Consider the following 128581-nt stretch of genomic DNA (forward strand, 5'->3'; position numbering starts at 1 on the left):
CTTTTGGAGTTCTTTTTCCAGCAATTATTAGACTGTCTATCAAATAGTAAAAATTAGAATAATATTCAGCTCTCTTAAAAGTATCTCAGAATTCAGACTTTGTGTAAGAGAAATATCATAGTTTAATATTACAATTAACTTAAGTCTATAATTGTTATTCAGCTATAGGTAAAAATTGATGCTTTTCAAGAAAGTAACATGTAAAAGACTAGTTCTGTAAAACAAGCAAGAAAGTCAGTTTACTTGAACCAGCAGAATTTGACCCAAATTATTATTTGTTTCTAACGTGGATCTTGTGTTGTGAAGTGTATGAAAAGAATTTCCAAATCAGCAACCCACAACTATAATTTGCCAGTATGTGGCTTCATATCAGAGGCTGCAATGAAGAGTTTGTTTTTATTCCGTGAAATATGGATGTCTCCCACAAAACACAGAATTGCACATTAATATAAACTTGGAGTAAAATAATCACTTGTTAGTGCCAGAAAATGAAGCAAAACAGATAATATGAAAAAATTTTCTTAGATAGATTATTCATAAACTTCATAACATTTAAGAGTTCAAAGGACCATTAAATCATCTAACCTGATCTTACCTATGGAGGTAAGGGGCCTTTAGATTTTACCCAGGTATCTGTACATAAATCTGTACATAAAACATTTCCATTCTCAGATGATTAAGGTGTATGTCCCAAGCAAAGACAAGGGATTGACTTTCAGTAGTGAAAGATGCTAGCTAAGCCACGATGAATGGTATCACTAGGCAAACCTACCAGTAGCTGCTAAAGGAAGCAAAAGTTCTTGTCTTGTTTCTTGTCAAGCCAGAGACAAAACTCTTTCCCGTTTCCAAAGGTAAATATTAGTATGAGCCTAGTAAACACCTCAGCCTTGAAAGTAGCTCAGCACACATACCTCACCACAGCTTTCTTTCTAATAAACAGAGTTAGTCCTACCTTGTAACTTCTGCAGTTCTGTTTTTGTGATCCTTCTTTGAACTGCCTCTAGGAACTTCCAAGGCTGGGCAAGGACAAATATAAAAGTCTAGGGGAAAGATTAAAAGAGTTGTTTGGAAATTACCTAACCATCAGTTTAGCAGCAGGTCCTATTTAAAAAAAAAAAAATCATGGAATGAATAATCAAACTACAGCATGACTGACGTAACGCTCATCACAGTTGTGTTGAAAATAAATGGGGTCAGATCATAGTTTCTGTGAAAGAGTAACATGCTTTGAAATGGTGACACTTTTGTGCATAAGGAAGAGACAACAGATACCATATACCCATCTTTTGTAGAGTTTTTGGTACTTTTTCATATCTCTACGTTGGTTATGCAAATGTTGCCTACTCCAGAGAAAACACGTTGAGGGTATAAAACTGGTGGGAAACCTATTTAGAAGTATCTATTGTTAATTCACTATCATTTATCAATAAGAAAGGTTGTATCAATGTGACTTTAGCAGGAGTCTGCCCTGGAGCTGATACCATTTGATGCATTAGTTCTTCAACTGGGTTGTAAATAAAGAGGAAACTTTTTAAACTGGCAGTTATACCACTCTGTGCGGAACTGCGTTTTGGGCAGAAGGGCTATAATTCAAAGAGATCTTGACAAACAGGAAATAAATCTGAAAAAGGTGACTGCAATTCAGTAAGGATGAGTGCAAGACATAGACGCACAGCAGTAAGCATGCTTACAAGTTGGGGAATGTTTAGCTCACAGATGTGCTCGAAAAGGATCTGAAACTACAGGGTTGACAAGCTGTATGTGAGTCAACAGTATCAATGCTATTGGTAAAAAGCACACATGACTATCATGCAGAAGATTGCATGGCTGTCATTTTGCCTTTTTCAACTCAAAGCCCTTACTTGCTGTGTTTAATTCAGGCACATTTTAAAATGGATTTGGACCAAGTCCAGAGTCTAAAGGAGCAAGAGGCATGGTTGAAAGTCTCTAATACACCATCTATGTATGAGGAAAGATCAAAAGCAATGAGATTGTTCAGGCTGGAGACAAGACTCAGGGAAAAAATTGTTTTACTGTTCAAATTCTGAAGAATGCTCCTCTTGACTGATGCAAAGAGAAAGGCAATAATCTACTGTCTTTGCAGGGAATAGGGACAATAGGGATGAAAGCAATAGAGACCTTTTTAGTAGAGATAGACATGTGAATGCCCCACTCTACTCAGCACTTACCAGGCTGTACCTGCAGTACCCACAATTCAAAAAAGAAGTGGACAGCCTAGAGAGATTCCAATGAGGGGCCACAAAGATGATCAAAGACTGAAGGAGTTAGGTCTTTTCCCCTGGAGAAAAGGTGGTTTGGAAGGAACTCATCACTGTATTCCAGCACTTAAAGGGTGGCTACATGAAGGCCAGAGGCTCTCTCTTCACAAGAAGCCACTTGGAGAAGACAAAGGGCAATGGGTACAGGTTGCACTGGGAGAGGTTTAATCTCTATATAAGACAGAAATTGTGAAAGCAGTCAATCACTGGAACAGCCTCCCCACAGACACGGTAGAAGCTCCATCAGTGGGGATTTTCAAGATGTAACTGGACAGTGTGGTAGATATGCCCATCTAAGTAGGCTTCCTTTCACATGAAAAGTTGGACCAGATTATCTTTGAGATATTTTCCAACATTTTTTGTTCTTTGAGCTTTCTCAGACCAGGAGTAACAACACAGCAGGACACACTGAGTGAAGCGGCTGTGGAAACTCCAGCTTTGGAAGATTTTTATGAACAGTCTATAATAATATGTGTATGGTTTGCCTTATATTAAAAAGTCCAAAGAGACTGCAGGTCACTTCAGAGTTCTGTGTTCTATAATCTGGGGCAAGCACATCAAAACAGCCTTTTCTTTCCACAGCTTATTTTAGTAGTATTTAGATTAGTACAAGTTGCTGCAACTAATAAAAAAGATTAGTAGAATTTATTCAATGAGCTAGGCCAAAAAAGGCAAGCTCTACCAGCTTACTAAAATAAGAAAAAAAAAAAATTGGGGCAGTGTAAACAAAAGATGAGAGCTATGAAACATCAGAATTACATAGTAATGCAAATTACACTAGGAAAAGTACACAAAAAAGAATAGTGAGAAATTAATTTCATAATCATTCACTAGCAACTGGACTTACATATGCATATATTTCAGCTTTACCCAATAATGAAGAGAAGTGAGCTGCAGTGGGGAAATGGAGAACCAAAACCTTTTAGACTGGAAATGATTCAATAAGCACTATATGAAAGCTTCAGAGATTTGGGGTACTATGAAAAAAATCTTCTGACCATGTGAAGATCTACAGGCCCAAGTAAGGGAAATAATCAAGAGACCAGAGACATGTAAAAGTAGAATAATTGAACCAAGAGCTGAAATGCTGATAGGGACAATGATAGAAAACTATCTGATAAGCAGAAACAGACTATGATCTTAGGGAAAGGCTGCTAGTAACATAATGACCGTAGGTATGAAACAGTTTGCAAAATCATAAAAACATCTAGCAAGAAACTTTGCCTATCAAAATACCAAAGAGACAAGATAAGTAAAAGTATCTAGTAAGTATTTCAGGAGTAAATCAAGCAACCCTGATCCTGTTATTTTCCAATACATTGGTATTATACAGTAGGTTTTCCATTTGACTGATGGATTTATTTACCTGCATCTGAGATCTTTGTCCCTGATGTGGTCAGGTTGCTGTGTCCTTGCTTTAAAGGACCTTTTTGCAGTCACAAGAAGCCAGTAGCAAAACACATGGGTATTAAGTTCTGCATCCTGAAGCAAAAGACTTATCTCTATTCTCTTGCAGCAACAAGAAAGAGTAGCTGGCTTTAGATTACCTAGCTTAGCAGCAAGAAGATACAGAAAGAGCATAAGAATCTGCTGAATCAGGAAAGAAAAAAAAATATTACAAACACAGAAAAAGCAGGTAATACTACGTTAAGTACAAATTCTGTGTTCCAAGAGTAGACAGAGAAAGCCTGACAGAAAAATAGAGTGTAGAAGGAAAAGAAGAAGGATTAAGGGCAATTCCTAGCCTTCTGGTTTCAGAAAAAAAAGAACTTAGTATAATGAAATGAGAAACAAGAAAAAGAAAGACTTTTTGCCAAAAATTTATTTCTAACTGAAGTCGTGCCTGTACCTCAGGTAGCTAACAGAATCAAGACAGGCATGTAAGTAGGAGTTAGAAAATGTAGAATTGATAAAAAGGACAGAGAAACAATGGCTAAAATAGATGTTCATTATGCATCATGACAGGGTAAAGATATATAAAAAAGACCTGTCAAGACAGGATTCTTAAAGATCCTAGAGATGGCAATAAAAGGTTATAGAGCTAGTCAACACTGAAAACTGAATGGTAGAAAAGTATCTTCAGTCTATTCCTGCTTTCTTGCTCAACAGAAAAGGCAGAACAGAGACTTAGATCTTGTCCATGTTGAATATTTGAATTGCAGGATTTTTTTTAAACTACAAGCATCTTTACAAGTAATTTGTATTCTTGCTATGCACAGTATGGAGGAACATTTTATGAAAAATAGTGTTCTGTTCATTTTGCTCTCAAACATCAAACCATTTAGATGTTTAATTAGTAATTGTCTTCAATAACTTTCATTTTGAGTTTGTTTTATTCAGAAATTAATCTGAATGTCAACTAACACTGACTTCCAAAGCATCTTTATAAACCTCATATGTAACTTTAACAGAATGGCGCATTTAAGTAAGACAAATTAAAGGTGAAGTTTTTATTTTTGCTGGACAGATACCAAAAATGACTATAGCACAGTACCAGCACGTCACCCTAACAGAAGTAGAATTACTAAATAACTCAGTGCCCGTCACTGCAGAAATAAACTGCACATTAGGTTGAATGCAGAATTTCAGAACAAAACTGAGATTTCTCATGTTATTTAATTTCAGATTGTTTCATAACAAAATGACACCCAGTCAAAACTTATTCCATCTTTCTTGGAGTTCAAAGAAATTTTAAAACTCACTGCAAGTTATCTCAGCTTTGACTGATATTTAGACACCTCAAGCACAACGTGCTCTCTACAAAAACCAGCTCCTTCCTGTGCATTGGCCAAGTGTAACACATTCCACTGGATCACCTAGAGTCCACCTAGAAAGGCAGACTCTAGGACTTCAGTAGAAGTCCAAAGTTGTGTTATCCCTTGGGTAATCACAAAAGGATGACAAATTTTAATGGCTTTGATATAAAAAATAAATTGCACAAAACTAATGTTTTTGATAAATATGGCCTGACAATTTGTCATGAAGACAAACTCACTTTGTTTCATTTACCTCTCAGGTACCTGCTGTGAAGGACTAGCAATGCTCCACAAAAATCGATTAGAAACAAATAACAGCAAGGACACAAAACAGAATATTGCAATGAAACTATTAAAGTATTCCCCAAGTAAAAAAAATGGCAGCTCTTTTGCTGACAATAGTGATTCTTACTCAAGAAACCAGTGGGAGCATGGAAAGAAAGGAACCTTAATACAATACTAAAGTATACCAGTGAGATAAACAATAATGTTTGAAAAGGTAGGCTTGAAGGCTTTGGAAAAAAGCTATGAAAACCTACCAAAGGACTATGATCTAAAATCTTCAAACTGACCTGATAAAAAACCCAACCATTTAAAAGAAAGGATACCAGATGAAGAGCATCAACAATTATATTCTGAAACAAAACATGTGCATTTTAAAGAATAAATTACTTTTCTGAAAAAGATTGTGGCTAGTAGTCTACAAATAATCCCGTTGTATTTACTCTTAATCATAGGATACAATAAGGATATTCAAGAGATTAGTTACTCTTTATTAAAGCTTATTGTATAGCTGATAATAAAAAAGGAAAACAATTTCATTAAAATTTATGCAAAGATACACTAGACATACAAGCAGAACAATGGTGTTTTGAAAAGTCGAAAAGCAACAATGCTGCAGTTAGTCACAGACAAATTCTAGCTCCAATATCCAATGTTTCCAGAACACTTCAGAAAAATTAAACTTAATGATGTGCTGTTACACTGCCATCCTGTGGCAAAGAATCGAAAGTTTTCTGCGAATATTTTTGGAATGAAAACCTGCTTTCAAAAAGACAGAATTCTTGTTCTGAAGACAGGAGAACAACAGCAGAGATTTAGCTATACCTCAGGAGTTGCTGCTCAAAATGTATTAACTCTACTGAAAACACAATAAAATTTTCGTTCAGAGGGTTCATTGTCTGGAAAGACAATTTGAACCTGTGGTTTCTGAAACATAGTTTTCTGGCAGTTAAAAAAAAAGAGTTTATCTTACTCTTCTCATGATTGTATAAATATAAAAAATTATTATAAATAGATATTCTAGTACGTTGAATATATTGGTACACAATCTGAGATACGAGGGAGTATTGATGTGACTCTACTATTAACTTCCACCCACTTAGAATGAAAAATAAAATTACTTATTAAAAATGTAGAAGTCTTACATTTCCCATTAATACCAGATCCTAGGATTATGCCAATTCATAGTTCCATCCTTGCTCCAAGTCTCTTTATTAAGATGACAACTAAGGCTTGATTTTGTTAAAACATTTCAAAGTCCTAAGCTGTAAACATGTTCAAAGAGAAGGAAAAAAGTAGGCTTCTTTAAATATTTTACTGAATTTTAATGTAAGAATATATTTGCTCTTGCCTAGAAGTAAAAAATGTACTATACTCTGCAGGAAGTTTTCTGCATTACAGAATTTTAGTTTTGGAAGAGCTATCACCCACAAGAAGGCAATAGAACACAAGAAAATCCATACTCCAGAAAACAGTTCGAGTTGGTGACTATGGCTCAATAAAGTCAATGAGGATAAAGGACATTCTTAAAAACATGCAAAAGTTCTCTTCTGAGAAAGGACTGTTTATGTATCCACCTGAACTAAGGGCACTCACTTCAGGATTAGAAGATGAGTCAAGGACTGAACTAACATGGAAATCTTCTCAGCTCAGAGAGTTTCAGGTCTCTGAAAAGCAGCAACAGAAATGCAGACTGACAAATAAACACATACAGACGCCTATGCTGCCATATATATAATCCCCATATTTGGGGAACAGCAGCTTTCCAGCATAGTCAGAACTTATGACTTCCTTTCAAAGCACTAGAAAATGGGCATGCAAGATGCAATAATCTCAGGATGCAGAACATCCTGCACAGTTTTTTTTATGAAATTGGTGATTGATTTAACTTTTGTGTCACTTCCTTTTCCTATCAATATCATATAATTAAAATTCCTGTTTCCATTCCCTCATAAATTACTCAAGCTTCAGTTTATGTCAATCAGACCGTTTACTTTGAATACCCAATACCAGAAACTCAATTATATTTTGCTATCAAGAGAAAATAACCCACTGATCAATTAAACAATTAACTTCTGCCAAATACCGCTGCATCTTTAGAGCTGTTACCCAACTGCAAATCTTATTTCTATTTTGTACACTGAAGTGACACCTAGAGGTTGTCCCTGCGTGTGACAGATTCTACCCTTTTGCTGAAAGTTAGGCTCTGAAAAGAACCTTGATCTATTCTTCGTCATTCTGAAATTTCTGCAATCAACAAACTTTCCACCTGTACACTACAATATGCCACCATTTCTATTTCCTACACAGACCAAACGTAAGATAACAGGAAGTCTTTTTCTATACAAGCCCCCTGCAACTGAAAAATCAGGTGAACACAGTAAGCACATGCTTTTTAATCCATTGAAAAACTCCATGCATACATAATTGCTGTTCTATCTTTTTCAAAAGTCTTTCTTTCCTCCTTTTAGCAGAATAGGAATTGCACACTTGTCTATGCATTTGGGCAGGATGTGTTGTGTTTGGAGTGCGCTTTCTTTCCTTTGGTCTGTTCAACAGGCTATCAAAGTACAGGCAAAACTCATCCTATTATTCTAGGGGCTGTACAGGTTCCCAGGCTGGATTTCCTATATACTGTTACTGACTTCTATTCCCTCTGTAACAATGAGTGAAGTTCAAATATTATAAAAAAATTTTCACTATCAGAAAATGGAAAAAAAATAGATCTGTGACAGTGACACTGGAATACATATTGCAGCATCTTTGGCTGTCATGAAAGTGTGATCAGCAACGTTAAGAACTGCTTAATATCAGCAGATCATGTTATGCACTATGCAAAGTAAATCAGAAGAACTGTAAGACATAGGACCTCATAAGAAGTGGCACGGGGGGAAAAGTCTTGTTCAGATCAGCACGTCAAACCTTGGCTTACAGTAGCTTTCTATATGGAACATTCTTAACTCCAGAATAGTGATTTTTAACTGTCCCAAATTTAACATAGACTTATTGGTTTTATCACAGAATCTATTCTTCATGAATAAGAGCTGCAGTGTTTTCATCTGCCTATAACCCAAAAAATTCAACTAAACAAGTCAGCTGAAGAGGTGAGATGTATTCTTCTCTAACACGGAAAACGGGCCTGAAAAGTACTTGCTTAGTAGTGGTCTGACCACTGCGTGCAGCTATGACTGCACAAATACCTTGTGTTTTTCATAAGTTTAGTGGTCACAAAACTCTTTAAGACATTGTCACGAAACAAGTGTTCCTGGAAACTTGAAAGAAGTTTATACTAGTAATAGGAAATCTTGTTGATGCCTAGTGCCAAGTTTGTTTAGAAGGCTTTGTAGCCCATTACTGCTGCTGACAGGTTGAAAATTAGACATCAAATCTGCTTTCTATGTCAGTGATTAAAAATGACTGGTTTTTTTAACCACAGCTAAGCCTCCTAGCTGCCATAGGTCACTGTTGTGGTTTAAGAATGGTACTCCCCAACTTACTGTTTCCACTGAAATTGCAAACCACACAAAGCTCAGTCATTCCTTCCCCTCCTTTTCCCTCCCCCTCCCTGTTGCAGCAGATTGGGGAACTGGAGGCACAAAAGGCGAAGATCACGGGCTGAGGTAAAAACAATTTACCGGAAACAACAATGAGATAATAAAATGAACAGTAACAGTGACAATATTAATAACAAAAGCGTACAAAAGAGAGAGTGCAGAGCTTGATCTGACCACAGCCACTCCACCCTGACTGCTCCCTCTGGCTCGGGACCAGCATTAACCCACCACTATATCCACCCTGTCCTTGCTTGACTGGAAGGGACCCCTTCTCCCCGTAAGAGAGTCCCTTTTACCCCCTCCTCCAGCAATGATGTGAGGTGGTACAGAATAACCTCCGGGTCCTAGCCATGCCCTCTCCTGCCTGCTGCAAAAACTATCCCTGTCCTAGCCGTAGCCAGGACAGCCACTCACTCTGCCAGGCTCAGCACTTATCCAACATCTGGGGGACTTCTGAGATCTTACATTTTAACAGATCTGAAAAAGTAGGATCTTTCTTCAGTCTTCCTTTCAGAAAAGCCATCTGGCAGTAGTCTCGATATTTGCCATCTAAGAATTACAACCCTACATACCCTGGGCCTTCATATAGTGGACACCAATCCATATCTTCATCCTTCTTACTTAGCCCCAATCCTAATCCTCAAAGGAAGCATAATTTCAAAGATGACAGCACTCTTCAGAATTTACCATGAGTGGCTTTTCATTTCAACCTGGCTTGCTTTCCACATTGGTTTGCCATACCCAGCAACATATTCTACAGTTCCTGCTGTCTCAAATATTAGAACTTTAATCATGATGAAGAGTTCATTGAGACAGCACTGCGCTAGAATATCTGTGCACGTGCACAGGATGTAGGTTTGTGTTTGCTGGGAAGGAATAGTGCTTATGCAGCATTATACCACTTTTGTGACCCACCCCAGAGAGGAGAAGTGGCAGGGGAGGGGGACTTTGCTGGGTGAACAGCTGCTTCTATTCAGTTTGCAAAAGTCTTTTGGTGATCTTCGAATGTGGAAATCATTAACTGTCCCTTACAAACAGAAAACTGCAAAACTGTGCAAGGAAGCTCTCAGGTTACTGTGCAAGCTGATGTATTGAAAGCTTTTTGGAGTCTGTCTTCACAGTCACTGTCCTGGAACAGATTCTCAAGAAAATGTCTAGTTTTTGGTACAATTTGTCAGATCCTGGCTGACAAGTTAGGTATGAACCCATCTGTTTCTTGACCGTTCACTTAAGAGTTGGACCCGGCGATCCTTGTGGGTCCATTCCAGCTCAGAATATTCTGTGATTCTGTGATTGACTGTACTGGTGTTGTTAGGATTGGTACTGATGTTCACAAATGAAAACATTGAAGAGGTAGTTTTTCTGCTGCATCCTAAACAATTTGTGGATGTAACATCAGGCTTATCAAACCGAGGTAATATATCACAATTAAGCAATAAATTAGTATTCTCTTGGGGAACCATTTTGTCATTTTGTCCACACTGGAAGTTGGGGTTAGGATTTGGACTAGAATTTTTCTGAACCTGCTAGGTTACAGACATACATGTACCCTTTGATTAGGATGTTTACCTTATGACTGACCCTGAGACCCTTTGAAGTGTCTTGGATACTGAGAAAAATAGCACTAGAACTGTCATCTAATTATACACCAAATATAGACATAACAAATAAGTCACATACAACTTAGGGAGGAACATCTGGATTTCTGGTCCTGTTCAATATAAGGCCAAACTTAAAGTGAGACCAGGTTGTTCAAAGCCATTATTTAATGGAGTTTGGGGTACTACCAAGGACAGAGACATACAAGAATTGAGATACACCAAAGATCAAAAAGAAGCACAAGAAATGCCGAGGGGTTGTTTTTTGTTTGCGTTATGCCACGGCAACGCAGGGCACCTGCCTTACGAAAAAAGAAACACGCCTACCTATCAGGTGAGTGCATGCAAGCATTTGAGAAAGCAGAGGACAGGTAAGTACCACTAAGGGATAACAGCATCTGTCACTAGTAATGCTTCAGAAACAAGGAAGCAAGGTTTCAGAATGTGCATTCTTTTGGCAGCCAGTGTAATTCATTCACAGAATTTGAAAGACACTATGCTTGGGAACTATGTCAGAACCATGGGATCATAAGCAGTAGCTCACCTCTAGGTGGTAAAAATTGCTGTCAACCAAAGGCTAATTTTACCCAACTTTGCTTCTGAAAAGATCTGACCACATTAATTCAAAACCTTGCACTAATTTCTCAAACCCTCTAGAGCACGAAGGAGTGATCTACAGTTTAAATCAGATTTTACACAGAAGAAATTAACATAGATTTCGTTCCAGTAATGAGTTATTATTCCTAAGAGTTAAAAAAACCCCACCCAAACCCAACACTGCTTAAGTTAGCTACTTAATCAGGCCAGAAATACAATTTTCTCCAGCATCTGCATAGCTTAAGGACATTCATTTGTGCTGCCATTTGCAGAAAGCTTATTCAAAACACTTTGACAGACGCCCTCCTGACTCCAACAGAGCTCGTCACCCTGTAACTTTTTTCTGCCGCAAGAAACGTCCGTTAGTGCGAACTCGAGAAAGCTATTATGGACTTCGGACACTTGTTTTTTTAATGGACCATAAGGAATCCCCTGGACGGTTCCAGTTTCTAATGCTTTCCACACTTTTAAAAAATATTTATTTATTTATTTGTTTGTTTATTTATTTATTAAATTCCAACCAAAGGTTTTCGTAAACAACTCGTGACACATGAGAAGCAACCACCACTGCGAACGGATCCGGAACGCAGAAGGCGGCACCGCTCAGCCAAGCACGGCGATTTCGCCGTGCAAATCACAACAAATCAACTCTAACACCCCGCAGCCGCCCCGCCTCCGCCGCGGGGAGCGCCGCCCTCCGCGGCCTCAGGGAGCGCCGCCGCCGCCGCCGCCGCCCCTCCTCGCCCCGCTTCCCTACGCGCCTGCGCCGTTTCCTTGGAAGCCGGGGTTGTTTTGGGCAGAACCACCGGCGCGGCGCTGCGGAGGGGGGAGCGGGAAGGCGGGGCATCCACCGCTACAGCCCCGGGAGCCGACGGGACCGACGTGAGTGATGCCCGCGGGGGCAGCGGGGCCGCGCCCCGGGCAGGGGAGGCTGCGAGCGGCTGGGGTCCCGCCGGGCTTGTGCCGCCGCTCGCCGCAGTGCGCGGCCCCCAGGGCGGGTGGGGCTGGGTCCCGCCTCCCGCCGCTGTGCCCTCCCCCGCCTCCCGTCCCCTCCCCACCCCGGGGCCGGGGGCGCGGGGGGTTGGCGCGGGCGGGGAGCAGGAGCCGGGAGCGGGAGCGGGAGCGGGTTGGACGGCGGCCAGCGCGGGCCGGGAGCGCGGGGATGCGGGGGCGGCCTCGGCGCGCTCCGGGAAGCGGCGGGAGCGGGTCCCGCTCTTTCGAACGCCGTGGTTACTCGGGGTAACCCCGCGGGGTGACTGTCGGGGCAGGCGACCTAGGGAGACCTGCCGGTCTCGGTGCCACGTGGTGGCACGAAGCGGTGCCGCGGGAAGCCGTAATCCCTTGAGCAGTATTATTCCAACCCCCGTGTTCACAAGCTTTGTAGTTCGCTCAGGTGGCGTTGCGTGGTTAGTTTATACCCCGTGGCACGTGAACACACGGTGCTGCTGCGTGCCTGACAACGTTGATCTCCAAAGCTGGGGTGCCTCCCTCCCTTGAGGAATGTGCATCCTCACATCACGTGCTCATTAAATAATTCCATTGGTTAGTCCAGTTGTGGTGTGTGCTGTGATTGTTCTTTTTGTTGTTGTTGTTTTATCTACCACTGTTGTTCTAGGCAAAAAAAAAAAAGCCACATTGGAAATTAAAATACCTGGTGAAAAAGCATTTTCATAATTATCGGATACGACAGAGACTTTTAATAAACAGCAGAAGTCAGCTGTATTTCCTTATACAGAACTGAAGTCCATCAGGGCAGAGAGAGTCTGCAACTTTATCTTGACTAAAGCTGCCAAATTTCTGGGGGAAAAAAACGCCTACCCAGGAGTTCCTCTGAAGCTGAAACTTTCTGATACTACTTGAAAACTGGGAGTAGCACCAGCTTTTTAAAACATCATTTTTAATTAGTATGAACACAAGGTTTTTACAGGCACATCTAAACTGGTAGAAGGCTACTGCACTTTTAGTTGTGTCCATTTGATATGCAAGTACATAGGTGTTTGCCTGGTAATAATAAAGCTATCTGTCAGTTTTCTGGACTTAAATACTAAATTTTCTTTAATAAAACCAGATTGTTTTTTGATGCCAAATTTATCAATAGTGAAGAGAAACAGATTCAGTTCAGTGTTATTTTTCTCTATAATTCTGAGTTGAAGTTCCTTCAAAGTAGTAATGTCTACAGGTAGCTGAATTAGAAACCTACTAGTAAAACCTAAGACTTCCCATTATGATCTAAAAGATAAGTAAACAAGGCCTGATTTTCTACTTGCTTTCAGCCACTGAAGTTTACGCTCACTTTTTATAACAAAAGAAAAATTGAGGATTTTAGTTTAGGAAAATCCTGAGATGTGCAATATTTTGTTGACTCAGTTTCCTAAATGGTCCTAATTGGGTAGGAATTTTGTCACTTTGCATTATGTAGTACAGATTCTGTACATTCTGCTCGTTATAGTATTAGTTTGATTTATATCTTATTTTAGTGACCAATAACAGTAGGTTTTATGAACAGTGGCCTTTGTGGCATGTTTAGCACAGAGAATTTCTATATTACAGTTGGAGAATATAGGAACTTAGTATTTCAAAATATTGTGAAAAGAGCAAGAATTTAATTTACAGTCACTTTTATAAATACATTTTATATACATTTTAAATATTAATATATGTATATAATATGTATGTATATACATATATATAATATATGTACATGTAATATTAGAGAAGAGCAAACTAGGTGATTTTTGGGAAGGTATATAGTAATTCTTGAAAGTTTGGACTTCATTAATTTGTCTCTATGGTTATTCCTAGTGGCTGGAATATGCCACTGTTCCAGGTATGTATTTTTGTCATTCCTGAATTGTCTTATATTGTCTAACATGGAAGAGATTCAATCTGATTAGGCAAAAATGCATTTTACAAAACTGATGTTAACAGAGTTTATTCAGATTGGGGGACTGTGGTTTCTGAACTTTGATATACCATTAAATCTCTCCTATTTCAAGGTGAGATTACACTAAGTCAACAGCCTTCATCTTACTCCTGTTGATTAATGAGCTATATTTACACAAGTCTAATAGTTGCTTTAATGCAATGTGTCAAAAGTCATGAAATTCTAAATTGGAAATGTATACTAAATAATAGCACTATCAAGCGGACTGTATCTCTTAGTTTTATTGCCACAAGAGGATAGACAATTACTGAATAAATAGACAGAATTATGGTAGCTGTGAGGTGAGCCTGGCCTTTGGAAAGGTGTTTGTTTCATTATAAGCAAATGTATCTGCAAAATTAATTTACCTATAGGTTGTTTTGGGTTTTTTTGTGAACTGATTTATTTAACCTTTGACCATAAAATTATTTCCATACTTGAATCAGGTGTGCACTTTACTCATTTTGCTTTTGTGTTCTATATTGTCTCTCATATATTTTTGTTTTAAATTTAAGAGCCCTTCAGCGTTTCATTTGTTTGTAATTAGTTTTCAAGGGCTGATTGAAATCGCTCAACGAACCATAAGAGACTTTTCCATGTTCCTGTGGTCCTCAGTGAATGATTAAAGTGATAGAATCTGCTGTATTTTGTAAACATGTCTAGTGTTCTACTCTTCTAAATTATAGGTTTTCCAGCCAATTGTGAATTGACTGCTTGAAAAGCAGCACTTAATAACTGTAGTACTTTTAAAATGCCCATTTGGTGTAACTAAGTATAAATTGCAAAAGCAGTTTTATTTTCCAGTGGTGTTTTCTGATGCCATTTCTTGTAATAAGTGTTGCTTTTAATTGTTATTGGTTTAGTTGTGACAGTAAAGCTTTGCTTTGCGAGTCAGAACGTGTCAGTTAGTGAAAATATTGCAACCTCATCAGTGTCATGGTGAAGCATATAACAGAACTAAACGGTTTTTTTTGCTTTCAATAAAGTTCCTTCTGGCCATCCTTGCTCATTTCAAACATCCTTAGACTGTTGGATACTTAGTGTAAATGCTTTGCTGAAGTAAACTAATGACACCTGGGGCATTTCTATAATCCCAAACCAACCTGAACACTTTTTGCCTTTTTTTTATTTATTTTTTTTTTAAATTTGGTTTGGCTATCCAGCAGGCCACAGTGCTCTAAGTAATAAGTGTGGAATGATCTGAAGGTATGTAGCCTGTGCAAGTAACACTGTGAAAGAAAGATGAGAGGGATCTGACGGTACGGTTGTGTAACTTCCTGGGGACCCAATATAGCCTCGTGTCTTCCCTGGGCTGGTAAGATGTGTGTGTCCAGGAGTGATTGTTAGTGTTGAGGCCCTGTGGTATGTTTGGTTCACTTTACTGCTATTAAATTCTCTCAAGTCAGAGTGGCTGCATGCAAACTGCCTGTTAATAATAATCCAAAATAACTCCTAAACCGTGTATGGGTGTTAGGTGGCTTGGACCAACATGGTGCAAGAGTAATGTAATCATATGGCCTGGCAGTATTTAATGCTATGTCTTAATTTTTTAGGGTCGCTGTAATCTGGGTGTCCAGTCAGGGTGAGTTACTGGTGTCTAACAGGACATGTGGCCTTGGGAGAACTTGGAGCTGTTGTCGGATGGGCTGTCAGGGAGATAGGTACGATAGTTCGTTGTATGGAAGGCTAAGGGGAACATAACACCTTCATAGAAATCTACTTTTCATTAGTTCTGCTGTTTACAAAACAGCTTTTTATATTAAAGTTTTTTGTAAAACATTCTGAATTTTCTTGATGAAAAGATAAAACTGTGTAATATTTTTTCTTGCCTTCAAGCTTTGTTTGGATTGCATTTGTAGGCTTTTCTCCACAACTGTAGGGCCTAACATTTTTCTCTTTAGAGAAATGAGTTTCATGTAATTGCTTGTCTGCTTTATAAAAAATACAAATGCTTTGTGTAAACATAAATATTTAGAGATTTGTAATAAAGTTAGATTTGCTGGCAGATACTAATTTTTGCTTTGGAAAGTATCAGCTGACTACAATGTGACTTCCTCAATGATACTGTCAGGATAGGAACCCAATTAGAAAGGCTTCAATATATATGGCTTTGTGGTCATTATTATTTAAATAAACTGTTGAGGTTTTTAGCAGATTGGAGGACTACAGTGCTGAATTATTTGGCTATTACCAATTGTAGTGTTGTTATTTATTTACTCTCAAATAATAAGTATTAGATAGATGCTGAGAATCCTGAGCTGGGATTTGATGGCAGAAAACTTTTAATATTTTAGACAAATAGGGAAATATTTATTTCCAGACTAAAACACCTGTACTCAGTATTAATCAGCACACATTAATTGTTAGCTTCAAGTCTGTGGACCAGTTATGTTAATACAAATTGTTAATTACTTTAAATAGGACTGTAAATTCTGAGGAAGAGGCAGCTGGTGTGTTGATCCAGTTCTAACTGAGGACTGAAAATGCCAGCAGGTAAGAATACTTTGTATTTGATTTCCAGTACATATTTTATAGTCAGATGCAAATGATGGAAGTTACTTCTGTCTCATATAAATCTTCAGTGCTGCATTAGCTTCTTTTTGAATGCATGATTATAGTTGCTTTTTGAAGTGTTTTTTTTTTTATTTTAAACTTAGGGACTTTTGTAAAAATTGTAATGGCAATGGTAAATATGCTGTAGCTGAGGATTCAACAGCCTTTTTCTTAACTGAATACAAGTGAATTTGTTGGTAAACTTTCCCTGATAAGTAATTCTCATCTTTTGCAATTTTAAATCATGATTTTGCACTTTTTTAGCAATGGTGATTATTGAGATAGTGAATCATACTCTAGACTTCTTTTTGCAGTTGAAAGTGAGGCAAAGGCAAAAACCAAAGTTCGCTTTGAGGAAATCTTCAGACGTCATGCAGGCCTAACAGATGCAAAGAAATCAAAGAAAAAGAAGTTTAACTCTCCAGAGAGTATTGTGGTGAGTTAGAACACATGCAAGTTTTGTTTGATTGCCTTCCTTAATGGAAAAAAGATCAGGAAAATGTACTGTAGAAAGGAGCTCTAAACATTAAAAAAAAAAAAATTAAGTGTAAATGATGTTTCTGCATGTATCCCTTGTTTTTGATGTGGCTATTATTTGTTGTTTGTGTACCAGCAATGCATCCTTGTAATTTGGAGGTATAGACTATAATACTGGTAAAAGGAAAGGGTCACATGCAGGCATGCATTTACGTAATGTCCTCCAGTACTTTGTTTTCCATTCACATTTTTCATAAAATTTTTAAGATTTTAAAATTCAGTATTGACTTTACTTGGAGTAAATTAGGTGTTTGAGGGATAGCAGAATTATGGCTGTAAAAGTATTTGATTTTGAGAGTAATAATAATCGGTGTAATACAGGTATGTCCATCTAATACAGCTGTGAATTGAGAGCTGATGAGAAATTGTAATAATATTAGAGATAATAATTAACTTTATTCAATTTTCTACTTTTTTCTTTTGAATTTGATGTCAGTGATCAGAATATTTCTGCATATGCTGAGTTTTGTGTCTGAGTGGTCCTGTGTTCACATGTCAACTTTTTTTAAAGATTTTGACCTTACCTTGTGACTTACATATTAGGAAGGTTTCTATCACCTGATTTTATGGTTAAATGACATTTTTGTTTGTGGCATATCTGTCATTAAAACAGCCTCAGAAATTCCTCTGAGTTATGGTTCAGATTCTAGTCTTTTTCCTGACCAGGAGAATAAATGTCTAATATAAGTCCTATATATACTAAATTATTGACTTAGAAGATTTGTAATTTGGAAAGAAAGCAATTTGCTTACAAGACAAATGTTACATTTTTCTATTTTCCTCCTGTTAAGTTTTATGTTTTCAGTATTTTATCTTGCAGTATCCTTATCAGGTGCTGGAAATGAATGTTCCTTCTTTAATACTCATTTAAGAAAAAGAAGTGGTATTTTATGTAATATCAAAATGTTACCTGTATTTATTATATATATTAAATATATTCAGAATAGTTATATTAAACTTAGTAATGTTGTTTTGTCTTAGATTGACATTTTGAAGTTTAATTTTGTATGGATTTTTTTCATTTATATTCCTTGAAGTATATTGTATTTAGTCAACAGTCTATACAAAGAATCAAGCTGATGTCTAAAATATGTCATAGAGAGTTTGAGGGTGGGTGTTTTCCTTTTTTGCTGGCATTTGTGTTAATACAAGACTAAATTCCTCCTCAATTAGGTTAACCTTTTCTATGAAATGTGAATTTTTACTTCTGTTATTTAGAAGTATTTTTAAGTACATAATTATATGTTCATATGCAAATAGATATTACTCATAAATATTTTACACTTACTTTGGTTTTAAATTTGGTTTCCATTCCAGAAGTCTCTGATGTAAAACACTAGTGCTTTGGAGTTACCTAGAAACACTTAAAATCACAATGACCTGAATCAAAAGTTAGTGGTATGCAAGCAAATTGAGAAGCATTTTTAGGATCAGTGTGGAAACACAACTTTATGGTTTTGTTGAAACTAGATTTTTACCAATCAAAGCAATTAAAAACTAAGAACCTGAGGAGAACATATATTGAAACCTATTACAGACCATTTGGAGTATTTCCTTAAAGTGTGGCAAAGTTGCAAAAGCTCAGGCTGGTATTTTCCATGCTGGTTGCATTCAAGTAGAAGTTTCTGTAAAAGCTTCAGCAAATAAACAGTCATTTCTCTGTAAGAAATAAATGTGTGTGGGTGTGGAGGAGGAGGTAGATGGAGGGGGTTGGCTGGTTTTGTTCCCATTTTCTTCAGTTCATATGATTTAACTATATAGAGTTTCACATATCTTGAAATAATGTGAAATTTGTCAGTGATGGTTGGCTTTGTGTCACGCACTTGCCATAAATGGTCTCCCAGGTTTGATCAGAAATGGGTCATAGTTGAGAGCATATTTCAACTGGAAATGTACAAGTCTGCTTCCTTCCTGTGTCTTTGCTCTTGCCTTTCTTAGATTAATAAAACCTTTTCCCTCATAGTCCACTGTTTCTTTGAAATCTGAGCTTTGGAGCTGCAGGAGGTTGCTGTAGTTTTAAATGACAGAAAATGAGGATAAGGAGATGGCCTGCCCGCTTGCCTGTACTGCTCTGTGTGCCCATGCCTGGAGACAACCCTGCCTGGAGAGGAGGGAAGCAGCCTGGCTGGAAGAGGAAAGGTTGATGTCTGTAGAGCTGGATGAGTTTGAATTCACAGCTAATAGGAATGAGGGGCTTGTAATGCAGATGGAAATAGACAGCAGCTGTGGCCAGTGAAAGTTCTGCTTTGCTGTTCAGTAGCCACAGGGGCAGTGGTGTGAAGCCTGAAGGCATGAGCTGAAGACACAAGCAATTGAGACACACTCAGAAAGTGAATTTGCTAGTATCTTTTCTAGGGCAAACAGTCACCATAATTTTTCTTTTTTACCTGTTGTTCCTCCTCCTACAAGTTGTTAGGATGAGGCAAGCCTCAGTTCAGGCATTGTGCAGATTATTTTGCCCAGCTATTTTAGTCTGTCTAAGGTCAGCAGGAAAATTAAGTTTATTTGTTTCAGTCTAAATTTTATGGTAGAAAAAAGCATGTTTAACTCTGAAAATGTCAGTGAATTTTTCTACCAGATGAAAAACAAGATCCCATAATGGAGGCAAGAATTTCTTCCCTAGACTGTAGTCCGATCAGATTACAAATTGGGGTAGGCACACACTGATAACTAGGGGTTATATTCAAGGCAGGACTGCAACAGTTTTACCTGTTTGAAGCTTTATATATCCTACCTCACTGAACCTGCTCCTTCTCTTTCTTCATAAGGCCCTGAATAACAGGCTAGAGTCTGGAGTTTCGTGTGGGTACAAATAATAGGAACCCATCTTCAGGCTTGACAGTTATTGTATTCTTTTGGGTAAGATGGTTGTTTTACAGGTTTCTTCTGACTCATTCAGTACTGCAGCATCTGTCTCAGATGTAAAACCTGCAGAGTTTAAGGTTGTAGAATTTTTGCAGGTTCTGCCTTTTTTGGGTATGCTGACAGGCACTGAATAATTATGGAGATTTCTGCTGGGTTTTATCCATTTGGTTTCTTGTGTTTCTTGTTTGTTTCTGCTTTGTTTCCTATGTCTCTTTGTTTCTTGTGTCTAAAATAACAGAACTGCTAATAGTTGACTGTATAATGTACCTACACATTTTCTCAATGTTTTTTGTTAGAATTTGGTGAAATTTGACCAAGCCCATCTTATCTGTAAATTAAAGGTCTTCTTGCTTAGAGTGTCTACATTTTATAGTCTTATGTGAGCAATAGCAGTAAAATTGTTTTCCTAGCACATTAAGATTTTCTTAAACCCAACAAACCAGCATCAGAAGTACATCCATTACCAATTCAGTTGTAAGTAAATGGTCTTTTTACAGCTGGTACATATCAGCGCTTCAATGGGCTGGCAGTGTCCACCCCTAATTTTTCAAGGTGTGCCTGTGTTAGGGGAAGAAGTTCAGGTAGCTCTGTAAATCTGGTTATGTGAGTTTCCAGATACTTGTGACAAACTCACTCGATATGTTGCCAGCTTCCACTCATGCGTATTTGAGAAAACTTTTTAAAAAGGTGTAAGATTATTAGGCGTTGTCCCTGCTGTCAGCCTGGGACACGAATGGCGAGTGATGTGACCTGAGGTTGGCTCATTGTGACATAAGCCTTGAGTGTTAGCCCACCTGCTTGCATCTTGGCTGGCACCCATCTCTCACTCCTATCAAGCCAGTACTGCAAGCAAGTCTGTTTTCAGGAAAGAGTGCTTCCTCTGCCCTGGTGTTGTAATGTGGCCATGGGGCTGTTTTGAAAAAAATCCTTCTTATTTGTTCCACATTTTAAGCTGAGGTCAGGTTCAGGTCAGAGGCCTGTCTCTGGAGTTACTCCAGAGACTCGATCCTTTGAGCTGCTTTTCCAGCCTAACTGCTTTCTCTAACTCAGTTCAAGTGTATTTATGTATTGACGATTGCTCTTAGCTGGTATCTCTCAGTCCTGCATTTCAGACAGAGAATCTATACCAGTATCCCTGCCTCTTCCTGAGTCTTAATCTGATGGCTTTTACTTTATTGTTTTATGACTCCTTTGCATCTTTCCTCTTTGTTTAATTTCATCATATAACTACAACATGTGGAAAAAGTGGCCTGAATTAAGATCACACAGGCTGTGTATCTGAGGAATTTGTGTTTGAACTGTGGAAGCAGCTTTGTGCTGCCTACAGTATCTATAAATGTGCTGGGAATTTGCTGTAGTTTGAGATTGTGGGTTTTTTCATTACAAGGATAATCTGTGGTGGGTTTTTTTTCCTGTGAGTAAATTTGCTATAATTGTGTGCTTACTATTCATGACGCATTTGTGTACATGTGTTTTGTTCATTCTCACTGCAAGAAAGACATTTAGGTGCTGGAGTGCAGCCAGAGACACTGGTGAAGGATCTAGAGCACCTGTCTTATGAGGAGCAGTTGAGGGAGCTGGGGTTGTTTAGCCAGGTGAAAAGGAGACTTGGGGGGGACCTTATCACTCTCTACAACTACCTGAAAGGAGGTAGATTAGATATGAGGAAAAACTTCTTCACTGAAAGGGTGGTCTGTCATTGGAACAGCCTGTCCAGGGAAGTGGCTGAGTCACCATTCCTGGAAGTGTTCCAGAGGTGTGTGGATGTGGCATTTGGGGACATAGTTTAGTGGTGAACACAGTGGTACTGGGTTAACAGTTGGACTTAATGATCTTAGAGTTTTTTTCCAACCTTAAAGATCATATCATCTATGATTTTTGTTTGTAGGCATAATAGATAACAAGTTCTAGTAAATATTTCAAGCCAGTTTTTGCTAGGTTTCTTTAAGGAAATGATTTCTTTAAGGAAATTATTCTCAAATATCAGAGTTGTTTTAGAAACTCTTGAGCAGGTCAAAGACGATTGTTTAGGATTCCTTAAAGAATTCTACTTCTTGGGCTTAAGGGATTAATGTTCTGTCCAATGCAAAGCATGACCTCAGCTGTTGGCCACTGTTGGGTCTTAATTATTGGTGTGTTTTAATCTTCATTCCTCATACTCTGCAGTTAAAGCCATTCATAGAAAGGAAGGTAAGGAAGTAGACTATTTATTAGAAGTTTTTGTTTCTGGGTTGGGTTGGTTTTGGTTTTTTTAGTGGTTTTTGTTTGTTTGGTTGGGGTTTTTTGTTTATTTGTTTTGTTTTTTGTTTTTTAGTGTATACCAAGCTTGATGTTTTAATTGTTTTCTTTCACTTACTCTGTTCTGTATTTCAAGTTATCTATATGAGATTTTCCACATCTTCTTGAAACATAGACTTACGAATAAATACGATGTTACTGCTTTGTTTAAGCAAGTATAAGATGAAGATACAAGGAAAGTTTTTTCATTATTTGGTATTTAAACTATTTTTAGACATATGAGTTAAAAAGAAAGATACCTACTGAGAAGATATATGAATGGCTTTAGAGTTGATGAGGTCTTAGATAAGCATGAATTTCATTTGCATGAAATTCTAGGTGCTTTTTTAAATTCATACTTTATTTGTAGAGTGTTTTTTAATAATTAACATTAATAAGTCTAGTTATTGCATTTTTAAGTCTCTAGTTGTCTATAGTTTCAGGCATCAGCTTTTACTTATGTGTTAAACTTTGTCTTGGTGTACTTTTCTTCTTGCACTGCTTGTATTTGTCAGTTTTCTCATACAAATAGTAAACTTCCCTGATTTTTCTTTCCTCTTCTGTTTTTACTCAGATACTTCAGATTTTCCTTTCTTTTTCCTTCATTCTCCTTCTTCAGTACTTGTAATATTTTACTTGCACACCATGTTCTCTCTTTAAGTGTCAGATGTGAATAAAACAAGATAGCGATGAAGGTTTGTGGGCTCACATAATTAAGGGCGTAGAATATGAAGGTAGATGATTTGCACGTTGGGTATTCTCTTCTTTCTAGTCATGGAATACTTTTCTCACACGTGGGCATTTTTAAGTCAGGATCTATCCTCCAAAGCATGATTGCCATTGCAACTTCATTCTCTGTGTTTTCTTGTTATAAGCTTGTATGTTCTGGTGATCACGTATTATACATACTGTTCTTTTTTACAAATATTTGAGGCAAAAATGATTCTGCAACTGGGAGAAGTATCCCAACTAGAAAGGGACAGTGTGTGTGTTTATTGAGGAGGAGTGTCTTGGCAGATAAAAGATTGTATGCATATACATATATTTTCTCCAAACTTTTTAATTTGCTTTCATTGTTTTTTGAAGTCCTTTCTGATGTTTCATGGGAAGTCTCTGAGGGAGTTTTCTGGAAGACAACAGACTAAATGAACCTCAGCAACTTTATAGAAGTTTTGTCAAGGATCAGAGGTCTTTGTGTTGACCTCCTTACAGAATTAGACTTTAGTTACTTGCTGTGTTCTTTGGTGATATCATGGAATCATAGTTTGAATTGAAAGGGACCTTTAAAGGTGATGTAGTCCAAGCCCTCTGCCATGATCAGGAACATCTTCAACTATATCAGGTCATTTAGGTTATCCTTCCCATCCAAGAGAGGTGGCATTATTAGCTTTAGTAACCAGGAATAGAAACTTGAAGGAAAGTTTACAATGTGTTTTCTATAAAACCTCCATAAATTAGAAGTTGTGCACAGACAATTGCCTTAGCTGAGATCCATCTTTGCTATTTTTACTAGACTGTTCTCTAGATTAACTGTCTGCTATTCCACTAAGAATAATGTGGGGTGGTTTTTTGGTTCTTTGTTTTTGTTTGTTTTTCTTTTAACTTTATGTTGGTTGGGTTTTTTAAGAAGCCTTAATAGAAGTCTGTTTTTCAGTTTTAGCCCTTCTTAATATTTCATTGATAAATTTTGAGAAGCAAATCATCTGACCCAGAAGTCTGTCTCTTAACTTGCATTTTCAATGGATGAAAATATTTGTTTTTGTGCTACATGTAGTCTTCAAGTCTTCCATACTGTAAACATTGGCATATGTTTATGGAGTAGACTTGATTTCTTTTTTTACTGGATATACATAAAAGTTATTTAAAAACATAGTGAAACATTGAGGATGAGGTGGCCAAACACCAAATGTGTTTTTTTCAGTGTGAATTTTCTGTTGACTTTAATCTGTCACTTGTAAAATCAAAACAGGAAAACAACTAAATCTTTGATTTCATTTTACTTTGTGTAAGGTTGCTGAAGGAATAACATGAAGTGCTATGTTTATCTTTAGAACATGATTTTTAGTACAAATGTGTTTTATGTTCTTTTCATTTTTAGCTTGATACCTTTAGAAATAAAATTGATCTATCTAAGGAAAGTGTGAATGATGAAGCAATTATAAACAACACATATAATCCGGAAGAAGAGAGTCCGCGATTTACAAAAAATAAATTGAGAGAGAAAGCATCAATTGCAGAAAAAATAAACAATGATATTGTTAGCGGAGAGGAGAAAAAGCAACCAAAGTCAAACAGGAAGAAAAAGAAATCACTGTTACAAGAACAATTTAATGAGGAGGAAGATTTATATGAAGCTAAATTGGGGAGTTTTGAAAAAAAGACTAATGATTTTCCAAAGAAGAAAACAAAAAGTAAATCACAAACAGATGTACTTCCTCAAGAAGGAGATAGAAAGATTAAGAATTCCTTGTCTGAAGTGAGAAATGTAACTGAATTAGAAGAGGAAGAGCAGCTAATTCAAGCTTATCAGCTGCATGTGGCTGAGGATGAGGCAAATGCAATTAAAAAGAAAATGAGAAAGAAACTTAAAGAACAGATGTCTGAATCTACCTCCATGGTTCAAAGACGTGAAGTTGCATTGAACAATGAACTGGGCAAAAAGAAGAAAAAGAAGAAAGAAATTGCAGTTTCAAATGAAGCTGAAACAAGGTATCATGATAAATTGTACACTGTGTGTCCGTGAATCTTAAGCAAAATGTTTCATTTTGTTTTAAGATAGGCAGAAGCTTTCTTATAAATTGTTCATATTTCCTAAGTGATTAACTGGATGATTCTGTCATGCAAAATTACTACCAGCTACTTTTTAAAATTCTGTCATCAGTAATGTTTAGCTCACAGATTGTTTTTAACTTTGTGTGTGTGTGTGTGTATGTGTATCTTCCATTGCTATTTGATCTGTGTTTTCTGTGGAACTCACTCTTAAGTAACTGAAGATAATTTTATGCCTTTTTTTTTTTTTTTTTTTTTTTTTTTTTTGTGGGAAGTGATAGCCCTGATCCAGCTGAAGAGCATTAGCTTAGCTCTGTTCACATGAGTTGTTCTGCAATTGTCTGGAAATTAGAGGGAGGTGAAGGAGGGAGAGCAGTGAAAAAGGCAAGACCCTAACATGGGGAGTGAGGAGTGTTGCGTCTTCAACATAGACAGATGATAAATTGCAGAATTCCAAGTGGGTTGTCAACGGTAATGAGTAATTGTATCAATATATGCAGTGGAGTGCAATTGCCCTGATAGTAATTCATTACATTGCAGTGCAATGTCCATTTCTGAGCTGCAGCATCATCCAGAAGATGGCAATGAAAGTCAGTCACTTGAAAGACTATTTACGTCAGAGGGACAGACACTCAAGGAAAGCGTGGATAAACAGAAACCTAAAGCCAGGAAGGTTAAAAAGAAAACCAGAAAAGGTCTGCCAGCAAAATGTTATAATAGTGTCTTCTTTGCTACCTGGGTTTTTTGTGCTTTTACAGAAATATTTATTCATAGTAGTAACACAGAAATTGCTTGTTTCTCTAGTTGCTTAATTGTACTTTAGTTCTTCCAATTTTGAGGCATATTTGTGAGGAAGTTTGATGTATCAATCTAAAATCTCCAATATTCATTTATTATAAATAGTTTGAGTTGAGACATCATTTCAAAAAATTTTTTAAGCATACTATAAAAATACATATACAACACCTTTACAGTGTATTATTTAGATGCATATTCTGATTTTTTAATTATTATTGTCTTACTTTTATTTAATTTACACCACAGTTTTGACCTGATGGCTCAATTGAAATGTGAGAAATAAAGTTTCATGCAGTGCATAGTAAAACTGGAGAACTTGATTCCTCAAATATTGTGGAGGCCAAAGTAAGATTTTCAAAAAAGGAAATACTGAAATTGATGAGGAGTACATATCTTGATTTCTATCAAGTATAGTAGTCTCCTTGTAACTTGTAAACGAAGAATTTCTGAAAACAATATTTGGTATATTCAGGGAAAAACATACATGGAGAAAGCATCAGTTTCTGCTTGCCTTTTTTGTTTGTTTGTTTTTCTTAAAATAAACCAAACAAAACCAACTACAGGCTGTAGTCTAGAGAAGGCTGTTGAACTGTATGGATTTCAAGTCATTGTGGCACAGAAGAACCTGTGTCAATCAAGAGGAAGACCTTGATTGATTTAAAAATGAAAATGTTTGTTAATAGGAATAGATTATATTCATTAATATGTATTTGTGTGTATGTTCGTACATGTTAAAGATACTTCAAATTTTATAATTTTATTTTAACCTATTACATAAAGAACACTTTAAATATTATTGCTTTACTATTGTTTGATAAGACAATACAGAGCATTTTTATTGCTTTGAGGTTATTATGTTCCACTGTGACAGTTTATTTACTTTGTTCCTATTTCTAGAAGAAACCACAGAAGTTGCTACAGAAAATGATGAGGAAATGAAGAATTCAGAAATTTCTACTCAGTCTAAATTTGGTTTTGATGATGATCTGATTTTGGGAGTTTATATCCATCGATGTGACCGACTTAAAACTGATCTCCTGGTATCCCATCTTGTGGTTAAAATCCATGTTGTTGATCAGAGAAGTGGTTTATATGTCAAGAAGGATCATAGGTGACTTTTAATAAACTGTTTCTATTATCATTGTTTACAATAAATAGGTATACTCTTCCCTAGAAAATTAAAAATGAAAACAATGAGCAATTTTAATCTTGCATAGTCATTAGTTAGTTTCTATATCCATGATAATATATATATGTATGTATACCTACAATAAATGACAGTGGTATTTTGGCACTTTTAAATGCTCTGCACTGCTGTATTGCTTTCGAGGTCCCCATATTTGCAACACAGTTAATTTTGTATTCTTTCCAGAGAGAAAATTTCTTAAGTCTTAAAAATATGTAAAAGCCAAGATTAGAATAAGTAAGCAAAATTCTTGCAGTATAAATAACACCTGTCTTTTTTATTAAAGAACTTCTAAAATCCTGAAATAAATTTTAGTTCTTTGTATTTTTAATTTCTTCAGTTATTTGTTTCCACTGTCATTATGCATAATTTTCCTGAAACTCAACTTTTAACTGTGTTTAAGCAGCAGGTTCTACCATGATCATTATGTATAAATTTGCTAACAGTAACTTAATGGTTAGGATTATGAACTTTATCCTGTAGCATTTCTATGTACATTGCAAATTGTCTTAAATGTTTGGTGGGGTTTTTTTCTAGAATCAAATAATTTGCTTTCAGTCATTGAAAATACTGTTTTGCTTGAGGGTTTTTTTTTTTAAGTGCTCTAACAATTGTAACTCTCTGAAAATTTTCAAACAGCAAAAGGGGAGTTTCATCTTATGAACAAGAAGAAATAGAGCACATTCTTCCTATTATGACTCAACCATATGACTTTAGACAGTCTAAATCAACAGTTCCAGAGTGGGAAGAACAAGTAATATTTAATGAGCGTTTTACTTATTTTACCCAAAACACTGAAGAAAACCCTCAAGTTATCCTGTTTTTTGAGGTAAGGTTAAATATTTTGCATCCAGTTTATGCATATTCTGATTTTTGCTTTGTTTCTTCAGCATTATATATTTGACTGATTCAGGTGTTTTGTTTTAGTTAGAATGGGTTAATAATGGGTTAATAGCATAGCCTTAAGATACAGAATTAAGTGGAGATACCAAAAAGTGTTTTTTCATAGAAAAAAAAATCCTGTTAAGGAGTACAAAAGTTATTAAATCAACCATCAAACTTCTGGGAAAGGCTGGTAAGATATGAAGGATATAACTTTTTTCTTTTTTAATGCAGGTCATAAATAGCCATCAGGTAAATGCATAAGGATCTGTCCTTTCTAATTGTGCACTTGCGTGGTTTTGTAATTTCTTAAAATTGAAATCTGTTTAATTTAGTGAATTATACCTAGCATATTTTCAGCAATTTTTTTTTAATTACTATGAAGTTCATTAGAAATACGTTTGTATTCCTGCTGACATTTCTAGGTCCTTGATTCTCTTATGGATGAAGTGAGAACAAGGTCTGATGTACAAATTCAGGAAGGTCGTTTTCGAAAAATTTGTTGGGCATTTCTAAAGGTATGGTAAATATTTAAATAAAGAAGCAAAAGTTTATAAATATTTTTATCTGAAAATCTCTAATTGTACTTAGTTGGAAAATGTTTTTTTAAATATTACCAGCAAAAGAGATGGGGGGAAAAAAATCCTTGCTTGGCTTTCTCTCCTTTCCCTCTTCTTTCACCCCATAAAATGAACACATTAACAAGCTTGACAATAAAAAAAATGTGGTTTTTAAGAAAGTATAGAATGTGTAAGATTTTTTTTGTTTGTTTTGTTCATAAAGTAAGAAAAATGTTTTATCTTAGGGTTTTCTGCGTGTTCATGTGATTGTGAAGAAAATGACAGATCCACTAATTTCTGTACCTCAGCTGTTCTGTATTCTAGTGGCATTTTTAGTTGTCCAATCTTTGAAAAGACTCCCTAGGCCTACTTATAAATTTTCTCTCATTTTTAGTTGCGGCATTTGGAATGCTGTGACAATTGATACACAAATGAGGCAAATGTGAGATACTGGTGGTTTAGCTAGCACATATATATACCTTTTTACCCTTTTAGGAGAGACTGGAATGTGTCAATTTGTTCTTTAAGAGCTGACAAGCTTTAATTTCCCTGGGGATTGTTTATTTACACCTGCCTGTGTGGATGGTAATCATTGAGCATGAGAAATACAGGAGAAGATAATGGACTGCAAGTTTAGATGAAGAGAGAGGGACCTTCATATCAGTTCAATATGGAGAGTCTTCTGAGCTCTGCCCAAGATGAATCTACTGGAAACAGAAGTCTGGCAAACTGTATCTGGGTGTATAGCTGTGCATCCAGGCATTCAGTACAGCCTACTCCTGAACAGAGGAAAGGATGAATTTTCAGCATAAATATATAAATACATAAAAACATAAATAAACCATAAAATGGTGGCCTGTTCTTCGTTCTTACTTGTCTGTGTGCCTTATCCTTTCATCTGTATCAGTCGAGGTAATGTCCTGAAAAACCATAATCAGCATTAATGACAGTAGGTACACTTGTTCTTTAGTTCAGTAGAGAGAACTCTGTCTCCTCTGAAGTTGGAGATGTCATGGCTTTGCTGTATCTTCTACTCTGCACCAAAGCCTTAGCAATGCCCTTTGTTGCAGCATTCAAAGGAAACAAATTTGGAAGAGGCTGTTTGTAGATTGGCAGTCCTTTGAGATATGGTTGATTTTAGCAAGTAGTAATTAAAAAAAAAAACAAACACAAAACAAAACCAAAAAAAAAAACCACAAAGCAAAAAACCCAAATAAACAAACCCCAAGTGGTACTACAGCAATCTTCCCACTTACTAGATATTACTGCCGTGAAACATCTTTCAAAACTAGGCTGCTATCTAAGCTTTAATCTTAGTGATTTGATCCTTGGGGCATTTAGTAATGTTAAATTCATTACCACTTCTAGGGTTAGTATATTTTTGCAATGGGCAGCGGATTTCGAGAGTTTATACTGTAGCTAAAATACTAGAAATTATCAATTATTTTATTTCGTTTATGTTAACCTCTTTTTCCTCTTCCCTCTTATTAATCACCCTTCCAGCTTGTAGGTGCAAATGGAGTTCTAAACATCGGTGGAAAACTTCGTCTGCAATTATATTACCCACCTTCAAGGACCAAGTCACATTCAAATGTTGTTGAGGTTTATGACTGGTGGGCAAAATGTCCTAGAAATCGTTACCCATCAACTTTATATGTAACTGTAAAAGGCATAAAACTGCCAGATCATGTAAGTTAAATATATAATATATAAACATGTTTATAAATATGCAGACTTTTCTGCAGGAACTAGTAACTAGTGAGAGCACGTGTGTCTGTGTTTGTATGCACGAATATAAAAACTGTGCTTGTATGCAGTATATAAAATACATTATAAGAACATTGCATCTCAAGATATGTTTCAAACTCAGCCCTTCGTAGTTATTTTTGAAAAATAGGCTTACTTTCCCATCTACAACTTTGAATATTTTGCCACTGGCAGTCAGAAAACTTTTAGAGTAGTTTCTTGAAGATTAACGTTCCTTCTCATTAGGAGAAATGCCATTTTAAGTAACTGGACTTGTGCAGGTGTGTAAATTCTGTGAGAGAAGATGTGAGCCACTTACCCCTGATTCCCTGCACGCTCAAGGTATAGTGAGCTGTATTTTTTTTCTCAGCTGAAAAATCCTTTAAAGATAGGCTTACCTTGGTATGGGCTGAGCTGCACATTCAGGATAAATACAGCATTTCCTTTTCTAGTATGCAAGTACAATATTGTTCTATTATATAATTTTCTGTTTATATTTAGAGCTGTAATAAGTCTTTCTTATGCTCACTGTTCGTATAGTCAAGGGTGATGTGGAAGGCTGGTGAGATGTGCATGGACAAAACCCAAGCTAATCTGTGGGATTAGTTCATAGGGTTTGGAACACTAATTTGTGTAGTGGAATGGCATCTGCAGATCTCCTGCTCAGTCAGTTGCTGAGGTTGTTAGGAATTCTGTGCACTTTGCTTGAGAAGCTGTGCTTCTTTTTGTTGGAAGCCCTCTGAGCCTGTCTTTACCATGGTCTGAATGTTTTGCTGATAGGTGTAGGTGCTGTCACTGGTTTACAGCTGTCCCTACTTTGCAGTCCTCTGTGAAATTCAGCTGATGTGGTGAATTTGTAGGCTTTCTGACCTGTGCCTGACTGGATTCATTGATTACTGGTATTGTTTCATTCTTGTTCTGATAAATGCTGGATTTGCTAAGACTAGGATTGGGCTCCAGATAAGAGCCATGGCATGATACAGTTTTCTATGCATAGATTTCTGCTTCCGTTTAAGATCTGTCACAGATTATGCCTAGTCTACTTCTCCAGAAGGGCCCAGATCTGACATACCTCTGCATGGGCTAATAGATGTGAAAATAGATGTCTCAGATAAAAAAGAACATAGAAGTTGACAAATAATTTAAACTCCTAAATTGATTTCTACTTCCATAGTAGGTGTCCAACCTTGTTTTTTAGTCACAGGAACCTAGACAGGGAATGCCTAGCTACTGTCAGCCTGGAAGAAAACAGTAGTTTTGCATGGTATTCAGATGTGTTTCTGAAGAGACTTACTAAACCAGTCAGAACTGCAGCTCTTGCTGTATGGCCTCTGTGCCTCTCAGAGGGGCTGCTGGGCTGTTGCAGAGTGTTGAGGCTTCCTGTGTGTTCAAGCTTGGTGTAACTTGTAGGTGAAATTCAGTGAGTGTTCTTACAGAAAACTGGAAAGTGCATGGTTTACCTACAATTAAAATAATAAATGTTGTCAGTCCTCCTTTCTGCTTTGCGACAGTTGAATGTAGACATTGCTGGTAAATATCTTTTGATATCAAGAGTGAACAACACTGGTAGTATGTTTTGATATCGAGAATGGGTTTTGTTACCAAAGCAGTATTTTGATTGGAAGGTAGAAGGTTAATGTCACTGGAAATATTTACATGCTGAAATGCTTTTTTTATTCTTTTTATTCAACATCCCTGCAATAGTACAATACAATACAATACAATACAAGAGTATTACTAATTTTCACTGACCTGGATAGTTACTAAAAATAGAAAAGTATTAATCATTTGATAAATCTGTAATATCATTTGATTGACACAACTTTAGAAGCTTGGATTACTTTCTGACTTCCTGGTTACTTTAAATGAAATTTTTGCTATGCAGTTTTTATGTATTAAGACTTTTCCAATCTCTGTGTTTCAGATGTAAAAATGCAATAAGTTTGAAGTTAAAATCTTTTCAGAAATTATATTGTTCACTTGAAAGATATTTTTCCTTGATACTTAGTTTTGTTTGCCTCAAGGTTGCTCCTTCTTTTCGCTCTGTGATAGCTGTTCAGCAGGAACAAAGTAATACAGCACAGTCTGAGCCTCAGAGAGCGGGATATGAACCTTTTCCAGAGGAGAAAAAGGAGCCATTTAAATGGTCAAGATTGCCTGGACAGGTGAAGTGTTTTTCTTTGGTTTTTAAAGGAAAATAATTTAAATAGCTACTGTATTTTTCTAACTGATTTTACAATATAAGTATTATGAAGCCAGTAATTAATTAAAATTAGGAAAAATATTAAACAAAACATTAAAAATCTCATAGATAGCAGAGGTTGTCTAATCTTAGCAAATATGGTTGATTTAACAATTTTTTTTCCCAGAACAGTCAAGTATTTTTATCTCCAGAATTCTCTCAGAATTTGAAAGAGTAGGGTTATTCGGGTAATGGAAGTAAGACTGGAAAGCTGTTCTCAGATTTCACCTTGATTGTAAATATATTTTCTTGAGATTTTTTTGTTTGTTTGTTTTTTAAAGTTATTTTTACAGTATAACAGAAAGAACTTATATTGAAGAACTTTCCTAAGAAGGTTCTTACTGACTTCATCCTAACCCCTAGATCACTGTAGCTAACGAAAATCAGCAGTCATACAATGGGAATATTTTTGCAACTATATATAGAATGTCTGTGCAATGATTTCATGCGATTTTGCAGAACAGCATTAACATGAGTTCATGATTCTATAAAAATTCAAATCATAACATAAAGATTTGTTAAGAAAGAGTTGTCATTTATTTTTATTTTGGTACCCTACTGTAGTTCTCGTACAGTTCTTTCCAAAAGAACACTTAAATAAATATTTGACTTAATTTAATTTCCAGCACTGTTTACTACTAATAATAAAATAGTAAGGAATAGATTAGTGTTTTTACAATGGGAATTTTCTGACCAAAAGTGGCAGGATACCTGAAAGTTGTATTTAGGTTACGTATGTTAATTTGTTAGCTTATTTATGCTTAGACTAGTCCCTGGGCATATTGAAAAATGGTAGCAACAATGATGCATTTTGTGATGTACTGTGATGTGCTGTGTCTTGTGAAAAAGTTTCAGTAAGGTTAGCATGATGTGGCATGTCTGTTTGCTGAAGAATATTTGAAATATGCACTTGTTTAAAAATTAATAATGGATCAGAATTATTATTTCCTTTTTATACATTTAAATTCCTGTTTTACCATTGAGCCTATCTTTGTAAAGATAAACAATATGTGTGTATCTGTCTCCATAGATGGATGTTATTTTTCAAAAATTTTCTAGAGAATTATTACTTATTTGATACATGAATTAAGTATTACATTTATTTTATATGTGAATTAGAGCTACATGACCTTTAAATGAAATAAGTTTTTCTGAGCTGAATTACTGATTCAACATATTAATGTTTGATTTTAGAGCAAGGTTAAAAAGCATAAGAAGCCTTAACTGCATATATAGTTTTTAACAAGATGAATAGTGTATATACAATTATTTCATGAGTAGATGTATTTGTATACTTTTAAATGAATATAAATCTATTCACACTCACTTTTCATTCCTAAAGGTAAATCAGGTTTAGGTTAAATAATCACATAACTGTGTGATTATTTTACTCCACATTGTGGATATTTTACTTCACCTTAAACTTTAAATGTAATGTTGAAGAAAAAGCCCTTGGGTGAAAAAGAGGAAAATATTTTGGGAGAAAGGAAAAGGGACTGAAATGCCTGTGCAATTTTTTCAAAAGTTTCATCTCTGGTTGTGTCTTTAAAAGTCAGGTATTTAGATACAGATGAGGAATGCTAAAAGTGATTTGGTAGACCAAAGGTTTGAGTGCCTGTGGTTGGACTTTTGAGTTCATTAAGTTACTAAAAGTTGTGCTTAAACACCCTAAACAAGCTTGACTTACAGTCTAGCTCCACAGTTTACATCACTGAGTATAGGCATTATTAAGCCCTTCTTAAAATTAAGGAAATTGTTTTAATTTTAAATTTTCTTAGGTTTTTAAAACTTGCTAATGGTTTGTAATAACGGGTCAGAGACAAACATACAGACTAGGTCTGAGTTATGCTGCAGAACCGTCTCTGTATATAAGGTTAAATTTTTCTTTTAAATTCCATTAAGACGTTACCAGTTTTTAAAAACTTATGTGTGTCAGTAGCTAAGAATGTGTTTTAAGCATTGGATAGTTAATATTCATACCCTTCTTCCCTGAAAAGCTAGGCTTGCCGCATACCGAACAAGCACCTGTTTTCACTGCGAGGTGGAGATATGGGCTGTTTCTGTGTTCGTTTCTCTCATGATGGGAAAACGCTGGCAGCAGCATGTGCAGGAAGGAATGGCTATCCCATTGTTTGTAAGTTTAAATATCTTTTTTGTGTCATTTCTTATAGTTCATGTAGTTCGCAACTGAAGGTTAAAAGATGTATTTTTAAATTGTGCTTTTTTTAGAGGTTCTGTTTTATTATTGTGTTTTGCAAATTGTTATGTGCATTAAAGAGCATTGAGGAAAATGCTCTTTCTTTGTTGATAGGGCTGGAACTGCTTTTCATACATGGTTATATATATGCAGTTTAATGATGTGAAATGACACTTTCTGCCTAGAGATCTAATGGAAATACTAATTCAATTTGCAGAAGAAACATTTTTTGATAACAATGTTTTAAGTGAAATAACCTTTTCAGCTACCACCTCACGCAATTTTCATGTAAGTTTTTCTCCTAACCTGTCTTGAAGGTTAGATGCCCAAATGTTGTCGTCATCTGCAGATGGACTACTGGAAGCTGCTGTCTTCCATGGTCCCGTTCAGTCATAATACAAATATTCCTTATTACTCAAATTTGAGACTGCTTCATCAGAGTATCTTCAAATGCATAGTTCTTAAGCTTTCCATAAGAGTTTTGAGATTTAGAGAGAACAGTCTTTAAAGTTTAGACAAAATACATGTTTAAATGCAAGGAATGATAAATCTAAATTCCTGTATTACATAGCCCCAGGAAGTGATCTCAATGTTAAAATAATTCAAAGATTGGTCAAATAGCTATCAAAATTTTAAAAAAAAGAAAGTATTTAATCCTAATCTAGTTCTAATAACTTGAAGCAAGTAAACTGTTTCTTAAGGGTTAAGACATTGTGACATTCGTGAACCACTAGATGGAAGTAGATGCTCGCTGTCCATGCATATCTAGCAACTATTTGATCTTATTCTTTCAAAATGAGAAGATAAAGAAAATGAGTTGATTTATGATAGCAGAAAATCAGCCTAAGATTAGACTAAACTTTGCTCTAGTAGCTACATATATTTGACTATAAATACTTAACAAAACTTTTATTTTTTTATTTAAACTTCACTAGTGTATGAAATTCCTTCTGGACAGTTCCTGAGAGAGTTTTATGGTCACCTTAACATAGTATATGATCTTTGTTGGTCAAAAGACAATCAATACCTTCTTACTGCATCCTCTGATGGCACTGTCAGGTCAGTATGATGATGATGTTCTAGCAGATAGCATCAGAAGAAGAAAAGAAAGAGGTCTAATTCAATGTCTTACTAAAAACTGTATTATAATGTTTTAATTAAAGATTTGATTATGGTATGATTACAATAATATAAAAATTATGATCAGGTTAGACACTATATTTAGTATATTGGTTTCTAATGTGTCTGTATTTGAAAGCAAACCTTTTTCCAAAAAAGTGTAGTAGTGTCTAAATCTACAGTGTAGTGAAAAACCAAAAGGTTTTTCAAGTTTTCAAGACCGACACAGTTGTGACATTCAGTCCCTGGAGAAATTGCCATACTGTGAATGAAGTATTAAGTTTGCAAATTTGAACATGAAGCAGTAAATTGAAAATTTAAGATTCAGGCGATGTGTATAAATTGACCACACTGCATGTATGTATGCTGGTGGGGTATTTTTGTTTTTGTAAACTTATTTAAATAATTCCACTGAAATTACTTTAAATAAAATTTTATAGTGTTATTTCTTAAACTGAACGTGTACGCATTTTCCTCTACAAATAAAAAGTGTTCTTCAGTGCAGTGTTAATGTCAAAATACTAATCTGTTCAAGGTTTAAAAACCATAACCCTCAAAATTGTAGAAATTCACGAAAATATGGCTGTGACACTTTACAATTTTATTTGAGCAATTTCAGGTTTTGGTTGGTTTTTTTTTTTGGCTCTTAAGATTCCTATCTGTTGTTTCTGCAACTCAGTAATGCTGAGTTATGCAACTCAGTAATGCTACAGGCAGTTGCATAATTGAAATACCAGAAGAATTGTTAAAGGATATGTTGTATATGGGGAACTCTTTTAGGTTTTTTGCTGCTTCTATGTAGGCATAAAAAGACTGTTTTGAGAGCACAACCCAATTTTTTTTTATGTGGGAGTGGATTAAATAATGATTTTTAGTCTTTTTAGGTAAATATTAATAATAAATAGTAAATATTAATTTGTCATTTGTGTTGCCTGTAAGAAGGCCCAGCTGTTCCTCAGTTCTTGAATTTGTGGCATCAAGTTGAAACTGTAGTGGTCTGCCTCCTTTTCTGCGTGATGTGCATGGTCACTGTACGAGTTATTAGTTCCTGTATTTATTGTGCGTTCCCTTAAGCTCCTTAAAAAGTTTCAGCACTCCATTGCCTTAAATTTATTGTGAGTTTATTACTTGGATCATCTCTTATACTGAATTCTTGGGCTATTTGAGAACTTAAGGGAATTCTTCTTTATATACTGTTTTTTGTTATCCTCGAACCTTTACAAGGTTTAGTCCAACATTATTTGTGAGCAATAAATTAATTTGTATGTTGTTAGATCAAAGCCATTCTAAAAGATAGGTAGATTCCTTGTGACCTTTCTGCATTAATTTGCAAATTATTTGTTGTACTCTAAAGGGTTGCAGTTTTGTAATGAGGTCACCTCAGAATAAGCTTAGAATTCTTCAATAGCCACCAGAAGTGGTCACCTCACCTGGAAGGGTGTCACTAAAACAATTCAATTCCATAATTTAACTGAGCACTCTGTTTAATGTGCTACCCAACTGTATTCAATGATCCAAGTATTGTTCTATTCTCTGTGGACTTATCTTTGGGGAAGGCTTGGTGATAAAACATATACCATCAAATAGAAAACACTAAGAAAAATCTGATCTTAAAGCCATGGGTGTCAAAGGATAGGAAACAGATTAACAGTAAAAAGTGAATTTATGTGATGCAAACATCCTTGTGATCATGATCACTGTGTGGTTTGTAGTTACTATTTTAAAATTTGGGGGGTTTTATTTATATTTAGTGGCCCTAAATGTTCCTTTGTGGGTTTTTTGTTCTAACATTTTTTTAAATTAGTGATATGCAACAAGGTCTTAATTTGGTTGTAACTCCTGAAAGAAAGAAAGCAATCACTTCCATGGAATTCTCTATGTGTATTTAAAAATGTGTAATGTATCCATTAAATGAGTAAGTAGTCATGAATTTGCTTTGAAGACAGAGTACTATGTAAAGCAGTAAATGTTTCTTAATTCTTGTTACAAAGTACTGTATTAAAGGATTAGATATAGGTGGAACAAATTGGTAGGATAAAGGGGTGTTGTTAGGTGTTTGCAAGCATTTGCCTTTAGAACTACTAGCACAAAATAGGGCATCAGTAATATCTCAGTGTGTGATTGCTTTATACAGTAGATATCCTAACTTTGTTTCCTTTTAAGAATGTGGAAAATAGAAATGCAGGCGGCATCTGCAGTGAGAGTTTTCCCTCATCCTTCATTTGTTTACACTGCAAAGTACCACCCAATTGCTGACTCATTGGTTGTGACAGGATGTTATGACTCAGTGATTAGAATCTGGAATGCAAATGTGAAAGAAATCCATGGGCAACTGCTACAGGAGCTTGATGGTCATCAAAGTTTCATCAACACACTTTGTTTTGATGCAGAAGGTATGTAGTTAGTATTACTTTTTCAAACAGTTGTCTTTTTAGTCAAAGGCCAACTTGACTGTTACTAGTTTGCTTTATGTCATAGAGGCAATGTATTCTTCTTAGGAAGAGATTATTTACTGTGCGGATGATGAGACACTGGAGCAGGTTGCCCAGAGAAATTGGAGATTGGCCATCCTGAAGGTGTTCAAGGCCAGGTTGGTTGAGGCTTTGATCTAGTGGAAGTTGTCCCTGCCCAGGTCAGGGATGTCAGAAGTAGATGATCTTCCAACCCAAACCATTCTATGGTTCTTTGGTAAAGAAAATGAGGTAGTATAGTTAGATTGTGAGAATTTTAACACCAGACTGCAGAAGTGAGAAGGTGATGAACTTTTTGACATTGACAGAAGTAAGAAACACTGAGAGAAAAGGACAGAGATTTGACCATTGTGAGTCATATTAACTGGTAGATTAACCACTGAAAGTGAGTGATGTACTGACATGTACTAGTGAAGGTAGAGTTGAAGATGGGTGAATAATTAAAGGTACTTGGATGTGTTTGACTTTTTCTGGTAGTAATGGTATCATTAGTTATTAGGTGGTTCATTTTTGGAGGTAGTCACTGAAGTAGGTACTATGAAGATGGAAAGCTGCATTTTTATAAAGAATAAATATTTGTGCTTGAAGAACAAGTGTTGGGTAATAGTATTTGTTCTTGTTCAAGATGTTCTTAGTAAATGTATAGGTAAGTATTAATCTATCACGTGAAGCTCATTAAGCTATAAATGCTCACTTTTGGCTGGCTCTAGAATATGAATAAAAATTAAACAAATTAAAAGTATATTCCACACCTCAATATCTGATATATATGCTAAATCCAAATTTAAGGTATCAGCTTATGTCATGAAATATGAGCAAAATGCATTTGCAAGTAGTATATTACAGCAGAAGAGATGGAAGAACTGGTGTTTGCCTGTTCACAAAAATGATAGGAAAAAAAGGTGGTTTCCTGTTCATACATTGTTTTCTGTATTAGTTTTTTGGTGTGGTGGTACTTCACTTACAAGACATTATTTCACAGGACAGCATATGTTCTCAGGAGATAGTTCAGGACTGATAATAGTTTGGGATACACCTGTCAAAGGAAGTTCTCAACATGTGTTTCAGCACTGGAGGATCAATAAGGTATACAGGTTTCTTAAACTAGCATTGTAATTTTTATGTGAACTGTTCTAAGTCTAGTAATTTGATTTGAATTCAAGATTTTTTGTACATTACCTTTTGTTTAACTGCAAAGGTGTAGTTTCTGTAAAAAATGGTATATAAGAACTAAAAGAATATGCTGTGATTCAATGACTTAATTTTTTTAAATGGTTTTGCAACTTAATTGGGTTGGGCACTAGAACAAGCTCCACAGGGAAGTGGTCACAGCACCAAGCTTGACAAAGTTTCAGAAATGTTTGGACTCTGAGGCACATGGTTTGTTCTCTAGAGACAGTAATAAAACAGACCACAGCCTTTACAAATCACCTTTGTTCATATCTTAGAGGCCTAATGTTCAGTTGGTATTTCTGTCATCAGCTGAATTTTCTTTAAATTCAGTCACAACAGAATCTGCCTTGTGGTTAAGAAAAGTTGATGTCTAGGCTGTAATGCCTTAATATAGGAACAAACTTTTTCCTTAATCAAGTAGAATGAATTGAGAAAAAAAGGATAATGCAAGAGAAAAATTAATAATAATGTGTAGAAAAATGACTTTTAAAAACACGTTATGTATTTTTCTTAATTTTCCTTCTTTCTGTAGGAAATAAAAGAAAATGATATTAAAGGAATACCAATAAATCATTTGGAGGTGCATCCGAATGGAAGGCGTTTATTGATCCATGCCAAAGACAGTACCCTGAGGATTATAGATCTCAGAATGTTAGTATTTTTGGTGACAAATGGATATTTCCTTTTTGTTTTAAAATTTACTTGGGGAAATAAAATACCATAAATGTATTAGGTCTGTAATTGGAGAGGAGAAAGATGTCCTAATAATCAAGGATAGCAACATTAGGGTTAGGAAATGGTTTCAAAACCTTGCTGTATTTCAGACCTTTTGTGTGATATTGGGTAAGTCTTTTAGAATAGAGTATCCATAAATTACTAGATTACTTGGGAGCTTAAGGTGGCATGAAGAAGACAATGTTAGTCTGAAGATTGAAATCCCTTTTAAAATGCTGTCTAGGTGTGAAAATAACTTTGAAATGATGATGTTTATTTGTGTGTTAGTTTCTCATTGTTAAGACTCTAGGAAGGGTATTTTTGTAATGAAAGAGAGTATGATTGTCATCATAAGTACTGAAAAATGAGTGATGTATGTATTATGGTGTATTAATCAGTCTATGAGATATTTTTACATAGTTTTTTGATAGATTTTGCTAATTCTTAATAGTTATGAACATGATTCTTTAGTAATATACTACAATAAAAAGCAAGGGGATTACAGACTCACTGGAGTCTTTGATGTTGGAGAGTGACCAGTTCAACTCAATAATGAAATCACAAACAGTATGTTACTCAGAGCTTTATACAGTTGGGTTTTTAATATCTTGAAGGATGGAGATTTTACAGCTTCTGAGAGCAACATGTTCTAGTCTTCATTCACCCTCAAAGTAAAAGGCTTTTTTTCTTAATTTTAAGCAGAGCTTCCTGTATTTCAGTTATGTCCATTCCCTCATGTCCTTTCACTGGGTGAAAGTTAGAAAGGTCTCACTCTAATCACTTAAATACATTGTTAAGATGCTGCTGAATATTCTGTTCTGGAAAGTCACATTAAAGACATGAACATGCATCCTAAATGTTTTATCCTTAATTTCATAGATATCTTTCCTCCCCTCACTATACAGAAAATCATCTTTGGAGGTATTTGAAAGATACATAGATGTGGCACTAAGGTACATAGTTTAGTGCTGGACTTGGCAGTGCTGGATTAGCTGTTGGACTTAACATTCTTGAAAGTCTTTTCCAAACTAAGGTATTATGTTATTCTGCTGGATTGAATATTTGAACTAGCTGAAGACTTTACAGTATTATAGTGCACTTATCCTCTTTTACTGTAAATGGTACATTATAATGACCATGCTAGAAGTGTAAACTATCCACTCAATCAAAGCATGAAATCGGTGGATTAACAGGACAAACCTGTAGTTTTTGAGGCAGGTAGTGTTCTTCCATTGCTACTCTTTCTAAAAAGTACAGAATTTTAGTTTGAGAGGGGAAAATGGGTATGCATATTAATCTTTAGGAAAGGGCTAATGTGGGGTACAATTTCACAATTATTTTAAGTAAGTTTAACAGTAGGACACACCATCTCCTTGGGTCTCTCACACCTTTGGCCATGTATTCCTAGCATTTCCTTTTTATCATCTCTGGAGATCTTTTGATGCAGGGTAAGTCAGATCAGTGTGCTGATCCGACTGAAAATCAGCCTACAAATACAAGTGATTAATTTTCATTTTAATCAACTATCTGATCAAACTCATCTGATAGCTGCCCAAACACTAGAGAAGAAATGAGGGAGAGCCTGGGAAAACAAGGGTGGAGAGGACAGCAGCAGGACTGCTACTTTGACCACAGCCCACAGTTACATTGGCTTAAGTCTATCAATAAACCACAGGGTCAGATACCCAGCAGTGATAATTTTACACGTCAGCATTAACTGTTCATTCCCTGCATGAGAAAAGAGGGGGTGGAGGTCACAGATCATCACAATTCACTTTGATTGATAGCTTGTTGCTCTTAACTTTCCTCTTTTAACTTGCTTTTTTGATCTTTTTGTTAATACTGTCTTGTCACTTAGGTATGTGATCAGAGATTTGGTTCAGTCCTCTCCTTAGGGTTTCATATGCAGGTTGGTTTTACATCTTGCAGAGCTCTTCTTTTGACATCTCAGAGATACTATCTCTTTTTATTCGCACAGCTAAAACTCTTATTTGGGCTAATACAGTCTTGCACTGTGATAGTTAAGGAATACTTTTCTCTTACTCGCCAAATAGAATTGCATATGGCGTATGTTTATTCAGAATATTGTTTAAAATAATTTTCCTGTCATATGAAATGCACTGCATTTCTCCCAGTATGATGTGGTGGACTATTGCCATTCTTCTTGCCTCAAATTCTGTGTTGTAGTATTGCTGCTGTGTTAGCCTCCATGTTGAACTTTCATATCTTTTTTCTAGGCTATGCCTCGTGTTTGAAATAGCCTCTTAAAAGCTGACTTATGCTTATTTCCATCCTTTTGTAGATTCTCTCCTACTTGATGCCTGTGAACTGTTTGACAGTAGATCATGATTAATAAGCTAACCAGTAGTGTTTCACTGGAAAAGAGATTAGGATACCTAAGCTGCAAAGTAATATTAAAAATATTAATAGTAAATTAACATTTATGTCTGAAATCTGTTGATTCTACTGCTGGTTTTCTAACCAATAAGACATTAGTCTGAAGAATTGAAGAGAGCTGACAGATAAATTTAAGCACTCAAGCTCCAGAAGCATAATGAAAACTTTTTTGACAGAGCTTGGAGTAATAGTGCCTATTTCCCCATTTTTTGCAAAGCCCAGGATCAAGACAGTGCAAACTACTACATCTGTATCCATTCTCTAGATCTGAGGATTTTCTTTTTCTACTGAAAGACAAGGATGTATGCTTTCATCTGTAATGTCAGGTGCATTATGAAAGTCAGGAAAAATAAAGGGTAAACACTGCACTCTGCAGAACGTACATATCTATTTGGGATGCAAGGTGTATTGATTTTTCTGAGGAGTAGCGGGGGGGGGGGGTGGAACTGGCACATAAAAAGTTACACTGTTTATTCTGAAAGTATCTGCTACATTTGTAAACTTTCTTTATCTTTAGCTTGGCTACAAAGAAGTACATAGGTGCCACAAATTACAGAGAAAAGATTCACAGCACCTTAACACCATGTGGTACATTCCTGTTTTCAGGAAGTGAAGATGGGAAGGCTTATGTTTGGAATCCAGAAACAGGTAACTAATTATTTCATGATCTAAAGCCAGATTTTCAAGGCTGAGGGGGAAATGATTTTTTTAAGCTTTATTGAAACACTTTTGATACGGAATAAAAGTTATGTAAGATGTTCTTAAATCCCGAGGCTTTAGCTGCACCTTTTAAATAGCTGTTATTAATCTCTGAGATATTATTCTCTAGAGGAAATGAATAAAAGTAGCATTTGTAATATCCAGGAGGATTGGAGCACCTGAAGCTCAGCTTTTTGTATACTGCAATTCTTTATATGAAGGTCTTAAAATGGAATGCACAAAAAATGTTTTAGGTCAGATCAATTTTTCTGTTGTGGGCAGGACCCCACCCCTGCTAGGCTCATTTACCAGCCGGGGCAGGAAATTATCTCCTAGACTGCTTCTTCTCTGCTGTGTTGCATTCCCAACAGACATCCGACAGGTTGCCCACAAGAACAAGGGCTGGTGATTTTGAGACATCTGCCAGCTGCTTGTAGAATAATTCATCACCCTCATCATCCTGATTCCCACCAGGATGTCAGCCTTGTTGGCCTTCCTCTTGATTCTGATCCACATGCACTCAACCTTATCTTTACTGACTTCAAGTTCTACAGAGTCAAGAGAGTCTCTAACTTACAGAGCCACCCATCCACCTCTCCTATCTTGCTTATCCCTTCCAGAGAACTTGTAGCCATCTATGGCAGCACTCCAGTCATGCAAGTCATCCCACCACGTTTCTGTGATGGGGACTACATCACAGCTTTCCTGCTGCACAATGGCTTCCAGCTTCTCTTGTTTTTCACCCATACTGTGTGCATTGGTGTTGTACATGCACTTGAGCTGGGCTGCTGATATCACTTCTAACTCTGGCTTTCCACCCTTAGGCTCATCTCTGGAGAGGCTAGTTTCAACCCCTTCCCCCTTCAAACCTAGTTTAAAGCCTTCCTGATCAGCCCTTATGACTTACAGGCTAGAGTCCCTTTGCCCTCGCTAGATAGATGAAGCCCATCTGACTCTAGCAGGGTAGGAACCATAGAATTTGCGCCGTGGTTGAAAAAAATTCTGCCTGTGGCACCAATCCTTTAGACACCTATTGTTGAGTTTTCCTACTCCTCCTTCATCCCTGCTACTGCAGGAACTGAGGCAAAGACTACCTGTGCTCCTGTCCCATTAAGTAATTGACCCAGCACCCTGAAGTGCTTTTTAATTAGCCTGGTACCTCTTTCATTAATGTCATCACTGCCAGCCTGGACTTCATTATTAGTTTGTTTTCACTGGGGTTTGACTCATTTACACACTGTACTGGCATTCATAGTGCCGTCATCTGAAGAGCTAATTTTATTTATATTTTTATATATATTTATATTTTTTAATAATTCTGTGCTTCAACTTTCACTCCTGTTGTCAGTATTATATAGTTGAAATCCGCAGCTAAGATGGCTATCTCTGGTGCAATGCAAGCACAAACAAATGCTGTGGAACGCCACCTTTCCAGAACTTGCTTATCAGAACAAGAGAACTCAGCTAACCTAGTGCATCCTCTGGGGTTTCCTGCAGCTATTGCAACTTTTATGACTTATTGAATTACTTAAAAGCATGCAATATTTTTTTGTCTTATGCCAAAACACTACTTTTCAATGCGGAGCCCCTGGTGGTCCAGTGGTAAGGGCGCCGCGCTATCACCGCGGAGACCCGGGTTCGATTCCCGGTCAGGGCCACTCCCGGGCAGGTGGGGCTCGTTAGCCCTTAAAGGCAACCCACCTACGTCCTAAGAACCTCGCTGCCACTGTCCAAGCTCGCTTGGCCCCGGCAGATGAACCTTAGGATTAAAGGGTGGGCTCAGTTCCGCGCACACTGTGTCTCACCTAAAAAATCCAATGCGCAGGCTGGAAGGTGGAAAGACCTTCCCCGGATCTTCGCTCGCGAAGACTGGCCATTATTATATTATTATTATTACTTTTCAATGAGGAAATTGACTGAAGAATATTTATTTACAGTGTCAGACTCTGTACTGTTGTAATATAAGCTTTAACCGTTATTTTGTTGTATCCAATGTGTTTCAAATACATTTCCATGGTATTAATAAACATATTTCAATTCTGTAGGCGATCAGGTGGCCATATATTCTGAACTCTCTTTCACATCTTCCCTTCGTGATGTTGCCTTTCATCCACACGAACACATGGTGTCATTTTGTGCCTTTGGTCAAAACCAGCCAATACTTGTATACATTTATGATTATAAAGGTACAGTACAAATTTTCTTGATGCACACCTGTAAATATTTTATTTTTTAAAGCAATTTTTTAGTATTTGTACTTCTTTTGAGGGAAAAAGAAAACAGTCATTTGGTGATAATACATACCTTTTTCCTGGGAGATTCCAAAACAGAATTGAACATGATCCCACACAACCTGCTCTAGGTGCTACTGCTTTAAGCAAGGGTTTTGGCCTAGACAGTCACCAGAGGTCCTGTGTAACCTCAAGTTTCAATGTGCTGTTGTAGGTCATACTGTGTGATTTTTACAGCACTTTTTCATGTGTAGGCAATGTCATACAAATATTTAAAAGCTCCTTTTCAGTATCAAGGTGGATTATGGAGCCAGAAAGTACAATCATTCAGAAAATTAATGAATGCTTAGTAGGAAACTCAGTAGGAAGCTCAGTATTTTGTACTGGCTATGTTACAAAATGATGTTGAGGAGCTGTGTAGAATTGAATCAGACAATATAGACTTTTAATAAACAGGTGTTAAATCTGTGGTGCAATTGTGTGAGAGATAGGTTTATTCCCTGTGTTATATTAAATGGAAGATAATGATAAATGCTCATCTTGGATTTTTGGTATACAAAATAAAGTTCAGATTGTCCTTTAAGGGCTTTTCTGATAGTTGTGTTTAATTAAGGACATTTGCATCTAGACAGTAAATAATGTTAATATGAATTATGCAAGAATGCTTTTGTTTGAATTATATTTGCAGGGAACATAGATCTGTAAAGCTAATCATGTCTTTGTACACTGGCATTTTAAGTAACATGTAGTAATAAGATTACTCATATCAAATCTTGGAGTCTAGATTATTTGTTTGTTGAATTGACTGACTTTTACAGGAACATTAAGTGGAATGACTTTACAATCAGTATTCAGTGCTAAACTTCAATCCCGTAAGATATCTGCATTTCAGAGAGCAGTAGAATTTTTGGGGGCTGAAGGATTTCTTTAAAATTTTTTGACTGTTCAGCAGACAATAAGTGTTAAAAAAAATCTAATACTGTAGTTTAAAGTATATATATGTGTGTGTGTGTACATATATATTTAGAGATCACACAGTTATCACACTGGTAGTTGTATCATCTGACTGCTTAACTAAGTCACTGGTGACAGTAAGATTTTGCATAGGTTGTGTCATTTTTACATTGCCTGTTACTATCTTTTTGTTTCTTTTTTGGTTAAAAGCACCCGCTTTGCTTTCAGAAAGTAGTCTTACTGCCTTAATGTTGAATGAGTTAATCATATAGTAATACTAATTTTAGTCACTGACACACTTTTTAAGACTCCAAGAGTGTGTGTTTTAGATACACCAACAGTTTTATTAATATCCCTGCATAGAACTTTTATGAAGAATTCTTTTAAGCTTTGTTGGCTTGAGACCACAGTACAAGTCAGTTAATGCCTTCTGTGCCTGTATGATATGTCTGACAACTTCTGGAATATTGCTCAAGTATAATAAACTCACTTGACCTAGGCTGGAAAAAATGTGAAATGTACCTAGACTTGAACTTGGTGCAAGCTTTATAGCTTTCTTGACTTTGAAGAATTTTTATCTTCTTATTCCCCCTGCTCTCCCCTCTTCCACTGCCAGTATTTCTGCATGAGGAACGCTGTTGTTCAAAAGCAATACAAAAATGTCAGTTCTGTGTGAGAGATTACTGAACACAGATAACAGAAGTGAGAATTGCGACCAGAAGAGTTGAGGGAAAATGGGGTAGTATGGGGAAAATGTCATGTCATTTTCAGGTTTTCCTTGTAGTACTTTTAGTACAGATTCTGATGATGTTTGACTGAAGATATGGCTGGCAAAATGGCAGCAATCATTCAATTTTATTTTTTTCCCATCACAACATAAGGCTTCACCTGACACATTAATATTGGTTATTTCTACAGTTGCACAACAGGAAGCTGAACTTGTAAAAGATCTCAGTTCATCACTTACCCCAACTGCACCAAGAGGGCCACAGTTCTTTAGCAGTTTTTCTGAAATTCCTGTGCAAAAAAGCTTAGTGATGTCTCCGGCAGATCAGTTTGTCAGTGTTGCAAGAGCATCAATGAGAATGCAGAAGGTGAAACAAAAACTTGATTCTGTTTTGGTAAGTCAAATTTAATTAATTTGCAGAACTATATAGTTTTCTCAGCCAAAGTTCATATTCTGGGACTGGTATATGTAAAAAAAAATATATGTTTTTAAAACATATATGTTGTCATGGGATCTGATCTTCAGAAGTTAATATGTCTTTTGCTAATATTAATGCACCTGTAAGTAGCTCTTTAGAAAAGAGTAATCATAAAAAACTTATTTTTTTATCAAGTATTGATGACAAGGGATGTTTCTTGCTAGTGCCATTGCCATTCATACGTTTATATGATTTATTTCGTAGATCTGTATGGCCGAGCTTCGGAATGTTCTCTCTCTTTTGTTTGTTTGGGGGTTTTTTCTCTATTCACCTTTGAACTTGTATGTGGCATAAATGGCAGGGATTTTATAGTGTAGAGGGCTGCAGAGGGCTGACCTCTGTGGGAGATCATGGTCCTTCCTGTCCTGGGCACAGCTGTTTCAAGCCAGCTCTGCAAAGGACAGTAGAGAGGCACTGCACAGCTGAAACTGGAACCAAACAGAACAACATATGGCACTGCAAGAAAACATACTGAAGAGAGGTTTGTACCTAGTAGGGACAGGAGACACCACAGAAGAGGGGAAACTCAAAGGAAAACATGTCAGGAGGCACAAGTGGAGATACAAAATGAGAGATAGGAGGCATGAAAGAAGACACAGAAGGAGTCATGAAGGTGATGCAAGAGACCAAAAGTGATGCAGAAATGGAGATACAGGGGAGACAACAGAGTAGGTGTGAAGGAAAAGACAAGACATATATGAGGACACCCAAAAGAAAACACAGGAGATGGTACATCTCTGAAAGGGCTGCAACCTATGGAAGAATCTGTGCTGGACAGGTACAGTCCCCAAGGGTATTTTATCTGGTGGAAGATCCATACTAAAGCACTTGAAAAGAGTAAGAAAGAAGAGTCAAAAAGAGCAAACCACTATACACGTAAGACCGCTCTCCTGCACCACCATACCAAAGAGACTGAGTGTAACTAGTGGCAAATGCAAGGAGACTGAGGACTAGAAAGGAGGAAAAAGGTGCCTAAAGTGAAGTTGGGACAAAGAGGGATGAAAAGTGTTTTCTTTGGGTGGGTGCTTGACTATATGTCTTGTTTCTCAGTACCTGAATTAGTAATTAAAACCTTCATAATTGGCAATAAATTTAATTGATATTCCCCAGCTTGTGACAGTTTTACATGCAACAAGAATTTATAATGGACCTGAGTAGTACTATGAAATTATAATTGCTTTTCAAAATGACGTGAACTGTATTTGTGTTTGCACTTATTTTTTGGTTTTAAGTACTTTTGAGTACATGTAGATTTTTTTATGTAGTTTTAGGTTTTGTCTTCATTAATAAGTAGTGAATCACAAAAGAAGCAGATGAGTAGATGAAAACAGTTGTTGCTGAGTTTGCTGTTGCTACTCTCATCTTGCTTTAGGGGTTTTGCTTTGCATTAGATCTAGTCTTGTTCCCTGGACTTGACATCCCATTAGGCCTGAGCTTTGAAACTATCCGCAAGAAAGCTGTCTCACAGTCCTTTGATTTTTGGACTGTGAACTCCCAGTGGACCCCTTTCTAAACCCCACATTGTAGCCCATGTGGATAACAGTAGCAGGTTGCTTCTGCCTTTGAATTAAAGGAGGTCACAGACAAGGAAGCAAGCCTTGTTTCTGATTTCTGCTCATTTTGTTCCTACTCATCTACAAAGTGAACTCTGGTGCCTTCAAGTTGTTTATCAGAGAAGGGCACAATATGGAGAGAATGGACCACATAACCTCGTGTCTAGAACAAGTGTTCCTGGAAGATACTTTAATCTTCTGGATGCCTTACTAGGAAAAAGATGGGGCTAATGAATTTATGAGCGTCTTAGTCATTGCATCTCTTTAGTCTCAGATTAACCAGGGGTTCCGAACTGTAGGAGACAAATCTGGTTTAGCAGAGCCACGTAGATGTTCCGTGGAACCATGTAGCTAGATGAAATAGATAAGCTTACAGCTGTTTTTGAGAGAATAACTTTCATCCACAACAGTTTTATAACCCGAGATTCCCATTGCTCAATGACCAGTTTGGGATGAGTAAGTCCACTCTGAGCAGTCATGATCAACATTTTTGACAGCATCCTCTAAATCTTCTACCCATGTGGGACGTGTCAAAAAGGTCATCTGAGTCTTCTCACCATGTGGGTTTCCAAACAGTAGGGGATGGTGGTTGAAAGAGTCCACTTGCACATGTCACATGGCAGTGGTGATTGTAAACACTGTGACAGTGCTTCCTGGCAGAGCTTTGTGTACCACTGAGATATTGGGGAGGAGATTTCTTTGAAAGAACTCCTGATACTAATCTTTTCAGTGACCCAACATGAGACTCAGGAGACAGTGATAACTCCTTTTCAAGCAGGGATAGGATCATTTCTTGCATGTGGATGCAGTCTTGCCTGCCTGCATTATCATGTTCTGGACACAGCAAAGTATATCAACATTAAAACTTAAAAGTTCTTCTGATTTGTAATTGGAAGTTACAGTTTTTGGATGTCTGTGCAATTCCCTTTTTCATGTGAAAAATGATGCATATATGTCAGTGCAGGCTTTGCAGGAGGGCTTATTAGAAAACACACTTGCATAAATAGTTTGCTATAGTGTTTGTCAAAGTAAATAAAAGTTGCAACACAGCTACACGCGTGAGAATGTGCTAATATTTCTGGGAACAGAAAAGTAAAAATAAAGAAAGGAGACTTGGAGACTTTATGAAGCCACACATAGGATGGCTAGCAACCCTGTGGTAGGGTTGGAACATAAAAATCCAAATGAGAACACCTTGTACATATTTGTCTGATGGAAAAAAACAATAGGGAACTTGAAACTGTGTAGGCTTTATACTGGTCTTTAATTCATGTTTGCATACCAAAAGCTTGTCAAAGATATGTAGGAAATACCATGTTGGGGAAAGCATGGTGCCAGCGTACCTTGTAGACAGTAAGCCTAAGGTCATGCCTGGAGTCATGTTTTATGACACAAAATGTAATGTCAATACATTAAAATTTGGTTTCAGCCAGATAGAAGTAGAGAACAGTTTGATCCTGTATGACCTTGAGTTTTTTGTGTTGTGACCAGTGCCTCCTTTCCAAGTCCCTTTAGAACCAATCTTTTTTTTTTTTTTTTCTGTTTTTCTTCTTTGCTACCTAAACAGGTACCTTAATGAATGATAGATGAAGTTTCTTTTCTTCTCCTCTGCAACATTACCATTCTTGTTAGACCAGAAAATGTGTGATTAGAACCAAGAGTTGAGTATTGTGTTTAAGCTTTAACAATTCACAAAAGCTGAGACGTTTTGTTGCAAAAGGTAAAAATTAATTTCTGCATGAAACCAGAATGCAGAATTGGCTTCTTTACCACAGAGAGAAATTATAGTGTAGTGAATCTTGGCAGCAATTATTATTTATCTCTGCCTCAAGGAACTAATGTTAATGTATGATTCTATTCACAGAAGTTTTTGATAGGAAAACACTTATCTCTGGTCCTTGAAAGAACTCATAAGTGCTTTTCATTCAGTGTTACTATTTATGTTTTTAAAATTTCACTTCCATCTAGCAGTGAAAATACCTGTTTATAACTTTGCATAACAAGGAGATGATATATGTTATCTAGGTATGGGGAGAAGGGCTTTCTTTAAAGGTTAGTATTCTAGCTCTGAAATTGTGATTTTTAGATGCCTAACTCCTTTGTAGCACTTGCAAATAGCATCTATATATACTCTGTAGTACTAATCTTGGAATCAATTAAATGTTGGCTGCCTCATCTCTCAACATGTGAATGCTTCTAAATTATAAGCTTTTCCAGTCTTTACTTCCTGCTATATTTCTGAAAAGTGTTATTAAAAGGTTATCAAAGTGGTTACCAAAATTCTGATATTTGGAGTGTATTAAATGCAACATGAGACAAGTAGAATGTAAAAGTATTCTTTCCTGTATACAGAAATACTTAAAACTGGTGGGGTTTTTTTGCCCTTGGGGTGTATTTATTAATATGGCATAATTCATAAAAGGAGTAGCTACTGTGAGAGAACCCAGAAGCTTATACCTGGGTTTCCATCAAATGTACTACATCATTGAGCTATTTGACTATAAAGTATGCTCATAAATGGTGCTTTGACATAGTATACATCAGATAGTATACTGCGTAGTCCTTTCTGATGGTCTTCTTTTAGAATTTAGTTGAGATGCAAAATATATCTTTTTGTGTTAGAATAAAATTTAAGGCCGCTGCTTTTCAGAAAAAAAAAACATGCAACCTTTTTGGTGAACACATAACCATGATATTGATACTGCTAAGCCATTAGGTGGAAGAAGACAAAAACTTGTGCTTTTGTCTGCAACAAAAACCTAGACACAGAGCTAGATGCCCAAGTGGTGTATATTATTTTTATGCTACCATTTGCTGTCTTGTAAGGATCCGTTCTCTGATTCATCTTGGTTTTGGTAGACTCTGAAATACCATGTTTGACTTGTGGGCTTTAGTGCAAATCTAGAGTTCTGTAGTAACTTACCATAGCTTCTACCTGAAGATGGAAAACTGGAGAGTGATAATATACTGACTACTGAAGACTCTTCTGAAAGCATTGACAGTTCTGTGAATGTTTTTTGCCAAGTACAAGACAATGCTGCAGTGTTGCTGCAGGCTGAAATGATCATGCCTACAATACAAATTTTTTATCTACAAGCTCTCAGGGGAGGTACTGATATTCTGTATTCCTATCATATAAGAAATTTGCAGTATTTTTAAAATCTTTGTTTTTCTTTCTTATATTAGTGAAAAACATGATCCTGTAACACAGGATGACCTGCAAAATACATCTCACTGGAATGAGGGCTTTTAAATTAAATAAATGTTTTTTAATAGTGATGTGTACTTTTTCCTATTCCTGTATTCCTCTTCAGAGTGCTAGGAAATGCTCTTCTTACTCTAGGAAATTCTTTTACAATTATTACTTTTCACATACCTGCAGACTGCTAAGGATGTATTTTATAAGCCATGGTGGATCTGAAATCCTACGGCCCTGTTTTATTTACTATGTAACGATAATTTTTGTAAGCCTCTTCTTCATTTGCTAAGCAAAATGTTGAATCATTGCGATTGCATAAACTGATAGCTGATATGAAATGGCTGAGCTATTACTAGCAGCTTTATATAGGCAAAATACTTAATAGCTTATGAAAGTTTTACCAGCATTTTACTTAGAATGCTTTTAAAAAATATTTTATTATAAAGTAAGATTTTGGAAGTTGTGATGGATTTTCCTTGACAATTCATTAAATTTGCCAGTTTTAGCAAAGTTGCCTGTGTAAGACAAAGTTGAACAAATAGCAGATTTTTTTTCTGTGATTTGTTTTTTGTTTGATTCATTCCCTCCTGCCCTCTGAAAATCTTACAAAGTAGGTCAGGTTCTTAAAATCTGTAATATTTTCCTATGTTAGAAGATTCTTTGCTTAGAAAGAATTTTTTATGCATTCCTCATTTTAAGAAGGTGAATTTTAAAACAACATAGTCAAAATAGATGTATGTCCTGGTTTTGCCTGGGATAGACTTAAACAATGATGTTTTTCAGCATTTTATGTCTCTCAGGGGCTTATGTTTTATATAAATGGTATGCCAGACAGAGAGTGAATTACATTCATTTTTCTAGCATAAATCTAATGGTGTTAAGCATTTTTACTGTGTGAGGATTTTACTGATTGGTTCTTTATTTTTGTGTTCAGTTTTATGCTATTAGCTTTTTTGCCATAAAAGTTTGTGCAGCTAAGAAAACAAACTCACTGTTTGTTTTGTCCCTGACAAAGTTAAACAGGGACATCTGGGTATTGCTATGTTTATTCAAATAATATTTTAAAGCAGAGTAAGCTAGAGTCATTCATGATAGAACCCAGCAAATTATTTCTCCTTCTCGCTTGGCATATTGTCTCCAAGGTGTGGAGAAAACAGTTTTTATTAAGAACTTTTAATGACAGAAAATACCATAAATGTACGCTGAGTCAATTAATAACATTGTTGACAACTTTATTAATGGTTATTTGGGCTGTGATAGAGTTCTTTGCAACATGAAGAACATTGTTCTTACCTGAAAGGAGGTTGTAGCAAGATGGGTTTGGGCTCTGCTCTCAGGCAGCAAGTGACCAGACAAGAGGCAGGGCCCTTAAGCTGCACCAGGAGAGGTTCAGGTTGGACATCAGGAAGAATTTCTTCATTTGAAAGGGTGGTTAAGCATTGCAATGGGCTTCCCAGGAGGTAGTCGAGTCACCATTCCTGGAAATGTTCAAGGAATGACTGGACATGGCACTCAGTGCTGTGGTTTGGTTGACAAGGTGATGTTTGCTCAAAGACTGGACTCCATGATCTTGGAGGTTTTTTCCAACCTGAATGATTTTATGTTGGGTGCAGAAAGGAACACTGATCACGGCTCAAATATTAAGATACTGTAAATTGAGAGTTAAGGATATAAAAGATTAAACTCTAAGAATTTTTTAATAAGGTTTCACAGATTCCTTTTATTTTTTTGTTCATTGTGGAATTTTTTCATTCGCATAAAAGATATGGAAAATAACTATTTTCTTTTTTTTATTCTTAGCATCCAAAAGCACTGCTTATTGTGGGGAAATCTAGTCAGAGTTTGTTTGGGTTTTTTTTACCTTTCTGTGTTTATGGTTACATTACAGTTAATCTCTGGAATAATCAAATGAAGGCTTGTCAACATAAATTAGTTTACATTTTCTGTTTAAGTGCATAATTATAAAAATAATTGAGTGAAGTGCAAGTCTGAGTATTTTTTTTAATTTGAATAATAATTATATTTTCACAGAATACATATTTTTCAACATATCTTTGGAAAAAAAAAATCTACCAAAAAGGTATTTTATATATGATAGGAAAACCCTGAAGTATAACCAAATACTTGGGCAGTGGGGGGATAGGTGAGGTGGGGTAACAAACTTCTGAATGGTTACCTGAAGCTGTATAGTATATTTAGAGTCATGTCCTAATGTCTTTTACCAGCAGGTACAAAGGAATAGATTTGTATATATATATTTGAGAAGCTGTGAGTCAGAAAAATTTCTGGTGCCTATTTTCTGTAATAGGAAGAGAAGTAAAATCATAGGGCAAGTATATTTGGGTGTGTTTTTTATGTGGAACGGGTTACATCCATTTTTCATTTGCACAAAAAAGACATCTTAAAAATTAACTACTAAAGTGATGTATTTTTTTTTCCCCTGGTCACATGTTTTTTGATACCATGAATCATAACATGAGGTCATAGTTTACATAGTAACCTACTTGGCTCTTAATAAACAAGACAAATCTACTTTTTACTGTTATTGGTAATACATTGCCCACTTCTGCTAAGATATGTGTATCCAGGCATGTTCTTAAGTTGAAATGCTGGTTTTGTCCAATCCAGGAAAGGTCGTTTTCTTTGTGTTTAATGGCTGAGTGAGTCTACAGTTCCTGTGTCTAACTGAGCCTGTATTTAACTGTTTTGTGTCCTGTATGTACAAAGAAGTTGGTATTCCTTGTGGCTAAATTAAAGAAACAGACTATTCCAAATGTTTATAGAAATCTTAATTTCTTCTTTTTATTTTTTTTAAAGACAAAAGAAGAAAAAAGGAAGAAGGCTTTTGAAGTAACCTGTAACTGAAATGCCAGAACTCTCTGGCAGAACTAAGGAACTGAGTATGCATAATTACTGTGTGATGAGACAGCGTCTGTAGACAGTGACTAAACTGTAGGATCAAGCACCTCTTAGTGTAAATTATCATTTGTATGCCCTGGTCACCTCTGGGCTTCTGTGGGGAAAAACATTTATGCACTCAAGTTACGAGGAACCTATATCGCCATTTAGATGAGTTGCTGATCAGTATAGTCAGAGTAAGAGGACTGTAGGAAGCATCAGGGGAACATACTTGCTTCAGACAAGTAATTTTGCCTCTCTGTGGGGATAATACCTTATTTTGGCTGTGGTTTTTTTTTAACGATCAGTATAGAAGTACATAAGAGCAAAATAGATTAGTCTCCAACTGATTGCAGGACACCTACCATAATAGAATCCCAGCCTTCATTGGGGTCCTTCTAGTCCTACTGTCGTAGAAATTGCACTTTTATGTAGATGTAAACTTGACTCAAACTTACATTACAAATTTAAAAGCTGTATTGCTGTATTCCTACTTGAAGCATTATTGCTTATGTATTTTCTTCTAACATGCAGAAAAATATCAGAATTTATGTTTTGTTTTTATTTCAAATTCAGCTTTTAAATTCTGCAGAATCACAGTTTTAGTAATACTTTTAAACTGTCTTTAGAAATGTCCTAGAGACCTAAAGTTTCAGAAGGGAAACCTAATACTAAAAGATTAAGAAGTAATATAGAGCTGACCAACATGATTTGGCTTGCAAGTATATATGGAAGTGTTGATTTTATTGATTGCAAAGGTCATAAAATTGCATTCTTAGGAAGAAGAGAATAGCTTTTCCCAGCTTGTTGAATCTTAGAGTATTCTGTTCTTTGTCTCATGCAATTCACTATTAATGTCAAAACTAGTTCCACTGAAAATGTGTATTTGTGTGATTTGCATAAAGCTGTCCTAACAAAAAAGAAAATGCAAACCAGCTTTGTTTAAACTTGGCAAAAATTATGTAGGTATCTCTTTTGCTACAGAAAAAATGACATGAATGTTATGAGTCTTAGTTTTACTCAATTCAGGATAGTAGTAAACTGTATCTTTGATAAAGCTGTGGTTTGTGCATGAAGCAAGCAGAGCCTGTTGTGAAAAATAAGTGAATTCATGGTTGGCTATCTTAGCCAACTTTGCTCGTTGTAAAGGTATTTAGCAATGCCTTCCCACAGCATGCGTTTCAAAAAAAAAAAATTGCTTCACTGTGTTCCATAAGGTAGTCTTATGTTTGCCTGTTGTAGGAGAATTATTTATTTTTCATAGGATAGTGCACTTCACCTGGAAGCAGTTGTGCTTGAATCACTAGTCCTCACTTATTAGCTGAGTGGTTCCCATTTCTGTTATAATGTGGCATGTTTTTTTCCTCTTTGAGCCTCTTAGAGGTTTAAATAATACTTACGAGATAGTGTAGAAAGGTCATTAAACCTCTACTTTGGAGGGGCAGGCTGTATTCAGCTTCATTGCCATTAAGGGGAGGAATGAATCACTCCTGTAAGGCTGCTTTGATTTAAAACTTTTTTTTTTAATATCTCTTTTATTAAAAAGGTTTTTATCTCGTTTTTAAGGCCTTGGAGAGGAAGGAAGAATTGTAAGAGAATTTATGCTGCGTTTTAGAATGAGTGATTTTCTTAACTCTTCAGTACTGTACACAATCTTTTGTTGTGTGTTTCTGTTGCATATGATTTCAAAGCATGGTTGTTTGGCTTGTATAATGAGTCTATTTGCATGATTCAACAGGAAAATAAAGAGAAGTGAATTAAATGTTGTACAGGAATAATTTAAATAATTTTTCATATCTTCTATGTAATTCATTCAAATATCACAGTCAAGAGAAGTTTATCTTCATAATTTTTCCTTCCAGGATGAACTGGGGTTTATCTGTTAAGTGCTAGTTTTCAATAGCTTGCTCTGCCATGTTTAGTTTGATTCCCTGGTATTATCTGAAACCTACTTTTTGATAGCAAATTTGAAAGAGAATTCCATGAGGGTATTTGGCTAGAAAATATATGTTTATCTGATGACATAATGTCCACTCAGCTAGAAATTCATACAAAGGGGAATCTTCTCGTTTATCTAGGGAGAAAGACTCTCTCTAGAGCTTACAGTGGATTAAAGAAGATGCAACTGGAAAGCTCAGCTCAAACATTTGCGGAACAGATTATTTTTCTATATTTGAGTAAAAACATAAGCTAATAGCTTTCCACCATATTCTTTGTATCAGAGAAAACTTTATATTAATGAAGCTTACTAGCTTTCATATATAAATGTAAGAAAAGCAGGTTGATTTTGTTGTTATAGTTGTTCAGACAAACAGGCCTCCTCTCTGCTTATGTTTCACAACTACTGTTTGCTAACATTCATTTAAATTTGTACGTTGCAGTGAAATCTAGCAGGTTTAATGCTTTTTTTAAAATCGTGTTCACTGATTAATCCTTTTTTCCATTTTGTTTTTTTAAGCTTTCGAGTACAGTCCTTACAATGGTGCGCAGTTGCTGCAAGAGTTCTTGTCCAATCAAAGGCAGATACACTAAGACAGAGGTCTAGTGTAGTGGTATAGAGGAGGTGGTAGCAGATGTCCTCTATTGCCCAGTCAAGTCATTCAGCACATATTTTTAGTGCTATATTGCCTGCATTCCAGTACACCTGCTAATGCCCAAATATTAGACATTATTGAATTGATTAATATTTACTAAACTACAGAAATAATAGTTATATAAAATATTTAATTTCTGAGATAACCCACCAATTCACTTTCCTTTAGGCATCTTTAAACAGAATTGGCAAGTGAGTAGACTGAAAATTTGCAAAAGATCACTGACCCAAAAGTGAAGTTTAAGGTTCTGATCTAGAGTTTGCTGAGGCCAGAGGAAGTACTCTACTGGGTATGGGCTTCTGATTGAATTAAGTGACTATGTACATTTATTCTATATGATGAAAAAGGCTTAATTTTTGAAAGGATCAAGAATTATGTAAATAACTCAAGAATTCTAGCACATGAATCTATTCTGCTTGAAGAAAGTTACAAATATTTCATTTAAGGCCTGGTTTTCATCTCCTTTGGTTGTATTATTGAGGCAGCCAGTGAAAATATATTTAACAAACAGTAAAATTCTGAGTTGGATCAAGTAAAAACCTAAGATTGTTCCTTTTTTTCATAGCATTGTATTGGATAATATGTCAAGAGTAAAATTTGGGAAAGGGCTTTTGCATTTTAATAGTTGTATGTATATCAAGAAATTCCTTAGGAAAACAAATTTTCATTACATTATCTTTGTTACTGTGGAAATTAGGACTGGAGATACTTTTTGTGTTATTTACATGTAGTAAGTGTCTGGGATTTTGGTCTAAAGTATGCTTTGTTGATATGCAGAAATCGGTTTTTTGTTAGGTCTGGATTAAGATTTTTTTTTCCTCTAATAGTGAGTAATCTCTTCAGAAAAAAAGTGTAGTCAGGATACTCAAAAATGAGAATTTTTAAGTTTATGAGCATATGTAAATGTCTTTTTATATTCAAAGATACAGCAAGATGGCGGTTCAAACAATTTTGTTTCATTACGTTGCTTGAGAGGTAGTGTCCTTATGTAAATATACAATTCAGCTTATAGCTGTGCCAGTAATTTTTCCAAGTCTGTACCTCCAAATATTAAAAAAAAAAAAAAAGAAATTGAAATCGCTAGTCATTGTCAGCTTCAGTTTTATTTTTTTTTCCTGAAATATAATAGTTATGTACGGTAAGCAAATATTTCTCTTCTAGCTATTGCATCAGTAAATGACCCAGGAAATTGCACTTCACTTTCTGATTTGTCTTCCTTACAGGCAAGCTCAAATCTCTTGCTTCCTGCGCCATCATCAGTGTCACCACACTCCAAGCTAAGACTGCCAGGCACTCTCAGCGCTCCACTGAATCCTCTTTATTCTTTCACTACTGAAAGTGGTAAGTTTCTTTATTTCTTCTCTCTTTGTAGGGAATGGGTAATGACGAGAGTTGTTTTTTCTGTGTTTTTTAATTTGGCTGTGCAGCTATTTCAGGAAGTGTCCTGGTTTTGTTATATGTGATATTGTTTATAAAGTGCAGTGTGATACAATCCAATACTGATCCATGTTCCCTTGTAGTGCCTTTCTTTTCCTTACACTGCACACTTATGTAATTGTGATGTCGGTTCCTAGAAGAATATGAGATTGCCAAATTTTCTTAATTTAATATTTTGATAATATTTTAATGCTTACTAAATGATCTTAAACATGGACACTCAAAAATAATAGAGTTTAAAATCATACATACTTATATAAGAACCATAGCTGTTGGTAGTTCATTTGCAGTTGTATTTCATGTACTTTTAGGTTTTTTTTTTCCTAAAGATATTTTGCATTAAAAGAATTTGAGAAAAAGGCAAGCAGTGCAAAAATGCAGATTTGTGATGCTTACTTAGCTAATAATATCTGTTTCATTGCTAATCACAGTATTTAATAACAAAAAATAATTTTCTCTTTTTTTGGGGCACTTGTAAAATAAGACAGAAAATTGGTACCTTAACTTTGAAGTGTTTTTGTTTTGTATCTTTGAGAAGGGTAAAAAGGATTCCAGGGGGAGGGTGGAATATATAATGAACTAAAAACAGGTAATAGAGATTTAAAATTTAGATAGTAAAGATAGGAATAATCTCTATAATTATATAGAATTATCTCCTAAAGGCAGGCAATTTTTTTTGCAAATCAAGTTATGATTACTTTTTCTGAGCAGCCAGGGAAAGGATCCTTAATATCGTCTAAGAGATTGACCACTAGTCTCAAAATTACTCTTAGTCACTAATTCACAATGCAAATGGCCATACACCAATTAACTTCTGTATTTCCATTTTCTACCTGAACAGAAGAGCTTAGATCCATAATACTATTCATCTCTTGCACAACAGATGCATGTTATTTCCAGAGTGCGTAAATCTTACAGAAACTGTAGAATACATATTCTGTCTTACATACTGTGAATATTTAAAATAAGTGGACTAACTCTTCAAAGAACATTAACATATACTTCAAGTTGTTCTAAATGGCTATTCTTAATATTCTCAAACTGAGTAATTCTATTTTCTTGAATTTTACTTTATGGAGAAGCACAGCTAAATGTGTTGATGGCAACTTCCTAAGTAGCATAGCAAATATAGATATATGTTATAGCTGTTCATATATGCTCCCAACGTAGTTGTGTCCAAAACTGACTAATACTTCAAGATAATCCACAGGTACAGAATATTATTTACAGAAGGAATGTATAGAAAAAGGATGTAAAAAAAGGAAATATAATAAAGAAGTCACAAGAACATCAACATTTTTAAGGGAAGACAACCATAAAAATACTAGTGGGTCACAATTGAAATAGATTTTTCTGTAAGAAAATATTTTTAAATTGTAAATTAGTCCTCTGTCATTTTGGGGGCCTCCAAGTTGTTCTGCTGTGGTAGACTTGTTTTCAGTCAAACATGTGAGAAAGATTTAGTCATCTATTTCATCTTTCTCCATTGGTTATAAACTATAAGGTAAGTGCTTGTGTTCATAGGTCCTAAATGCTAGTTAAATTTTGCTTTGGAATAACAGAAAATTGATACTTAAACAAATCTATTAATTAGGGATTGTGATAGAAGGACAGAACCTTTCCTGTATTGTTTTTATATACACAATATATATGCTTTTTATACTTACTGGCATGTTGCATTTTTATCAGTTACCTATACTAGAGATCCTTCAATTTTTGTCCATCCAGAATTCCCCTTTAAATGTGTAAGCCCCTATTAGCAATGTTTTTCATTGTGTAACTGGTATATGTGCGTGCTTTAGTAATTTGGTAAGGTGGTAGCTGATGCCTTGTAATATGGACAGTGTAGTAGTGTGAATATATGCAGAACCTTCTTTTTAAGACAGTATAATTTTCTAGATCTTGTGTTATGTAGGAAACAGTGGGGAAAACAGTGAAACCATCTTTGTGATTTATGGACACTAGCAGTAATACAGCAGGTCTTCCCTCACTTTTAAATCTTTTCGTATCCAGATGAATTTGCAGAATGTATGTGTAATGTTCACTACTATTTCTTTTAAATGTCTCTTTGTTTTGACGAATAGATTCTGTATACTCTCAAACATACAATATGTTTTGGTTTCTCTTCAAGTGCATACTTTCACTGGTTTATAGGCTTTTATGAAGACCCAGTCCTTGTTCTGCTGTTTACCTTCCCCATTTCCCTCAAGATCAGTTATCTCATGGATGCTGAGGCGGAGGACTGCCTTTGTTTCCAACTAGATTGCTCTAAATAGGATAATTCATTGTTTAATCATCTAATAGAGAGTTTCAGCATCTTTCTCTGGGACAGAATATTTTTTATAGGAGATGAGTTGAGACAAGATCATGATATCACTGACCACGTAGTCCAGTCCTCCTGCTCAAAGCTGATTCACCTAGAATTCAGGATGATGTCCATTTGGGTTTTGAATACCTCTAAGGAGGAAAACTGCAAAATGTCTCTGGACAACCTATTACAAATGTTTGACTGTTCTCACAGTAAAGGGGTTTTTATTATCTTTAAATGATATTTTATGTATTTCAGTCTGCATTGGTGCAAGGGATTATTCCTCCCCTAGTGCAAGGACTTTGCTTTTCCCCTGGTCGAACTTCAAGAGGTTTTTGTTGGCCCATTTTTGCAACCTATCAAGATGCCTCTGAATGGGAGTGTATCCCTGTGGTGTATCAACCCCTCCTCCCACTTCTTCATCATATGCGGATTTGCTGAGGGTGTACTCAGTCTCATCATATAGGTCATTAATGGAGAAGTTAAAGTGTGGACCTTGGTATCAACTGCTGGAATGCACCACTGAAGACTGGTCTCCAGTTATATTTCACGAGAGTGGTTACAAACTTCTGATCTCTTCAACTCAGCCAACTTTCAGTCTGGTGCACTGTCTGTTTACACAGTCCATGCTTGTGATGTTTGTCTGTGGGAGTGTTGTGGGGGACAGTGTTGAAAGTCTTGCTAAATTCAAGGTTAACATCATCTACTGCTTTCCCAATGATGATAGAGAGTGCTATGCAAGAGAGAAAGTTTTGTCAAGAGTATGGCTAGAATTTCTAGGAAAAAAGTAATGAATTTTGCCAAATAGTAATGAATAAAGTAGGAACCACAAAGCAAATACAAGAAATGGATGAACTTATTTATATGTATATGTATATGTTATGTATAAAGCATTTCATTAGAGAGATTTCATAAGATTTAACAAAAAAAATGTAAATTTAAGAAAATGTATGTTTTGTTATTTTTCAAACAAATAAGAAACTAGCAAAAGCTCTAGATTTCAATTATCCATTCTCTGACAGACGTCAAAATCCCCTATGGTCTTGTTTGCCTTTCCTCCTTAAGACTGTGATTGTCTTTGGACAGTGAAATCACTTTCCTATGAGGCAGTTTTGCAGGGCCATGGCGTGCCATGAAAAAAATGGCCAGCGATTTTAGGCTTTATTCAACAGTGACTCTTCAGTAACTCCCACTATGTACAGGACATGCTTTCTAAAATAAGTTTTAGATCTCAAGTTAGCAGTGACCCTAATTGTTAACTATGTGGGAGATTGAAGCTTGGCTATAAATACTGCACAGAGCTTTTCACTAAAATTTGGACTTCAATAAAAACAGTTAATTAAACTTGCTCTTAAAAAGTAATTATGTGTGCGCTAATAACGTGATGGTTCTTGTATCTTTAAAGAAAATCTCAAAAACAAAAAATACAACACACGGGCAGGGTTGCGAACAATTAGAAGTTTTCTCTCCATTAACACAACTGACAGTCAAAGGTGTTTTCCACCTACATTAGGTGAAAGCTTCAAAGCACTCCTTCTCACTCTCTCAAGATATTAGCAAAACTGACTTTGCATTTAAGTCCTCCTAACTTATAGACTATTTAAAAACTTCTATGGACTATAGACTATTTAAAACTTCTTTTTTCAGTCTCAAGCAAACAGTGAAAAATAGATTTCTATATCAAAGATATAAAAAATATTTATGCATCAATTAAATGTTCTTAAAATACTGTTTTTATTCTGGGGGGCATTTTAGAATCAGAAAAGGGTACATCAAGTAGCAATATTCACATTTTGCAGAGATACTGCAGAAACACTATCAAAAGTTGCATTCTCATGCGTATGTTACTGGGATCCATTCCATGCAAGCAAATTGAATGGCACACAGATCACTGAATACATATTTTTTTTTTAATCCTAGCATATTACTGTAAATACTGTATTTTATCAAATTTTAACATAGGAGTGAAATCTCTTCCTATTCACATTTTAAGAGAACTGTTTTGATTGTGTGTAAAACATGTCTTACCAAGAATATAAACATAAAAAAATTCGGTTTTGTTTTGAAAGGATCAGGGTGTATCTGTTCCCCGTTAAACTGTAATGTGTGCTGCCTCGTTAGCTCACCATCAGTTTCATTTAGATTTGCTGTGATGGTGAACACAGTTAAGCCTGCAGGGCAGCACAGATCAGAGCTATGGAAATGATGTAGCAATTTGCCACGTCTAAGTAGCATTGAGGGTTTTCTTTTTAGCCCCACATCTTCTTAAAATTGGGGCAGGAGCATGTTGTGGTGAAGAGTAGGAAATACATACCTAAAAGTGGTTCAGTACCCACACTATTAGTTCAAAGTGGTTTGAGTGTAATACAAGCTGCTAAGAGGAATAGGTAATGATGAAAACTAATTTTTTTTTAATTTTATGTATGAAAAACTTAAAAAAGGGAAGTAGGTGTTGTATAATAATGTCACAAAAACAGTTTCTCAATTCCATTAGCATTGGTGAGTCTACTGGGCTTTTTTGTGATGTTGATTAAACAAATAATGAAGTGATACTATGAGACCTGTGCAAAGCATTGTAGTAGTCTTTTCCTGGGTGGCCTGATACATTTATCTTTTCCATTTATTCTTATGACTATGCAGGGAGAAATGCAAGTTTCCTGTTCACTAAGGGACAGTCATAATGGCCTCAGGGTGATCAGGCAGTCCAGTGAGGGAAGTATCTTTGCTTAGTAGTCTACTACCGATTGTTTTTAAGTCTGAAACTGGATAGAAATACAGAATAATATTAGTATGTCTTATAGAGGTGCTGTCAATATAGGAAACAATACATAAGAATAAATGTTTGCAGGGTGGTTAGTTTCCTGCAAGCTACAATCTGCTCCTAGTAGATTATGTCATGTGTTTGAAAATGATGAATGTGTATTAAGATGAAAGAAACATGTGCCTAATACTTGTCTCTTACTCCTCAGTTATTTTCCTGTATTTTTGTGCAGTACATATTTGAAGAACTGATCCTGCCTGACACATTTCTCAGGAATTTAAACTTTTAAAAATTTTCAAGATAATTCTTCTAATATTTTTATGGGGATGGATTTTTTTTTTTACATGGGGCCTTTTCATTCTAATGGGACAGTAGTGCCAAAAAATAGAAAATTTTACTTAATATTTTCTTTTGCATTACTAAGTGTAGAAATGTGAATTGGTTTCTGTTATTATAACAAGTATATATAATTGCAACTTTGCAGAATTCTCACATTTTATGTATTTTGTAGGACATAGCTGCTTCTAACACTGTGGTTGGATCAAGTACCTATGTTTTGTTTTTATGGGAAACTGATTTACTGAAACACCCACCACCACCCCGTGCCCTGGATAACATTAATGTTTTAAAACTCTTAGGAGAAAGTGCAGAATACTAGGACTTTTTAAGTGAGAAAACTTATTTTAGTCTCTAGTTTTTTGAGTGTATTATTCTATTCTGTTCTGGTTTTTTTTTCTATTAACCAAAGATAAAAATACCTTTACAGTCATTACAATGCTTTGTTTTAACTAAAAAACACTGCATAGTCACAGAGAATTTATTATAATGGATAAAGTTTTAGATCTAATTAGAAGACTTTCCCTTTATTTTTCAAAAAATGGTAACAGAACTCAGTAGAGAGAAATTACCAGCTCAACACCACAGATCAGCTCTCAGCACGTGTCAACTGATGTAACTACACTGAAGTTAGGTACAAGTATTTTTACCATAAGCAGAAGAGCATTAAGTCTAAAGTGCTTTTTTTATATGTCTGTATGTTAATTTGAATGGGAACTTCCCTGGGGAAAGTGATCATTCATTTTAAGATATTCATATCTCTCACTTTGACTTAGGGGAAAAGTATAAAAGAGAAGAGAGAAAGAAAATAATTTTTTTTTGTTATTATTTGCTTACAGCACAGTGGAAGAACTGAAAAATACAACTTACAAATATTTTTCTCAAAGTTAATTTTCTTATAAAACAATAAAAATATCTATCACAAGATTTTTTTTTTTATAATTTTTTATACCTGGTTCTCTTATAAGTTATTTTGCTGTACCATTTACATTTTGAAGTAGCTTTGTCATAGTTTCTCCAATGCAAATAGGTTACAAAGGCTCGTGATGTTCCAGCTTACAGCTGGCTTTGGCAGTAAATAAAAATTAAGAGTACAAGGACACACCTGTGCCCTCATCATGGCTTACAGGCTGCTCAGGCAATTCTACATGGGAAAGAACTTCCTCAGAGCACTGTGACCCTGCTGTGCTGCCCACATCACTTGACAACATCAGAGTTTGGGCTCAAAGCACAAATACAGGACCTTGTTTTAAGGTGGAAAAGCTGAATGTTTATATTTATAAAATTACTAGTAAAAATGATTTTTTTAATTTGAAAACAGAAGTATAAATAAACACATCTAACCACAAAAATTTGTCAACAGAGTAGTAAAGACAGAGAGACATATCCATTAACAATAATGACAGTCTAGTTCTTCTATTCTAAAAGGTTGCTTATCCAGTTTCTTCTATCTGATTGATAAGATGTTATAAATGTCAGAAGAGTTTGTATTTTCTAGTTAAACTTGCAAGAATTGTTTATACTGAGATCAAAGATACACATGTTCCTTTATTAGATGTTCTTTTTCATGTTTCTTCTAGGCAAGTTAATTAAAATATTTCACTAAAAATTACACTAAATACAGAGCACAATAACAGCAATCTTTGAAGATTCCAAAAACTTTATCAAAAGAACACCATTTATATTTACTTGAAATTGGTGTATGTTAGGGTAATTACTGCTGAGCCTTCAGGCTAAAGGAAGTACTCTCAGCCAAATTATACAAGGGTGTGGATTAAATGAAGCATTACTCTCTGTTTGGCAGCAGTGGATATAGATTGCAAAATCAGGGTGTGACGTAGTACTGTGGAAAGTCTCTGCCAAAAGTGATTTGGCCTAAGTGTGCCCTTACTTTCTCAATTATGTGGATCCTAAAACAACTGAATCTAATTAATTCCTAAGTACAGAGGTCCTGTTAACTGTTTTCACTCTGAGCTTGTCTGTAATTTTGAGCTATTGAGCCATGAGATAACATGCTTAAATGCAATTTTAGCTGGTCACAGAAGTGGAAACGGTCCTTTTACCAAGGACTGTGAAGTAAAGTATCAGTTCTCTTGTCCAGCAGAAAACACAGATCATCAAGAATGCTGTCTGTACAGCAATAAGCATGAGTGAATAAGATGAGGAAATTGATCCCTCCTTGTAGTACTTCAATCCTTCAGTTTATGTAATTTCCAGAGGAGTTGGGAGGTGCAAAAAACCCAGTAGCAGCCACGGTGCACAAGGGGGAGAGATCTCATCTCCTAGAGGAGACCTAGGTATTTCATTGCTGGTTTTGACAAGTTAACAGAAGCCAAGTACATTAAAAAAAAATAGAAGAATCCGGGTTTTAAACAAACATTGTCCATCCCATTTTGGTATACATGCATACTTTTTCAACTGGCTTAAAAAGCCTTTGCAATTTTTGTTAATAGATTTTTATGCATGAAACAACTCAACTTTCATGGATTCATATGCAACTTGTTATCCTTGTTGCTGAAGCCCCAATTTCAGTGAGAACAAGCTTCCCTCACAATTCATTCTACTACACCTTTTAAGTTAATTTTGAGGGTGTGTGATGTACATTATGGTCCATAATAGGCTGTGATACCAATGTAGTCTGATCACTGTAGTTTGATACTGATCATGTTGATTCTGTAGAAACTAGTGATAGAGGATGGTGGCCTGGGAAAGCATTAAGAAAGCAGAAGGCATGTACAGAGAAGTGAGGGCCTCTGGGTTTGTAACTTAGATGTTGCTATTGTCACATCATCTAGCAGCTTGAGGTTATTTACAGAGCTGGCCTCAGTATGCTGCCGTGATCCAGATGAAATGAGAGCTTCACAGTGCTTTCTTGCTCACTGGAGGTTGTAAGGAACAGACTCATTGCTTGTTGGCTTCAAATGATGTATCAGAATTCTTTTAAAACTCTACTTCTGAAAACTTGTATTTGGGAGTTTCTGCAACCTGAAGGCACATAGTGCAGGAACAGATTGCAGAGGTTCCTTTCTTATGTTTTCCCCTTACAATTAGGGCTCAGTTTCTTCAGTTTTTACTTCTTCAGGCAGAGAAAAAAGATCGAAGTGACAAACAGGCAAATTCAAAAAACCTCTTTGGAGTCTCCCATGCTCACTTGACCCCAGGCTTTGTTGTGGCATGCCAGGCAGTCCTTTGGCAGAAGACTCTGTATATATATGCAACCGTATAACAGATAATATTTGAAACTCTGTATCTCATCTAAAGATTGATTCCAACATACTGTATCCCCATATGCATCACATCCACTTTTTCTATCCTGTCAATATCTACTCCAGCTGTAGGCTAGCTGCTGGTGCCTCATTGATAAGATTTTTTACAGAATAGCTGAAGGGTGTTGCAGTGGCAGATGTTGATACAGGTCTTTCTGGAATCCTTTCAGAGCCTGACTGGTCGAAGGAAACGGACTGCTGCAGTTAATATGCCAAATAATAAAATATGGAAAATTACAGCTTCCTTCAAAAGATATATTGAGCATCTTTTGCTGTAATAAATTACCTAGTAGCGGAAAATGTTTTGAGAATTCAGTCACCAAACTGTGGGTTGTCACTATGCACCTGTAGAGCATGAGAAACAATTCCCCTAACCATTTTTTTTTTCCTAGCAGTGGCTGTAGCTCTAAGATTTGCTTTGTAAGATTTTCAGGCAAAGACCCTAAATAGGCTGTTTTCCTACTCCTTTAATCTTTGAATTTTTATGATGGATAATCACATTTAAGCAGAGCTCACCTCTTTAGTAAAAAAGGATGGTTCTGTCCTTGAGGTGGATTTTTTTGAGACTTTATCAATTTAGAGAAGGTGAGGTGTGTCACCTCTGCTTGTTCAGGAGAATGTTGTAACAGAGTTCTGCATGTTGCTAGTTGAAGACCTTGTGAGCCAGGTATTAGCTAAAACCAAGTTGGTATTTATCTCCTGCAATGACTCAAGCACATTCTTAGAATTTTTCATTTTAGAAATAGTTCAAAACACAAGTTCTGAATATGTATTTTTATTAATTATTGGTAACTTTTCACTCTTTATGTCCAGCAGTTCAATCTGACATAATGTATGTTCGGCCCAATTATATTTGCCTCAGATTTGGCTACTTCTGCATTAAAAGCAGCACCAAGAGAAGAAAGGCTATTTATTATTCTATTGTTATTTACAAAATCTGGAATGCAGTGCCTACTTAATGTACATCTATAATATACCACATCGTGTGTACCTTGATAGCAGTATTTATTGGAAATTTGTTTTCCTTCTGGTAAAGAACATGAAGGAAATTTCCTTTTTTTTTTTTTTTTCTATTCACATGTGTAAAGGATTCAAACTGTGGTTTGAATTAAGAATGTTCCTGCGAATCAGCTTTTCTTACCAAAACAAGTAATTTTCAGAGTAAGTTCCAGGAATCGCTGAAAGAGAACAAGGTGTGTCTGGGATTGTCTGTATCACCAGCTCTTGAGTTAATAATTGGCACATAAGTGTGTGCAAAAACCATCAAGGAAGATTTAGTGAACAAGGTTATTAAGACAATCTTTGAGACTTCCAAAGTTAGAGCATTACTAGACAATTTTCTGTGTTTTTCAGTTGTTTGGTCCTTTTGACAAAATAAATATTTGTAGCACTTGGCAATTAAATCAGTTTTAAAGAAACTGAGATAACATTCACAATGCCTAATGTATAGAAATTATTTTCAGAATAAGTTATGCAGAAGAATTTCCTGTCCTTCAATATTCAGACCTTAAGAATCCCCTTCCTCTTATTGATGATCATGAGAACTTAACATTTTTTGCTTTCGTGTGGATTTTGGGTTATTGGAGTTGCTGTATCAGTCAGTACTACTGGTAGTCAAACCAGAGAGAACTGGTTATATAATTAAGCTTGTATGTTTAAGTACTGCAGTTTTTAACAGTTTGGCACTACTCGTGTGATGATGTGAAAAAAGCTATTATGTTATTATATTAAGTACTTAATCAAATTGTTTTTCATGATACTATAGAAAATATTTAGTCAAATGGTATTTCAGTATTCACTCTGAATTTAATTTTCATTAATATTTTTTGTTTACATCTTTGGACTTGCTGTGCAAATAATCTTGCTTGCAAAATTCCTATATAAACAAGATAAAAATTCACTGGATAGGACTGTAAATTCTACTGTCTGGCTTGACACTGAGATACTGTAAAGTCTTTCTGTCTTCTAATACCATCTGCAGTGATTTGTGTTGCTGGTTGAACCTTGGAGAGAAGTCTGTTCTCTCCAGGATATCCAGATTTTTAGAAATGTGATTTTAGCCCAAAGCTGAGCACAGCTTCTTTATGAACCTGCCTGTCTTGATTCTCCTTCTTTTACCTCTCCTCAGATCAGGTACTGCTTTGTAAAATGAAATATAGTATTGCCTCTTGATTACATTCTTTGCAAACAGTTTCCTTTCCTTGTTTTTGTTTGGTTTTTTGGTTTGTTGGTTTTTTTTTTTTTTTGCACATCTTCCACCTAAGACCCAAGGAGAAATCTGTGTAGAAAAGATTGCTTTTCAGTTCTTTGTCAAGTTTATAATAATAATTCAAATTTTCTATCAGTAGTAGAAGATGGCCTTTAATGGCCAAGTCATCTTTTTTTACTTTCAGCAAAGTAACATTTGGTATCCACCTGTTTGTACAACCAGTGTAACTTCTGCTAGAGTAGTTACATAGTGGCTGAAGACTGTGAGTATAAAAGTGATGATACTTTCTAAAATGCATTCTAAAAATCCACTGTTGTAATAGCAGTAGCAGGTTGCTGTTGCATTCTAGAAAACTTTGCAGACCTTGTAGATGAAGGAAACTGAAAAATCATTATCATTGAAATCTGTACCCAACTGGATCTGCAGTGTATTGCTTTAATGTTTGACTTAGCATTTCAGTATATTTTCCTCTGTAATAGATGATACCAATATTAGTCTCAAGCACTTTGTCATATGTTATTCACAAGGAAGTATATTCAGATTTTATTACCAAAGGTGCTACAGGCCATTATTTTATTTCCCTATACAACTGGAAACTAATTAGAAAGGACTTAGTTATTCATACATGTTCTAATCATTGATATGTAGTAAAACTCCTTCTTAGAGTAGTTTGTTCATAAATCATCTGAAAACTCCAAAGCGTGGATATGGAAAAATTCTCATGTGTAGGTTGGTTTCACCACGCGTATTTTCATGAAATGTCTGACCAGTCTAGTTTCTGAACTACAAAATGGAAAATAAACTTGGGGATGTATTTTAAAGACATGGCCTTCTGTTTCTGAAAGAAGTATGTCTTGCTGTGAACTTTTCACCTTACTCGTTTGATTTGAGACCATATTAAAAATCCTATATAGTGGTTTCCTGATTTAATGTCTGCCAATTGTCTTAAATTTTTCAGGTTTAATAATGTATTAATTGTTTGGCAGTTTCTTGGACCTGAAATATCAAGCTGAATTCAGCATATTTCATATGATGTTGCTGATACTATTTTTCCTTGAATGCAAGTATTAGGAAAATGCTACATAAGTTCTTCTAACAGTTACAAGATTTTAAATTTTTTTTTAGATTTTTTTCAGTCAAGACTTGATTTGACATTGTGAGGCTTACTGGGTAATGTAGAACCTCAGTAGGTCATGCAGTAACTGGATGTTTTTACTTAGCTGACAAGACTTAATGTCACAGAAATATTGATGGCTGATTTTGAAAAGTATTTGTGGTATTCTAAGCATATTTTCTCACAGCTTTCCATTTATAGAACAGCAGACTAACTTAGTTTAAGTAACTGTGAGTAACTAACCATTGCTGAACTTCTGTTGAGGGAGGAACCGTGTGAGGTAAATTACTTTGTTTTCCTTCCTTGCATAATTTTCATTCTTTTTCTTTTACCTGTAGTCAACTTTGGTATTTTTAAAGACAGGAGTAGACTCTTGAGGTCAGTAGATACTTGACTTTGAGGGTTGCAGGGAGAGTTAAATTCCATTTAAATGTATTACATATAAATTAACTATATTAATAAATAAAATTTAACCCTACTACATATTTTTAGGAAGCAGATGAGCATAAATCCTGCATAAGAGCTCCATTTCCTCTGATTCAAGGAGGGAAAGTAAATGCAGAAGCAAAAGATCTACTAAACCAAAAAGAAAGTTGCTACTTCAGTGCTGGGCATCCACAGCTTTAAAGGACTGCAGTTTCTGTATTTCGTGGTGTATTTTTTGATAGGGTAACAATGCAAGCTGTATTTAATAAAATACAAAATAAGTTTGCTTTTAAATTTACTGTAGCTTGTTTACTTTTAAGTAGTCCAGGGGACCTTAGCAAAATTAATAATGACTTTCTCAGGAGATCTACAGCACTAGAAGAAAAATAATTCTTATTAATACAAAGTATGTGTCAGAGTCTGCATTTTCCTTACATCTTTTTTATCTGCTATCTAGAACTTGTAAATAATACTGCCAATCTGATTTCAGAATGCTGATGATATCTCTGCAGGGTTATTGATGTTTGCTGTAGAATCACTCTCTGTTCATTGTAGAAAGAAACAACTGAGTACTATAGCCTCTGCTTATTTTCAGTGGTATCTACTGCCATTGTGATGTAATGTTAGAAGTTGTCATAAATTAGCACATTCCTGATTAGCATGAATTCAGTAAATGTTCTTTACTTCAAAAGAATGCTTGGACACGTGCTACTACTTGCACTGTTTATATATGGTACTGTAGAACTTAACATTTGCGAGAAAAATGTAAGATGATGGTTTGATAAGATTACTCAGAAATAATTAGGTGGGTGTGTAGGCTGCTAAATGTATTTGATTTTAATCTCTAATTAAAAAGTTGGAATTTTTAATTGTTTTTGTGATGCAATAGTTTTTACTTCATTATGCCTTTTCTAAGTAGGGGCCAGATTCTGCCTGTTCATTGTGCCTGAGTATAGATTAAATATTTCCAAATGAAATTGTATTCTTCTCAAAGCCAGTGACAATCTCCATAGTTCCTCCTGGAGAATTATTCTCAGAGTACATATGTTTTTGCCCTTGTATACCTTGAACCAGGAACGAAAATGATGGCTAACCTTGAATGAATATCTCTATGCATTCTTTTGGCTGATGAGAGAGATAATTATGTTGTGGGATCTGGCACTGCCAGAAGCACAGTGTTTTCATGTTAGTGCTGTCTGATTCTGAGGTCTCTTATATGAGGATTGGAATTAGTTGATGTTACAGCAAAGATATCTCTCTGTGGATCTACAGGTGTGAATTTAAGCCTTGGTCTACTCCACTGCTTCAGTAGTCAGCTCACTCTGCTGCAAGGACACGCTACGTGGTCATTTGGGCTGGGGAATCAGATCCTGCCAGATGCAGTAACTTGATGTAACTGCATCAGTCCTTGGATAAGGACGTTACCATGTTAAAGCACACTAGACCGATTGTCTTTCTCAGTTTAGGACAGCTGTGACTCGTTTGAGAACATAGGGTTCTCCTAATACCTGGCATTGGGGCATCTACTGGAAAATCACATGCTCTGTGAAAGAAGCTGCAGCAATATGTATGGAACTGCATGGTCCTGAATTCTCTTTGTAGAGTTACTTTACTAGATAACTGTTTTTAATATCAGTATTTAGTAAATGGTTAAAAAGGTAAATATTGCTTACTTTTTCATTGAAAGCTTATCCTTCTGTACAGACTTTTCTATATAGTAGAGTATTTCAAACAACAGCCAATGATCTATTGACATAATTTCTGTTTTGTTAGTTTGCGAGTTTTCATTGTATTAATGGGGATGGGGAAGGGAAACAAAAATTTTATGCTTTTCTACCTATTAGTACAGCTCTGTTTTGGCTTAACTGGGAGGGGATGGGAGTGGTATGGGTTTGGTATTTTGTTAAGTTTTGGGATTTTTGTCATTGCCATCTAGATCGGTCTGCACTAATTGGAGGAGAGACATCTGGCAGCAGTAGACCTAAGGCTTTTCTCTCTCATTTTTTTTTAAGAGTATACAGCATGCAAAGAGCTCTCATATTCAACTGGCAAAAGAAATTAACAGAACTTTATTACTTATAAAAAGTAAGACAGTCAACAGAGAGGGATTATTTGTCCTATAGATTTGGGGTTTTGGTTTTAAGTGCAGAGATTTAGGTTAACAAATTGCAACCCCACTTGGAAAATGAGAACAACATTGAGGAGATAGTTCAGTCTTTTCCAGATGCCCTGATCAAAGAAAAAAGTGGGGAAAAGACAAGGAGAATGCTAGTAATGACTGAGAGTGAGTAGACTTCTATCAGTGCAGAATACACTGTGAGAATTCTATGGGTGTTTGTAGAAGACCTTTGCCTTTGATAATGTTGCCATCACAGCACTCTTGTGAATACACTTAAATATGGCATGTGAGAACTGCCTATTTTGAGTATATACATTTTACGTGGTTTGCAAGATCACAGAATTGCCGCATCGTTTTTGCTGGAAAAGACCTTCAAGATCATCAAATCCAATCTTTGGCCAATCACAACTGTGTCAACTAGACCATGTCACTAAGTGCCATATCCAGTGGTTTCTTGAACCATCTCCAGGGATGGTGACTCCAGGCTGACCTTCCCAGACAGTCATTCCAATGCTTTAACAACCCTTTCTTTCCATGAAGAAATTCTTCCTAACGTCCAGAGTGAACCTCTCATGGCGCAGCTTAGAGTATGTCATCTTGTTGTGTCACTAGTTGCCTGGGAGAAGAGACCAACCCCCACCTGGCTACAACCTCCTTTCAGGGAGTTATAGAGAGTGATGAGGTCACCCCTGAGCCTTCTCTTCTCCAGGCTAAACAACCCCAGCTCCCTCAGATGCTCCTCATAGGACTTGTGCTCCACACCCATTGCCAGCTCCACTGCCCTTCGTGGTACAGGCTCTCAAGGGAATTAACCACTTCCTTTGGTGTCATATTAGTTACAATGAGAATGCTGTTTTAGAAAGAATGCTTAAAAATACTCTGTTGCTTGTCTCACTTGTATCTGCTTTTGAATGTAGGGTTTTTTATCTACCTTCAGCCAAATGCATCTAAAGTATTTTTAAAAGCTATGATATAGTTTTCAATGTACTTTGATCCTGTCAATTCTCATGTTCGATGTGGAATATCTCCAAAATCATAGGTGCTAGACTAAGTTATGTAGAGCAGAATTGGAAATGAGTTTTCACCTGCAGCAAGGGATATTAGCAAAACACCTATTTAGTTGGTAAAATGAAAGGTATTCTTGTGTTAAGTGGATGCATCCATTCCTTTCATTTTATGTGAACTGCATCTGAAAATGTTTGTGGTGGGTTTTTAAAGTATTAGTGATCCTGTGTTTAAAAACAGTTGAAAATAGGAAAACAGATTATTATCCAATATACAAGCAATCTTTTTATTTAATGAAACTCTGTTTGATCTATTAAAGCATAATTGGTTTGAGGATAAAGCCTTTGAGAGAAGATTAATATATATTTAGAACATTACAAAATTATCATATTTCTCTTATACCTAACTTGAAGAATGAAAGTGCTGAAAGCTTTTACTTAAACCAAACAAACAAATCACCCAAAAAAAAAAATCTACGAGAAAACCCACCTCAGAATTTTCCTTTAAAACCTTTGAAAGCTAAAGTAGACTGCATACTAAAAGACCCTTTGGTCAAAAAGGTTATACTTTTGAATAGGTGTCTGTGCTGAAAACATAATTCTGTTTGCTGAAAAATTGTTCTAAAGCCACAGAAGATGAGTAGGAAAGGGACTGAGCTGATATACACGTATTCATCCCGTATCTGAGGTGACTTTTTCCACACTTTTTGTTGTTTAATTGGGTGTATTTTAACTACACTGCATTGCAAGAGGCCGCGATACAATGTCTGCAATAAGAAATACCTTTTCCTAGAGGCATTGTTTTCATGTCTTTCAGGATTTGTTTGTGGGTTTTTAGACATTAGCAATTAGTATAAACTTAGAGTAAAACTCAATTAAAAACAGAATAATGTGGAACTGGAGTAGGTAAGAGGTTTTTTTTTTTCTCTCTTCATGCTTTACAGTTGTTCATCACAGAAATGGTCTGAATATTAACTTTTTTCAGGCTTATTATATATGTCTTTTTTCTTTGATGTTGTGTGATTTTATGAGAATTTTCCTGGATGAAATTTTGGATGATTTCATTAACTGTAGATTCCATGTGACTGGAATCCTTGGAGATTTATGATGAAATATTTTAGTAATTAAAAAACTAATTTATCAAGAACTTTTCAGAAAATGTGAAAAAAGCGTTCTTTTGAAAAGATAATTAAAACATGAATTCTGTAATGAATGTTCTCTCAGCCTCTCTTAAAAGAGCATTTTTTCACATAAACGTTTAACATTGGGTGTTTGTATACAGTCCAGTAGGATAATAGTGGATTTATGTGACTTCCTAGAAAGAATTTTTTCCCTGTTTTGGCTCTTATGTTATTAATTTAAAATAAATAAAATAGCTAAAGGTACCGTTATTTAAAGGGAAGTTTTCTTGATAATTACAAGTACTACTTTGGGGCACCATTGCTGTTATCATACCAACTCATCTACCTTGTGCATTTCAGTCCAACTATTTGGAATTTGATGGCTTCATGCTGATGTGCTTGTCTAGAGCAGAGGGTAGTTTTTCAGTGAAAGCATGCAGTAAAACTGGGAACTTGGTAGTATAGATGTGTTTTGGACAGGATAACTGCTTGGTTTCTGTCTTCTTTTTTCTTTAGTTGTTGTTTTACTGGCAGAGAATATATTGCCAGAAGTGACTTGGGAGGAACTGAGGACAGACTTTCAGTTCACTGTTCAAATTATGCAGGAAACTAACACAATTTCAGACTCCTCTCAAGGCAGACAGCTACCTTGTTTTGCAAAAGATACCAGTTCTTCGGTAGTCATTTCCCAAAAGCCAGCACATGCTTGGATTCTCAAGATAATTTTAACAATAGGATTATGTGGACCCTAAAAAGAAGCTGTCTTGCTGTTAACTTGTGTCGGCGTGAAAATTCTGGTAATTTGAGAAAACACATTAGCATCTATCATTTTGAGACATCTAATATTGCATTTGGACATTAGCAGTAGATTTGTCTAGAAATAGTCTCTTCTTCCCCTATAAAATTCCGTATAAAGGAAACCACTGAAGAGTCAATGCAGAGTAATAAGAAATGCAGCAATTCAAATGTTGATACTTTAATAGGGAAGATTAGCTTCTCAAGATGTATGTGATTTTGAAGGTGAAGGCAGCTGATGCTGTTAAGAAAGAAGATTATTGAAGAGTTCAAGTAAACCCTCTGCATCAATAAAAATGCTTTTCCATCAGTGATTATGAAGCATCCTTAAGACAGGACAGTCTAGATTAACCTGGTGGTGTTGGGTCTTTTTTCAGGCTTGACCTTACAAGGGATTAATGACCTTTCTATTAACTCAAACTAAGTGAGAGTCCCAACAGGTCATGGTGTCCTGTAAACTTTATTTTTAGGTTAAGTGGATATGTCGTTCAGCAATCCTGACCTCAGTTTCAGTACCTCACTATAGGAGTTGAAAAGTGTGCAGTCTGGATGAGAGATAACCAAATAAAGCACTGCTAAGGCTGTTAGTCACACCTGCTTGATGTCATTTACATGCTTCATCAAGCATGGAACCATATCAAGCCAGTAGCTGTGTAACACTCATTGCTTTAAAATTCTTCTGCATCATTTGAGAAAGAAGGGATGGATATTCCCTTGCTTGCTGAACAACCCTTGTTTTGGGAATGATGAAGCTTTGGACAGGGTTTTTTGTTGGTTTTGTTTTGTTAGCTTGAGTTTTGTTAATATGACAGTTCTGAATGTAGGGGCTACTAAAGGAGTACTTGATAACTGAAAACAACTAATGGATAACACTAAAACTAATTTGGGGTAACCAACAGGCATGATCATAGAGTATTTGGATCCAAGCATGCTGTGGTCTGTTTACATCTCAAGTAAAGTATTAAGAATTTTCTGTTTGTTTTGGTTCTAGTCATGGAAAATGCTTTCTAAGCCAGTGCCAACTTCTAGAATTCAGTACAGCACTACCTGTATCTTTAAGTTACACATCTGTCTCTATCCTATGCTTGCAGCATAATAGGTCTACACTGTCCTTTATTGCATCTTAATTGGGAATATCAGTCTAACCATAAAGTTTTCACTTGACAAGCAGCTAAATACAGAGACCGCACAAAAGTACTCACACACTTACTCATACAGTCCAGAAATACTTGAAGGTAATGTGTATTTTCTTTAGGTAAACAAGAAAGTCAATTATATTACTGATAAAAATACAGATTAATTTTGGTTTTAATTAAAACTTGATTTTTCCAAACAAACAATTGGTTTTATCAAATAATTTATATATCTTGTGTCTTAGTATGGGTTTGTGTAAATTGGCACAACGCTACAATACTCAAATTCTATGGTAGAATCCTATGGTAGAATACTTAGCTGTCTAAAGAAAAATTTATTTTTTATGATGCAGACATTTTAATTGATTTCTGAGTTTGGGGTTTTTTATTCAAAGAGTTGATATGACACTTGTATGCAACAGTATATCCATATGTAGTATCACCTCTATAGCATCTGTGTTTGTTAACTGTATGAGTATGTAGATAATAACACCAATAGAAGTAATATCCCCAATGGCTTTTGGGGATATTGTGCTGAACAAATGTTTTAGCAAATAGCTTGTTTGAAGAAAAGTTAGCTTCAGGTCTACCGTCTTGAGCATGGGTTAAATTCAGAAAATTGTTTCTATTCTCATCTCTTTCTTCTTCTTAGAAGAGATGGGGTAAAGTAATAAGAAGTAAAGTAAGCCTTTCAAAATGAAGTATTTCAAAATTAATATAAGCTTTTTTGAAGTTATTAAGATCAAAAAACTTTTAATTCATACACATAGCTGAATAATGCATTATTGCACACGTTTAGGATTTTTCACAACGAAATTAGTCACATGCAGAAGATCTGCAGGAGCATGGTTTTGGTTTAACTATGATTATTTGATCTTGCAGCTCTTATTCTAGCTAGAAATATATAAATATCTTAATGATTAAGTATTTATGAGTAAATCTCCTGTGAAAGTCAAAACCACTAGGCTTTAGAAAGGATACTGTAGGTGAAGTTGTGCAAGCTTCCTTGTGGAGCTGTGCCAGTGCATGGGAATCTGAATCTGAAAAGTCGTCTTTATTCTGATACTGGACTCCTCAAAAGCAAGCTTTTGGTGTGGCAAATGAAAATGAGCTTTCAAAATTTATTCCTCTTTGAAAACAAAACTTGTTTGAAAACTGGTGTCTTCACAGAGAAAATCCAGTGAGCTTAACTCTGTGTTGCCTGGCATTTCTGTGCTTGAGAAACGGTTCTCCAGTGAAGCAGTAGCGTATTTCACTGTCATGTTCAACGATTTTCAGATTTTTTTGTATCTTTTCTTTTTAAGATGTTTTCTTAAGTATACAGCTGAGGAGACCAATAACAAAAAGATAAATCCATAGATGATGAAAGGACTTTTGTGAGCTTAGTAGTTAACATAATAGTTTGAAAAGAAAAGAATTTACAAGTACTTGTTCAAGTGCACTATGTAGAGAGTGAATAAAATAAACAGCAAGATGTGTTGTGATAGGAACTCAGATGATCAAAAGGAACTACTGAATAGGCATAGTTATTCTTTCAGATAAAATAAGGAAGTAATTCCTTTGTGAGTTTTTGTGATCATTTCTGTTGGAAAACTTTGTATGCATTACTCAGAAATTCAATGAAGAGGAAAGCAATACAGCCTAGATAATAGTGTCAGCTTTGAGCACGAGGTGGCATGTGGACATAGCTTGAGCTACTTCTCCAAATCATTTGAATGGAAATATTGGATTAGTTAACCTTGTGTCAGGTCTGTTAGTTAAATAAACCCTCCAACTGTTCCTGACTGAAGGATGCATAGTTGTGACTGAAAGATGCTGCTGCTTTTCATTAGAATTTTGTCAAACATATCCTGCTAACATAATGGTTTTAAAATAAAATGGTTTATTCGATGGAAAAGGATAACAAGCAGAAAATTCACAGCCTTTTCTTTTCACAGGGTGTTTCAGCCCAGTAGGAAATCCTCTTAGCCGAACACTATTGGGTAGACTACAGATGGTATGGAATTCTCTTTTTGCATTTTTTTTAAATTGATGTTTAACTATAAAATGTCATTATTCACAAGTTCTCATTGTAGAGAGGTGTTTTTTTTTATCCTGTCTTTATTAAAAAAAGAGGTATCTTCAAGCCAATTGTCTACATAGGCAAATTAGCTTATGCTGCAGCCAGCTGGTAGAAAGATCAGATATCTGCAAATCAAAAGCTTTATATTTTTTTCATGATTTACTTTTGGTTGTATAGAAATAAATAAGCTAAATCACACTCCTGAGTTTTTTATTATTACTGAGAAAGAAGGCATTGATAAGCAGTGAAAGAAAGCTGAGACGGTAACTTGGAATTAAATTCTATCTGTACCACCATGTTTTCGTTGTTTACTGTTTCATACTTTGTCTTTTTGTAACAAGTGATATCACAGCTATCCTCTTGTTTATTTAACTGCTTATCTATTAAATATTGATTGTAAACTTCTACTGATTGTATTTGTTCCTTTGTTTATTTCTGGTTTCCTGATCACCATAATAAAAATCCAACAGAATCTGTAAATGCCGTTAATTCCAACTTTACGTTTGATAAACCTGTATTAAGCATAAAATGTATGGAGGAACTGGTGATAGAAGAACAAGTGGTGCTTCTGAATACTGAATGCATTTGTACCTCTATGAAGCTGGGCCTGTTGTACTGGAGATGTTAATCCTCCTGCACTCATGGACAGAATACCATAGTTTATTATTCTGTTGTAATTACACTACTTGTAATTTTTGAGAGAAATGTTATAAATGGATATAATTTAACTTTGATCATTTATAGCTGTTTTACAGTTTGGATTTGGGGTCTTGGTTTGGATTGGTTTAGGATTTTTTTGATCCTACCTTATTTAACAGAATCTGTTTATACAGGTGTGGAAGGCTTATAAAATAAGTAGGATTCACCAAGAAATTTGACAGTATAGTTTTACATTGCTCTTTTGTTAGTGGTTACCTGGTTCTTGTTTTCACACTTCCAGTTTTTTAGCCATCAATATGTATTTTTTTAGGGAAAAGCATAAGTTGTTCAACCAGTACATTAGTACCTCTTTTGTGAGGTGCTAAACAGCAGCTAATTTAAAATAGTTTTTTCTGAGAGGGCTAAATTAAGCGTTATATTTAAACTTTGAATATTGAATATGTTTGTTGTTTTTCATATTATAGATGCAGGAATATATTTGTAAGTACAGGCTAACCGAGTAATTAATACCAACAAAGTAGCATATTTAGAAATGGTGGAATAGTTGAAGAGGTTTTAAATCATTTCAAGAGCTGGAGTATTTCACGTGCTTCTGAATTAATCTTTTTTTCCTTTTCCTTTTTTCTTTTCTTATCCCTGTAGGCTTTACTGCAGCAGCTGTGTTTGCATTTCTTATTTCTGTTTGTACATTTCAGGTTTCAATAAAGTGCAGCCTGGTGCAGGTTCTTTTTTCCTCAAGGCAAATTATAGATTCCCATGCTTATTAAATATTAAAAGGCTGTGATCAAATCAGGATTGTAGTCATCTGAAGTGTAAGGAAGTAACTTAAAAGTTTCTACAGACAGATTAATTAATAAAAAGAAGAAGAGTGTGTCGTTCTTAGCAATTGATACTTTTGGAAAAATTTTAATTTAGCTCCTAATACAAATACTTGCACTTATGTTTCCCATAGACTAAATTTGTAGTTAGGTGTCACTAATGGGAAAAGGAATGCATTGGACCAGAGAACAAGAACAGAAATATGATAGTGCTGACAGTATATGATTGTTTTCTTATAAGTCTCAGCTTATTTAGCATTTAATTTAAAACTTCAATTAACTGGAGTAAAGAGATTGCATGACATTTTTAGGAGAGGAAACAATTAAGTAAAATTCTAACCCTTTGAATTTTTAGCCCTTCTTAAGAAAAAAGGAAAACAATGGAGCAACAGTAAAATCTCAGTTCTATTCTGTAAGATTTTTAAATGTTTTAAATATTATCTTTTAAACTAACCAAGAGTTTTCAATCAAGCTCTATAAGTTAATTTCTCATTTTGTCTTCTTTAAAAAAAAAAAACAAACCAAGAAACCACCATGAACCAAAAGCAGCAACAAAAAAACCCCAAAAGATAACAGTCTTAGAACCTGGGCTATTACACACTGAGGCAGAGATTTACTGGATAGGCAAGGGAAGCTGTAACACACATTCCTTGTGCGTTTACTGGACTGCTTGCATAAGTAATATTCCCAGTTTCTCCTCCATTCTGGCAGATGGCAGGTGTAGGGAGGTGGAGTGGAGAGAAGTAGGGGCACTGTGCAGTATTCAGGAAATAGATGTTTGTCCTTCTTCATGACACTGAGTCCGTCACTAATGGGAAAAGGAGAGAGGGTGGCTTTGGCCCTGTATGCATACACATTAGGGTTCCCATTGGTATGTGTGGTGTCACCTAAAACTAGTCTTAGAAAAGCTTATTTTTCAAGTGTTGTTATTAAGAGTTAATGACCAACTGTTAGAAGTGGGACTTAATCTATATGTTTATTCTTTTACAATGAAGAATATGTTTACATATAAGGTAAAATCATATGGAAACATTATTAGACTTTACATTTTTCGCTTTTTTTTTCTTTTAACTTTGATAATGTGGTAATTGAAATATATTGGTTCAGTAGGAGAATGAAATGCTGAGACTTTTACTGAATAGACAGTAAAAACTAATCCCTTGTTCTTACTCAGTGCTCCTGCTCCTAAGGGAATGAGTGATATCTAATGCTCAAATCCTGTTAGCCACTATACATCTGCATGAAAAAAGCAAAACCTCCATTAGCACCATCACTGAAACTGCCCAATTAAAAAGAAGCCATAAATATTTTAATTAGTGTAATATCAGGAATTGATAACACTTGATACAACAGTATATCTATAGGTTTACTCTTAGGTGCAATGTTCTCTTTTGTATTAGTGTCTTGAAACATTTTTGTTTGGTTTTGAGTTAGAAAATTCAAGGGTATCTTAAGTGGGTTAGTCATGGATAACCAGTGTGATACTCCATGGTCTAGAACTCTGCATGAATGACTGGATCTATTTATCTTCCTCTGAAAATGTTCCTTAATGCTGAGAGCTCCTAACAGCTTTGCTCAACCCAAATCAGTGTGACATGGCAGACTGTTTCAGCAAGGATTTTGTTTCTGTTTCTCACAGATGGTCTGCCTCCCAAAAAGACCAACTCCTTGGAACATAGCTATAGCCCCACATCTGTTCCAATGCAAGAAAAGGATTAACTAGTTTCCGTCCTGCATGAAAAAAGGAGACATTAATATTGTATTAAGAATTATGTATTCATACATTTCAGTATTTCTGTCGGTTTTTTGGATCCTGAAAACATGCCTTAATCTCGTGACACAACATGTAAAAAATTGTGTTTCCAAGCTGAAAGGCCAGTAGTTTTAGTTGGGTGTTTCTTGCAGTGTAACTGGTAGTTGGCACTATTTGAGGAATGGCACGGCATGGCATGCCAGAGGCAGCTCTGCTGCCTTGCAGTAGCTACATTTGTGGTAGGCAGCTGAAAAGGGGTCATATAAAGATAATTGAGTTTGATTTCTTTGAATCACAGCTGTGGCAATTGACAGCTAGAGGTGGAGGTGTGTGTAGCCAGTGACGTACTCAGAGTATCTATCTCTTTAAGAGGCACCTCTTTGGATTGTTGTTGCCTTAGAAGTTTAAGGCAGTGTCTGAGAATATTCAACATCATCACAGGGTGACTCATGGATTTTAGCTTGTTATTTCCAAACTGCTCACTCTCTTCTAGCTCTTCTTAAGTTGAGTGTTTGAGAGCCTCCTAAATACTTCATTAAAAGGAGAGAAAGAGAGAGAGACAGATTGAGACACAATAATGGGGCAATATGAACACCTGAACTAGATACCTAAATAATACTGCTAATAATTCTGATGAATCATTTTTGAGCAACAGGAGGCACTCCCATCCCACAGGCTAAGCACATTGCCTGTGCAGTTCTCTTAACCTTGAGAATGGAAAATGAGAATTAGCTGAAACCTGTACAGCAGTACTAACTACCATTAGACCACTGAACAAGCCACGTATTCTGAACTGCAGCTCCACCAGTCTTTGTTCAAAATTTGTTTATCAAATCAGGCAGTTACACTTTTTTTTTCCCCTTCTGTGCATGTACATAATTACTCAGAACTCTTTAGGTGGTAGGTTTAGATGTTGTGGTAGATGATGAGAACTGAGTGCAGCTGTTCACTTTTATGCTGTGTTCACCTGTATGCACTGTATGTGTGTGTAACTACTGTGGCATCTGAAATAATCTGGAGACTGGATGGGACCTCAGAATAGCCAGTGATTTATTTTCCATATGGGATAAGCCTCACTAAATTATGAAGACACCACTGAGGACAAGACCCTCTGTTCTTGAGAATGCCATTTTTTCTACTGAGGATTTGCAATGATTTTCTTTGTAATATGTAAAAATGTTCCTTGAAGCACTATATAAAAAACCCTATTGAAAATAAAAGAAGTGCTACATTTTAGATACATTTTTTTAAAAAGCAAGGGAAGAGAAAAAAAGTTCATCTAAAAGATAGTTAAAGGAGTTGCTGTAAAATATAAAAAAGGTGAAGTATGTTGGATAAAAGTTTTCAGATTTAAGTGTTTATATCTGTTAGAGGTAGAAATGTTTACTTTGCAAATCTCACATTTAATTCTTCTAAAATGTCTTAATTCCTCTGTAGTATTTCTATTCTGTACTGCAGTGTATATCCTTTGACGCACACAAAATATAGGGGAAACTGGCTTTCCCTTTGTGAAGATAGACCACTGAAAAAAACTAAGTAATACCAGCAGAGGACTTGCAGCTCTTCCTTTTTTTTCTAGTTTGTTGATCCTCTGCTAATTTTCTTAATTTTTCTATTTTGTATCTCCTTTGAACTCAAGCATTCTATTGTTTGACAGAAATAAAATCTACTGATACAGGCATATCCTGATTATTGCATTATATACCTACTATTCTTTTGAATTTGTTGGAAGTCTGAAGAGTGAGTGGTAAAGATAGAACAACTAGAATTAAATGGGAAGTTTTGGTTATTAAGACCAACCTAAAATTTCCATTATATAGAAGTGACATCTTTTACATACTGGTTCAGAGATGAAGTTCACTGCAACAACTTCTTAAATATCTACTGTAGTGTTTGCAATGCAAACAAGATGGGACTGCATAGTCATCAGTCCAGTTGTCTTTAGTGCAGTGTACATACTTGAAAAACTTGGTATCTTTTTCTAAATATCTACCAGCCAATAGCCAATATTACTCAGTGTTGCTCACTTCTGCTTTTTCTTTTTTAAAAAAAGTGTTTTATTACAGATAATTCTTACCATCTTACTAGACATAAAAATACTCATAATAATAGTTTAGCAAGATACTTCATATTAAACTTTCAAAATAATTTATTCTTTTAGAATGATGACAGCGTGACTCCATTGGGAGTGAGAGGAGGAAGCAGTTGTCCACTTGGGCAAGAGACAGTAAGTATTAAGTAATTTTTTGCTGTATTTTCTATACCTGTTTTACTGTATCTGTGCTTCTGAAATCATGTTGCCTTTTTTGTAGCATGAAATCCCAAGGATTTTTTTTGCTCCTGTAGATTTTGTAATTCTTAAAAAGATGCTCATGACTGGCCTAACTACACTAATGCTGATTGTATCTCACCCTTGAAAAACAACCTTGTGAAATTTTGTTGAATTTAGAATTTTTTACTTTTTGCTTGGACTTGGACCCAGGCAGAACTTGACAAATGTTTGAATGTCACACCAGAAGAAGGTCCAATGCTTTAGGCATAATTGTGAGTGGTTTACATTCTTCTTTGGTTCTGAGGTGCATTTCCTGTATCCCATCATGGTCATTTTTCTGATCATATGTCTCCAGAGAATATGATGGCAATTTCCACATTTCATTTAAATTATCAGACTTACTAAACCAGTTGTATTACAGGACACATTGGTTTATTAATTTCTTATTTCTGAGAGACAAACAGTGGGACTTGCTTGATTGGTTTGACCTGTTTCTGGCAGTGAATTTTTAGTAACATTTTCCAAAAAAACCATAACATTTACACTAAAACTATCTTTAAAAAGACACTGCAAAATGAAATAATTGTAGCTCTGCCTTTCATTGTTTTTCATGCTGCCAAGTAATTAGTGTTACATTCCTGCGTTCCTTCTTGGGTTTTGGTTTTTGGTGTGTTTTTTTTTTAACCTTACGTGACCTCATGGTTTTCATGAGGTTGTCACTTAACTGAAGTGAGCACTATTAGAGCACCTCTTACTGGACATGATCACGGTGTTCATTAGTGTGGTTTAGTTTGCTTCTGTGCTACAGTTCATTTTTCTATATTGTCAACACCACCTGTAATTACTGTATTAGCTTTCCTAATGCAGGGAGGAGAGTTGTAATAAAGGATATTTCATTGTTTAGCTTCTTTATGTGAGTTCAGGACTTTTGAATGCATATTTATATAAATTTCCTATTCAGTGAGAAGTATGCTTATGCTAATTTTTAGTACTGACCAGCTCAAAAATTACTACATAAAATTTAAAATGGTAGAATCATTTCCATCTTTTCCCATTTATAACTGATTTAATCTGTTTAACTGGTAACATGGAATATATGAAAATACAAATGACATTGGCTGTATTTTTACACATATAACTCACAGGTGATCTTGCTCAAAGTAGAAATACAAATATAAAAGCATTGTGCAGTTCAGCAGTCTTAAGATTTAAATGCATGCATGAGTAATAAAAAAGGGGTTTTTTCCTTCAAATCCCCATCATCATACTTAGCTGTCTCCTTCAAACCCCTTAAACCTCCTATTGCTCCTAACAATCCCTGTCTCTGACCTCTTTACTTACGATTTTGTAGAGGAATATGAGATCAAAATTATAGGTAGGGAAGCATCATTCTGTGTCTAAAATAGGTCATAATTTTGCTCCTCACTTATGATGAGGAAAGTGAGCAATTCCCTTGTTCTTTCAGTTCATTTGTTTTCTTTTCAAGCTTTTCTGCTCAGAGTTCACCAGGACGGATTTTTGTTCATAGTGTATAGGACATAATTAAGAAATTGTACTTGATATTTTCATATTCAGGGTAGAAAGCAGGCTTCTGGTAATGTATTTTATGTAGTATGCACGATGCTGATGACTATTAGTATTCTTTTTCATAAAAGGATAGGTGCATCGTACGTCAAATGGATTTATTATGTGAAATGGAATTTAAGTGTGTTTTGGCAGATATTTTTAAAGTTGTGTTTCCAAACCCTTATTTTTAAGCAAAACAAGCAAAAAAAAAAAAAAAAAAAGAAAGGAAAAAAAATTGAGTGATCAAAGGAAAACTTTGCCATGTCTTTTTGTATTAAATTTTTCCTTCGGTAAAACTGTCATACTGTTGAAGTATTTATTCAAACACATATGCTTCATGAGCAGACAGAGAATGGGATCTGAAGGTGGTGTAACAATTCTGAAAAACTGAATGTGTGAAGTTTTTTTTTTTCCTTTTGCTTCACAAGCAAATTGCTTATAAAACTAACAGCTGCTGTTTTGAAGCTAATCTTAGTGAATTGAATGTTCTTAACCATTTCTGCAATCCCACAGTCCTTTATCTTGCCTCTCCTGCTGCTTTCCCACCACCCCTGATCCCATTAGCAAAACTTGAGGCAGCCTCAGCTTTTACCAAAGTGCAGCTTTGGTTTCAGCTGCTTTTCTGCAAGAGGAAGTGAATGTTGCGCTTTTTTCTCTGTGGCATGGTTGTGATAAAGCTGTGGTGCTCTTATCTCTCTTTTAGGTAGTGGCTCTTTATGACTACACAGCGCATCGATCAGATGAGCTAACCATCCATCGCAGTGACATTATCCAAGTGTTATACAAAGATAATGATAACTGGTGGTTTGGCAGCCTAGCAAATGGACAGCAAGGCTATTTTCCAGCTAATTATGTGGCTGGTGAAAGTAAGTTTACTGCTGTCTTCCTGGTATACCGGTGTGGGTTTAACTGATGGTCCAAGATTTTACCGTGCTGTACTGCTTATTGTTCTGAAGATAGGAGTTCATGTAGTACACACATGGCATAATGATGACTTATTGTGGTGCAAAAACTGTATAGCTAACCACTTAGAAAGTTGACATACCTGACTTAGGAAGGTAATTGTTCTTGGTTAAACATTCCAGCTTATGTAGTACTGACTTAATTATCTGTCAACTGGATTGATTCCTTGTCTATTCTTACATATACAGCAACCTGGTTCATGCCCTACCTTGGTAATGATTTAGGACACACCAAAGCATTTTACAAACATCTTAGTTTTTTCTTAGGCAATCTCCACTAGATCTAGCTTTTGTAAAACCTCTTAATTTTCCCCCTTTTGTACTGGAGAATGTTCAGTTCCCATATAAGTGGATTTCAGTATGAAGTTTTAAAAGAACAGTCATGCTTAAATCTCATATCTGAGCATTGAACTTGCAACTAGGTCCTTGGTATTAAAACAGCTTTGATTAAACTGATACAGACAAACCTAAATGAATCTGAACAAATAATATAGGAAGCATCCTACTTAGTAAACTGCTCTAAAGATGCTCAGTGTGTTGATAGTTGTTAGTATTCAGCTTGTGGACACAGCATGTGGTTGCATGGTACCAGAAATTCATTTGCCATCCTAAACTATCAAACTATCAGTTATGCTGGTGTTTAGAAATCCTTTAACCCAACATTTCTCAAGATGTTTTCCCCCATTTTGTAGTTCCTCCCTCTGTCTTTCGAGTGAGATCTAGTATTTAAGCCTCTTTTCTAAAAAAAGACCTGGACATAACACTGTACTCAGTTGAGTATAATTAAAGGTAGATTCACTCCTGCCCTTTCCCTTTGTGCTCTTCTTGCACATCCTGTGGATTTTCTCCAGCCTTTCTTCCTTGCAAAATAACCCAGAGAGAAGTCTATAGGAAGAGTCTTCAGTGATGGCCTTAAAAATATGTTCTTAAAAAAAAAAAAAAAAACCTAAACAAAATTTTGGAGGCAGTTATCCAGCTATGCAAAAAAAAATCTCTGGTATATGTGTTCTTTCAGTTGGTGATTGAATCATCTTATTATTGAATCAAAAGAAATGTATATGATACATTTGTTAAGTATCAGTTGCACTGCTATCAGTATGGACTTTGTAGGTAAATGTTTGAATGCTTTTATTTTATATAATAACAAATATATAAATCACATTTAAATCTAAGCTTACTAATATGGATAAAAGTTTATGGAAGAATTTTCATAAATTCTCATGCAATGATTGGCTTCAAACATTTTTCACCTGTTTCAGTTCCCATCTGGTTTTGGCTAGATCATAATGTCATGGTGGTTCACATAAATTCTTTCATTGCTCTTATAATGGTGAATTATGGTTCCTCTTTTCAGAAGAATGTGAAGAACAACCTTCAGAATTAGTATCAGATTCTGCTCCTCTCCTACCAGAAGAACCAACAGAAGCAGAGGAAGGTTCTCTGACATTAGATAAGGTAATACTTTTAGAAGGAAGGATTCTGTAAGTAATGTTACGTTGTATCTCTTGTGTACCACATGGACAGTATTAATTTTTTATCTTTTTTGTAAAAATTTCGTATGTGTAGACCTCATTCCAGGCAAGTAGGTAGATTTTCAGCAGAAGTGTAATGTTTGTCTTGCGTGGAATCAGCTGTTCCATCATTTGACAATTAAATATTCTGCTTACTTACACCATTTTAATGAGTGGCAAATCTCCCATTGATTCCAAAGTTTACAGAAGTATCTCTTACAGCCACTGTTGAGGAAACAATATGGAGTTGTCAAAATATCACATAATTTCAGGTACTTGACTGTCATTCTTGGAATATGCACTGCCCACAAATTCTTCAGATTTTCAACCATGAAATTCCTTTGTCTATCATGTTGCTTAGGAAAGAGCTGGGATGTTTTTCTCTTGGGAGTTTTCCAGTTCTTGTAGTATCCTCATTAAAGATACGCAATGTGATCGTGAAGCCTTTTTACCAGGTGAGGAGATATGCTGCACCTAAATGTGCTTACATGTCAGTGGCTCTTTCTGTTTAAAAGCTGCTGAGGGATCTCCAATATGAATGGCTGCACCCATCCTGTATGTTGCTTAGGAGGGTGAACTATAGAGGCTTCATAGTTTAGAGGAGCAAAGGTAAGAAAGGCTTCTGCCTTGACGCTATCTATTATCTCTCCACTTCCACCATATACTTGCACTGGGTTGCAATTGCATATGGCATTATGTTGTTGCTTGCATACCACATACTATGTGTGCAAAAACATTCCTGTTTTTGTGATTTTAGTTAGAATACAGTATATGCAGAAGAACAAAGAAGCAGGACTCAATTTTTAGTCAAAACTGAGCAATTGATTTTTATTTGGAGTTTTCTTTTCTGAGCTTTAGAGATTCTGCTATGTGCAGAGCAGGCCACTTGATTCTCACTTCACCAGAAGGAGATTAGAAACTTGACATAGGTTATGTTTCCCTTCTGTGAAAATAAGACTTTGTTTGTTTTAAAACATGGGATAATTTGTAAGAAAAAAAAAAAAAAGATAAAAATTAGGTCAATAACTGTTAGAATTTAAGGAATTTTTATTTCAAAATCTTTGTATCTTTAATAAGTGTGCTTTCCACAACTATTCATTTACACAACTGTTACTAACATAACCACTTTAAAAATGAACATTGTTCAGATGTCTTTCAGAGTATTTGACTTTTCCATGTACTTTTGTAAAATTGAGTCTAATATTTTATGTCTGATTTGCAAGACTCAAAACATACTGTGTTACTTTGTTACAATTTTGGGGATTTTTTTTTCCAGATGATCTATCTAATCTTTGCTTTGTAATGTATAGAATTATACAACTATTTAGATTGGAAAAGAAAATGCAGTGTTCAAGGTTAAAATACTCAATGCTGTTTCTATTAACCTTTTTTGTGTAGCTTCTGGTTTTAGTAGGTGAATAGAGAGAGGTAGCATTTAATAAATTACTGAGTACAGATTACTCACTTGGCAGTTTTGTTGAAGCCAACTGCCATAAATTGAATTACTAAGTGTTTTGTCTCTAACTATACTTGAAAAATGGAATTAATCACTACACCTAGTAGTAATAATTAATCTAAAGTTTCTTTATAGCTGAGAAACTCATAGCCAAACCATTGTCCAGGAGAGACAAGGGTGCATTACTTCCAGGCACTGGCAGTAAAGGCAGACTAACAAATATGGGAAAAATTATGTCACTGAGGATTTCTTTCATCTGTTGTCTACATTGCTAGAGGCAAGGAAGGTATCCCAGAGGGAATATGTTGTTGTAATCACCCTGTTTCGCTCATACCCAGATTAGAAAAGAGGGAAGTACCAAGACACCTGTTGTTATTAGACTTGGTCATTGTTATCCACATCTTTTTCTTCTGTTTTTATCTAGAAGAAATCTAGTCAATTTATTGCATCAAAATACTTTTATGTACACTAATGTTACTAACATTTGCAACTAGTACTTGTTTTTCAGCTTTGTGAGAAGCAATGTTGATTTAGTTCTGATTGCTTCTAATTTTTCATCTGTCTGTGGTTGACATTTTTCTAACACTTGTTTTTGTATTACTAGTAGTACTTTTTTACTAACACTCAGTTTTAGTAATATTTAATTGAAATATTCTTTACTTGGATTCTGCTTGTACTTTGAGTTAAATTGACTACATATTTAATAATTAGTTGGAATTTTGTAGTAGTCTGTGTAGTACATATAGAAATTCAAAAGATACAATGAAACAAATGTACAGTGACTGTCCAAAACAAAGCATATACATTGCTTTTTATCTTGCACAGCAGCCAAGGGCACTACAAAATCATAAAGAGTCCAGAGGAAAGTTATGAAACATTTACAGATCCTGGAAAAATTTATATAAGAGGATATTCTTACAAGTGGAGAGAGCATATAAAGTAGTACCTGATGTGAACTAGATGCACTCTTATTTCTTTTATTTTTCTTTTCCTTCTACTGTTAAACAAGATCAGGAACATTAATCTGGAATGGAGCACATCTATTATTGGTAGAAGGAAATTTTTGTTTATCCCATGTGTAGTTACCTTGATAAACCTACTATAAGACACTATTAAATGTATGTGCTTAGGGATTAATTGCTTTAATAACACATTTTAGGCTGAGGTAACGGTTGAAATTCCAAAAAGCATCTGAATGACTGGGAAACGCAAATCTGACTGATTTTTTAATTTCAAGTCACATCAACACCATATAAATCATCAAGAAGATAGACAATTGAATGAAATTATGAATCTAATCTCTGTGAGATTTGTGATACCTTGAAGTGCAATGGGTTTACAAAAGCAGCGGAGTTCTGCTTAGAAGAAACAAATTGTCATAACCGTTTGTCAGAATGAATGAAAGTTCTGCAGTGCTTTGGCTTTAGGCAATACCGGATACCTCTCAGACAAAGCTGCTAAGACGACCACTGAGGGGGCTGATCAGTTATGGCAGTTCCTGTCTTGCAGTAGTGACACAGCAAATTTTCTTCCTATTCCTTACATTTTTTTTTTCAGTATAAGACCTGATGAAAGGAAATTCCAATTTCTTTAATGTGGGAAATAAGAAAAATCATTACTTTGCAATACCTATGTGTTTTGGTTGGTTGGTTTTTGTTGTTGTTTTATTTTAATCCAAATATATTTTAATTAATAATTAAGTTTTTGTTTAAGTTGTTACCACAAGCAGGAAAATATAATTCATTCTTTGGTTGTGTTTGGGTTTTGTCCACAAGCATGTTTTCCCTAATATTTAGTTATACCTAGGTCTGCTATATCGTTCTTTCTGGGTTTTTTGGACGTTTGCTCAAATATTTAGCTTTTTTAAGCCTGTGAAACAGTTACTGTGAAAATCATTATAGAAATTACTTGTGAGATTTTGCTACCACACAAGACTAAATAGGGCACTTAGAATGTTGAATATGACTATGGTTTTAATTATTGAGAATACCAGATAGTCTAATTAAAAATAGTTTTCCAACTGCAGATATAACAAATGCATATCTAGCTAATTATCAGAGCTTTATGAGTGAATAAAGTGGAATTATTAACATTAGAAGAGGGTATAATACTCAAGATCCAATATTAATCTTTGCAAATAATTAAAAAAAGGCTGTAGTTCAAAGGACTTGCTTTCAAAATTCTTTCTACCATCAGCTTTGCATTCATAACATAATAATTTTATGCAAACCTTGTTTTCCTGCCTTATGAGTTACTTAACTCCTGAGCCACAAAATTAGGTCATAATCATCTTTAATTACAACATACATCTAAACTGCCAATAGAAATTTCATGGAGTGAAGGTGTTAATTTAAAATTTCCATTAAAAGTGTAAGAAAATAGTCTCTCTACTGTATTTATCTTTGAAAAATGATACCAAGATGTAAAATAATGGTCATAAGCATCAAAAGGGTTGCTGTCAAGAACCGCATTATTATTACACAATTTGGATAATCTGCCCAAAGATCATCACAACTTGATTCCATGTATATTTAAGGAAAGTTTGGGATTATCACTGTTCACATAAATAATTCATGCTCTCACTCTTCTTCCCCTAGAGAAGGTTGTTGTCAGACTTTGTGAATATTTAGCCCACTGTGTCTGAAACTAACCTGCCAAGCAATTGACATTTTTCCCCTGCACTTGAGCTCCTTCCATATCTGTGTTTTTGTGGGCTCAAATTTTTTTTATTAAATCTAAAACTTTAAAAAGCATAGAAAACTTGCTCTCAATTTCCAAAAATAGTAGCTAGAAAATTTTCTATTAGTGTCATCAAAAACTTTTATTTTAGAGTTTGTGCGGTTTCTATTTTCTGTAATGGTGTCTTTCTTCAGGTTACTGGGAAACATTTCAGTGACTTTTAGGATCCCTTCAGTGATCTTTTGGGAAGAGGAGGAGGGAATAGGAAGATATAAGTATGGTAATGAGGGAAACACTGAGAAATTGATACAATTAAACTCTTGCAGTGAATAGAGCTGAAGACTTTCGACATATCACAAAGTGTGTTCATTTTCAAGGTTCAGAGAGGTTGCAGCTATAAAAAAAAGTGATAGTCTATTGAATTAAAATGGATTATAGAGAAGTTTATAAGTCTGGGCTTCATTCATTGCTAACATGATTACAGATCTCTCTTTCTGAAGGTTTTTACTGTTCAAGTTAGAGTTATAGAATCATAGAATGCTAAGGGGTTGGAATAGAGCAGATTAGAGGGGGAGAATCACCTCCTTCGATCTGCTGGCCACACTCCTTTTTGATGCAGCCCAGGACACAAGCCCAGGTTGGCTTTCTGGGCTTGTGAGCACACACTGCCAGCTCATGTTGAGTTTTTCATCAACCATCACCCCGAAGTCTTTCTCCAGGGCTGCTCTCAATCACGTCTCCACTCAACATGTAGATGTGTTGAGGATTGCCATGACCTTGCACTTCTCTTTGTTGAACTTCATGAGGTTTGCATTGCCCCACCTCTCAAGGTCCCTCTGGATGGCATCCCTTCTCTTTCAGTCTGTTGACTGCATCAGCAAGATGAATTACTCTTTCTTAAGCATGTTTGTTACTACTTTGTAAACTGGTAGCTATGTGTTGTGTCTCAAAAAATGTTTATGCCTCTGTCTATAGTATTTAAGTCATTGAAAGAGAAGGTATCTGGTTTATAAGCAAATAATTATCTGTTGGGGGAAAAAAAGAAGAGATTAAATAGTCATTTACCGTAAGTGACCAGTCTGTTTCAAGGTAGAAAGAATCAGGCTGAGCCACTGAATGGTCAAACAGAACCAAAAATATTGTTGAGGGACGCATAATATTAAGATAGCTCTCAGTAGCAAGCTAACCTCTCCCTTCCCCATGTTTTCTCCTTGGGTCCTCATAGCCTCTTTCTGAAGAGAATTAAGCTATTTTTATGCAAATCTTAATGCAAAGCTGGGACCACAGATAAATTCCCAGAGGCTAAGACTTCAAAACTGAAAACAGCTGCTCTAAACCATACTTCTTCAGTCTGAAGTATCATCTCCCCTCTTCTTTCTCCTCCTTTTGTTGTCCCTCAAATAGTCATCTTGTGGATTTGATTTCTGAGATACAGTATTTGTCAAGCCATGATTACAGTTTTCACCCACCAGATTTTCCATTTTGTGCAGAAGATAGAAATCCATGCTAAAGTCTGTTGTGTACAGAGCCATGGTTCTGCTAGATGATCACAACTGAGTTAATACTGTTAGACATAAGGGTTAGAATATGGTCAATCTGATTTGGATAGAATTGTTCTTTAAAAATGCTAGAAAGGGGAGAAAAGCAATTATAAGTTAATTGCATTTTAAATAGGAAGGTCATGGCAAAAGAAATATATGTAATTCTTCTAGCAAAGATCCCTGCCAGTTGTTAATTTAATGGGGAAATTTGTGGATGGGTGCAGAATAGCAGGAAAGAAAATGACGAGTGTGGTGTCACCACATTTCTCTGAAACTTGACTTGTTAGAAAAGTTTTGTCAGGAGGCATCAGAGTTCTGGGGAGTTAAGCACACGGTTATGAGTCTTTTATCCATGGACTGTGTAATAGAAAACAAAATAAAAACTGAATACTGAGTGTAACTTCCTAAAGACTAGTCTGAGACAGGCAGAGAGACATGTTTATTCTTGCTATCTCTGATCCAGTGAATCTTTTATTAGATCAAGTTCTGTAGAAACAGCTTTTATGGGAGAGTTCGTCTCTGCAGAGTAGGCTATAGAGCAAGCTCATTTACTGTCATGGCTTGGATCACCTGAATAGATCTTCTGCACCACTCCATTCTGTCCATCTCCTTCTTAGTCTGTCAGAGAACCTCTGCAGACCATCAGTCTTAGTGATGGCTCTGCGCAGCCTAGAGGAAAGTACTGCCAAAGATGCAGACTTGGGATGAGACTTTGTCACTAGTATTTCCTTCAGATGTCCTTTGCTTGAGGTTCTGCTAGGAAGTATGTTCTAATATATCTGATTGTTTCCATGAGTTGCACTGGGAGGGTTTAGTGTTTGACTTACTACTGTGGATTCTACAGCAGGGATCAGGAACTTGATATACTTTTGTGTATTTTGCCTTTACTTGTATTGCCTTGGTTGCTTCTTATGTGGCAACACAGAGAATGTTAAGTATAAAAAAAAATGTGCTGTAAAGCAAGCAAGCCTTTTATAAAAGGAAAATATGTATTGTGTTACAATCTTTATGATCATAAACTATGAAAAAGAAACTTCAGAAAATCCAAGCTTCTACAGTTGATATGAACTAATGTTCTCTTCTCCTTCTGGTGGATTGTATCTCTCAAAGGATGGGGAATTAGAATATGGCAACAAAATAGAACACCATTAGTGGCACTCTACAAAAGAGCTCATTTTTTGTACTATGTTCAGTATTTGTTCTTGCGAACAGAAAAATATGCATAAGTATCAAATATTAGGGTGTTTTTCTTTAAAGCAAACACTGCCCTAATAATTCTGTATTAATATTTAAGATCTGCAATCTGGATGTAATAACTAATACCATATCTGGTCCAATACTAGGTTTACTGAATCTTAGTACAGACACAGTGACAATAGTGCAGAGCTGTTTGGAGCTTCCAGGGAGATCTGCCTGTGCATAACGAGTGGTCAAGAGGTTTCAAAATGGACGAAGATGAGATCAACAGCTTCTCCAGCTCCTCCATACTCTAGCCCTTTTTGGCTTGCTCCTTACATTGAAATGTCCTCAGTGAATCCTCGGCATATGAGTGTTACCACCACCTCCTTAGCCAAATACCTCCTGCCTATTTTCCCAGCCTCTGTCTACTCTGCTGTGCTCCTCTTCCTGCTGCATCCCCTTGTTTCACCAGCTCTTGCACCACCTCCTTGGATCTGCTGCTGATCCCTCTTGTTCCTTCAGTACTGTTACTTCTTACATCACTAGGATGGAAAAAATAGTTCAAGGAGTAGGTTAAGGGGGACACAAAGATATGTGACGTAGACAAAAGAAGGTAGCAACAGTGAGGTCTGCTTCAAAAAGATCTAGTACCTGGTTCCTGCTTCATTACATGCTTTAAAGTTTGTAGGAATGAGATAAGAAACCTATCATACTCAAACAGTGCTGTGGAGAACTGGGAATCATTCTCTACAGACCCTAGGAATTCTCACTAGTTGCCATGTGAGAGGAACACAGCTAGTCTCCGATTGTGTGCTTTTCTTTCCTTGGTACTTATACTAAAGAGCTGTGCTTTAATATATAAAGCTTATGTGATGAGGTTTTTTTAAAACAGATCATAAGAACTTTCAGATAGGCAGATTAATGTGGTGGCTACTTTAATCTTCTAACTGTAAAACAGGTAGAATTTTCTGTGTTTAGGTGTCTGAAAATATTAAAAATCTTAGTCTGTTTTTATAAGAGGTCAGTCTTCTGTAGTAGCACTTCAGGGAATTCTACCTCACTGTTCTTAGGAATGGTTTATATTTGATTATACTGTGAGGAGATTCTGTAATATTTTTTAAAAAAGGAGGGTAAAAAAAATGGTTCAACATCATTCACACAGGATTTTCAGAAAAAGATTTTGTTTTGACTGCAAGTGAAGTGAATTCGTGATTGTGTATGGCAGGGGACCACAAGGCTGCAAGTGCTGAAGGAAGTATTAATTACTTGGAGTCATTCCCTTTACAACACTCCTTTGTATTTTCATATCAGTGGCATTATATTTCCTTCTTTTGTGTTTACTTTTACCATTGACTTTGTCTCAAGTTTATTACTGTATTAACAAGGATTTTGTGTGTGAAGTAGATGATTTTTCTTCCTAGCCCAGCCAGTATTCTAATAGACTGACTTTTGTCTAAACTATTCCAGCAATCTGTGTTTTTTCAGCAGACTAATTTTAATGACTAACGTTTGAGCATGGTTGTTGTGGGCAGTGTGCTTATACGAATTCAGTAAGTCAATGGGAGCTGATCCTGTTTATTCTCAGTCAGTAGAAAAATATTAAACCAATAAAATAATCTGTTCCTGAAGACTCAGGGAGGGCACCTGCATTTTCTTATGGGAACTCTTGCAGTAAGTATGAGACCTGTTAGAATTAGAAGAGGTTTGTAGAGGGAGGAAGTTTGATAGAGACCCACTAGTTAGGTTGGAAATGAGAGAATTTACCTAAAATTTTCCAGGTTTGGGAGGGTCTTTCTAGGCCTAAATTATAAAGTAACCTGGAGTGATTTCAACTGCTTTTGAATTAAACTTGCAGACTTAAAAACCCCACAGGTTTATCTTGTTAAAATTATGCAACAAGGTGTCTTTTTAGCATTGTGCTTTTAATCTTGTAGGAGCAGAAATAACTTCAATCCTTACAGATCATGTGTATTTTAAGCTGACTTCAAGCAGATTCATAACCTTCTGTTTCTGTACATACCTGAAAACTGTCTTTTATTTGCAAGTAGCTTTTTTTTGTATAGCAGGGTACTGTTTCCTTGTTTGTAACCACATAGGAGTTAACATTTTATGGCTTATAGACATTCTTTTTCAAACGAGGTATATTCTCTCCTTATTCAGGAAGCTGGTGGGTTTTCTATGCACATGTGTTGGCCCTGTTGTCTGTCTTCTTTTTACCTTCTTGCTTTTTTTTTTCTTTTGCAGATGTCACCAGTCATCAGTAAGTCAGGGGACCTAAAATTTGTCTCCAAATGTGACACAGATAGAGACTCACCTGCAACACAGTAAGCAAGAAATAACTTAAAACAATTTGCAGTGTTTTTTCTACAACTGCTGTTTGAAAATGATGAAAAACGTTGGAAGGCTTATTTTGTTTTATCAAGCAAAACAAAAAGTTAGCTTTAGGATTATCAGTGAGTGAGTGTGCTTCACACTCAAAATGTGAAGTAAATCATAGTTCATATATGTCTGCACACACACACACACACACACACACACACACATACTCTCTATCCCCAAAAGAGCAAGGCCTATAATGTATTTGACAATCAAAACTCAGGGATATGACTCAGGATATTGGGCCATCCACTGGCATGCCTTAGCTGTGTATTAGGATTTATTGCTACAAACTTTAAACTATTTTTGCACCTTCTAAAAATTAATTAATGTGAATCGTGAGACGTTGTCACATTCTAAGAAGGCGCAAGCCAACATCTTTGATGGTGACACTTGTATTTTTTAAAAATCGTATCTATTCGTTGCATGAAAGCTGTAAGCAGATAAGATCTCAGTGTTTTGAATAAGAGCTTCCACAATATCTTAAGCTGTTGTAACCATTTATACTTCAAAAAGAATTTCTGAAAATACTTCCTGTGTTTGCCATTATATCTGTCACCTAAGAAAAGTTATTTCACTGATTGTATGCCAGACTGGTCCCCTCCCCATATAAATAATCCGTGCATGTATGCTGTAGGTGCAGATACATATCTAATTTTAACCTGCCTTTTAATTTTAATTTTCTCTCTCCGTCTGTATCTGGGTTTGAAAATAAGGTGTGAGTGGAAAGTTTAACCCTCACGTGTGATGAGGAGTGGGGCTGTATAACTACACATTGACAAAATTCAGTATTGAACTCTGGGCATAACTATTCTGATAGTATATACATTAAGGAAGGAAGTGCCTTAAAAGCATGGTTACTGTGATGGTTAATACAGTCTGTTAGAAGTAAGTATCAAAAATTTGGTATGACTCAACTCCATAGTAGAACTTCAGGAAAAACTATTTTGAGTGACCTTTCCAGGGCATCCACTGAAAAATGTGCCACCACAGATTTAAAATGTGGAATCACAAATGATTTAAGCAAATTCAAGAATTTTGAGTCATACCAAATGTGAAATGTTCATTTTAGTGGAAACTGAGACTGTCCTGACAAAGAGGTCACACTGAAGAAACAGAGCCTCAAAACTACTTCAGTTGGCATTTAGTAAAGGTGAGAGAAGACACCTACATGCCTGAGTCACTGGAACGTGCTCCCTCCTTCTGAACTACAGGGAACAAGAGCATCACGGAGATTCCAGTCTGAATTCGTGCATGCTCCATGTCATAGTACTTCATAGCAGTGACTGTGTGCACCAAGCTTTTTTCAGGAAAGACTACAAGCTTTTGCCGTATTTTGAGAGCTAAAAGAGAGAAGATCCTCTGACACTGCTGGTGCCACTAGTTTGACAAATCTCACATATTTCTGTTTATACAGGACAGATCAGGTAATAAAACATCTCAGAAGCACAACTGCCTATTTTTCATGAAAACTGTCACTTCATTGTTATCAAAAACATGGCCTGCAGGGGCTGTGACAGAGCTGTAGTGTTCTTCCTCACTGCAGTTGATGTGTCTGAAATATCCTTAAAAAATCACATGCATGCTAGTGTTGCCATCTTAACTGGAGAAGTTTTCTATTTTAACATCTAACAGCAGTATCAACATGACTTAATATCCATGTCACATCTATGTATGTGATAGGAATTATGTAGTAAATAAATTTCATAAGAATCAACTGCGATGTGATTGCCAAGTACATGCTTTCAATATGAAGTGAAACTGTAAACACCTGCACAACTCACTATGCCAAGTGAATGATTGCTGTTTTGCCTTACTAGAAGTGTTCACTTTGGCTACAATACCTACTGTAAAAGAAAATGAATGGGAATTCCTTAAGACACGTCTGTCTTTGAGAATTCCTGGATGGAAATTAAGGTTTTGCAGAAGGAAAGCTGAATTTTATACAAGATGGTAGTAGACATTTATCTTAGCCAAGCAGTTAACCTATCTTCTTCAGACTCTGGAAGATATGGAGAAATGTCCACATAATAGATGCTCAGTGGTTTCAGTATAAGTGCCTCAAAGTTTTGATACATCATTGCATCTGATGTTCAAATAATAAAAAGATGAAAACTGTTTCTCAAAATTAGAGTAGTTTTACATTGGAAATCAGCATAGTAGTCTCACCCTTTGAATACTGATGATTAGATACTAATTGTCAATACAGACATTATCTCCTCAGATATATTGCCATTGTACAGTTCTGTTGAGCTGCACAGTTTTGTAGTACTCTCTACATGAATTTACACAAGACCCAGCTGAACACTCAGTTTGGTACATTAGTACTTATATTACTGAATAATTATGATTTTTGTTCCCCAGTTTCCTCATGCTGCAGTGAAGGGACTTGAGCACAAGTCCTATGAGGAGAGGCTGAGGGAGCTGGGGTTGTTTAGTCTGGAGAAGAGGAGGCTCAGGGGTGACCTCATCACTCTCTACAGCTACCTGAGAGGAGGTTGTAGCCAGGTGGGGTCGATCTCTTCTCCCAGGCAGCTATCAGTAAGACAAGAGGGCACGGGCTTAAGCTCTACCAGGGGAGGTTTAAGTTAGATATTAGAAAGAAGTTCTTTACAGAGAGAGTGATCAGGCATTGGAATGGGCTGCCCAGAGAGGTGGTGGATTCACCATCCCTGGAGGTTTTTAAGATGAGGCTGGATGTGGCACTGAATGCCATGATCTGGTTATCATAGTGGGGTTGGATCAGGGGTTGGACTTGATGATCTCGGAGGTCTCTTCCAACCCAGTTAATTCTATGATTTTATGATACTTCTTCACATTATTCTAGAAATCATAACTCAGAAGGTTTTAAACTCCAGAAACTTTTCCTTAAGATGTTCCAGTACTAGAGCCGCAGCAATCCACATATTCATAAATATACAATTTGGTTTTTAAAAAATTCAAACTATAGGCAGATAGTCATCAGTTCATTAGCAAGACTGATGTGTAAACATTTTCATGTATAAAATCTGATTACATTAGGACAGTAACACCAACAGTAAAAGCACTTGCAGCACCCTTTTTGGGGAAACAGCATACATTATATTCCTCAGTCTTGATTCATCCATTTTCTTATGGTTTCAGAAGCATTCAACATAACATTTCAGGTCATAAACCAAGACCTCTTTTGCTAGACACAATACAGATTTTGAACAAAGACAGTACCTGCCCTTGAAAGGTTATAGTTGAAGTACTGTTATGTATTTACAGCTAAATAAGGTTACAACTTCTACCAAGAGTGGAAATTCATGGTGGAAGTGGTGTGACATTGCAAAATCCCTGGCTTCATGTGCAAGACTACTTAAAGGCTTTAACTGGGAAAGATACAGGAGCTTGGTTGATGCTTTTGGCACTGAGGCCTGATAAGCATAAATAGACATTGAAGTTATTTTTGATTCTGTAAATCTGTCCTCATTCAGGTAAATTAAAATGGAAAAAACTAATCTTATGGACTTTGCCTGCCTGTCTTATTCTTGTTGAATAAATAAGCTAGAAATCTCTCTTTAATTACAAGTATTTTGATGTCTGAGCTTAGGAAAGTAAAAAAAAATAAAAGTGCCACTGCTTTTATGAGAGGAGGAGACTAGTAATTTGTATTTTTTAATTACATCTGCTTACTATTGATCAAGACAAGCTGTTTTTTAAGATCACGAGCAGTTCTTTTCAAAGCAATCCTACGATAAAAAGTAGACTGAATGGAGTGCTCTCATATTTTGTCTTCATGGTTTTTCTGTCTTTGTTCTGCTGTGGAACAGTAGTTTTTGTAGTTGTTTCAGCATTGTGCTCAAGGGGACAGGCAGACAATTGCTCTAACACATCAGCTGTGGGTGGAAAAAGCTCTAAATTTGGGCTAACTTTGTGTTTCTTTTACTCTTTTTATATCCACCTTCCTCTAGAGGTACAAAGAAAAAGAAGAAAAGGATACAGAGGAATGAGAGAGAAAATCAGCACAACTTAATGAGTCTCGATACTCCTCTATCATCAGTTACAGCTAATGGTGTTGAAAATGAACCTACATCCCATGGGGTGGAATTGAAGAAGAAGAAGAAAAAGGCAGTGAGAGGCTCAAACTTAAGCACAAATGGAAAGACAAATATTGCCTTTGAGCCCGAATGCCAGGATGTATAGTCATAATTTATTTCTGAATACTGGTGTGATATTCATTACACACATTGAAGGCTACAATTACAGTCTCTCTTCTAGGATTAACAACAAGCAAAGAAATTAAAATACTTAAATATGCAAAATGCCACCTGTTGTGACTTACTGATGGTGTAAACCTGCTTTGGGTGACTTTTGTCCTTGAAATCAACAGTGAGGTTCAGCTCCTCACTGGACTGGAAAAAACCTGACACTGTCAAATACAACATTTCCTAATTTGATACCTGATTAAACGTTCACTTAGGTATTTCTGTTGGCTTTAGATCAATCCACTGTGAGCAGAGAATCAAGTGAAAAAGTGTGATCTAGAACAAAACAAGCTCAACCACTACATATGTTATTAAATTAGCATTTTAAAATGTGTTGTAAGTAAAATAGAAGAGTGTTCAGAACAGTAAAATTACAAAGTATTGCTGACATTAAGGCACACCTGAAAACATAAGCTTTTTAAAAATATTTTCCTGACATCAAATACTCACTTGGACTGTATTTTGCAGCTCTGAAGGGAATTGTTGAGTAACTACCTATGTAACTACGCTGTCTTCAGTAGGAGTTCTCGTTCTTATCAAAGTAAATAAGTGTTGCAAATTCCAGGCAGTTATATTTTTCATGTGAGGTTTTTTGCACATAGTAAAGATTCACTGCAGTTTTGTCAGAATTCCTGGCTGCTTTGGCAGCAGTCTTGCCAAAGATACTTTTTTCTTGTCTGAATGAAATATTTCATATCCAACTATGCTGTTTGTTTTACTTGTAGTCCTTATTCACTTGTGTCATTAATCTATTTTTTTACTTGAGTATTATTTTGTGAACTTTTACTGATGAATTCACTGATTATCTATGGTGTTAAATGATTTATGTTTTATATTAAATGAAACACTTTCTAGCAGTTAGTGTTGGTATTTTTTCTGACTGATGATGTCCAGTTTATTTTTACTCTGCTAGGAAATTCTTCCTCCTCCCCCTATGAAGCAATAAATAACATAAAATTAGAAAGTCCTTATTTAGTAGACAGGGCACTTGATTCCATTAAAAAAAGAAGTGAGAATAACAATGTTGGGCACTGATGTGTGAAATGCACCCAGATGCAGAGGACTAGTTGCTGTATATTGTAATACCTTTCTTGCACATGTTTTGAAGCCAGAAAAATCTATAAACTTTTTTCTTTCGAGCAAAGCACAACAGCAAATACTCTTTTTTCACCCCACTAGTAGTTGATATTTGCTAGCAGTCCTAGCTTTGCTTTGCCTACAGTATGTGTATGAAGTCCACTCTTAAATAGAGCTTGCATATGCAGTACTGGAAGCTTAGTAATGTCTCTTTCCTCAGTCAGAGATGGTGTAAAATTACATTAGTCCTGGCACTGCCTGATTCTAGCAGGGCTCTACCTCTCATTTCTCAGCCTTTGCAATATATTTCAACTCATCATCCTGTGGGATGTGTGGGATTTAAAGATTTTATACAGGAGAAAAATCTCAACATCTTACATTTCTTAAAATGTCCTGGGTCACATTTAAAATAAAGGCAGAGTGACATCAGGCTCCACGTCAGGGAGAGCAGAGCAGCAGCCAAGATCTGGGAGCTCATTGGAAAGCATTGTAAAATGTTAATTTGGCATTGTCAACACTGAAGACAGAAATAACACTTCAGATAAACACCACAGAGAAATGGTAGTTCTAATCAAAGGCACAGCACCTCCTTTCATGCTTGCGAACTAGGGCTCCAATTATGTTCACTGCTCTGAAGCTGAATAGAGCTGCTTTGCCACACTTTCCAAATTGAGAGGAGAAGCAGCAGTAGTGCCTTCCAAGGCATAGTTCCAAATAACAATTAAGCAGAAGGAATCAGATAAGAGCCAAACATGAAAATGCAAGAGTTGAAAATAAACTTTTCATGATGTTTACTTGTAATTGCAATAGCTTTTGTTTTGCCTTTTTTTTTTTTTTTTTCTTCCCTACTACATGGTTGGTTAGGAACTTCTATTCCTTTATACCATGTCACTGTGGTATTACCCTTCTGCATTCATTTAACAGAAAAGGAACAAAAATATATGAAATTTTAAAAAACTCTATGATCCTTCGATATTAAAATTAGAACCTTCAGCCTAAAATCTCTTAACAAATTATTAGCATGGCACAACGGCAAGGGCAGTTTTTTACTTTTGTTCAGAAATAGGCTTATACATTCACTTAAAGAAAACCTGCCTTTCCATGTTAGTGGATTCTTAATTCTTCAGACATTGCTGTTGGGATTTTAAACTTACAAAAAAGGATACAACTTTTAAAAATTTTGGATTAGGGTAGTGGTTTAAAAATAGGTTTCTAATTTAAAAACTTTACATAATGCTTTTTGTTTCTGTGTTTATGCAGTCTACATATTTCTTATAATCACTTTACAACTAATATCATGTACAGATGGTGAATATTGTCCAAGTATTTAAAGGACTTAAATTTCAGTGGAAGAAAAGAATTCCACGGGGATTTAGATTGCCTACTGAAAATTTTTCTTTTTTTTTTAGATGAAGAATGATACGAGTGCCCTGCACAATTGTTCCCTGAGCCAGGGTGTATGAATTAAAACTACAAGAGTTCTAAAAGTCTCAGTGATGCATTCTTAAGGGGTGACCCAAGTTCATTACTGGAACAAAACAGATAGTATGTTGTTTAAAAAAAACATAAATATTAGATATTTTTAACTGTCTAGTGATAGCAGCATAGTAGGTCTGTCATTGTTGTGGTGTTTCTAGGTTTTGTGTGTGTGGTTACAACATACAGTTGCTGTTACATTTTTATGATAAGGCAGAGACATGGAGAACAATGCATAAATCAGCAAAACAGAAGCAAATGGAGGACACATTTTTCCTTTATTTCCCAGTAGCCATCAAATTGCATTTAGTTTTTTCCTTAAAATAATTTGAGGAACAGACATCATAAAACACAATAAGTTTATTTGTAGCATCACTTAATTCAGAAGGCAGTAGGGGATGGATCACAGTCAAACAAGGGCTAATGAGAACACAGAGAAACATGACAACCGAAAGTCTCTGTTGACTAGTGAACTAAATCTGCCGGCTGGACGCGATTGTCTGATGGAGAATTGAATGTCAGGATCATTTAGGGTTAACAATGGCCCATTACAAGCAAAAGCAGACAGCTATGAAAAATAGCCGGCATGGTAGCCATTCTGCAGAGACTGTGGATACAAACTTGATAATGAGGCACTTCATTCACCACATCCTTCTGCTCTAATTACTCAGGTGAATAGGAAATACTTTGTTTAAGGCGGGAACAGACTAAAGCAAAAACACTTGTTTGGTAAACACAAAGAGTGGTGGGGCTTTTTAATGATCTTTTTTCTAGCACGTATGAAATTAGTATGTATGCAGTGCAACCTATTTTATGGATGTGGAGACTGGGAGGGGATAGAAGTATTTTATGAATAGTGGAGGGAGGCCAGGAAGATTCATGTCCAGAGGTTGGTACTCTGTTTTTTTTCCCTTAGCATTTTGTCCAGTGGCCAAAGAGAATATTTTTGACGAATTATTTTGTGGATGTACACCTGCACTTGTGAAAATATGCCGTGTTAGTTCAAGGAGTTTTATTGCTTGGAGTTTAGAGTACATGCATTAGGAACAAAACTGCTGTGCATAGGGAATAGAAACAAGAGGAGTTCTGAGAGAGGGAAATAAGCAACTTGAGAAGAAAGCTGCTGCCTGAGGAAGACTTGCAAAAGTGTGGCAATTAGAAATTGGAACTTAAGAAGAAGGAACAGAAGATAATGTATAGGCGCATTATAGCAGAGCTTGGGTTGCTTCAGTCATGTGTTTTTTACTTTAGAAATTAGGATATTTAACCACTTCACTTTTTTAAACACTTGTTTTATACCATTTAAAGAACCTTTTTGGATGAACTCTCAGAATCCATGAGGAATATTCTGTCTCTCCAGTAACTCTTACCTCAGTAGTGTTCTAACTCTGAGCTGCAGCCCAAAAGGTCCATAGAGTCTACAGCTTGAAGAGCTGTTGGGATAGATGAAGCTTTCATTCCTTGACTTCTGGCATGGGTCTTCAGAGGGCACCTTTTTGGTTGTTGTCTTTTGCAATAGGTACCTCTACCTTGATTCAGGCCTCCCCAGCTTTTTCATGTGGTGCAAAACAGCTAGAGCAGAGAAACTTCACAGCAAGCATCAAGCTACTGTTTTAAACATTAAATATCATATGATCCTTTTGTTACGTGTGGGTGTGTTCTGCTCACAACAGTGGTTTTGGCAAAAGTTTTGTCTTTTGTTCAGTCTGTTGTATGCTGGTCACTTGCTGCTTTCCCCTCCAGAAGGGTCCTTTTTTCAGCAGTGCAACGTATATGTAGAGTCCCAGTCCTGCAAGCTGCTTGGGGTAGATGGACCGCTATACTCAGAGCTCCAGCAAAGTCAGCAAGGATTAGGTTTTGAGTTGCAACATCGTGGCTGCATTTTATACATTAGTGTACACTAACTTTAAAGGCTGGAAAAGTATTTTCTCTCTTTACACTCATAGGGGAAAATGTTAGCTCTGCATTTCAGCTAAAACTCTGTGCATCTCATTTTTTTTTTTTGAGAACTTTGTCAAGCCAAGTGAATTTGCACTGCGTTTGACTGTGGCAAGCAAGTTTACAAGTCCTGTGTAATGCTCAAATGCAAATAATTGGCACAAACTACAGACACCACTTTTAGCAGAAAAATGTTTCCACACCGGTAAAGCAATATCAGTAAAATCTATGCTCTGAGCAGACATCAAATTTTTATTGCACTTACATAGCCTGCAAAGGCAGGGAGTATAATAAACTTGTGTGTAGCAGCTGTAAATTTTCTGAGGATTTATCTAACCACAAATACATCGAAATGGGGAAATAGGTCTATATTAAACTGTGCAAGATGCTGCTGGAACTCAGCCACTTCTGCAACATCCTGTAATTAATTTATTATGACAGGTCTGGCAAACTGAAACACCCAATACACTTGCGACAGACTGTTATGATATAGCTGTTTGAAAACTCTGTAGTCACATAAAATGCAGGTATTAAAAAAAAAAAAAAGAAAAAAAAAAAAAAAAAGAAAGTAACCAGATATTACCATTATTTATCTATTATCTAGAAATTTTTCACCAGACTCACTTTCACCAGCATCCTGGAGTGTACATGGCAGAGTCAGTGCAGGCAGAGGTACTAGCTGGAAAGGAAATTGTTGCAGAATATATTGGCTTAGATCCTACTGTTCTGGGATCAGAAGGAGAGTTAATGAAGTTCTGTGGACATGTTCAACTGAGGAACCTCTCTTCACACATTTTGTGAGTCAGTGCAGACCCTAGCCATGTGTTTTGGTGATGAAGTTAATAAGTGGAGCTGAGACACTCAGTGCCAGTTTAACTTTCTTCTTAGTCGGTCCATATTTTTGTTTCTTTCCCCATGTTAAAAACACTCAGTTTTGTTTAATAATAGTGAGAGAGTTCCAATGAAATTGTCTGTGAGTCAAAAAGAGAATTAGTACAGATTTCTCACAAATCAGTTTTTTAATGTCTCTTACTGCTCTCGTTCTTAGAAAGATGACCAGAAAAGGCTGTCCTTGCATTCAGCTGCTTTTCCCAAGTTCACTGTCTCACCTCTCAGTCAAAATTAAGAAGTACTGAATTTCATCTTTTTCTGGGGATATCTTCAGTATTGAATACCCTGCTATTAATCCACAGCTAAACATAGCTAATTCAGCACTACACAACTGTAGAATTTGAAGAAAACCCTCTTTCTTCCCTCACAAATTTTTGATAAGGAAAATATGTGGTTTTGCTTCTTTGCTTGCACTGTGTTTTAATGTGCATGAGTTAAGCCTTTGCATATCCATTGCTACAGGTGAGCTGTGCAGAGTAAATGAAAGTGGTTATCCTCACCAAGTGTTACTCACTTGGCAGGGCCTTTTTATTATGGACTGTAATTATTCCCTTAGTTACACCTCAACATTTTTATTTTACCATTGCATAATCAGCCAGGTTTTTTTCTGTGTATGTCATCAGGATTTTGACACTTTTGTATAGACACTGTGTAAGGTAACTAAATGTTATATTCCATGTTCATTTTAGTACTTAAGGGGGATATACAATCATGGGTGTAATAGTGACATTAGCCCGAGGCTCATTAAAATAAATGCCATCCAAAGCCAAGCTCTGGCAGCCTGCATAAGCCTATAATAAGCTTATACGGTGGTGGTTAATCCTCTTTGTGATTTGGTGTAATGTCATAATAAAAAAGTGACATCAGGGAAAGGGCAGAAGGGGCATTAAATGTGCTCTGCAAGTGTGGCCAAGGACCCCTGCCATAACCAACAGCGGGACCAGAGCTGAGCAGGTTCAGGTTACAACTGAGGGCAACTGAAAATGGTTTTTCTGTTAGGTGAGGCAGAACACTACAGGGCAATAAATATCTTGGGGTATCCCCAGTGATGCGTCGTGGATGTGCACAGGCAGACAGAAGGTGTGGAGCAACACGTGGCCATCCAGTGTCTTGCTTCCCAAAGGAGGGTTTGGCCTTGCAGGTCCTGTTCACCAAAGGAAACATCCCAGAATCAGGATTCCCAGTTTAGACCCCAAAGGTCCTAATTTTTTGCCTGTAGGTAAGGGTTTGGATGAGATTGGATGAGGGTTTGGATGATGCTGGGCTGCCCCCAGCATCATCAGGCAGCAGGGCACCCTCACTCCTCAGAGGGAGGCTCACAGGTAGGCATTGAGAAGGGTCAGGGCTCAGAATTCCAGTTCCCCAGAGTGGTGTGCCAGTCACTGAGGGAAGGAGAGTGGAAGCTCTAGACGGTGCTTTTGCCTCACACTTGGTTGAAGTGGTAGCTACAGTTGGTTTTTCTTGCTGTTCTTTCAGTCAGGGTTAGGTTTCCTCTGAAAAGAGAAAAAGCCCTCAATGGCAGCTCTTTGAGTTCAGTGTCTTTGGCATTTTACCCTTTATACTCTTCAGCAAATAAGTATAAAAAAAACTTGGGTTTTCAAGTCACATTTGGAAACCTGAGCACCTGGCTCTTGCTGAGACTGACTTGAAGCAGTGTTTTTGACAACAGGTTTATAGGACAAGGGGTGCAGATTTGGCTGCCTCCAGTTAGATCCCTGAGTAGCCTGAATTCATAGGTATAAAGATGTCTGGTAATTCTCAGCTTCTGATTGTTGATCAGGTTCTCTGTTGAAGGACAGAGACCTGTGTAGATGTGGTCTAAATACGATTTCTTGATGGTCTGTGCTATCATCTAGCAACAGCTTGATTCACTTTGCTTCATCAGGGGAGCTAATATTTTTGACAATGCTTAGCCTTCACTGATATTTTTTCATGCCAGTGAAACGGGAAGCAATACAGGACTAGTAATGCTGACAGCCACTACCAATACCACTACCAACAAAGATTTCTCCTGAGCCGTGAAAAACTAGGAACAGAAAGCTGTTAAAACACAAATCTCTTTCAGCCTAAATGTGCTTATGGGGCCTGGCACCAAAGATGATGAACCTAATATTTAGCTCAAGTTACTTGTTCTAAGAACACATTTTGTAAGGAGGGGAAAGAGGGACTAGTTCAGTATACTGGGGCTGACACACTGGTCAAACACTATTGAGGTTTGGTCTTTTTGTAGGCTGAGGTTGCTTCACCACGTTATTTGAACTCTTCCAGTTTCCCACGCTAAGATCAGTGCTGTAACATCTGTGAATGTTTTGGAGTATCTTTTTTTTTTTCTGGCTTTGTTCCTTTTTTTTTTTTTTTTCATGTGTGGTGTTACATGTTGGAAATTTATCTCTGTATCATTGAAGAAACCTGTTCCTAATCCATTTGAACTGTTGGTGTGTTTTTCTGGAGCGCTGCCATGTTTTCCTAGAGCTAAAATCAGCTAAATTTAGATATATGCTTTCTTAGGATCCAGCAATGGACCACCACAGCTTCCAAATTTGAAGGCACATGTCTTTGTGCTTGAAACCATAGCTGAATGCTGGTTAAACTCACTCGCAGAGTTCTTGTATGAGTTTGAGTTTCTCGGCACGAATATGTTTTACAGGGTCAGGTTGAATCCTGCGAGTTGAGTAAGAACTCAGTCAGAAAAAGAGAATTTGCTTGTCATATGAACCCATGCAATACCAGCAGAGAAATGCAATACTGCTTGAGCAGTGCACTGGTAGTCTCTCTGCGTAGTGCAGCGGTGTGGAAAACAGGCCTGGTTATATGTGGATTTGTAAGCAGTGGCACATGTCACATGGGATTAAGGACTCCTGGAAGGACACGCAATTTGTGGTGCTGCTCCCATTCTCCCTCCCAGCCGCCCTCCGTTCCCTGCTGGCCTCCCGCCTCCTCTGTAAAACTCCAGCTGAAATGGAGAAATGGGATGGGTGGCAGCATGCCAGATGCCCGGGCATCAAACGCCGCTTATATCTCTGACGGACACCCTGCCGTCCATCCCCGGGGTGACTCACTGCTTCATGCCTCGTGTAGCTCAAAGAACTTATTCACTCCTGGGCAAATTTGTGCAAATATTGATATAGCTGCCTTGTTTTGCATCGGCCCTTTTGAAGATTGGCTTTTTTGTTTAGATTGGCTGGTTGGTGATTTGCCACTACCACTAAAACTTTCTTTGACTAGAAAGGTGTAAGGAGAACTGGTTTTTTGCTACTTCTGACCTAAGAAAAGCATTTGGGAATGCTTTGGAAAGTTGTGATCTGGAATCTCAGTGCTCTAAAAAAACAAGAAAATGCTTTGTCAAAAGATGTTGAAATTATTATTTATTTCCACTTTGTTGGGTTTCATTTACAGCTGGTTTTGTGACTTTCAACTGAAATCAGATTAGTTAATTTAAACTAAAACTGTTGCCTAAATACCCAATGACCTAATTCATTAGCCTGAGCTATGTTTTATCTGTATTTACTAAAAAATACCAGCAGTGATTTTACAATAATTTTGAAGAGTAGAACTACATTGTCAGAGGAAATGTTTACAGTGTTGACAATTTTTCACAAAGAACTTCTGTGCTTATTTAAAGACCTTTTTTTTAAAAAAAATATTTGTATGAAAAATACTGGTGTTGAACACTTGAATGAATTTTCTTCTTTGATGGTGAAACTGGTGTAAGTGAATAAGAGTGCATAATAAGTGTGACAAATAATGATTTCAGTAAGATTTTTGATAATGTCTTATATGATATTTTTTATAACAATGGGAGGAAATATGGTCTAGATGAAACTGTTACAAGGAGTTGATGCATAACTAATTAAAAAAGAAAAGCTGCATTCAAAAAAGAGTTATCCAAGTTTAGTTATCATACCAGGGAGATATTGCAAGTGAGGTCCCTGAGGTCAGTTCTCTGTCACTTCTATTCACTATTTCCATTAATGAGCTGGACGATGTAGTAGTATTTATAAAATGTGTGCGTGACACCAGGAGTTTGCAGGCTGTTTGTAGGACGTGATCAGAATTAAAAATTATGTTGGAAAATGGAAGTAATGTTGCAAATCAGTAAAGTAGCAGCCAGTAAGGTTTGTGCTAGAGGAAGAAGAAACCAAAAGCAAAAATATTAAATGGCTTTTCAGTTGTATTGCAGAAAAGTGTAAAAGTGACAAACTAAGTGAAGTATTTCTGGGTCCATTTAAATTAGATGATCATACATTTCCTTTCTTTCTTTATATTATGCTTACTATTATTAGTTGCCTTTTTCTTCCACTAAAACAGCATCTGTAAGACTCACTAGATCAGTGTTGGTGCAGCCATTCTTTGAGAAGAACATTATGGTGAAAATGTTTTATTCATTATCTTTCCTGTCATAAATCTCTATCTGGAGCAAAAATCCTGACCCTGAATCTTTCTTCAGAACTCATGAGCCTATGGCTATTCAGAACTCATGTGCTGTTCCAATGATTTATGACATGGCCTTGGGTAAATTGAACCTCAATGTCAATTTCCCTGTCTTTAGCTGGAGAAACTAATATTTCTCCTGTGGACAGCCTGAGAGTTAATCTATGTAAGACTGTCTTGACAATGTACAGTCCTCAAGCACTTGTCTAGCAGAATCTTCAAAGTTTAGCTGTCACATACCTATGACTCAATAAGTAGTTGAAAAATAGTCCATATTTATTGTTGGGACTGAGTTTTGAGGTGGTGGTTGGTTTTTTTTAAGTACTTCTGTAAACTCATGGATTTCAGTCTTATGGCTTGGATAGGCAATTTTTACTATTTTATTTTTGGCACTGGCAGTATCAGGCATGAGAAGAAAGAGCTCTGGAAAAGACCTTTGTTTGTAAAGGTGGATTATTCAGCTGTAGTTGGACACTATAACTTATTGCAATACACGCTCTGCTGGCAGCTATAATAGTAGAGCAAACCCCACTGGAGCTCCAAAAATCTGGATTGGGAGTCTGGCCATAAAAACTGAAAGCCTTGAAGTATGTTCCATGGCAAGGAAAGAGAGGTTACATTTCCCCTCAGGTGTCTTACATTCAAAAGCGATAATTACCATCAAAACAGATAGAGAAGATAAATGCTGGATTAGCTGGCAAGGAAAGGACCCAAGTTGCTGTCCGCCTGCCCAGCATATAGGATGGTGTGTTGATGTGATAACAAAACACAAATGTGTCAAGAAGTAGTTGAGGAGACCCTGTTTATTTTACAGTACATGAGATTATAAAGCCATATCAATAGATTGGGGGATCCTGCTGCAATTCCAGTATTTATCTTAGTTGTAAGCAGTCTCTCATTAAGGAGTAGAAGTGTCTTTACTTTGAAATGGGACTAATAAAGGCAGAGACTGCTTCAGCTTTTAAGAAATATGCAGCCTGATACAATGATAGTAGGTAGAGGAGGATGTTTCTGGTGGGTCCTGAACTATGCACCTTCATTTCATTAATTCACTGAGCAATATGTTTAGACTAAACTAAATACCACAGCCCAGTTGGAAGCATCTCATTGTTGAAGAACTGGGCCTTTTTCATGTCCATTTTTCTTCTTTAGTGATCTCAGTCAGTGAATGGTTTGTAATGTTCTCACATTTTTTCTCAGTGAGTGACTCTTTCTCTGCAACTCAGAATTAACAGATTTCTGTTCAGGAAATTACATAGTCAGTGAATGCAACCATTTGCTGGAAAGGAGGGAAATAATAGTCAGGAAATTAACTACACCATGTTCTGATTCAGTTATTTTCCCTACCCTTTCCCATTCCCACAAACCCTCTGAAAGGACCAAATCTACTCCAAGTAGTAATCTGAGAAATCACTTTTTGCTTGAAAGTAAAATGTATTTGCTCCAGCAGTTTTAGTTTTATGCTACAAAGCACATGTGGATTTTATGGCACATACATCGAATAATTTGAAAGCTATTCCAATAATTTGGGTTTTGGTGTCAAATGACAAAAGCTGGACATTTCTTCTGAAGAGGCTGCTGATGTACAGCTGAATGCACACAATCAACATATTTAATTGTCCATAGTGTGCTGCACACTTGTCCCTGAGAAGGCTCCTTTACTCTCTGCTCCAAAGTGCTCAAGCAGCTTTAGGGACAACTTCCATCCCACCCCTCTTACCCAGGCCAAGCCCGTGTCAGCTTTAAAATGGGGAAGTTCTGCAAATGTAGATGTTTATATGTTTCATTGCTGGGCAAGTCTTGCTGAAATCCATGGAAACTGCTGGGCTTCACTGCTCTGGAGTACCCTAACAAGGACTCTGATTCAGCACTGCCTGATTTTTAGCAGTTGGACTTCAGAGCATCTAAATCAGAAAGAGGAGCCCAGAGAGGCTGGGCCTGAGCAGCGCTGGCCCCTTGCCCAGCTCTCTGCGTGCACAGCCCTTCCTGGGTTCCCTGAGGCGCTGCCCTTGCCCATGGTGGCTGCGGGAAAGTGTAACTTCAGAGTCTGGCTTCAGTCACTGGTACCTCGTGTAGGTCATGCTGGCAGCACCTATTGTTCTGGAGCATTTGAAGGGTGTCCAAGTTTTGGCATCATTAGATTATTGCCATGGTGCTCAGGCTGCAGATCCTTTACAATAAAGGGGGTTTACTTTATGTTCACTCACTGTGAGCTGTTATCTGCAGCCTTCATCTAGTCTCCATTAATGAAAGAACAAATAATTCCAGGGACTAAATAGATGTTTGGCCATTCAAATATATGCAAAGTGATATGACTTATAAATGGGAGGAAGTTGTTTTGCAAGCCTGGAGTTCCACTTGCTGTGGAATTTCAATTTAGCAGTGTGAATCCAGTTAAATCCTGAAATACTAGACTTAAGAGAGCAGGTTTCTTCATACTTTGGGCTGCCTTTCAGCTGAAGTCTCCTAATGGCTGATATTTCTAGATCCCATTCTGTTTCATTAGAGGGTGATTATTTGTTAATAGTATTAACATTGCTGCAAAGAGGAAAATAGGAATCTATTCTCCATGATTTTGCGGATTGAAGAAGAAAGAATAGGCTTGAACTGCAGCAAGGAAGATTGAGGTAAGACTCTGAGAGAATATCGCATAAAGAACAGAGAGTTCTGAAGAAAATGGGTAGCTCCAACCACTGGAGACATTCAAGAAGAGGTTAAACAAATCCATTGCAGGAATGGTTCTTAGGCTTGATGCTGCCTAAAAATGTGGGGATGAACATAATGACCACTGGAGATACCTTCCAACAGTATGTTCTATTTTTATAGCCAACAGAATGTCTGAGGCTTGCTGTTGAAGTGTCCTGGCAAGAGAGATGTTTTTCCTTTCACTGAGTCTGCGCATGACATTCTTCAAAGTGAGGGATTCCAAAGGCACAACTGGCACAGCCATGCAAGTTTTGCTGCAGCATAGCTGATGATTGCCAAAGTATTGCATCACAGCCTGGCTTTCCAGCAGTTCCAGCCCTGTGGCAGGCTTCCACCTCTTGGGTCTGGAGGCATTGCTTTCCCTGACACTGCTCCCGAGGGTCACAGTGGGCTGTTTTGCTGAGGGCCAGGAATGTGACTGCAGTTCAAGAATCCCCAACTCTGGGCTGGTGAACTGTTTTGAACTAGCTTGTCTGAAGTGAATCAGGTAGTGCTCAGCAGCTCTAACACCAGTGCTGAACTCCTGCTGTACCACCACAACTGAGAATTTGCCCCCCATTTTCCTCTTTTTCCTCCCAGACTTATGCATTACTCTCTGTTTACCAAAACCACCTTATTTACAGCTACACAGGCTTTGGCAGAGCTGAGTCTGGGTTTTGTCACAGCTGGAGAGCAGCTGCAGATCATCCTTACGAACTCTCCACGCTGGAAGCTGAGGCACCGAAGAATGAAGGTAAAAACAAGCACAGATGTTCCCTGCCTGTTTGGCCTTTCTGGGCTGCCATCACTCAGCTTTTGGTGGTGGGTAGGAAGCTGTTAGTGTTTGTGACAAATCAGAAGGGGGGGAAGGTCTAATTCAAGTTACTGTGGAAAAACTGATGGGGGGAGTAGTAACCTGGACCAACTCTACTTTCCACAAGGGAAGAAACTTTACTGCTAGTGAAGTTAATCATGCACTCAGAGTGTGATTGGAGAAGGAAAAAAAAGACCGATGCATTTTCAGAGGGCCAGGTTGAGGTATCAGGTGATGGCAGTGAGAAGCAAGGACCTTTCCCTCTCTGCAAGCACTGTGGTGAGCCTGGTCCTGGAAGGCTGGAGGGATTTGGAATAGCTCTACCACCACTGACGGGTGGCTGCCACAGAGGCTGTCAGAGAATGAAGTATAGTCTTGTTAATGACAGCCATTTCATTAGAGCGTGAAAATGAGGTAAATAATTATAATACACAAATGAAAATGATGGACATTTTCTTTTCAATGGAAGGAGGTATAAATAGGAAGAATGAGATGAAAATGAGAAGCAAAACTTAGGCTACATGTAAATGGAAAAATCCTAACATTGGGATTATGGGATCACCTCCTCAGGGTAGTTGTGGAAGCCTGTAGTTTAGGACTCGAACAACCAGATGAAGAAGGAACACGAGGCACCACATTGCAGGGAGCAGTCATGCCTTTTGCACTTGGATTGCCTCATAAGGCTCCCTTGCCACCACTTCTCCTTGAGGATCTGAAGGAATGGTTAATGTTGATGGCTCAGCCAAACTGCAGCTTTGGGAATTCTTATCTAGCCTCAAAGTCTTATCTTTTGCTTCAGTTATTTATATTTGCTGACTTCCTTTCCACAGTGCTTATCCAAGTTTATTGTTCAGTTTTACTATTCCTTGGTTAACAATTGCTCCTTTGCACTCAGGAGTTGGCGGTGCTTCAGCAGTGGGTGATTTCTCTGTTTACCACCTCCTTCAGGTGTTAGAAGTAACATGCTAACCTTGGAACTATCTCAGCAATCCCAAGAGGCAAATTTTCCCCATAGATTTGCTGTTCCTTTTTTACTTTTCAAGCAACCTTTTTGTTTGTAGCACAGTCCTGGACTAGACATGATTCTTGCATTTCTCTAGTCATGTAATTTTATTCTTTTTTGGCCAGTGAGCGGGTTGGGTGGGGTTTTTTTGTTTATTTGGTTAGGTTTTTTTCTCTGATCCATTCTAGGCAAAGAAAGGGTTAATTAGTCTCAGTAAAACATTGACAGTCACTGGGGACTGCTGCAAGTGAGATGAAAAACAAGACTGCACCTGTATCCTGGCAATTTCAGATAGATTCTGGTCAACTATTTTTCTCTAGTGCTTTGTTCTGCCAGCTGCCTCATAGCTTTGGATGCAGGTGGAAGGATGGACTTTGCTATCTATAAAAAAATTAAATGGTGAAGACCAACTTCCGTCTTACCTCCCCAGGGATCAAAGTGGTTGAATTTCCACAGAACGTGGCAAAACACGAAGCCGGCTGCACATGCCTAGTCACTGTGTTTTTTTGGTTTGGTTTGGTTTGTTTTGTTTTGTTTTGTTTTTTTGAAAGAGATGGTGGAAGCATGGAAGGAATCGCCAAAGCTGATTGACTGTAGCTGAAGGGACAAGCCACCCCTGTGTAACACATACCGTGCCACATCACTGCTGTAGTTGTTGTAGCTCCTCCAATAATCCAGAGTAAGGCAAAGAATTGCTTGGGAGCTCTACCTGTACAGCTTGATATATGTTTATGAAAGAAGTTCTCACAGACACCAAATAGGTTTATGTCACGACATGCTAGTGTAAGATGAAAATAAGTAGTCCCACCTGGCTGTGAAGGTGCCTTCTTTGCCTGTTGAGAGCAGCAGATAACACATGGACTCTTTGATGAAGGGAGATCCATTCTTGCAACAAAACAAAGCTATTAAATAATTCTCACAGCAGCAAATTCTGCTTGACACAATGGGAACTTTCTGGAGTTGTGCTACACTGTATCATACAATAAGGCTCTCCTTGACATTTTTGACTGGTGCTGTGATAGAAATAAACAATAGGTAAACAGCAGTATTAAGAAAAGACATTTAAATGTGAGTAGAACATAAGACTTGCAGGATAAGTCTCCATGAAAGGGCTTTTAGCAGGAGAAAACCCCAAAACATCCATCAGAAAAGTTTGAAAGTTATACACTGTTTATATGGGTTTTGAAAATACTATCAGAAGCAAAAGGCATTTGATTTTTTCCCCTCTTTTTTTCAGTGAGATATATATATAGAAAAAAAAAAGCTTAATTTATGTTGTTTTCTTGGGTTGTTGTTTTACATCACTACTCTATAAGCCCACGTCTTTGAAGTGCCATAAAAAAAAGAGGAAAAAATACAGAAGTTGCTAAATGGAGATCAGTGAGTTACAGCAGCTGAAAATAACCTGCTTGCATATTTCAATGAAGTATGTGGGGATTTTGGAGGAGGTAGCTGGGTTGGTTTAGTGTAATTTTATTTTGAGCTGCCTATGACCTTCTAATGCTAATCTGTTTTTAAACAGTGCATATGCATAACATGGGTAGCTGGCTACAAAATAACATTTGGTATTAAGAACGATTAGCCAAATCTCACAAGTCAGGGCCTGCAGTGCCCCAAAAAGAACACCTTTGCCTCTTCTCCACCACTGCAGAAAATATTTAGCTGGTTTGCAGGTAGTTCTCACCTGTCTCTACAGCAAGAGGTACCACCACCTGCTGTGTAAGGCAAAATGGGATAAGAGTTGTGCTGAGGATCTTACCTGGTTTAGTATACACACAGTGTGGTCCTATGCATCTGTGCTATTTAGACTTTCTGACATGTGGTGTTAGTGCTACATTCAGCTTTGTGTAGGAGGTCTTGCCAGTACTCGTTTTGCACTTCTACTTTCATATGTAGTCATAGGACAAGACTTTGTCCCGCAGGTGTCATATAATTAGTGAATGCTCCTGTACCTGTGATAGCCTAAAGGTGCAAATGAGGTTATGCTTTCTGCTGCAGAGAAAATCAAAGTCTGTGATATCTCTGCATTAGTTCAACCATTGATCTAAGAAGCTCTATCAGGTAATCTAATAAAAATATTGCTCTCGCTGTAAACCTTGTCTGACTCTGTAGTAAATGAGTTACTTTTCCTGATAGCTGATGAGAACTTGCATGGTGCTTGAATGGGTTTCTAAACTTTCTATCCACACTCTGCAGTTTTATCTTACGTTTCACAGAATATTGGCATCATTAAGATAAATTACTCACAGTTTCTCTTTGTTATGGACAGTTACGTAAAGCACTTACAATCCTATTCATATGCCTCATTTTATATCCAGATGCATTAGTTTTAGCTAATTTTGTTTTACAGAGGATGAATTTAATCTTGTGTTTACAGACTGTATTTTTTACCATAGGTGCTATTTGTCATTATCCGATTTTATGATACTGTAAGTTTGTATGTAACATAATTTTCAAGTTATTTCAAATTGTTCTCCAATGCAGACATGCATTTAGTGTAAGTGGTAAGTTTAGTGTAAGTTTGGGTAAAATAGTGGAGCTGAAACCTGAAATGCTCTAATCTGTCAACAAATAGTGGTAACTGAGAAAAGTGAATGCTAATTGCTTAAACAAATGAGCAAGATTTTACCTCAAATGGACTGAGCCTGAAAGACAAGTGTGATTTCCTGAAGAGAACTTCCTTTTTAGTTGTACAAACTTTGGATGGACCAAGTTAGTGGAGAAGGCCTGAGCTGAATGCTGTGCGGTTTTGCTGTTAGCCTTTCACTTGGCAAAGCTTTGCTTTTTAGCCCACGTTGAAAGGGGCTTGTATGTGAGGAAGTGCTGGGAATGGCATCTAATGGCATGTGTTTTGTAGTGCGAATGCAGAAATATTCTTGATAAACAGGTGGTACTGGACCTGTCTGATGATGAGAAGCTGTTTGATACTCCACTTACTGAGCACGTTATTGGGTTCCCTAGTTCAGCCCTTTACAAATTTTAGTCTCTCCTATTAAGATTTTTTCTAGAGAGCTACTGTCATCCCTACCATATTGAAAAATGAAAACTGACCAGTCAGTCCTGGGTCCCTTCACAAACCTGTACAAGACTTTTTAATGATGAAATACCTCGTTGCCCCATTGCAATAAAACTGCGTCCATCAGTAATAACCAAATCCATAGGAGTGTATGAGTATCACAATGCTGATTTTCAAAATTAAAAATTACATTATGAGTCCTGACATTGACTAAACTTAAAAGGACTGCCATAGCTCTTTGGATGCCTAAAATAAGACCTTTTCCCTGCCAAAGGTTTATTTTGTCTGTTAGAAGACAATACAAAACCATTGCATTTTTTACTTTTAACATTACTCACCTCTGAGGCTTTCCTTTGTGTGGGAAAGGTATATGTGTATAAGTGATATGAAGCTCTATTTGCTCTTAGTCCCAAAGTACAGGGGTTTCTAAACTACTAAAAGAGTAAAGTGCTGAAACAGCAAAGTGCTGAAATAGCATAGGTGTTTGTGAAGAAGCTTCACAGAACTCATCCCTATCTTTGCTCTAACTGCAGTTCTCTTGTAATGTTATTGAACTATTCCAGTAGCCTTAATATGATCAGATATGAATATGAGGAATAAATACTGATCTTCATGATTAATTAAGTGCCTAAAATATAAATAACAGTGTGGTTAGGGAAGCTTTGCCTATATTAATATGCTTGTTCACTTTACTTGTGCTTAATGCAGAGGGGCATTCTGCATATCTGTTCAGTAAAGGTATTTGCATCTTTTCAATTACTTTGCTTAAATGTAAAGTATTGGTGTCAAATGTTGCCCATCTTTTGAATAATCAAAAGGTAAATTATCATTTAAAGTATAAATTAAAAGATCATTAAGGCTTAGGAGTGCAGTACTTCAAAGTTAGGGGAGTCAGAATTGAGGTTTGACATGCAATTAATTCACCCTCCCGTCATTCCCCACTTTTCTGTGTATTCATTACAATACTAATCTTAATTACACAGTCACATTTATGTGTGTGCACACACTCATACACACATTTACATCTGTCTCCTAGCCAGTAATTTCAATTGCTTCCAACTTGCCTTTACACCCACCTTACTCTGCATCCCTTCACATTTGTGTTGGGCAACCTCGTCCTTCCCAGCGGGAGCCCCGCTAGAGACAAAGAAGCAGGGTAATAGATGACCAGTTGCAGCCCCCTACCCACAGATGGGTGGTGTGTCCTGCCCAGGGAGTCTCAAGGAGGGGAGCTGGCAAGCAGAGGAGGGGCCTTGGTGCTCCTGTGCAAATGAAATGCTCAGATGGCATGACTTGGCCAAATTTATATGGATCTTCATAGGAATAAGAGTCAGAAATGATGCTCCTGCTTAAAATTTCAAGTCCCCAGTCCTCACTGTAAAGGTAGGAGATTTTCTTAATTGAAACCAATGTAAGAATATTTTAACTGGCTATTATGGTTTGAGACCAAATGACAGTGGGGAGCCTAAATGGGTTTTTAATCACAGTGTGTGCAATGCAAAACAAAAAGTCAGTTAAAGTTCACGGACTCAGGCTATGCTAACTAGGCCTACTAGGGCAAGGAGAAACTAGTTTTCCTCAACCTTGTTCTCAGAAAGGGCTGAACCATTTTTGCTACACCTTTTTCTTTTTCTTCAATATTTCTCTTTATTTGTTTTCCATTCTAGAGTGTGTGCTCTAGTCATTTTCCTACCTGTGGTTAATGTTATTCAAAGAAGACACACAGTGTAACTGAAACTTTGAGTTCCCTGTGGCTAATCCAGTACCACCTTGACTGTCTGAGAATCCTGAAAATAATAAAAATAAACATGTTTTTCAGGGTGGACAAGGCTGCCTTTCTAAAATCAGAACAAAATAAAAGAGAAATCTTAACTAAGAAGAGTCTAGGTTTTCATCAGAGTTTTGTCTATGGCAAACTACCCTGAAATGTATTGATAATTTAAGTAAATACTTTTCTGCTGAAGAACATTTACCAGGTACATTTTTGGCTGAATATCAGCAGTTTTGTCGTGGGTATGACTGTGCAAGACATGTGTGAAGATGAAAATGGTTCAATTTTCTTTGTGTGTTGAAGGAACATATGACTGAAGTGTCATATCTGGAGTACAAGTTCCTATTTTTTTTCAAATATTAGTAGTAACTTGCTAAAGCCTAATATAACCAAGGCCCAGACTACTCATGTTTTGTAATATTCCTAGCAGCCAATAAATAATCTGTCTCTGCTTTTTCACATGACCTTGATGAACAATTCTGAAAAATAAGACTGTGTCATAATTACATCAGTCCCAATGAAAATGCAACAGTTGTGCAGCCCTGAAAGCTGTGGATTCCCAGATAGCCAAACCACATTGTAAGGCCAAACATTCACAGGATGTCCTGGAACCCACGATTTTTTCAGTCAAACTTTCTAAATCCTCCTGAAGAAGATGGCTGCAACACAAGTTGACCAAGCATGTTGTCCGATCAGCATGGACAGCTGTGGCTTTAAACAATGAGAGCCATTGTTAGCTCAATTTTAAAGTAGGTCCTTAAAGTTAATGTGATTATGCAAATGTGTCCCTAACTACCATGGCTGTCTCATATCCTTCACAAATGACTGCATTGTCACTTTCCATTATGTGCATACAGCCCTGGTGGTTTGGTGGTATCATTGTATCTCTTGGAAATGGACCATGTAAAGGCCATTCACTGTTGGCACTGCATTGTGCTTTTCCCCAAGCAGGCCAACCTTGACCCACAAACGAGGGTGGTAGAGATTTTCAGGCCGAAACCTGCGTGTGTTATTCACATGATTACTCCCGTTGACTTGGTTGGAAGCTCTTGCAGCAGGCATGTAAGAATGAGGTTAAAAATACAGTTGTGATATTAAATCCAGCCCACTCTAAACAGTGATGTATCTGGACAAACCTCTGACAACCTAACTTCTCAGATAAAAGTTTTTCTGTGAAATAAATTGTGGCACAAATTCAAACATTAATCCATTATTCACTGAGGAAAAGAAAACATTTCATGACAACTTCAGTGTATGTTTGTTCCCATGGTATCTGTACTATTATTGTTATTAATTTGATTTTAATCATGAACTATGCTTTTACAAAAATCTATGATCACAGATGAAGAAGCTGAGAAATCTCAGGATCTATGTGTTCTGGAAGGTGGTAGATTTTCAGACAACTCATCAGTTGGGGGACATGACTGATTTCAGACTCTTGGTTGCATTGCTTTCAATGAAAACCAGTGACTTGCAGTTTCAGTTCTCATCACAAAAGACGTTCTCACAGCAATCTCTTGTTTGGATGGTTTTCTCTTTTTCTGTGTGTGGAGTCTGATGTTTGTCTGAGTTTTGTCCTTTATGATTTTTTGTTCTGGTGGCCAAGAGTCTCCATGACCCAAGCATAAGGTACACAGTCAATGATAGATTCAGAATGCTGGTTGGGATTTGGGCCTGCTCAGTAAAATATCCTTCCTTTATTTCTAAAATAATAAGTAAGTGTATATATATATATATATATATAGAGAGAGAGAGAGAGAGAGAGAGAGAGAGAGAGGCATGAATATATTTGCATGCACTTACTTAGCTTAAGAAAATGTAAAGGAAAATCATCACCTTTCAGGGAAGCTGATGCTTCTCCTTTTGCTGACTTACAGCAGCTCTCTAACGAACACAGACTTCCTCAGAAGATTCAAGGACATGGAAACTGCAAGGGCAGCACACTCTGTTGTTTGATTTTGCTATTTCTATATGCGACTTCTCATACCATCCTCAGCACTGTGAGACCTGAATGCTGCTCCAGAACTATGGTGACCTTGACCAGCCAGTGTGCACAGTCAATAGAAATCTAGTCAGTCTAAACCTACATGCATAGCAGCTGGACTCTCCTTCTTCCACAGAGCCTGGTTCTACTGGAGAGGTTGGATTAGGGTGTGAAAACCTGCTTTGATATAGCAAGACTGAAGCTGTAGCACCCTCAGCACGGCTTCAAGAGAGTACAGGGGCACATTTGGGACATTCATCCTACTGGAAAACTTCCTGCGCCCTAGACAAAAGTGGATTTCTGTTACTAGAGATCCTTTGGAAAAAGTTAATTATGAGTGCCAAGGAGGGAGGAAGAAGAGCTTCTACCACTGACAGGAAGACAAACCAAGGTATCAAATAAATTGTCCCATTTACTCCATTCAAGCTGTCAAGTTGCTCCATTGATCAATTGCCAGAGAAGATGGTAACAAGTATTTTTTGAGTATCAGACAGCACAGCAAAACTTGGAAGTGACAACTGAACAAGGGAGGGGGGGTCACTGGAATAATTCAGCATCTTATTTTAATCACCACATTTTCTGCTCTTTGATGCCTATGGCAAAATTGTGATGCAGGTGTGTTCATTCCTATCTCATCATATTAGATCTTGTTCTGAGATACAAACAGCAGCTACACCAACTGGATGCAATGAAGGTTTGTACCAGAAAGCCATGTGTTTCAGAGCAGTGATGGAAGGATGACTATCACATCAGTTCTGTAGCTTATCACCATACAAACTTAGTTTGCATTTGTTATGGGTTTTCTGTTAGAGGATGTGGCCACAAATCAGAGGTTGGCAAGGAAAGAATTACTCTAACCTCTTTGATTAAAGAAAGTTGAGGCTGTGCCTGCATCAGTGATAGCTGAGGAGGTGAGCCTGTGAGTTGCTACTCCTGGGGTGCCACCGTGGGACCCTTCTGGGAGTGTCCCAGCAGAAGAATTCATCCCCATCCTGGACAGGCAGGCAGCTGCTGAGAGGGTGCCAAAACTGGACATAACATGGCCTGTCCTGCCAATTCCTACTGGGCCTCCCAGCCATAGGGAAACCACCTCCAGTGAAAGACTTTTCTTTTACCACCTTTACTGCAGGATGTTACTTGAGATAAAACCAGAGCTCACTTTTCAGTGAAGATGATCCTGAACCTGGGGATAGACACCACCCTGAGTGTGTGGGGTCTCTCCTGAGTGGGAATGGCAGGATCCCATCAGCCATGGGCAGGGAAATTATTCATGTCCTTAGCCCTGACTAAGCATGGGCTTGGGCTCGCTGCTGTCACGGAGACAAGCGACTTTTATCAATCCATTTTCAGCAGTGTTTGGGCCAGACCCCTGCCTTATTGAAACAGTTGAAGCAGGTAGGACATCAGAGGGGATGGCCAATATCTGCAGAGCAGAGCAGAAAAGAGAAGCAAAGTATCTGTCATCTCTTTTCTATATTATTTCACTGAAAGGTATTTTAGGCCTTTGACTGCAGCAAACCACGGCCGTTTCTCAGTTTAATTCTTTGGTGCAACAAGGCTTGGCTGGGCAGGTTGGAGCTCTAACCCCTTGCAGATTTCCATTTCCCAGCCAGCAGCACAGGCTAACAGTGTCTTTATCTGCACAGGAAGGTTGAGCCAGCACCCCGGAGGTCTCTGCCTCTGGTAGGAACAAAGATATCAAAACCCATCACTGAAATAGTTACAGCCTCCCTGCACCTTCAGATAACTCTTGTGCTGATCTAGGCTGATGAGAGAGTTAATGAAACTTGAAAGAGAGGCAGCGGGCAGGAAAGCACACCTGCAGGCACCCTGTCAAAGCTCTTTGGGGACTGCCTTCACTGGGAGGGCCATGGCAGGCTTGCAGCTGGGCTGGCAGGAACTGGGAGATGCAGAGGTGGTCTGTATGGTTAGTGTAGAAACCTGTCTGGGGAGAGCTTCCTGAAACTTTCTTCTTCGATTCTCTGACAGATGTGTGCACAGAGCACGTCTTGGAGCTGTGGTGATGAGTAGTGATTGAATCGAGTAGTAAAAGTTGTTTCCCCATGAAACGAAATTTCCTTGGGTGTGAATCAAGCTAGGCTGTAAATGAGGGCCTGTGCAGCCTGAGAAGAGGAGGCTCTTATTCTGATACTCGAATAGATTGGAAAAATGCCTTCTAGAAATGTCATTTATCAAGAGGGATTGTAGAAAAAACCCAAACAACCAACAATCTGATCACAGATAATTTATGGAAAAATAATAGCAGAGTGAATACATTTTGCAGCCCTTAACAATGAGCTGCATAACCACCTCTGGCTTGCAAACATGGATGAAGGCAGAATTTGGTCCTCTATGGTCTATCTTCATTATCTTACCTCCATCAGTCACTGAGAGCAAAGAAGTCACAAACAAGTTTATGCTGGTAGCAGGGTCTTCAGTGAATACTGCTGAGACATCAAAGTCAAGTTCAAAGAAAAGAGCAAACAAAGGGAACAAGTACATTTGGTCAGGAAGCACGACTTCCTTTTGAATTAAGACATTAGCCTGGTGATTGAAAGATGTGACCAATGTCTTTCCTTGGCCACCCAGGCAGAACACTACCATTGCTCTGGAGCAACATCTGGGATGTTGCCTGACTCCCCCCGTGTTAGGGAACAAGGACACAGGCAAAATGCAGACCAGTGCCTCAAAATCATTCTTTACCAAATTGAAATATTTTTAACATGCTCTTTAAAAAATGAAACAGCAACCAACAGAAAAAAACAAACCCAATGCATTTTAAATAGATTTCTAGGAACAAGGGTTTTTTCTGTGCTTTACCATCACACCTTTCTCAAATTAGGACTGAGGTAAAAATACAAATAAATATGGCAGGAGTAAGAGGTGATGATTATGATGCTCCTGTCACAACCCTACACATCCTTTACTTATGTGCCTGATTGTGGGAGCTTGTGGGAGGGCTGATTGCCTGGTCTGGATAAGGATCAAGATCACAAATACTGAGGAAAAGTCTTCTGGCTTTTTTGACGGATCACTCTACTACAGAATATTCGATGCTGTGCTTGCTCTCTGCTTTACCCTCAGCAGATTTGTTATTTTGCTCCTAACTACTAAGTCTGGCTCTTTCATTCAAGCTCTCTTTTTTTTTTTCCAAACCAATCCAAGCTCTGACTCTTTTACAGTTTAGGCTTAGAGCTGTCACATAGGTCAGACCTGTGGGTGTAGAACCCTTGGGATTCTCTGCATAGAAAGCTGGAGGATTACAGGGCATTAGCTGGGAAACACCTCACACTCTGGTATTTTCTTTTATTTTTGCCCTGGCTCCTTTGCCTCTTCATTTTTAATTAGAGGCACATGCTGAAATGATAATTTAAATTCTTTTCAGAAATCAAAATAATTCCCACTGACATTATTAAATTATAATTACACCGAAGAAAAAGGTTAATAGAAATTTGATCCAAATATCCACTCTCCATTAAATGAGAACTTGACTGAACCTGCTTTGCCTTCGTTCTGGTAGGTTACTCTAGATTTAAAAGGACACAGGTTGACTATACACCTGTGCAAAGGGCCACTGCAAGGCCAAGGAGCTGTCACCAAGAGCATTTACACAGACCTGTCTCGGGATAGGTGTTGCCTGTCTGATGCTCAAGATGGAATTTACCGTATGCGTAGGACTTGGGCCTCTGAAAGATGTGTGTTTCAGACAGCGAGCAGAGCACAGCCACATGGGGATATTTGTATGAGAAAGACATGTAGGAGGTGGCACTTTGTTGCAAAGGAAACCTAGCCAGTGTTGGTGGAGGGAAAATAATTAGGTTTCTGGGTACAGTATCCAAAGAAAGCCTCTTCCTTCGCTCAAGCTGAGCACCACACGCATGCAGAAACATGTGCAAATCAGTCTTGATCTACTAAGTCCTTTGCATTTTCAGTAAAATGAGAAAGCAGGGAAGAAACATTTTCCTCTGTATTAGCTCTTAGTGTGCCCGTCAACAAGACAATTATTATAGTCGTTTTACATGTTTAAAATGGGTTTTAAAGCAACCAAAGGTGTAGGGGAGAAAATGCCCACTCCTGCAGGCAAAGCCTCTGTGGCTCCTGGCACTGGGATAATGATCAGTTTAAATTTATCCAGGATTGGTGCAGTTACCACGTGAGCCCTACAAGGCAGGAGCTTTGCCTTGAAGAACTGTTGTAAGCTTGGTGTTTCTTTCTCCCCCTTTTTTTTTTTTTTTTTCCCCTTTTTCCTGTGCTGTAACAGGTTGCTTAAGCTGTGTGGCATGCCTCAAGTCAGGCCTTTCCCTCTTTCCACTTTGCACACCATCAAGTCCTGCAGTCCCCTCTCACATCTTGCACAAGCGTTTTTCTGGCATGAGCCTGCAGCTTCGGCACAGGCCAGTGCTCCCACAGACTTCCCCTTCTCTGTAATCCATGCTCAGCACCGGAGTCCTGCCTGCGGTAACCGCTGAGAAACTGCCTCGGGGCTGCCTCTCCCCAGCCCCCCAGCATTTGGTTGAGAGCCCAAGCCACACGTGTGGGATAGATGTGAAATACAGGCAAAACGTGGAGGGGGCTGCTGCAAGCACTAGTCCCT

At 36.7% G+C, this 128581-nt stretch overlaps 1 protein-coding gene and 1 non-coding gene across 2 annotated transcripts; both read left to right on the forward strand.

Moving 5' to 3' along the window:
• Positions 1-11848: 11848 nt before the first annotated feature.
• Positions 11849-103758, forward strand: AHI1 (Abelson helper integration site 1). Its single transcript, XM_050316814.1, has 26 exons — positions 11849-11948; positions 15543-15650; positions 16411-16482; positions 16857-16978; positions 24320-24930; positions 25531-25685; positions 26686-26899; positions 27614-27803; positions 28282-28374; positions 29920-30105; positions 32187-32327; positions 34406-34538; positions 35537-35660; positions 37884-38113; positions 39174-39277; positions 39897-40015; positions 42993-43123; positions 45220-45360; positions 47278-47480; positions 59032-59149; positions 79775-79833; positions 85292-85357; positions 87672-87834; positions 89285-89385; positions 98541-98620; positions 102608-103758. The coding sequence occupies exons 3-26, from the start codon at positions 16473-16475 to the stop codon at positions 102837-102839; spliced, it is 3726 nt and encodes a 1241-aa protein (XP_050172771.1). The 5' UTR covers positions 11849-11948; positions 15543-15650; positions 16411-16472; the 3' UTR covers positions 102840-103758.
• Positions 44759-44831, forward strand: TRNAD-AUC (transfer RNA aspartic acid (anticodon AUC)). Its single transcript has one exon. It is a non-coding gene; the product is annotated as a tRNA-Asp (tRNA).
• Positions 103759-128581: the final 24823 nt, after the last annotated feature.

This window comes from Myiozetetes cayanensis, unplaced genomic scaffold, assembly GCF_022539395.1.
Source record: "Myiozetetes cayanensis isolate MyiCay16 unplaced genomic scaffold, myiCay2020 scf2-11, whole genome shotgun sequence".
Taxonomy (NCBI): Eukaryota; Metazoa; Chordata; class Aves; order Passeriformes; family Tyrannidae; genus Myiozetetes; species Myiozetetes cayanensis.

Coding starts and splice junctions, on each gene's coding strand:
- AHI1 (XM_050316814.1), top strand. Junction 30,106..32,186: donor GCATAAAACTGCCAGATCAT/GTAAGTTAAATA, acceptor GTTTGCCTCAAG/GTTGCTCCTTCTTTTCGCTC. Junction 34,539..35,536: donor GAATGGCTATCCCATTGTTT/GTAAGTTTAAAT, acceptor AAACTTCACTAG/TGTATGAAATTCCTTCTGGA.